The sequence below is a fragment of the Hyla sarda genome, chromosome 4 (assembly GCF_029499605.1).
Source record: "Hyla sarda isolate aHylSar1 chromosome 4, aHylSar1.hap1, whole genome shotgun sequence".
Lineage (NCBI taxonomy): Eukaryota > Metazoa > Chordata > Amphibia > Anura > Hylidae > Hyla > Hyla sarda.
In genome coordinates this window covers 346,675,118-346,819,296 of record NC_079192.1, presented here as the reverse complement: position 1 = coordinate 346,819,296, position 144,179 = coordinate 346,675,118, and the positions used below count along the sequence as shown (strand labels likewise).

Below are 144,179 nucleotides of genomic sequence, written 5' to 3'. Positions count from 1 at the left end.
GAAAGGGTTGCGAGATTCTTCCGCCAGCTCTCGGGCCTCAGAAGCCTAAACAGGTACCGCTTGTACCAGGGCCTGAGGAAGAAACTTGAGAACCTTGTCTCGACTGGAGGTAGTCGTGACGATATCTCCAGAGTGAAGTCCTTGCTGATGAAGTGCCAGTACGATAGGCACGCATCTTTGGTTTTTGAGAGGGATTACGGGAAGTACCGCTCGCCCGACCCTTACAGAAACTGCAAGATGTCAGTGAATAGTAAAGTAGTCTCAGGACTGATTGATAGTACGGGATCCTTGAAAAGGTCCAGATCAGGGATCCTGGAGGTCATCAGATCCTTCTACTCGCACCTCTTGGGAAGGAAGGATCTAGATCGAGATAAGGTATCAGCTTTCTTGGCTGAAACCGTCCCTGAACCAGGAGTAGACCCCTCTCTTGACGTTTCGACAGAGATGATCCGGGAAGAGGAAGTCAGGATGGCTATTGATGGGCTTGCCCTCAAGAAGTCACCCGGTCCGGATGGCTTAACATCTGAGTTCTATAAGACCTTTAAGGACACTTTGGTTCCCCTCTTGACCGCGGTTTTTAATGAGTGTCTATCCTCGGGCACTCTGCCAAAGTCAATGAGGAGGTCAGCGCTGATCATCCTGTCAAAGGGTAAAGACCCGTCCCACATTGAGAATTGGCGTCCCATAGCGCTTCTCAATGTGGACCGAAAGATTCTGGCAAAAGTGCTGTTTAACCGGCTGGTGAAGTTTGCACCCCGGCTCCTTTCGGGGGCTCAGCATTGCTCTGTTCCGGGCCGCAGTACATTTAGTGCTGTGCTCAGTGTCCGAGAGGCTGTGGAGCAGGGTAGGGCTGGCCACTGGAAGGGGTACTTGATGTCCTTGGATCAGGCAAAAGCGTTTGATCGGGTTAACCATGAGTACCTCTGGTCTGTCCTTCTGAGATATGGTCTGCCAGGGGAGTTTGTTGATTGGCTTAAGACCTTGTATGTAGGGGCAGAGAGTTTCCCGCTTGTGAATGGTTGGATTGGCCGCTCTTTTGAGGTTGGGTCTGGTGTCCGTCAGGGTTGTCCTTTGAGCCCTTTGCTGTACGTGTTTGCAATCGATCCTTTCCTTAGAAGGATTGATTGTGGACCGTTGGCGGGGGTGAGAATGGGCCTGGTGGTGCCGGATTCGGCTCTGAGGGCGGTAGCGTATGCTGATGATGTCACCGTATTTGTCTCCTCACAAGAGGAGGGCAGATGGGTGATGTCAGAGGTGGACCGCTACTCGGAGGCATCCGGGTCCAAGATCAATCAGGATAAGTGTGAGAGTCTCTGGCTGGGAGGGGGAGATCCTGATTTTGATCTCCCGGGCGCCCTTCCAGAGCCCCAGGAATCCGCAAAAGTCCTCGGCATCGAATTTGGTCAAGGGGATTACCTCAAACAAAACTGGGAAAGCAGGCTTAAGATCGCCGCTCAGAAGGTGGATCAGTGGAAGGGTTGGTCTTTGACCCTCCGGGAAAGGGTTAACCTGATGAAAACTTTCCTGCTCCCTTTGCTGATATATCTGGGCAGTGTATGCATGTTGCCAGAACCTCTTTGGACCCGGGTCTACAGTGTGTTCTTCCAAATGTTATGGGGGAATAGACTGAACCTAGTGAAGAGGGAGGTTACTTACCGTACGAGGAGACTAGGGGGGTTGTGTATGGTCAACCCTGTGGTGTTCCTAGTGAATACCTTTCTTAAGACCAATATAGCAAACCTCTGGTCAGAGAGGGCTCCTCCGTGGGTATCCTCCTGTAGGGGATGGTTTCGGCCTTTCTTCCAGGAATGGGAGACAGGAGGGCAAGTGAAGGATCTTCGCACACCACACGGGCATCTCCCGGCTTATGCTACCCCGGTTCTGAAGGTTATTCGTCGGTGGGGTCTGGGGATGTGGGAGATTAGGACTCTGTCGAGGAAATTCCTTGACAAGAGGGTCCTGTCTTCTCATTTCATGAGGCCATTGGCGCTCAAGGACTGCCCAAGTCGGGATCTGGAGGTGGGTTTAGAGCTTTTGAATTCTATCAGGATCCCCTTGAAGTTTTGGGACTTGACTTGGCGCTGCTTCCATGGGAAACTGTGTGTGAGGGACAATCTGAAGTGAAGGAGCTCTGATGACCGGGGATGTCCCCGCGAAGAGTGTGGAGGCATGCTGGAAAGCATGGAGCATTTTCTGCTTCATTGTCCCTTTAACACAGAGGTTTACAACAGGGTGGGCGCTTCCATTGGTTGGCCTCGGCTGGCCAGTCTCTCCTATGCGGAATGGGCCTATGGGGCATTCAGAAACCTTGGAGGCTGGGACCGGTGCACTTTATTCCTAGTCAGCTCAGTGGTCAGGTATTACACGTGGAACGCACGGTGTTTAGTGTCGACGCAGCGTAAAATCCTCCCTGTGGGTGAGGTGGTTAGGAACATTCTCGGTGACCTGGTGAAGGTGCGTTCTCTGGAGTACGAGAGGCTGGGTGCTGGCAGGGCCTCTCATCTGTGGAGGGGCTCTGCCTTTAAAGTGCCTTAGCCTGTTGTCTCCCCCTGGTGGTGGGCTGATGCTGGCACATTAGTCTTTTTGTTTTGTGCTGTAGATATATGTTGATATAGGGCTTGCAGGCAATGAACTTGAGCTTTAGGGGTTTGTGTGATTGAAAAGCCTTATTGTTGTATGTTGTTTGGTTTGTAAAGTTTGTATTATTTTGTATATATTTGTACATTTATGTATATATGTATATATATTGTATTTTTTTTTCTAGGGGTTGTGTTGTGTTGGGGTTTAGTGTTAGGTTGGGTGGTGGGTAGATGGGGGGATTCTGTGTGGGACTTTTTATTTTAAAAAAAAAAATAAAAAAAACCTGGACTGGTTCATGGACGTCTGTTATCATGTACTGGGGGCATGGGATGCGGGACCAGCTCAGGGCCAAAAAAAAAAAAAATAAATTATAAAATACATTGTATATTCTGTTTTTCTGTTTGCGGTGTTAGTTGGTGGTTTGACACATATTTATTATATTTATTATTTTGGGTGGGGAAATGCAACCGGACCAGTTTTTAGTTATTATTGTTATTATTATTATTGTAGAGTGTTTAGTAGTTGTTGTTATTAAGCGGTGTGTTTGGTGAGAATGAGGCTGGACCAGAAGATACCTGGTTGGACATTTTTGGACTAATATGGACTCATTTTTGTATATATTATACAGGTGTATGTTGTTTGTATTATTGTTATGGTGATGTTCGTTCTTTTTGTAATGTTTTATATTTTTTAATAAAAGATCTACAGGATATAACTCAGGGTCAGCACATGATGAGTAATGTAATATATGTACACAGTGACCTCACTAGCAGAATAGTGAGTACAGCTCTGGAGTATAATACAGTATATAACTCAGGATCAGTACAGGATAAGTAATGTAATGTATGTACACAGTGACCTCACCAGCAGAATAGTGAGTACAGCTCTGGAGTATAATACATGATATCACTCAGGATCAGGATAAGTAATGTATGTACATAGTGACTGCACCATCAGAATAGTCAGTACAGCTCTGGAGCATACCAGAAGTTACTCCTGATCTTCTGTACATCCTGTATTAAATAAAGTCAGGATCAGGAGTAACATCTGGTACTGTATACTCAAGAGCGGCACTAGCTTTTCTGCTAGTGGAGTCACTGTGTACAATTACAGTACTTATCCTGTACAGGGTATTTAATCTATATTCACAATATGGGGATTAACCTAAATAATTAAAAAATGTATCTAAATAATAAAGAAAAACTCAGGGCAGCCCAGCAGAGCTGATCAGGACCATCGCTGATGTTCCGGAGGGCTTTTACCTACCTCCTCGTCATCTGATCAGTGGCTCAATGCACCAGGAAGCCTCAGCAGGCTGGAGCAATGGAGCACCGATAACACTGATCATTACTATGGCATAGCATTGAAGAAATGTGAAAAAAAGATCTTAATAAATGTGATTTAACCTCTTCCTTAAAAAAAAGTGAGAATCACTCCTTTTTTCCCATTTGAAAAAAAAACATGTAAAAAAAAATGAAATAAACATATGTGGTATCGCCGCGTGCATGAATTTCAATATATTGTTAAATTATAACAATATAATGTTAATTAAACTGCATGGACAATGGGGTATACTTATCGCTCATCACTCATTTTACCATAAAACATATGGTAAGGATAAGGAGTATGACTTTACAGTAAAAATAACATGGTTTTTTTTTTATTCTGTGGGTCAATACGATTAAAATGATACCTATGTTTACTTACTTTTCTAATATTGTACTGCTTTTAAAAAACAAACTTTATTCACAAAATAAGTTTAAGGGTACATTCACACGTAGATTTGATGCGCAGAGTTTGATGCGCAGAATTTGATGCGCAGGATTTTCTGCTACAGATTTCAAGGTAAACTAAATGACTGAGCTCAGCTTCTAATCGGCAGTTACAAATCCATCAAATCTATACAGGATCCTGTACGTGTGAACGTACCCTAACCCCTTATCGACATAGGGCGTAAATGTATGTCCTGGTACTTAACACACCAGGACGTACATTTACATCCTATCCATGACCGCGAGCATCGGATCTGTGCTTTTGTCATGCCCTAATACTAGTCTGTGGATGAAAATATAAAAGAGTTATGATTTTTAGAAGGCGAGAAGGAAAAGACGAAAACGCAAAAATAAAATTGGCTGCGTCCTTAAGGTCCAAATTCTAAGCAACGAGAAAAAGGAAACACAATGCAGCGCATACCCAAAAAATGCATGTATCCAAGTTTATCACAAATTCCAAGATCACAAAACAGACAGAGACATTTAAAAACATTTAAAAGGGCCACATGGGCCACTACACACACCTGCTTTTACAAATATAACATAGTGTCCATAATCCAACCTATCCTATAAACAATGCTGCATACAATATGACAATCCTAACTGGACAGTGATCAATAATACAACCTGCATCCAGATAACAAAGTTAGTTACAGCATAAGTGGACAAGACAAACCCCCCCTCTGTCTGTTTTGTGATCTTGGAATTTGTAATAAACTTGGATACATATATTTTTTGGGTGTGCACTGCATTGTATTTCCTTTTTCTCGTTGCTTAGTGTTAGTGCATTGATACACATAGTAGCACCCCTTATGTTTGTGTGGTTTTATTGATATAGCTGAGCCCACTTGCTCTAGAGTGTGTACTTAAGGTCCAAATGGGCTGTGTCCTTAAGGGGTTAAAATTGCCTTATTTTGACCACCGAAAGGTTTCTCATTTTTCCGTATACGGGGCTGTATGAGGACTAATTTTTTTGCATTGTGATTTGTATTTTTTTTTGTAGCACTTTTGCATATATGTGACTATTTGATCGCATTTTTTGAGGGAATGTGGTGTGACCAAAATGAAGCAATTTTTGACTTTTTTTTAATGCAGTTCACCGTATGGGATAATCTATATATTTTGATAGGACGATATTGATTATTCATTTTTTTTGCGCTTTTATGAGTAAAATGGGGAAGAGTGGCAATAAGGAGATTTTTTAACATTTACCATAAAATCTCTTTCTCGAAGGATCCATTGGGGGACACAGACTGTGGGTGTATGCTGCTGTCTCTAGGAGATATGACACTATGGCAACAAAGAAGTCGGCTCCTCCCAGCAGGATATACCCGCCTCCAGGCCCTGAGGTAATCAGTTTTAGTACCAGAGCAATAGGAGAGAACCGACAGGTCAAGGAAAAAACACGAACTGTCCGAGAACTAGAAGAAAAGATATAACTGAACACACCCTCGGACAGAGAACCGAAGAGAAACCCAAAAGGGCGGGAGCTGTGTCCCCCAATGGATCCTTCGAGAAAGAGATTTTACGGTAAGTGTTAAAAAATCTACTTTTCTCTATCAACTCCATTGGGAGACACAGATCGTGGGATGTACCAAAGCCGTCCCTTGGGTGGACAGATAATCATTCAGGCAGACGGCTGTTCCACTGCCGCCTGCAGCAGTTTACGGCCCAGACTAGCATCAGCCAATGCGAAGGTATGAACCAGGGAGAACCTCGAGAAAGTGTGCAAAGATGACCAAGTAGCCGCCTTGCAAATCTGCACGGCCAAGGCTTTGTTCTGGAGAGCCCAGGATGCCCCAACGGAAACGGGTAGAATGAGCCACAACCCTGAAGGGAGGAATCTTTCCCCTACAGCGATAGGCTTCCAAAATGGCAGACCGGATCCACCGAGAAGTTGTAGCCTTGGAAGCAGGTTGTCCCTTACGACGACCTTCCGTAAGGACGAAAAAGGAATCGCACTGACGAAACGAAGAAGAGATAGAGAGGTAATACCTAACAGCCCAAACCACATCCAGTTTGTGGAGTAAATGCTCCCTAGAATGAGAAGGAGCGGGACAAAAGGATGGAAGAACAATGTCCTCATTGAGATGAAAGGCCGAAACAACCTTAGGCAAAAAGGAAGGATCTGGCCGGAAGACAACCTTGTCCTGGTGAAGCACCAGAAACGGAGAATGGCAGGGTAGGGCTGCCAATTCAGACACTCTCCGAATGGAGGAGATAACAACAAGAAAATGCCACTTTCCAAGAAAGGAGGCGCAGGGACACCTCCCCAAGGGGTTCAAAAGGTTCACCTTGGAGTACCTTCAGAACCAGATTCAAGTCCCAAGGGATGAAGGTGACCGATAAGGAGGGGCAGCATGCGCCACTCCTTGAAGGAAGGTCTGAACATGAGAATTAGAAGCCAGAGGATGCTGGAAAAGAATAGAAAGGGCCAAAATCTGACCCTTAAGGGAACTGAGAGACAACTCCAGTTCCAATCCCGACTGCAAGAAAGAGAGAAGACGGGAAAGCGAAAAGGTAACAGGACACAAGACCTGAGCTTCACACCAACTAAAATAAGACCACCAGGTACGGTGGTACATTTTTGCCGAGGAGGACTTACGAGCCTTGAGCATGGTGCGAATGACTTGGGAAGAGAAACCGCGGCTCTCAAAACCGCGGTCTCGACCGCCACGCCGTCAAAGCAGGGACGGTAATAGGGGTGGCACAGGAAACCTGAGATAGGAGGTCTGGACGATAAGGAAGGCGTTAAGTCATTCAGGAGCCTGACCATGACTACGTACCACGCCCGCCGGGCCCATGCTGGGCCACTAGAATGGCGGAAACGTCCCACTGAGAGTTTCCTCAAGACCCCGAAAAGAGATGAAGGGGAGGAAACAGATAAGGTAGGGTAAATCCCGAACACCAAACAGACAAGGTAGGGCAAGGCTCGACCAAGAGAGAGGAATGCTTCGGTTGTGGCGGGACAAGCAGAGGTCCACGCCTGGAGCACCCCAGGGGTTGCAGATCACAGCAAACACCCCTGGATATAAGGACCAGTGGCCTTGGAAGACTGAGGACCGGCCGAGAAGATCACATCCCAGTGACGGCCAGACTGAAGATAACTGAGATGGCCGGAAACCTGAGTTCCGCCCAGGAGGGAAATTCCCAAGAAGCAAGCAAAGAAAGAATTGCCCTAGGCCCCAAAATGTTGAAGGGGAAAAAGCTTCTTGGGGGGCCAAGACCACCGGGCGGTCCCTGAAAACACCTCCCCAGCCTGACAGGCTGGCAGGGATGGACAGGAAGGAACACCCCCGAAAAAAATGAGGGGGAAAACGAAGCCAACATAGAAGGACCAACAAGACTGACCAGAGAGAACATTCTTGCGGCCGAGAAACATTGGAGACCTGTCATACCGGAAGAAAATCACCAGTTGAACAGGTCGGTAATGAAACAGGGCAAATGGCACGGCCTCCACGGCCACCGCCAATCGACCCAGGACATCCATGCAAAAGCGAATGGAAACTGGAGCAGGGAGCCGAAGGCATCAGAATCTTGAAAAGAGTCGGCGGAGTCAAAAGCGGGCAGAGGCCGCATCGAACTGGAGCCCCAGGAGAACGGTTGGGCTTTTCCCAAATGATCATCCAACCAAAGTGAGACAAGGTCTGGAGGTTGAGACTAAGACTCTCCAAGATCTGGATCCTGGCTGGAGCTCAGATCAGGAGGTAGTCCAAATAAGGAATCACGGAAACAACTGTTGTCCGTAAAAAGGCTATCACAGACGCCAGGACTTTGGTAAAGGTCCGCGGAGAAGTGGCCAGACCGAAATGGATAGCCACAATAGAAAATGACCGTCCGGAACTGCAGAGCGGATGTACCGCTGATGACTGGGAAACAATGAGAAGTGGAGGCAGGCATCCTTGATGTCCACCGAGGAACGAAAACTCCCCTTGAACCATGGACACCAGTACCGAACGGAGAGACCATTCGGGATGGGAATGCAAGATGCTGGCTGAGATACTCGAGAACCAAGACTGGGCGAACAGAAACGCCTTTCTTGGAGACCACAGAGAGGTTGGAATAAACCTCAAAATACGTTCCCCTGAAGCTGCATGTCCAGGCATCCCAGAGGGTGAGAGGCGACCAACCACACGAGAGAGGTTGGCGGGTGGGGGGCGACCCTCAAGGCCGAGGAAGGCCTAAGGGTGCCTGATGGATAGCCGGAATGGATAGCCGACCTCCGGGAGGAATGGGATCGGAAAGAGGAGCCCTCTTCCCATGAATGGGCTTGGCTGGACCCTTTGTTGGTACCCTTTGTTGGTACCAAAGGTCGCCAGAACCGGAAGGAGAACTTACGACGGAAAGCGGTTCTGTGAGTCTTACCAGAGGTAATAAAGAACTATTTTTCCGCCCGTTGCCTCACTTCCTGAAGGTGGCATCTGCATTGCAGGCTTAAAGCCACATGAAGGGATGGTGGCTACCAGGTAGCTTGTGGTAAAGGCAGCACAGTGGCTGCACATGGAAACAGAGCACAGAAAAATCTCCGGCTGCAGAGCATCGGAGAGCTAGATTCAATAAATCATCCGGAGGGATCTTGAAGAATACCCTGGCAGAGTTTGCAGACCATAATAAAAAGGCCTTTGACACCCAGGCAGAAGCAAAAGCAGGAAGAACCTGCTGCCTCAAGGGCAGAGATTGCCAAAATATCCACCTTCATGTCCGCTAGATTCTAGAAGGCAGCCGCATCAGCCAACCACCAGGTAGGCGCCTTAGAGAGGCGGAGACCGGGGGATCCACAGTTGGAGAGGAGGTCCACCGAGCAATGAAGTCATGGTGAAGGAATACCGCACTTGAACCTTCTTCATTTCCTGAAACTTCTTGTCAGGGTGACTTCAGGCGGATACCCGCAGGGCGTAAAATTCAGCGTGAGAGCTGAAAGTCTTGAGTGCCGGTCGGGCACAAAGAAAGGAGAATTCTGGAGCCACGTCCGAAGTTCCTGGGTCCTTTAGATGGAAGGTGTCTCTTATGGCCGCAACCAATGAGTACACCACATTAGGCACATCCATGCGGTCCTCTGAATCGGAGGCCGAATCAGAAACCTCATCCACAAGTTCTCCAGGTGAATGGGAACGAGGTGAGGCAGCCCTGGAAGAGGTCGGGCATGATGAGAGGAAACTTCTGGACCACGTCCGAAGTTCCTGGGTCCTTTAGTTGGAAGGTGTCTCTTATGGCCGCAACCAATGAGTACACCACATTAGGCACATCCGTGCGGTCCTCTGAATCGGAGGCCGAATCAGAAACTTCTTCCACAAGTTCTCCAGGTGAATGGGAACGTGTGAGGCGGCCCTGGAAGAGAGAGAGACGGACCTGGTACACGGGTCTGGAGAGCCAGAGCGGCGACCCTGGGAACATTCTCTAGAGGAGCGACGCTTGCTACAGGTCGGAGTAACTGGCCGATGCCTGTGAGGGGAGCGCCCGAGCCTGCCAGAAGACTCGGGGGATGAGTCAGATGACACACCCCTATGATGCTGCGAGAGCGTCAGAATAGGGGGAGAGCGGGACCCTCCGGAGGGCCGGTATAGGGAGGGCCTCTCCAAGGCAGTCCCACATAATGGGAGACCTGAGCCAAGTCGGATATAGACTGGGAGAGGGAGGGAACCCAGGCTGGAGGGGCGGCCAAGCCCACCGGTTCTGGAAGAACAACCGGGGTAGAGTAGCAGGGGGGTCTGGGGGAGCAGTGGAGAAGGCAGAACAAGTGGTTCAGCAGAACCAGACAGATTAGAGTTACAGTATTAACAGAGTAAAGGAGTGGCTAACACTCCAGTTAACTGTTTAGAGGGAGGCCGCTCTGGGCCTCTCTCACCCAAGACCACTGTGTTCACTGTGTTGCTGAAACAGTCTTCTTATCTTACTGTTTCACATGCCTTGAGATCCCCATAGACCACAATGGACCCATTTTAAAAATTAAACCACAACACTGTAACACTCTGTCCCACCCCGGGACTCGAACCCGTGGTGGTCTCCAGGCTGTCAGAGAGGAGAAATGCCGGCCAATAGCAAGGGAGGGGCGTGTTAGGAGCAGGGGGCACCGCTGATTGGCCCCTGCCACCATAATCGCGCGCACAGCACTGATTGGTGCACAGTTCACGCCCAGAGAAGTTTCGGCGGCCCTCGGTGGACGGAGCCGAAATATTAACAAGAAGTCCCGTAATGGCGCCTGCTCCTTGCTCCGAGCGCACATGAGAATGCATGTGCGCTTGCGGGGAATTGAACGGACTAGACTAGACGGGCTCAGAGCGCCCGCATTGAGAACGCCACGGCTGTCAGCCGCTTCCATGTAAAAACACACACACAGTCGTTCCACACACACACACACACATATATATATATATATATATATATAAGAATAAAGTGTAGAAAGTTGTGCCCCATTCAAACTGCCACTGCTCACCCCAGTTTTTAATAAAGGACCCCCTGTCCAGGCCAGCCCCATTATACCCTTGAGAAAGGCGGGCCAAAAACTGAGGGTCTCCAGATGTTGCAAATCTGCACCTAAGGAGAAAGGGAATATATACTCACCTCAGTCAGAAGAACTTACCACATGAAGTCTTCCTATGAAGTATTCAGCCAGCTTTTATCACCTGCATCACGCCGGGCTACCATATGTGAGCGAGGCGAGCAGGGAGATAGGGTGACCCGGACCCATGAGGTACAAACCCAGGCGCTGACCGTTGGCGAGAGGGGGTGAACAGTGCATATACGCAATGTCTGTGCCCCCTTACTCGCAATGGGGAAACAGTGAGCCGCAGTTCCTGAGTCCCCACCTGAAAACATGAAAGAAAACGGAATAAAAAACTAACACATTCCCTAACTAGGAAAATAATAAAACAGAAGACCTGGTCTGGAGAAATCCAGTCCATGTCCACCGCCTTCAGACACTAAGCTTAAACTTATTACCACAGGACCTGGAGGTGGGTATATCCTGCTGGGAGGAGCCGACTTCTTTGTTGTCATAGTGTCATACCTCCTAGAGACAGCAGCATACACCCACGGTCTGTGTCCCCCAATGGAGCCGATAGAGAAATACGTTTTTATTGGGGGAGGAGCTTTTTTATTTTATTTTATTTTTTATTTTATTTTTTTACATTCATTTTACACTTTTTATGTCGCCATAAGGGACTATCTATAGCAATCTTTAGATTGCAGATACTGATCAGTGCTATGCATAGGCACAGAACTGATCAGTTCTACTTCTATGGTCTGCTCAATGTCAGACCAGAGAAGATGCAAGGAGAGCGGCAAAGGCAGGAGAGGGGACCTCCATCCGCCATCTTGGCAGCCAGATCCATGCGGCCATGCCGTGGGAGATCAGATTAGCCATTACAAAAGCCACATTGCTACAGATGCTGTGACCTGTATTGATCATGGCATCTGAGGGGTTAATGGCAGACATCAATGCGATCGCTGATGTCCGCCATCACCGGCGGGTCCCTGGCTGCTGACAGCAGCCTGGACCTGCCGTGCATGATGCAAGCACCGCTCCGGTCATTGCGTCATGTACAGGACTTAAATATAATGAGGACAAGCGGGGCCTCTGTACACTGAGGACAAGCGGGGCCTCTGTACACTGAGGACAAGCGGGGCCTCTGTACACTGAGGACAAGCGGGGCCTCTGTACACTGAGGACAAGCGGGGCCTCTGTACACTGAGGACAAGCGGGGCTCTGTACACTGAGGACAAGCAGGGCCTCTGTACACTGAGGACAAGCAGGGCCTCTGTACACTGAGGACAAGCGGGCCTCTGTACACTGAGGACAAGCAGGGCCTCTGTACACTGAGGACAAGCGGGCCTCTGTACACTGAGGACAAGCAGGGCCTCTGTACACTGACGACAAGCAGGGCCTCTGTACACTGAGGACAAGCGGGGCCTCTGTACACTGAGGACAAGCGGGGCCTCTGTACACTGAGGACAAGCGGGGCATCTGTACACTGAGGACAAGCGGGGCCTCTGTACACTGAGGACAAGCTGGGCCTCTGTACAGTGAGGACAAGCGGGGCTCTGAACACTGAGGACAAGAGGGGCTCTGTACACTGAGGACAAGCGGGGCTCTGTACACTGAGGACAAGCGGGCCTCTGTACACTGAGGACAAGCGGGGCCTCTGTACACTGAGGACAAGCGGGGCCTCTGTACACTGAGGACAAGCGGGGCCTCTGTACACTGAGGACAAGCAGGGCCTCTGTACACTGAGGACAAGCAGGGCCTCTGTACACTGAGGACAAGTAGGGCCTCTGTACACTGAGGACAAGCAGGGCCTCTGTACACTGAGGACAAGCAGGGCCTCTGTACACTGAGGACAAGCTGGGCCTCTGTACACTGAGGACAAGCGGGGCCTCTGTACACTGAGGACAAGCGGGGCCTCTGTACACTGAGGACAAGCGGGGCATCTGTACACTGAGGACAAGGAGGGCCTCTGTACACTGAGGACAAGGAGGGCCTCTGTACACTGACGACAAGCAGGGCCTCTGTACACTGAGGACAAGCAGGGCCTCTGTACACTGAGGACAAGCGGGGCCTCTGTACACTGAGGAAAAGCGGGGCATCTGTACACTGAGGACAAGCGGGGCCTCTGTACACTGAGGACAAGCTGGGCCTCTGTACACTGAGGACAAGCGGGGCTCTGAACACTGAGGACAAGAGGGGCTCTGTACACTGAGGACAAGCGGGGCTCTGTACACTGAGGACAAGCGGGCCTCTGTACACTGAGGACAAGCAGGGCCTCTGTACACTGAGGACAAGCAGGGCCTCTGTACACTGAGGACAAGCAGGGCCTCTGTACACTGAGGACAAGCAGGGCCTCTGTACACTGAGGACAAGCAGGGCCTCTGTACACTGAGGACAAGAGGGGCTCTGTACACTGAGGACAAGCAGGGCCTCTGTACACTGAGGACAAGCAGGGCCTCTGTACACTGAGGACAAGCAGGGCCTCTGTACACTGAGGACAAGCGGGGCCTCTGTACACTGCGGACAAGCGGGGCCTCTGTACACTGAGGACAAGCGGGGCCTCTGTACACTGAGGACAAGCGGGGCCTCTGTACACTGAGGACAAGCGGGGCCTCTGTACACTGAGGACAAGCGGGGCCTCTGTACACTGAGGACAAGCAGGGCCTCTGTACACTGAGGACAAGCTGGGCCTCTGTACACTGAGGACAAGCAGGGCCTCTGTACACTGAGGACAAGCAGGGCCTCTGTACACTGAGGACAAGCAGGGCCTCTGTACACTGAGGACAAGCAGGGCCTCTGTACACTGAGGACAAGCAGGGCCTCTGTACACTGAGGACAAGAGGGACTCTGTACATTGAGGACAAGCGGGGCTCTGTACACTGAGGACAAGCGGGCCTCTGTAAACTGTGGACAAGCAGGGCCTCTGTACACTGAGGACAAGCAGGGCCTCTGTACACTGAGGACAAGCAGGGCCTCTGTACACTGAGGACAAGCAGGGCCTCTGTACTCTGAGGACAAGCAGGGCCTCTGTACACTGAGGACAAGCAGGGCCTCTGTACACTGAGGACAAGCAGGGCCTCTGTACACTGAGGACAAGCAGGGCCTCTGTACACTGAGAACAAGCAGGGCCTCTGTACACTGAGGACAAGCAGGGCCTCTGTACATTGAGGACAAGCTGGGCTCTGTGCACTGAGGCTCTAGAACATGCTCTACACTGAGGACAAGCTGGGCCTCTGTACACTGAGGACAAGCAGGGCCTCTGTACACTGAGGACAAGCAGGGCCTCTGTACACTGAGGACAAGCAGGGCCTCTGTACACTGAGGACAAGCAGGGCCTCTGTACACTGAGGACAAGCAGGGCCTCTGTACACTGAGGACAAGAGGGGCTCTGTACACTGAGGACAAGCGGGGCTCTGTACACTGAGGACAAGCGGGCCTCTGTAAACTGTGGACAAGCAGGGCCTCTGTACACTGAGGACAAGCAGGGCCTCTGTACACTGAGGACAAGCAGGGCCTCTGTACACTGAGGACAAGCAGGGCCTCTGTACTCTGAGGACAAGCAGGGCCTCTGTACACTGAGGACAAGCAGGGCCTCTGTACACTGAGGACAAGCAGGGCCTCTGTACACTGAGGACAAGCAGGGCCTCTGTACACTGAGAACAAGCAGGGCCTCTGTACACTGAGGACAAGCAGGGCCTCTGTACATTGAGGACAAGCTGGGCTCTGTGCACTGAGGCTCTAGAACATGCTCATGGCTCTCACAGCAGGATGATTAACAAGCCAGGAGCCTGCACAGAGCCCTGCTTGTCCGGCCCTCACTTTCTGTATTTGAATTTCTTCTGTAAATCAATGAAAAAACGCAAAATTCTTTTTTCACTTTGCGTTTTTCAGTTTGGCGCGTTTTTTTTTTGTTTTTTTTTATCCCTTTGGCATTTTTCACTCTTTTTCAGCTCCTTGGCGGTATTGCAAAGTGGCAGCATGTTGACCCTATAGCATTTTTTCCCTGAAATCGTGGCATTTTTCTCTCATAGAGGACTATGGGAGTAAAAAAAAATGCCAAGAAAAACGCCATGTGGGTGTTAACTTTGGCGTTTTTGCAGGCGGTGTACATTTTTTTGGGATCCAAAAAAAGTGATGGAGATACCTTTTTAATAAAAATTTCGTAGGGTACCATTAACCCCTTAAGGACCCGGGGTTTTTCCGTTTTTGCATTTTCGTTTTTTCCTCCTTACCTTTAAAAAACCATAACTCTTTCAATTTTGCACCTAAAAATCCATATGATGGCTTATTTTTTGCGCCACCAATTCTACTTTGTAATGACGTCAGTCATTTTACCCAAAAATTTATGGCAAAACAGAAAAAAAAAATCATTGTGAGACAAAATTGAAAAAAGAAACGCTATTTTGTAGTTTTGGGGGCTTCCGTTTCTACACAGTTCATTTTTCGGTAAAAATGACAACTTCTCTTTATTCTGTAGGTCCATACGATTAAAATGATACCCTACTTTTATTAGATACCCTAGTTTTATTCTGTCGTACTTCTGGAAAAAAATCATAACTACATGCAGGAAAATGTATATGTTTAAAATCGTCATCTTCTGACCCCTATAACTTTTTTATTTTTCTGCGTATGGGGCAGTATGAGGGCTAATTTTTTGCGCCGTGATCTGAAGTTTTTAACAGTACCATTTTTGTATTGATCTGACTTATTTCCGCACGCGGTGATACCACATATGTTTATTTTTATTTACAAAGTTTTTTTATTAAATGGGAAAAGGGGGGAGGGTGATTCAAACTTTTATTAGGGGAGGGGTTAAATGATCTTTATTCACTTTTTCACTTTTTTTTTGCATTGTTATAGCTCCCATAGGGGGTTATAACACTGCACACTCTGATCTTTTACATTGTTCAATGGTCTCTCATAGGAAACCGTTGATCAATGATTCTGCCGCCTGACTGCTCATGCCTGGATCTCAGGCACTGAGCAGTCATTTGGCGATCGGACCACAAGGAGGCAGGTAGGGACCCTCCGGCTGTCCTGTAAGCTGTTCGGGATGCCGAAATTTCGCCTTGGCGACCCCGAACAGCCCCCTGAGCTAACCGGCATGGTTTTACTTTGACTTTAGACGCGGCGTTCAACTTTGAACGCCGTGTCTAAAGGGTTAATAGCGCGCGGCGATCAGTTCCGCACGCTATTAGCCACAGGTCCCAGCCGTTGTTAGACCGCTATGACGCCGTGGCCCCCCGTTATAGAACGGCAGCGGACTCAGGGCGTACAGGTACGCCCTGGGTCCTTAACAGATTTAAAAAAAAAAAAAAAAAAAAAAAAGATAGAGTAGTGATGGAAAAAATTGTATTTTATGAAATGTATCTTTTTTTATAACAACATTTTTTTTAATTTTTAAACAGGGATCAATTTATGAGTGCGGGTAGGGCACTAAAAATATAGCCGATAATAATAAAAATGTAGTGTGTGTGTGTTTTTCTTTATTTTTACATTTTTTCGGTAGTACTACTACTCCCAGCATGAAACGCACTGTTCCATGATGTGAGTAGTAGTGCCTGTACTAATTGACAGATTGCCCCGGGTTCCGTTGCGATCCTTCTGTATAGATGCGGTCAGCCGCTCTTCTATGGTCCCCTGCTCTGCCGTATATATACACCTATTCATATTTCCCGCAGTGAGCTGTGATTGGCCAGATGGTTCCAGCCAATCACAACTCTCTGCGGGAAATATGAATAGGTGTATATACGTCAGTGCAGGGACCATAAAAGAGCGGCCGGCCGCATCTATACATTATACAGGAGGATCGCAGTGGGTGTCATGAGTGACATCTGCTGTGATCTTTCCTTAACTGCAGGTACTACAGCTCCTAGCATGGAGCACACTCTGCTCCATGCTGGGAGCTGTTGTACCTGCATTAATAGACAGATTGCAACAGGTGCCATAAGTTACACTCACTGCAATGTGTCTATTAATGCAGGTACTACAGCTCCCAGCATGGAGCAGTGTGCGCTCCATGTTGGGAGCAGTAGTCAGGGCCAGATTAAGGCTGCCTGGAAGACGGAGCACTTCATTATGATGGCCCTCACCCCCCATCCCCCCGACAGTCCCCCTTCCCTTCCACTGAGACTTGTTGCGGGCCTGTCAAGTAAGGAATAGACTGAGGCCAAAAATAGGCCTGGACATATTAGACTATGTTGCCTTTTTTTTTGGTGGGTGTCACTGGAGTCAGGCCCCCGTTAAAATAAAATAGGCTGCATGATCTAAAATTACTTCAGTTCAAGTCACTCTTTAAAGCTGTTGCAAAGCTACAACACCCATTATGTCTGGAGAGCTTCAGGTATTATAGGAGTTGTAGCTTTGTAACAGATAGAGCCTCATATTGCTGTACAGTTTCATCCATTATTACTGCAAAACTTAGAAGTGACGAGAGATCTAATGGGACAGTCAGGAGAATACACAAACATAAAATGACTCAAAGGAGACGTCTTCTCTGTTGTCTTTCCTTTTTTTCTTCATCTGGTCCAGACGCCATGTCGTCTTCCAGCTACATCTTTCTCTGTAAAGTTCGACGCCTGGACATCATTGGTTCCTCACTTAGCCAGCCGATCCTCATCCTCTGTATAAAGACAACAATCATTATAACCCTTCAAGAGACTGTGCTTCCTAAATATAATACTGCCAAACCCTGTGTACCCTGTATATTAAACTGCCAAACATCATGCCCTCTAAAAATAATACTACCACACACTGACCCACATTTATCATTGCAGTGTAAGTGAAGCATTTTTTTACACTTTTTTTTGTGTGTGCTGATAATGTGTAGGAGCACCAAATTTATTAAATGGTCAAAGAGCATTTGATACATTTTGTGCAGGTCACATTTTCTGAAATTTCTGTCTACACATACACCAAAAAGCTACACCATGTCTGGGCTGGTGTAGTTTTAGAGACTTTTCAGTGGCTTTGCGCCTTTTTTTGCTCCTTTTTACAAAAAGGCACAATGATAAATCCCTTCCATATCATGTCTATTGCCAAAATCAGTGGATTGCAACTCAAAATCAGTGGATTGCAACTCAAAATCAGCAGAAATGTGTAAACAAAAAGGGGCAAAAAAAGGCGCAAAAAACCCTGCTTGCGCCTTTTTTGCCCCTTTTTTAGACACAAAAAACAGTCTAAAGACAATGATAAATGTGGGCCACTGTGTCTTCCGTAGTGTGCACAGAGCAGCAGCATCTCATTGAAAACAAGCAAAATTCTGTTGGTGGAAGTTCGTAGTGTGGATGAGCCCTAATTCCCCCAGGCCCCCAAGTCCTCCTCCAGACTCCTGCTCCCAGAGACCCCTAAGGCTAGGTTTCCCCCTTTTTGTTTACTTGCAAAAACACAGATAAACTGCTACTGCTTTTTCCTGTGTTATGGTAAATTTTGGCCATTTTTTTCTTGTGCTTTTGCCTTCTCTTAGTCCTTCCCTGGTCCTTAACACTCCTGGTCCTACTCCTATTTTTTGGTATCCATCAAATTTTGAAGAATAAAATACGCCAAAAGGGGCCATAAATGTAATTTCCACTCAAATGCAAAAACACTAGAAAAAAAGGCCCAAAAAACATCAGACACAGGTAATTGCACTGGCGTTTTTTTTTTTCGGTGAAAAAAAACGCTGCACAAAAAAAAAGTGGAACCTTAGCCTCATACAAACACACAATAGCTACAGGGAGAACATTTTTTTCACCCCAAAAAACTTTTTTTTAACCAATGTATATTACAAATATACATATAATGGTATTATCTACATTATATAAAAAGTTTTTGCTAACAACAGATACACTTTTTTTTTTGTATGTAACTATAGATGAGGATGGAATCCACTGACACCTGGCTCAATCTCATAGCGTCAGACTTTTGTTCCCCTTGAGATGACTGAGAATGAGCCAACCAGTCCACAATTGTTAGGATTCGGCTAGCTGGATGTGGATCCACTGTGTCAGCGAGGGATTGGCGTGGACCGTGTCGGTGGACCGGTTCTAGGGTTGCTACTGGTTTTCACCAGAGCCCGCCGCAAAGCAGGATGGTCTTGCTGCGGCGGTAGCAACCAGGTCGTTTCCACCGGCAACGGCTCAACCTCGCTGACTGCTGAGAAGACGAGGGACAGAAGGACTAGACAGAGGCAAGGTCAGACGTAGCAGAAGGTCGGGGCAGGCGGCAAGGTTCGTAGTCAATGTGGATAGCAGAAGATCTGGAACACAGGCTTTGGACAACACAAACGCTTTCTCTGGCACAAGGCAACAAGATCCGGCAAGGAAGTGCAAGGGAAGTGAGGTAATATAGCCAGGGAGCAGGTGGAAGCTAATTAGACTGATTGGGCCAGGCACCAATCACTGGTGCACTGGCCCTTTAAATCTTAGAGCACTGGCGTGCGCGCGCCCTAGAGAGCGGAGCCGCGCGCGCCAGAACATGACAGCCGGGGACCGAGACCGGTAAGTGGCTTGGGACGCGATTCGCGAGCGGGCGCGTCCCGCTATGCGAATCGCATCCCCATCGCGAATGTCAGTGCAGCGCTCCCGGTCTTCTGGAACAAAAAACAGTCCTGGGTGGCTACATCAGCGGCCGGTAATTCGGAAGAAGTGGGAATGGGGAGGGGGGCAGAGGGTGAAGCTTGTCACGGGGCAGAGAGTCACCAGGACGGGGGCTATGAGGAGGTACTGCACAGTCCTGATAGGCCTTGGGGAGACCAGGCACAGGAGGAGACACTGAGGCCCAACAGACGGAACTGGGAGCAGACGTGAGGCATCTCTTGCGGCAAGCAGGGCCCCAATTCTTGATCTCCCCAGTGGTCCAGTCAAGGGTGGGAGAATGATGCTGGAGCCATGGCAGACCGAGGAGGACTTCAGAGGTGCAGTTGGGAAGGACGAAAAATTCAATTTTCTCGTGATGCAGTCCAATGCTCATGAGCAAGGGCTCTGTGCGGTAACGCACAGTGCAGTCCAACTTCACTCCGTTGACCGAAGAAATGTAGAGCGGCTTGATGAGACGGGTCACCGGGATGCAGAACCTATTCACCAAAGAGGCCAGAATGAAATTTCCAGAAGCACCAGAGTCCAAGCAGGCCGTGGCTGAGAAGGAAGAGTTGGCAGAAGGTGAAATCCGCACGGGCACAGTGAGACGTGGAGAAGCAGACTTTGTACCAAGAGACGCCACACCCACGTGAGCTGGGTGCGTGCGTGCGTTTCCCAGACGTGGAGGACGAATAGGGCAATCCACGAAGAAATGTTCGGTACTGGCGCAGTACGGACATAAATTTTTATCCCTACGACGAGTCCTCTCTTTATGGGGAAGGCGAGACCGATCCACTTGCATAGCCTCCTCGGCGGGAGGCACAGGGGTAGATTGCAAAGGATACTGGCGGAGCTCCTGGTGTCTTTCAGAAAAACACATGTCAATGCGGGTGGCCAAATGGATAAGTTCTTGCAGGTTGGCAGGAATCTCTCGTGCGGCCAACACATCCTTGATGTTACTGGATAGGCCTTTTTTAAAGGTCGGGCAGAGAGCCTCGTTATTCCAAGATAATTCGGAGGCGAGAGTACGAAATTGGATGGCGTACTCGCCTACTGAAGAATTACCCTGGACCAGGTTCAGCAGGGCAGTCTCGGCAGAAGAAGCTCGGGCTGGTTCCTCGAAGACACTACGGACTTCAGCGAAGAAGGACTGGACTGTGGCAGGATCATTGCGGTCCCAGAGCGGTGTGGCCCAAGACAAGGCCTTTCCAGACAGAAGACTCACTACGAACGCCACCTTAGACCGTTCTGTAGGAAATTGGTCCGACAACATCTCCATATGTAGGGAACATTGAGACAAGAAGCCACGGCAGAGTCTAGAGTCCCCATCAAATTTGTCCGGCAGGGACAAGCGGAGGCTAGGAGCGGCCACTGCAGGAGCGGAGAAGGTGCAGGAGCTGGCGGAGGAGATGGTTGCTGCTGTAGCAGTGGCAGAAGTTTCTGTAACATGGCGGTCAACTGCGACAGCTGCTGTCCTTGTTGGGCAATTTGCTGCGATTGCTGGGCGACCACCGTGGATAGGTCAGCGAGACTTGGCAGCGGCATCTCAGCGGGATCCATGGCCGGATCTACTGTTAGGATTCGGCTAGCTGGATGTGGATCCACTGTGTCAGCGAGGGATTGGCGTGGACCGTGTCGGTGGACCGGTTCTAGGGTTGCTACTGGTTTTCACCAGAGCCCGCCGCAAAGCGGGATGGTCTTGCTGCGGCGGTAGCAACCAGGTCGTGTCCACCGGCAACGGCTCAACCTCGCTGACTGCTGAGAAGACGAGGGACAGAAGGACTAGACAGAGGCAAGGTCAGACGTAGCAGAAGGTCGGGGCAGGCGGCAAGGTTCGTAGTCAATGTGGAGAGCAGAAGATCTGGAACACAGGCTTTGGACAACACAAACGCTTTCTCTGGCACAAGGCAACAAGATCCGGCAAGGAAGTGCAGGGGAAGTGAGGTAATATACACAGGGAGCAGGTGGAGGCTAATTAGACTGATTGGGCCAGGCACCAATCACTGGTGCACTGGCCCTTTAAATCTTAGAGTGCTGGCGCGCGCGCGCCCTGGAGAGCGGAGCCGCGCGCGCCAGAACATGACAGCCGGGGACCGGGACGGGTAAGTGGCTTGGGATGCGATTCGCGAGCGGGTGCGTCCCGCTATGCGAATCGCATCCCCATCGCGAATGTCAGTGCAGCGTTCCCGGTCAGCGGGTCTGACCGGGGCGCTGCAGAAGGGAGAACGCCGCAAGCACTCCGGGGAGGAGCAGGGACCCGGCGCGCTCGGCGTAACAACAATGACCGTATTATCCGAAGAAACAACACATTCCCTGGAGACAGACACCTTTGGCTTGTTGATGCTGTTACAACTACCAGGCACATGGCTGCTGCTGCTGCTACTTGTACTAGGCCTGGGCAAATGGCTGGTGCCCACAATGCTGGTTTTTATTTGACTATGCTATAGGGGCTGTAAAGTTAGTGTAGCTCATAATATATAGTGTCTGTTCCTGTGTGTGACGGTTTTCTCACAATTCTTCTGTGATTTTCACCCCAATATTTATTTTTAACAGCATACAAAATGACTGTTGTCTCAGATTTTTCCCAGGTTGCAATGAGGCCGAGAGCTGACCTCACTAGTCAGCTGATGACAGGGAGCCTGTCTGCTTCAATGGGTAGAGGGATCGCTTGGTAGGATTGAAAACCACAGGTCTTTTGAATGGATGCAGCTCATTTATGTTTCAATGGCTGATTATGTTTCAATGGGGTGGATGATTTGTGGGAGGGAGGAAAATGGAAATATGGGATTTGTAGGCAAAAGAAGAAAACTCAAAAAGGAAATACCAGTTCACAAAAAGCTAGCCACAGTATTATGGTAATCTCACAACATAGCCATTTAGCCCCAAGACAAGCGCAGATCCTTTCTAAGCATGTCCATTACTGTCTGGCAGGTACGTACTAAAATCACCTTATGGTGGATAACCCCTTTAATGGCTTCCTTGCCTCTAACCTATCCTTGCCCAAGATATTGTTTAAAAAAACATTTTTTTCTTGGAATTTTAAGTGTTCTTTGTGGGGGTATTTTTCCACAGTATTAACAGTATTTTTTTTTTTTTAACACATGCTGGTTTTCCAGAGCTCAAATCCAACACATTTTATGTGGGAACATTAGTAAATATGTTAGAACTTTTCTAAACTATCGGGACACTTTTCCGGTGGCCAAGCCTCCTTTTCCCAGCAGCCACCCTCCTTTGTAAGGTTTTCTGAGTAAAATGGAGAGTTGGTCGAGTTTTTTGGTCACACAATTTGGACACAATTTTGGGCACAAAACCTGAGAAAAAACAGCCGGGATCACATTAGTAAATGACTCCCTAACTTTTTATGTGTTGCTGCTGGCGCATGATCTGCTGTTAACATGTTAATTACTGATATAACTGTCTTTTTTGACAAAACATTTTCAAAAACTTACAGGAGTAGTCCAGTGTAACAAAACTTATCCCCTATATAAGTGGGTTTAAGTGTCAGATCCAGAGGGTTTGACTGCTGGAGACCCCAGAAATCCTACACCCCCTCCCCGCGGCGCTGTACCAGAATGTTGCATAAAGATGGCGTGTCGGCCACAGTCTCCATTCATGAGGAGAGCCAGGGCGGGAGATCTGACACTTATCCCCTATCCTGCGAAGACCACACACCTACGTACCCCAACATATGTTTCATACTAGGACTTCTTCATAGGTCATAAATGATGGGGTACTTAGGTGTGTGGTTTCAGGCAGCACATATGGCATGTATACATTTATTGATTGTGCTTTTTTGAGGTTTTTGTTCTCACATAGCATATTATTTTCCCAGTCTTGTGTCCTTCATTTTGTACAATCCTTTGTTTGATGCATATATTTTTGCTGGGGCTTTGGACATGTTTATTTATTTTTGTGATTTATGTACCTGTATGTTGCCATTATGTGTGTGACCTATCATCACTACCTTATCTTCTGTACATGTAGTCTTAGTGCCCTATCTACCGATCATTCCTTTTATCTATTTTTATAATTTTTTTCATGTACAGTGGGGCACAAAAAAAAAGTATTTAGTCAGCCACCAATTGTGCAAGTTCTTCCACTTAAAGGGGTACTACCGTGCTGACAACTTATCCCCTATCTAAAGGATAGGGGATAAGTTGCCTGATCGCACGGGGACCCGCCGCTGGGGACCCGCGCGATCTTGCACACAGCACCCCACTCTCATCAGGCCCCAGTCTGATGACTGCCAATTATTAATGATCCTGTACAGAAACCAGCGTAAATTTGATATTGCCACATGGGTAACTGTTCAAACTATTAAAATAAAATATTCATGATTTACTAACATTTACGTTTAACAGTTCATGTAAAAAAATATTTTTAACTTTTTTTGAATAGCAATAGGAAAAGGGGGAGCTAATTTTTATTGGGGGAACAGTTTATTTAAATTTTTTTTTTTTACTTTAAACTTTTTAGATAGCACTCCTATACACAAGGGTGTATGTGCAGACTGCAGAGCATTGCACCCGACCCTTAACTGTAGTACAGACTCTGTAGTACTACAAACACTAGGGTGCAAATGCTCTACACACACCCCCATGTGTATAGCAGTGTATATGTACTACATAAACACTGCTTTACCCACGGGGGTATGTGCAGAGCACTGCATCCTAGTGTCTGTAGATGACACACTCAGCTCTGCTACATACACACAATCACACACTCAGCTCTGCTCCATACACCTGAACACACACTCAGCTCTGCTACATACACACATTCACACACTCGGCTCTGCTACATACACACACTCACTCAACTCTGCTACATACACACAATCACACACTCAACTGTGCTGCATACACGCAATCACACATAAACATAGACCTAACAGCCTACCTACTTCTCCCTCCCTGCACATACAGTGGTATATTTATGCTGTATGGTCACCATGGTTACACTACACAGGTGAAATCTCCTGCACTCATCAAGAACAGCGGGGAGTTTGAATTTTACAGTTTGAAGTTTGAACTGTGCAGGAAGGGGAGGGGAGAAGCAGCAGCACACAGTGAGCAGTGGGTCAGCGGAGGGTGGGACAGGGACTTGAACAGAGGCTACGGCGGTGCAGCCTAGAATCTGACCGTGCCCGCAGCAGCCTTATGACCGTCGGCGCCAGACAACGAATCGGACGATTATTCGATTTTATCGAATAATCGTTGAAGCCCTAATAAGAAGCATTTTAGTGAAAATGTTTGCTCCGCGCAGACGGTCAAAGAGTTCCGAGATGAGAGGCAGAGGGTAGCGTTTTTTTACTGTGATTTTATTGAGGACACGATAGTCTATGCAGGGGCGTAGCAAACCATCCTTTTTGGCAACAAAGAAGAACTCCGCTCCGGCTGGAGAAGAAGATTTCCTTATGAAACCTTTCTTTAGGTTCTCCTGTATGTATTCTGTCATGGCCGTAGTTTCAGGAGCGGAGAGAGGGTAAATTCTGCCACGGGGTGGTGTGGTGCCAGGAAGCAAGTCAATGGGACAGTCGTAGGGTCTATGTGGTGGTAAAACCTCCGCCTGTTTTTTACAGAAGACGTCTGAAAAGTCCTGATAGACCTTTGGAAGGTCAGGCAAAAGAGTAGCGATGGAGACTTGGTTGGTTGGTACAGACTTGAGGCAGCGTTTGTGGCAGGAAGAGCCCCAGGATTTAATGTCCCCAGTGGTCCAGTCGAGGGTAGGAGTATGACACTGGAGCCAGGGCAGACCAAGAAGGATGTCTGAGGTGCAGTTAGGCAAAACAAAAAATTCTATTTTTTCTTGATGGAGAACACAGACGGTCATGAGCAAAGGTTCAGTGCGGTAACGCACGGTGCAATTCAGTCTTTCTCCGTTCACAGAAGAAATGGAGAAGGGTTTGATGAGACGGATAACAGGAATGTTGAATCTGTTGATAAATGAGGCTTCAATAAAGTTTCCTGCAGATCCTGAGTCCAGGAAGGCCACCACAGAGAAGGAGGAATTAGCGGAAGGAGAAATCCGCACAGGAATAGTAAGACGTGGAGAGGATGAATTCACACCTAGTAACGCCTCTCCCATGTTTACTAGGTGCGTTTCCCTGACACGGAGGGCGGATTGGACAGTCCTTAAGGAAATGTTCAGTACTAGCGCAGTACAGGCACAAATTTCCCATCCTGCGGCGAGTCCTCTCTTCTTGGGTCAGGCGAGACCTATCCACTTGCATAGCCTCCTCGGCGGGAGGCACAGGAGTAGGTTGCAAAGGAGTCTGGAAGAGGGGTGCCAATCAGGAAAAACGCCTGGTGTGAACAAGTCCCTTTTCTTGGCGGAGCTCCTGGCGTCTTTCTGAGAAACGCATATCTATGCGGGTGGCCAACTGGATAAGTTCAGGCAAGGAAGCGGGAATTTCTCGTGCGGCCAGAACATCTTTGATGTGGCTGGATAAACCTTTCTTGAAGGTCGCGCAGAGGGCCTCATTGTTCCAAGCAAGCTCAGAGGCGAGGGTGCGGAACTGGATGGCGTATTCACCTACAGAAGAGCTCCCTTGGACCAGATTCAGAAGAGCCGTCTCGGCAGAGGAGACCCGGGCTGGCTCCTCGAAGACACTGCGAACTTCGAAGAAAAATGACTGGACGGAAGCAGTGGCAGGATCGTTGCGGTCCCAAAGTGGTGTGGCCCAGGACAAGGCCTTTCCAGATAGTAAACTGACCACGAAAGCCACCTTAGACCGTTCAGTAGGGAACTGGTCCGACATCATCTCAAGGTGCAGAGAACATTGGGACAGGAATCCTCGGCACATCTTAGAGTCCCCATCAAATTTCTCAGGAAGAGACAACCGGACTCTGGAGAAAGGAGCGGCAGCTCGGAGTGGAGGAGATGCAGGAGCTGGCAAGGGAGATGGTAGAGGCTGTGTCGGCAGAAGCTGCTGGAGCATGGCGGCCAACTGTGACAGCTGTTGTCCTTGTTGGGCGATCTGCTGATACTACTGGGCAACCACGGTAGTGAGGTCAGCGAGACTTGGCAGCGGCACCTCAGCGGGATCCATGGCCGGATCTACTGTCAGGAACCGGACTGTATGCAGGTAGTGGATCCTCTGTGCTAATGAGGCGATGACTTGGGCCATACCAGGGGACCGGTTCTAAGAAGTTACTGGTTTTCACCAGAGCCCGCCGCAAAGCGGGATGGACTTGCTGCGGTGGTAACTCCCAGGTCGTATCCCCCGATAGCGACTCAACCTCACTAACAGCTGAGATAGGCGTAGTACACAAGGACAAGATGGAGGCAAGGTCGGACGTAGCAAGAGGTCAAGGCAGGCGGCAAAGGTTCGTAGTCAGGGGCAACGACAAGGGTCTGGATACACAGGGATACACAAAACGCTTTCTCAGGGCACTAGGGCAACAAGATCCGGCAAGGACAGGAAGGGGAAGTGGGTTTTTATATGTTTTGAACTGATTGGGCCAGGCACCAATCAGTGGTGCACTGGCCCTTTAAATTTCATAGAGCCGGCACGCCCTAGAGAGCGAGGCCGCGTGCGCCGGGAGGGCAGTGAAGGAGGACGTGGTGGGTAAGAGACCTGGGACGCGGTCCGTGAGCGGGCACATCCCGTCCCACGGATCACGTCCCCACCGGTGGGAGTGGAGCAGCGCCCACGGTAAGCGGTGCTGACTGGAACGCTGGAAGCAGGGAGACGCCGTGAGCGCTCCGGGGATGCAGCGGGACCCGGAGCGCTCGGCGTTACAGTAATGTACATGCTTAGGAAGGATCTTTGCTTGTCTTGGGGCTAAATAGTTATGTTGCGAGATTATCATAACACTCTGTCTAGCTTTTTGTGAACTGGTATTTCCTTTTTGAGTTTTCTTCTTTTGCCTACAAATCCCATAATTCCATTTTCCTCCCTCCCACTCATCAGCCACCCCAACTTTTGAAACATAAATGAGCTGCATCCATTCAAAAGACCTGTGGTTTTCAATCAGGGTGCCTACAGCTGTTGCATTAGTTGCAGATTGATCCCTCCATCCATTGAAACACACATGCTCCCTGTCATCAGCTGACTAGTGAGTCAGGTCTCAGCCGCATTGCAACTTGGGAAAAATCTGAGACAACAGTCATTTTGTATGCTGTTAAAAATAAATATTGGGGTGAAAAATCACAGAAGAATTGTGGGAAAACCATCACACACAGGTACAGACACTATATTTAGAATTACACTTTTGATTTACAGTCCCTGTAGCACAGTCAAATAAAAAGAATGCGTGGAATACCCCTTTGAAGAGAATAAATCCTGCTTGTTTAACCCTTAAACACATTTTTTGGCCTGACACAATGCCACGAAAATGCACCTTTTTTATGTCCTGTATAATATAATTGTAGTGGTGTTTTTCCCCATAATAGTGTGTATTAGCACAATGTTTCTCAAGCGCAGTCCTCAAGACCCCCAATAGGTCATGTTTTCTGGATTTCCTTAGTCTTTCACAGGTGATATAACTGTGGTGACGCCTGATTCACTGACCAGAATTATATCACCTGTGAAAGACTAAGGAAATCCAGAAAACATGACCTGTTGGGGGGGGACTTGAGGACCGCGCTTGAGAAACACTGTATCAGGCTAAGTTTCCACTTGTTTTTTTTTCTGGCAGTTTTTGGATATCTGCCACTGCAGTTTTTCAGCCAAAGTCAGAAGTGGATCCATAAGGGAGGAGAAGTATAAGGCTAGGTTTCCACTTGTTTTTTTTTTGACAAAAACGCCAATAAAAACGCCCATTCTGCCGCATGGCGTTTTTTGTGTGAAAAAACGCTGCGGCCAGATGTTAGCTGCAAGTCAATAGTAAACTGCAAAATGCCAAATCCACTTGGCGTTTTTCAGTTTGGCGTTTTTTTAATCATTTTGGCGTTTTTGGGCTCCTTGGCAGTTTTTAAAAAACGACCTCTTGTCGAGACTTTGGCGTTTTTTCGGGAAAATCTTGGCGTTTTTCTCCCATAGAAGTGTATGGGAATGAAAAAACGCCAAGAAAAACGCCATGTGGGTTTTAAATTTGGCGTTTTTTCAGGCAGTTTTTATTCTCTTTTGGACTTTAGCGATCCAAAAAAGTGTTGGAGATACCTTTTTTATTAAAATTTAGTAGGGTACCATTAAAAAATAATAATAAAAAAGATACAGTAGTGATGGAAAAAATAGTATTTAACGAAATATATATTTTTTATAACAAAATTTTTATTAATTTTTAAACAGGGATCAATTTATGTGCGTGGGTAGGGCACTAAAAATGTAGCCGACAATAATAAAAATGTAGTGTGTGTGTGTGTGTTTAACTTTTTTTTACATTTTACACACTGTTCCATGATGGGAGTAGTAGTTACCTGTACTATTTGACAGATCGCTTGGGTCCCCTGCGATCCTCCTGTATAATGTATAGATGCGGCCGCTATTCTATGGTCCCCTGCACTCACGTATATATACACATATTCATATTTCCCACAGAGCTGTGATTGGTCAGATGGTTCCAGCCAATCACAACTCTGTGGGAAATAGGAATATGTGTATATATACGGCCGTGCAGGGGACCATCGGCTGCCGCATCTATACATTATACAGGAGGATCGCAACGGGTGTCAGGAGGAGTGACACTCGCTGCGATCTGTCTATTAATGCAGGTACTACAGCTCCCAGCATGGAGCAGAGTGTACTCCATGTTGGAGGTATTAGTACCTGCAGTAAGGGACAGATCCCAGGGATGTCACTCCTCCTGACACCCGTTGCGCTCAAAGTGACTGTCGGGATCAGCTGTTCTCAAGGCTACAGAGCCGGGAGATCAGCTGATCCTGAGCAGTAGATATACATTGTATATCTACTGCCCAGCAAGAACTTACAGTGAGCCTGCAATGTGTATACAGTATAGCCATTGCTGGCTCACTTAACCCCTTGCTGAGCTGTGCGCTATGCATACACGGATCTGAAACGAGAAGAAAAAAAACACAAAAAAAAAAATAGGTTAGGACATTTTTTGCACTCTCTGCAGGTGAGAGCGCCCATAATGCAATGTCTACCTAAACAGTGAGCCTCCAATTGGTGCAAAACTACAACTCCCAGCATGCAAAACTACAACTCCCAGCAGCCTTTGGCTGTCTGGGCATGCTGGGAGTTGTATTTTAGCAACAGCTGGAGTCTCCCTGTCTGGGTAGACACTGGCAGAAGGGTCTGTTCCCATTATCCAAAACGGACAATGTGAACAGAGCTTCAGACTAGCCTGAATATGTCTGTAGCTCCGCCCCTAATGATGTCATCACTAGGGGGCGGAGCTACACGGACCGGCAGTGACAGAAACGAGGGAGGTAAGTGGACCTCCTGTTCTGTATACACTACATACAGCTATCTATAGATAGCTGTATATTCTGTATACCGCCCAAAGAGGCTATAGGAGCAGGGAGTCCTGTCAGTCTGGTGACAGGATTCCCGGCGGCTGTATAGTATACACAGGTACACTATGCCCCCCTGTATACTATACTGCCGGGGGAGGTGAGTAGTGATGCTATACATCACTCCTCATCTCCTTACACTCTGTGGACCGGGCACTCAGCATCCGACCCACAGAGTGGTACCCAGAAGGAAAGAAGTGAGAAAACTGCAACAGGGGACAAATTTGGCTGTTTCCACACACCAGGCAAAACGCCAGAAAAAACGCCAGAAAAACTGCCAAAACGCAGGAAAAACCTGTGGCAGTTTTTCTGGCGTTTTTGCTGGCGTTTTTTTAGGTGTACAAAAAAAACCAAGTGGAAACCTAGCCTAAGCCCTTCCTTACACTTGTAATGTTCATGATTTACTAACATTTAAGTTTAATAGTTCATGTAAAAAAAATGTTTTTACTTTTTAGGAATAGCAATAGGAAAAGGGAGAGCTAATTTTTATTGGGGGAACAGTTTATTTACATTTTTTTTTTTTACTTTACACTGCAGACTGCGCGGGACCAGGAGCAGACAGCGGGGGACCTGCGGCAGCAGAATGCCGCAGTGAAAATCTGGTAAGTGATCTTCACTGCTGCATTGTAGTTTCACAACTACAACTCCCAGCATTCCCAGATAGCTAAAGGCTGTCTGGGCATGCTAGGAGTTGTAGTTTTGCAACATCTGGTCTCCAAACTGTGCACTTCCAGATGTTGCAAAACTACAACTTCCAGCATGCCAAGACTGTCCAGACATGCTGAACGTTGTAGTTCGGCAACATCTGACGGGCCAGATGTTGCAAAACTACAACTCCCAGCTTGCCCTTTCGGCTCTCCCAATGCTGGGAGTTGTAGTTTTGCAACAACTAGAGGCACACTGGTTGGGAAACACTGTCTGTTTTCTAAATCAGTGTTTCCCAACATGTGTGTCTCCAGCTGTTGCAAAACTACAACTCCCAGCATGCATTGACAGACCATCCATGCTGGGAGTTGTAGTTTTGCAACAGCTGGAGGTACACTGGTGCGGAAACACTGCAGTAGTCTGGTACCTAACTTAGTGTTTCCCAACCAGTGTGCCTCCAGCTGTTGCATAACTACAACTCCCATCATTTACAGTCTGTCAGTACATGCTGGGAATTGTAGTTTTGCAACACCAGGAGGTTTGCCCCCCCATGTGAATGTACAGGGTACATTCACACGGGCGGATTTACAGCGAGTTTCCCGCTTTAAGTTTGAGATGCAGCAAATTTTTCGCCGCAGCTCAAACTCCCAGCGGATAACTCTCTGTGAACCCCCGCCCATGTGAATGTACCCTAAAAACACTACACAAAATAAAGGGTAAAACACTACATATACATCCCCTACACTTTTTTACACTAACATGCTGGTGTTGCCCCATACTTTTCATTTTTACAAGAAGTAAAAGGGAAAAAAAAGACCCCCAAAATTTGTAACATAATTTCTTCTGAGTACGGAAATACCCCATATGTGGGTGTAAAATGCTCTGCGGGTGCACAACATGGCTCAGAAGTGAGAGTGCATTATGTACATTTGAGGTCTAAATTGGTGATTTGCACAGAGGTGGCTGATCGTTACAGCAGTTACATAGTTACATAGTTAGTATGGTTGAAAAAAAGACATACATCCATCAAGTCCAACCAGGGAATTGAAGGGAAGGGTGTAAGGGGATAAGGGGAAGGGATGTAGTTTTATAATTCTGCATAAGCATTAATGTTATTTTGTTCCAGGAATGTATCTAACCCTGTTTTAAAGCTGTTAATTGTTCCTGCTGTGACCAGTTCCTGAGGTAGACCGTTCCATAAATTCACAGTCCTTATGGTAAAGAAGGCGTGTCGCCCCTTTAGACTAAACCTTTTTCTTCTCCAGACGGAGGGAGTACCCCCTCGTCCTTTGGGGGGGTTTAACCTGGAACAGTTTTTCTCCATATTTTTTGTATGTGCCATTTATATACTTATGTACGTTTATCATACCCCCCTTAAACGTCTCTTCTCAAGACTAAACAATTGTAACTCCTCTAATCGCTCCTCATAGCTAAGATGTTCCATGACCCATATTAGTTTAGTAGCACATCTCTGCACCCTTTCCAGCTCCACAGTGTCCCTTTTATGAACAGGCTACCAAAACTGAACAGCATATTCCAGGTGAGGCCGTACCAATGCTTTATAAAGGGGGAGTATTATGTCCCTGTCCCTTGAGTCCATGCCTCTTTTTATACATGACAATATCCTGCTGGCTTTGGAAGCAGCAGCCTGACATTGCATGCTATTCTGTAGTCTGTGATCTACAAGTACACCCAGATCCTTCTCTACCAGTGACTCTGCCAGTTTAATCCCCCCTAAGACATACGACGCATGCAGGTTATTAGAACCCAGATGCATAACTTTACATTTATCCACATTGAACCTCATTTGCCAAGTGGATGCCCAGACACAGTCTATCCAAGTCATCTTGTAACTTATGCACATCCTCTATAGACTGTACCGTGCTACAAAGCTTGGTGTCATCTGCAAAGATAGAAACAGAGCTGTTAATACCATCCTCTATATCATTGATAAATAAATTAAACAACAGCGGGCACAGTACTGAACCTTGGGGTACACCACTAATAACCGGGGACCAATCAGAGTACGAATCATTGACCACCACTCTCTGGGTACGATCCATGAGCCAGTGTTCAATCCAGTTACAAACTAAAATTTCCAAACCCAAAGACCTTAACTTACCTGTCAGACGTCTATGAGGGACAGTTTCAAATGCTTTAGCAAAATCCAGAAACACTATATCCACAGCCATTCCTCTGTCAAGGCTTCTACTCACCTCTTCATAAAAGCAAATTAGATTGGTTTGACAACTTCTATCCTTAGTAAACCCATGCTGGCTATCACTTATAATACAATTATCCTCTATGTATTCCTGTATGTAATCCCTTATAAGTCCTTCAAACAATTTACCCACAATGCACGTTAAACTTACCGATCTATAATTGCCTGGCGAAGACCTAGAGCCCTTCTTGAAGATTGGCACCACATTTGCCTTGCGCCAGTCCCTTGGCACAATACCAGACACCAGAGAATCTCTAAATATCATGAACAAGGGTACAGATATTACTGAACTTACCTCTCTAAGAACTCTTGGGTGTAGTTCATCTGGCCCTGGAGATTTGCTTACATTTACTTTACTTAACCCCTTAAGGACCAGGCCATTTTACACCTTAAGGACCGGAGCGTTTTTTGCAATTCTGACCACTGTCACTTTAAACATTAATAACTCTGGAATGCTTTTAGTTATCATTCTGATTCCAAGATTGTTTTTTTCGTGACATATTCTACTTTAACTTAGTGGTAAAATTTTATGGTAACTTGCATCCTTTCTTGGTGAAAAATCCCAAAATTTGATGAAAAAAATGAAAATTTTGCATTTTTCTAACTTTGAAGCTCTCTGCTTGTAAGGAAAATGGATATTCAAAATATATTTTTTTGGGGTTCACATATACAATATGTCTACTTTATGTTTGCATCATAAAATTTATGAGTTTTTACTTTTGGAAGACACCAGAGGGCTTCAAAGTTCAGCAGCAATTTTCCGATTTTTCACAAAATTTTCAAACTCGCTATTTTTCAGGGACCAGTTCAGGTTTGAAGTGGATTTGAAGGGTCTTCATATTAGAAATACCCCATAAAAGACCCCATTATAAAGACTACACCCCCCCCCCCCAAAGTATTCAAAATGACATTCAGTAAGTGTATTAACCCTTTAGGTGTTTCACAGGAATAGCAGCAAAGTGAAGGAGAAAATTCAAAATCTTAATTTTTTACACTCGCATGTTCTTGCAGACCCAATTTTTGAATTTTTGCAAGGGGTAAAAAGGAGAAAATTTTTACTTGTATTTGAAACCCAATTTCTCTCGAGTAAGCACATACCTCATATGTCTATGTTAATTTTTCAGCGGGCGCAGTAGAGGGCTCAGAAGGGAAGGAGTGACAAATGGTTTTTGGGGGGCATGCCGCATTTAGGAAGCCCCTTTGGTGCCAGGACAGCAAAAATAAACACATGGCATACCATTTTGGAAACTAGACCCCTCAGGGAACGTAACAAGGGGTAAAGTGAATCTTAATACCCTACAGGTGATTCACGACTTTTGCATATGTAAAAAAAATATATATATTTTTTACCTAAAATGCTTGGTTTCCCAAAAATTTTACATTTTTAAATAGGGTAATAGCAGAAAATACCCCCCAAAATTTGAAGCCCAATTTCTCCCGATACAGAAAACACCTCGCATGGGGGTGAAAAGTGCTCTGCTGGCGCACTACAGGTCTCAGAAGAGAAGGTGTCACATTTGGCTTTTTTGAAGGAAATTTTGCTCTGGGGGCATGCCGCATTCAGGAAGCCCCTATGGTGCCAGGACAGCAAAAAAAAAAACACATGGCATACCATTTTGGAAACTAGACCCCTCGGAGAACGTAACAAGGGGTAGTTTGAACCTTAATACCCTACAGGTGTTTCACGACTTTTGCATATGTAAAAAAATATATATTTTTTTTATCTAAAATGCTTGTTTTCCCAAAAATTTTCCATTTTTAAAAAGGGTAATAGCAGAAAATACCCCCCAAAATTTGTTAGGCAATTTCTCCCGAGTACGGCGATACCCCATATGTGACCCTAAACTGTTGCCTTGAAATACGACAGGGCTCCAAAGTGAGAGCGCCATGCGCATTTGAGGCCTAAATTAGGGACTTGCATAGGGGTGGACATAGGGGTATTCTACACCAGTGATTCCCAAACAGGGTGCCTCCAGCTGTTGTAAAACTCCCAGCATGCCTTGACAGTCAACGGCTATCTGGCAATACTGGGAGTAGTTGTTTTGCAACAGCTGGAGGCTCCGTTTTGGAAACAGTGGCGTACCAGACGTTTTTCATTTTTATTGGGGAGGGGAGGGGGGCTGTGTAGGGGTGTGTATATGTAGTGTTTTTTTTACTTTTTATTTTATTTTGTGTTAGTGTAGTGTAGTGTAGTGTTTTTAGGGTACAGTCGCACGGGCGGGGGTTCACAGTAGTTTCTCGCTGGCAGTTTGAGCTGCGGCAGAAATTTTGCCGCACCTCAAACTTGCAGCCGGATACTTACTGTAATCCTCCGCCCATGTGAGTGTACCCTGTACATTCACATTGGGGGGGGGGGGACATCCAGTTGTTGCAAAACTACAACTCCCAGCATGTACGGTCTATCAGTGCATGCTGGGAGTTGTAGTTTTGCAACAGCTGGAGGCACACTGGTTGTGAAACACCAAGTTTGGTAACAAACTCAGTGTTTTGCAACCAGTGTGCCTTCAGCTGTTGCAAAAGCTACAACCCCCAGCATGTACGGACAGCGGAAGGGCATGCTGGGTCTTGTAGTTATGCAACAGCTGGAGGCATACTACTTTGGCTGGGGATGCTGGGGATTGTAGTTATGCAACAGCTGGAGACACACTGGTTTGCTACTTAACTCAGTGTGCCTTCAGCTGTTGCAAAACTACAACTCTCAGCAGTCACCGACAGCCAACGGACATGCTGGGAGTTGTAGTTATGCAACCACCAGATGCACCACTACAACTCCCAGCATGCACTTTAGCTGATTGTGCAAGCTGGGAGTTGTAGTTACACAACAGCAGAAGGTACACTTTTCCATAGAAAGAATGTGCCTCCAGCTGTTGCAAAACTACAAGTCCCAGCATGCCCATAAGGGAATGCTGGGAGTTGTGGTGGTCTGCCTCCTGCTGTTGCATAACTACAGCTCCCAGCATGCCCTTTTTGCATGCTGGGAGCTGTTGCTAAGCAACAGCAGGAGGCTGTCACTCACCTCCAACGATCCTTGCCGCACAGGTCAGTCCCTCGTCGTCTCCGCCGCCGCTGCTCCTGGGGCCCCGATCCCAACAGGGGCGCCGGGGATCGGGGTCCCCAGCACCCGGGGTGCACGTCCCGCACCCGCTCACGTCCTCCGGAAGAGGGGCGGAGCGGGTTGCGGGAGTGACACCCGCAGCAGGCGCCCTGATTGGTCGGACGGTAATCCGGCCGACGAATCAGGGCGATCGTGAGGTGGCACCAGTGCCACCTCACCCCTGCTGGCTCTGGCTGTTCGGGGCCGTCTCTGACGGCCCCGATCAGCCAATAATTCCGGGTCACCGGGTCACTGGAGACCCGATTGACCCGGAATCCGCCGCAGATCGCTGGACTGAATTGTCCAGCGATCTGCGGCCATCGCCGACATGGGGGGTCATCATGACCCCCCTGGGCGATATGCCCCGATGGTTGCGGGGCCGGTAAAACACATGACGTTCTCATACGTCATGTGTCCTTAAGGGGTTAACTTACCTTGTACCATCTCTTCATTAAGCCAGTTCTGTACATTACATGATGTGTTACCAGCACTGACCTGTCCAATGTCAGCTCCTTCTTCCATAGTATATACAGAACTTAAGAACCCATTCAGTAGCTCCGCCTTCTCTTTATCGCCCGTGACAACCTCCCCATTATCATTATTAAGGGGTCCTACATGCTCTGTCCTTGATTTTTTGTATTTATATATCTAAAAAAATATTTAGGATTAGTTTTGCTTTCTTTGGCCACCTGTCTCTCATTTGGAATTTTTGCTGTTTTTATTACATTTTTACAGATTTTATTAAGCTCTTTTTACTGTTTAAATGTTATAGCTGACCCATCAGATTAGAATTTTTTTAAGGCAATTTTTTTGTTGTTTATTGCTCTTTTAACATCATTTGTCAGCCATGTAGGATTTAGTTTTAATCGTTTATATTTGTTCCCCTTTGGTATATATTTAGCTGTATAGTTATTTAGAGTTGATTTAAAGATGTCCCATTTACCTTCTGTATCAGTATTTGAGAACACCTCCCCCCAGTCTATGTCCTGTAGTGCAGCCCTCAGCCCAGGGAAGTTTGCCTTTTTAAAGTTATATGTTTTTGCCTTCCCCGCCTGTTTTCTACATTTCTTCTTTGTTTTCTACATTTTAAGTCAAAAGTAACTATATTGTGGTCGCTATTACCAAGGTTTTCCCGCACAGTTACATTACCAACCAGCTCTGCGTTGTTGGAAATGATCAGATCCAACAAGGCATCACTTCTTGTTGGGTCCACCACAAACTGGCCCAAAAAATTATCCTGCAATAAATTTAGGAATTGTCGCCCCTTTGTAGTTTTAGCCAACCCCGGACCCCAATCTATATCTGGATAGTTAAAATCTCCCATTATTACCACTGTACCTGCCCGGGCGGCCCTCTCTATTTGTTTATGAAGCCGAACTTCTATCTCTTCAGTGATATTAGGGGGTCTGTAGATTACACCAAATATTATTTTTTCAGTATTTCCCTCCTTTTGTAATTCTACCCACAGTGATTCCACCTCCTCAGAATCATCACACTCTATGGCATCGTTCACACTGACTTTCATACCACTTCTTACATACAGACAGACTCCACCACCTTTTCTGTTCATTCTATCCTTGCGAAACAATGTAAACCCCTGTAGATTGACAGCCCAGTCATGCGAGGAGTCCAGCCATGTCTCAGTGACCCCAACTATATCAATATGTTCCTCCAGTATTAAGGCCTCAACGCTCCCCCATTTTATTTGCTAGGCTTCTGGCATTTGTGAATATACACTTTACATTTCCATTAAGTTTTACACATATAGTCTCACTAATGGGATTTTCAGAGTTATTGGGGTTAATGTTATTATTTGAGTTATAAGGGCTAATTGTACTATTTAAGTTATTGGGGCTAATTGGATTTTTTGAGTCTAACGTTATTATTTAAGTTATTGGGGCTAATGGTATTATTTGAGTTAATGGGGCTTATTGTAGTTATTGAGTTATTGGGGTAATGGAATTTTTTGAATTATTGGGATTACAATTTTTCGGGCTACATTTATTTTTACGGCTGGTTTGTAACCCATGGATCTCCTTATCCACTGCTATTAACCGCCCCCCACAGGACTCCTCTCCACCCACCATTATGTCCTGACCCCTCTCTAACCTATCCATCCCACTGTCTGCTTTCTTTGCTTTATTATCCTCCCCGCACTCACCTAGTTTAAATACTCTGCCACCCCTTCCAGGATTCTCTCCCCCAGCACAGCGGACCCCCTTCCATTCAGGTGCAAATTATCCGTAGAATAGAGTTTGTACCCCAATGAAAAGTCAGCCCAGTGCTCTAAAAACCCAAACCCTTCCCCCTTACACCACGACTTAAGCTATGCATTTAACTCCCTAAGCTCCCGCTGTCTTTCCTGCGATGCGCATCGCACAGGAAGTATTCCAGAGAACACAACCTTAGAGGTCCTTCCCTTCAGCTTGGCACCTAGTTCCTTGTAATTATTCTTCAAGGACCTCCACCTACCATGTATTCTGTCGTTGGTTCCCACATGGACCATGACAGCTGGGTCATCCCCAGCCCCCCCTAGTAATTTGTTCACCCTTTCCACCACATGCCGAACCCTGGCACCAGGGAGACAGCAAACCATTCGGTTGAGGTGGTCTTGGCGACAAATTATTCTATCCGACTTTCTGATTATAGAATCCCCTACCACAACTAACTGTCTTGGCCTACCTGCGTTACCATCCCCCACACTACTAGTTGAGCTGTTCCCCCGGCTGTTAGGGAGACCAGTATCCACTAGGGTTGCCATCTCTGATACTGAGGCCCTCGCATCATCGCCCAACTTGGCAATTTTACTTGGGAGATCAGAAGCAGAAGTGGCCTTCCTTTTCCTTGCCCCCTTTCCAGTCCCTCTAACTACATTAACCCAGCTCCCTACTTGGGCCTCCTGGCTAGTTTCTCCAACCTCCATTTCTACCCCACTAACTGCTTGCTCTGTAAGATTGTCAATCGCCCTCAATGTTGCATTTTGCTCCTCTAGATCTCTAATACGAGCTTCCAGGTGGGCATCATGCTCACATTTGTCACAGCGGTATTCACCCTGAAGCTGCTGCTCCAGAGATGTATACATGTGGCACAATGTGCACTGAAGAAAACCTCCAATCCTGCTGTCAATATCCTTGGTGACAAACAGCTGTTATTAACTATTAAGAAAAACTACTTTTATCAAGGGAGTGTAATATTTACAGTTACAGTGACATAAACGCAAAAAAAAAAAAAAAAAACTTCACCCTTCACGGAATGTAGCAAGGGTTATACTGAGCCTTAACACCCCACAGGTGTTTGACAAATTTTCGTTAAAGTTGGACAGAAAAATCTGATTTTATTTCACTAAAATGCTGGTGTTACCCCAAAGTTTTTATTTTCACAAGGGGTAATAGGAGAAAAAGCCCACCAAAACTTGTAACACCATTTTTTCTGAGTATGGAAATACCCCATATGTGGATGGTAAGTGCTCTGCGGGCAAACTACAATGCTCAGGAGAGAAGGAGCGCCATTGGGCTTTTAGAGAGAGAATTTGGAAGGAATTGTATGCCATGTGTGTTTACAAAGCCCCCGTGGTGCCAGAACAGTGGACCCCCCCCCCCACATGCGACCCCATTTTGGAAACTACACCCCTCACAGAATGTAATGAGGGGTACAGTGAGCATTTACACCCCACAGGTGTCTGACAGATTTTTGGAACAGTGGTCCGTGAAAATGAAAAATGTAATTTTTCATTTGCACAGTCCACTGTTCAAAAAATCTGTCAAACGCCAGTGGAGTGTAAGGCTGGGTTCACACTGTGGAATCTCTGGGCAGAATTTCTGCCAGAGATCAAGCCAGCGGCACTAGGACCACACAGACTGCATTGCCATCCCCATAGATGTCAATGCATTTCTGAGCAGATCTCCCAAAAGATCCACCCAGAAATGCATTGCCATTTATGGGGACGGCAATGCAGTCCGCGCGGTCCTAGTCCCGCCGGCTCGATCTCCGGCAGAAATTCTGGCCAGAAATTCCACAGTGTGAACCCAGCCTAAATGCTCACTGTACCCCTTGTTAAATTCTGTGAGGGGTGTAGTTTCCAAAATGGGGTCACATGGTGGGGGGGGGTCCACTGTTCTGATAGCACGGGGGCTTTGTAAACGCGCATGGCCTCCCACTTCTATTCCAACCAAATTCTCTTTCCAAATGCCCAATGGCGCTCCTTCTCTTCTGAGCATTTTAGTTCATCCGCAGAGCACATTACATCCACATATGGGGTATTTCCATTCTCAGAAGAAATTGTGTTATACATTTTGGGGGCCTTTTTCTCCTATTACCCCTTGTAAGAATGAAAAATTTGGGATAAGACCAGCATATTAGTAAAAAAAAAAAAAAATGTCATTCTCACATCCAACTTTAGCGAAAATTCATCAATCACCTGTGGGGTGTTAAGGCTCACTTGACCCCTTGTTATGTTCCTTGAGTGGTGTAGTTTCCAAAATAGTGTGCCATGTGTTTTGTTTTTTGCTATTATGGCACCATGGGGGCTTCCTAAATGAGACATGCCCCAAAAAAACCATTTCAGCAAAATTCGCTCTCCAAAATCCCAATGTCGCTCCTTCCCTTCTGAGCCCTCTAGTGCACCCACAGAGCTCTTTACATCCACATATGAGGTATTTCCTAACTCGAGAGAAATGGAGTTACAAAAATGAAAAATTTGGAGTTGCACCAGCATTTTAGTGAAAAAAATAAAAAAAATTATTTTCACGTCCACCTAAAGTGAAAATTCGTCAAACACCTGTGGGGTGTTACGGCTCACTGTACCCCTTGTTACGTTCCACGAGGGGTGCAGTTTCCCAAATAGTGTGCCATGTGTTTTTTTTTTTTTTTTTTTTTGCTGTTCTGGCACCATGGGAGCTTTCTAAATGAGACATGCCCCAAAAAAACTATTTCAGCAAAATTCGCTCTCCAAAATCCCATTGTCGCTCCTTCCCTTCTGAGCCCTCTACTGCATCCGTAGAACACTTTACATCCACATATGAGGTATTTCCTTACTCGAGAGAAATAGGGTTACACATATTTACCTATTACCCCTTGTAAAATGGAAAAAAAAATGGGTTTACAAGAACATGTTAGTGTAAAAAATAAAGATTTCAAATTTTCTCCTCCACTTTGCTGCTATTCCTGTGAAACACCTAAAGGGTTAACAAACTTTCTGAATGTCATTTTGAATACTTTGAGGGGTGCAGTTTTCATAACGGGGTCCATAATAGGGTATTTCTAACATGAAGACTCTCAAATTCACTTTGAAACTGAACTGGTCCCTGAAAAATTCAGATTTTGAAATTTTCATGAAAAATTGGAAAACTGCTGCTAAACTAAAAAGCCCTCTGATGTCTTCAAAAAGTTAAAACATGTCAACTTTATGATGCAAACACAAACTAGACATATTGGGGGACATTTACTAATCTAGTCTATTCTGGGTATGCTTATAGACCAGCGTATGTGGTCGTCTCCTGTCTATTGTGCTCCTAATTTATCAAAGGTCTCACAGCCCTTGATAAATTCTGTGCTCAGACTTCAGGGTCTACAGCTTAAACTGCATTTAGACCTGCTCCAACATGGTCTGACATTTCAGCGTATTTTGGGCAGATGCGACTTGTCGCACAAAAGTCGCACTTGATAAATTCAGCACCAATGCATTTTCCAATGTATTTCTGTCTAAAATAGACTTGCATGCATCATGTTCTAAAAAATCCTCTAGAGCAAAAGTCGCAGAAAAGTTGCACATATTTAGACTGCGACTTTCTGTGTGACAAATTTAGACAGGAAAAAACAGTCTAAATCCTTTGATAAATCTCCCCCATTGTATATGTGAATCAATATATCATTTATTTGGAATGTCCACTTTCCTTACAAGCAGAGAGCTTCAAAGTTCGAAAAATGCAAAATTTTCAAATTTTTCATGAAATTTTGGATTTTTCCCCAAGAAATTATGCAAGTATCGACAAACATTTACCACTAACATAAAGTAGAATATGTCATGAAAAAACAATCTCATAATCAAATTCATGAGTTAAAGCATCTCAGAGTTATTAATGCTTAAAGTGACAGTGGTCAGATTTGCAAAAAACGGCTGCGTCCTTAAAGGAGTACTCCGGCACTTAGACATCTTATCCCCTTATCCACTGGGGACCCCCGTGATCTTGCACACAGCGCCCAAGTTAAAATCAGAGCATGTTCGCTCCGGGTCTGATTACCGGCGACCACGGGGAGGTGGTGTGTGACGTCACGCCTATGGGAGGGGGCGTGACAGCTGTATGATGGAACCGTATGCAAAGTCAAAAACCATATGGTGCAAGCCGGATGGAACCGTACATACATACATGCGGTTCTGTATGGTTCCCATTGACTCCCATGTTTTTTTAAAAAAAACGTATACGGTTTCATTACGGTTTTCACCCGGACCAAAAACCGTGGTAGGCTACGGTTTTGGGATCGGGGAAAAAAACGGACAAAACCATACAAGACGCAAAACGGATGCAACCAGATCAATCGTTTGGCATACAGTTTTCTAGGGAGATTCAATGCATACGGTTTTCAATACGGTTCCGTATGGTTTTCAAAATGAAGTTCACATGGGAGGACGTTCACATGGGAGGATTACCTGCGGAAATTCCGCAGCATATTTGCTGCAGAAAATCTGCAACAGATTTTGCTACCATTGACTTCAATGGGTCTGAAGGAAAACCTGCAAATCTGTCTCTATTGCAGATTTTTTGCAGACCCATTGAAGTCAAAGTCAAGGTAGCAAAATCCGCTGCAGATTTTCTACAGCAAATACACTGCGGAAATTCTGCAGGTAATCCGCCCGTGTGAACATAACCTAAGACAGTGTTTTCCAACCAGGGTGCCTCCAGTTGTTGCATAATTACAACTCCCAGCATGCCCAGACAGCATTTTGATGTCCGGGCATGCTGGCAGTTGTAGTTTGGCAACAGCTGGAGACACCCTGGTTGGGAAACACTGGCCTTAGATCATGCCTTGCCAGCAAAGGCTGTCCAGGCATGCTGGGAGTTGTAATCTTGCAACAGCTGAAGGCACCCTGTTTGGGAAGCACTGCCTCAGAAGGTCATACCTGAGCTTTGCAATCAAATACCTCGAGAGCAGAAACAACTTCAAGACTAAATGAATCGATAACCGATAAATTGGATTATAGAATGTAGCACAGACCCCTATAGGCAGAGGCATAGCGTGGGGGGTGCAGCAGGGGGGGGGGGCGGCCGCACCAGGCGCAACATCTGGGGGGGCGCGCTCGCACTCGCAGCTCTCTGCCCCTGCCTGGCTCACTCACTTTCTCTGCAGTGCTGGCTGTGCGAATCCGATCCGAGCCGCCGCCCACTGTGGAGGCAGTGGCGGATCCAGGGGGGGGGGGCAACGGGGCAATTGTCCCCCCCCCCGAGATTGTTGCCCCTCTCCCTGAACTATCGCATGGTGGAGAGGGAGCTGTCAGCTGTCCCGCTCCAGCACCCCTTTCTCACGCCCGTCACTAGAGATGAGCGAATTTACAGTAAATTCGATTCGTCACGAACTTCTCGGCTCGGCAGTTGATGACTTTCCTGCATAAATGAGTTCAGCTTTCAAGTGCTCCGGTGGGCTGGAAAAGGTGGATACAGTCCTAGGAAAGAGTCTCCTAGGACTGTATCCACCTTTTCCAGCCCACGGGAGCACCTGAAAGCTGAACTAATTTATGCAGGAAAAGTCATCAACTGCCGAGCTGAGAAGTTCGTGACGAATCGAATTTACTGTAAATTCGCTCATCTCTACCCGTCACCTTGCTATCACACGCCACGGCTGCTCCATTCTTGCAGTCAGTGAGAGCCAATCATGGCAGACATCACATCATCACGCCGGCGCCCGGAGATCACGTCCCCGCGGCTCTCACTGACTGCAGGAATGGAGCAGCCGCAGCGTGGGAGAAAGGTGACGGGCGTGAGAAAGGGGAGGGGGGAGCAAATTATAAGTGAGAGGGGCAAATGATGAGTAAGGGGCACATGTCAGGGGGGCATTATATGTGGGGGCACATGACAGAGGGGGCATTATATGTGAAGGGCACATGACAGGGGGGCATTATATGTGGGGGCACAGGACAGGGGACATTATAAGTCAGGGGCACATGACAGGGGGGCATTATATGTGAAGGGCACATGACAGGGGGGCATTATATGTGAAGGGCACATGACAGGGGGGCATTATATGTGAAGGGCACATGACAGGGGGGCATTATATGTGAAGGGCACATGACAGGGGGGCATTATATGTGAAGGGCACATGACAGGGGGGCATTATATGTGGGGGCACAGGACAGGGGGGCATTATATGTGAAGGGCACATGACAGGGGGGCATTATATGTGAAGGGCACATGACAGGGGGGCATTATATGTGAAGGGCACATGACAGGGGGGCATTATATGTGAAGGGCACATGACAGGGGGGCATTATATGTGAAGGGCACATGACAGGGGGGCATTATATGTGAAGGGCACATGACAGGGGGGCATTATATGTGAAGGGCACATGACAGGGGGGCATTATATGTGAAGGGCACATGACAGGGGGGCATTATATGTGAAGGGCACATGACAGGGGGGCATTATATGTGAAGGGCACATGACAGGGGGGCATTATATGTGAAGGGCACATGACAGGGGCCCCCTGTCATGTGCCCATATAATGCACATATAATGCCCCCCTGACATTTGCCGCTTACTTATAATACCCAAAGTCGTGTGCCTTGGATCATCTCCAGGGTATGGTTCCATTTTGATGTTTAGTTTTTGTTCTTGATATTTTTTGTCATTTACGATGGTTGTGAGACGACATATAATAGCATGGCCCATGCTAGGTTACTACATTTGTAGATTTGTATTCATAGACCTGCTGAAAATGTGGAGAATGTGTAATGCATGTTCGCACTCAATAAAGTGTTAGAAAATAAACTTGTATTTAGATGCATTTTACTTTAATTACATCAGTATTTTCATAACAAACAATACATGTGCTTAGGGGGTAAGGGTTTCTTTAACTAATCTAGTGGAAGAGACTCGAGAGCTACAATCCACAGGTTAGGGGGCGCAAATGACTTGCCTTGCCCCGGGTGCTGACAACCCACACTACGCCACTGCCTATAGGTGACCCCTATGTGTCTATGTACATACACGGTATGAAGGAATAGACCTGGAAGATCACTCCTGTATCTAAGGCTGACCCTTGAACCCATCCCCTCCGCTCTGCGGCAGTAATGCCGTACTATAGCTGGTCACGGCGGGGGAGTCTGCGCCAGCCATTCCATCCTCTCACAACCCCCTAGCAACGAACTCCGCACCGTCCACCCTGCTATTTACGATCACGTGATGCGCACGTCATTACGTCCGTGCGTCGAGCTTCCGCCTGCCTTTGCTGCGTTTCTCGGGGTGGGGGGAAGGGGAGACTATCAGCCTCGGTGTTAGAGATCATGGAGTCTGACTCAGTCATAGAGGATAAAACCATTGAGCTGATGGTAAGTAAAGGACGCGGCCGTACAGCCGGGGGGCGCCGTGCAGTGCCGGGGTCTGCCTCCTCAGCGGCGAGCCTTGTGCTTTGGGGCTTCTTTCCGGGAAGCAGACAGTTTCCGCCTCCTCCGTCTCTCCCGGGCCGTCATGTCTCCGGTGGCGGTGATGTGGAGCGGTGGCGGGGAGGAGAGGCTCGCCTCCCCGCTGCTCCCATCCTCCAGGCCCGGGCTGAGCAGCCATATTCCGAGAGGAGGGGCCGAGCTCCCTGCCCAGACTGCCGCATAGCATCCACAATGGATGGCGGCTGGTGACGACACTTGCGGTTCTGCCCGGTGACTGCTCCCGAGCCGGTGTTTTCTAAGGTCCGTGCAGAAACGCCATAGTGTGATAGAGAGCCTGGAATATGGCTGCTGGGCTGAGGCAGAAGATGTCTCCTTCACATACAGTATCCATGTATCTGGTGGGAAACGCATCAGGTTCTATGGGAAATCTATTGTACTAGTATAGGGCATATTCCCATATAATGTATAGGGCATATTCCCATATAATGTATAGGGCATATTCCCATATAATGTATAGGGCATATTCCCATATCATGTGTAGGGCATATTCCCATATCATGTGTAGGGCATATTCCCATATCATGTGTAGGGCATATTCCCATATCATGTGTAGGGCATATTCCCATATCATGTGTAGGGCATATTCCCATATCATGTGTAGGGCATATTCCCATATCATGTGTAGGGCATATTCCCATATCATGTGTAGGGCAGATTCCCATATAATGTGTAGGGCAGATTCCCATATAATGTGTAGGGCAGATTCCCATATAATGTGTAGGGCAGATTCCCATATAATGTGTAGGGCAGATTCCCATATAATGTGTAGGGCAGATTCCCATATAATGTGTAGGGCAGATTCCCATATAATGTGTAGGGCAGATTCCCATATAATGTGTAGGGCAGATTCCCATATAATGTGTAGGGCAGATTCCCATATAATGTGTAGGGCAGATTCCCATATAATGTGTAGGGCAGATTCCCATATCATGTGTAGGGCAGATTCCCATATCATGTGTAGGGCAGATTCCCATATCATGTGTAGGGCAGATTCCCATATCATGTGTAGGGCAGATTCCCATATCATGTGTAGGGCAGATTCCCATATCATGTGTAGGGCAGATTCCCATGTATCATGTGTAGGGCAGATTCCCATGTATCATGTGTAGGGCAGATTCCCATGTATCATGTGTAGGGCAGATTCCCATGTATCATGTGTAGGGCAGATTCCCATGTATCATGTGTAGGGCAGATTCCCATGTATCATGTGTAGGGCAGATTCCCATGTATCATGTGTAGGGCAGATTCCCGTATCATGTAATAGGGTGCATATTCCCATGTATCATGTAATAGTATAGGGGGGCATGTCCCCATGTATCGAACATAACCTATATTATGTCATAGCATAACCCCCCCCCATGTATTGTATAGCATAAAGCCCCCTACTAGGGATGTCCTAATACCATTTTTTTTTTAAGACCGAGTACAAGTACCGATACTTTTAAGTAATCGCCAAAATGAATTACTGATACTTTTTTTTTTATAGGAAAGTTATTTTTTAGTTTTTTTTTTTATATTAGAGGAAGGGCTTTTTTTACATATAAAATTTGTTTTATTTAAAAGGGGAGGGGTTAATTCAATTTTTTTTTTACTTTTACTTTTCTAGTCCCCATAGGGACTGTTACATGCAATCTGTAGTTTGCATATACTGATCAATGCTATGTCTATACATGTCTGTATACAGTATCTCACATATGGACATCCCTCACGTTTTAGAACATTTTCTTATATCTTTTCATGTGACAACACTGAAGAAATGACTCAACTGCAATGTCAAGTAACAAAACAAACGAACTCCCCAACTGACGTTCCCCCGTTGCGCCGATATCTGTCTGAATCATACTGCGCCCAGTGTATTGCTGACTGCAGCGTTGTCCCGCCTCGGCCGGTGATAGGCTGAGCGCACGGTCATGTGAGAGCCTGGGCCCCGCCTTCTCCCTGTTCTGTGAAACCGCTGTATGGTCTCGTCTAATAGTCTGAGCCATGTTTATGCAGAGCAACATTTTTTTTCTTCATTTTTCTTTTTCTAGATTTATTATGAGGTGCCATGTTGAACGTCCAGTGAATACTATTAGTGTGAGAGCGATAACACCAAATTTAAGACACCTGCTCCCCATTAACAGAGACCTTACAATTCACATGACACCATGGAGGGAAAATGGCTAATTGGGCCCAATTTGGACATTTCCACTATGGGGTGCACTCACTTTTGTTGCCAAGGTTTACACATTAATAGCGGTGTTGAGTTATTTTGAGGGGACAAAACATTAAATGGGCACTGTCGGATACAAAAACTTTTGATATGTTGTAAAGCATGTATAAGCAATAGGTTTTGCAATTGCTTTCATTAGAAAATATTCATACTGAAAAAGCCAGTCAAACAACTGCCCCCCTGCCTGCTTGGACAGATACTAGTCCTGCTGTGTCCATGCGTCATCACCTATGTCATGGACAAACTTCCTTGATTGACAGCTGTGAGCGCAGGGCTCACATCTGGAGGAAAAATCCTCCCACTGTCAGCTTGTGTCCCGCTACTGTCAGTGAGGACACGCTGGGAGTTGTAGTTTTGCTAATGCTAGAGGAGATGTGAGCAGACAGGATACTGTGGGAGGGGGCGGAGACCTGCACAGTGAGGCCATGCCCCCTCCCTTTGAGAGGAATTCAGACTAGTGAGCTAAATTAAAAGTGTAATAAAAAAATAAAGGTGCTAGACACATACAAATTAGCTGTACCTGGTCAGGATTAGGTACTGAGTGATATATTAAAAAAAAAATGTATTTTTTTTTTTTTTTTTTTGCATCTGACGGGTACGCTTTAAACACTGTTCTACAGACTGTACACTCACTCCTTTACATTGTAGCAGTGTCTCCTTTGTTCAGTGTTGTCACCTAAAGATATAATGAAATGTTCACAAAAATGTAATAGTATGAAGCCAATTCCCTTGTGTGTATATCTTGTGCACATCGTAATGGCTCAGTCAAGCAAAGAGTAAGGCTGCGACCATACGACAAATTTAGGTACCATAGCAAAGGTCCACTCAGAAGAGAATTAGACTGCGTACTCACCATTTTTTTTTTTTGCCTTAAATCTTTACTTTATTTTTGGAATACAGAGAGATTCATGGCATTTAGCAAGAGAGGGACAAACAGATGAACAGGGGGGCGTTCTCTTGATGACTGGCCATTTTACAAAATTAGAGTCTCATCAGGTCTATAATGCTATCATGTAATAGCATAAAGGCCATTCTCCTATGTGTATACACATTATCATGTAATAGCATAAAGGCCATTCTCCATGTGTATACACATTATCATGGAATAGCATAAAGGCCGTTCTCCATGTGTATATACATTATCATGTAATAGCATAAAGGCCATTCTCCTATGTGTATATACATTATCATGTAATAGCATAAAGGCCGTTCTCCATGTGTATATACATTATCATGTAATAGCATAAAGGCCGTTCTCCATGTGTATACACATTATCATATAATAGCATAAAGGACGTTCTCCATGTGTATACACATTATCATGGAATAGCATAAAGGCCGTTCTCCATGTGTATACACATTATCATGTAATAGCATAAAGGCCATTCTCCTATGTGTATACACATTATCATGTAATAGCATAAAGGCCATTCTCCATGTGTATACACATTATCATGGAATAGCATAAAGGCCGTTCTCCATGTGTATATACATTATCATGTAATAGCATAAAGGCCATTCTCCTATGTGTATATACATTATCATGTAATAGCATAAAGGCCGTTCTCCATGTGTATACACATTATCATATAATAGCATAAAGGACGTTCTCCATGTGTATACACATTATCATGGAATAGCATAAAGGCCGTTCTCCATGTGTATACACATTATCATGGAATAGCATAAAGGCCATTCTCCTATGTGTATATACATTATCATGTAATAGCATAAAGGCCGTTCTCCATGTGTATACACATTATCATGTAATAGCATAAAGGCCATTCTCCATGTGTATACACATTATCATGTAATAGCATAAAGGCCATTCTCCTATGTGTATACACATTATATAATAGCATAAAGGCCATTCTCCTATGTGTATACACATTATCATGTAATAGCATAAAGGCCATTCTCCTGTGTATACACGTTATCATGTAATAGCATAAAGGCCATTCTCCTATGTGTATACACATTATCATGGAATAGCATAAAGGCCATTCTCCTGTGTGTGTATATACATTATCATGTAATAGCATAAAGGCCATTCTCCTATGTGTATACACATTATCATGTAATAGCATAAAGGCCATTCTCCTATGTGTATATACATTATCATGTAATAGCATAAAGGCCATTCTCCTATGCGTATACACATTATATAATAGCATAAAGGCCATTCTCCTATGTGTATACACATTATCATGTAATAGCATAAAGGCCATTCTCCTGTGTATACACGTTATCATGTAATAGCATAAAGGCCATTCTCCTGTGTGTGTATATACATTATCATGTAATAGCATAAAGGCCATTCTCCTATGTGTATACACATTATCATGTAATAGCATAAAGGCCATTCTCCTATGTGTATACACATTATCATGTAATAGCATAAAGGCCATTCTCCTATGTGTATACACATTATCATGTAATAGCATAAAGGCCATTCTCCTGTGTATACACGTTATCATGGAATAGCATAAAGGCCATTCTCCTGTGTGTGTATATACATTATCATGTAATAGCATAAAGGCCATTCTCCTATGTGTATACACATTATCATGTAATAGCATAAAGGCCATTCTCCTATGTGTATATACATTATATAATAGCATAAAGGCCATTCTCCTATGTGTATACACATCCTATAATAGCATAAAGGCCATTCTCCTATGTGTATACACATTATCATGTAATAGCATAAAGGCCATTCTCCTATGTGTATACACATTATCATGTAATAGCATAAAGGCCATTCTCCTGTGTATACACGTTATCATGTAATAGCATAAAGGCCATTCTCCTATGTGTATACACATTATCATGGAATAGCATAAAGGCCATTCTCCTGTGTGTGTATATACATTATCATGTAATAGCATAAAGGCCATTCTCCTATGTGTATACACATTATCATGTAATAGCATAAAGGCCATTCTCCTATGTGTATACACATTATCATGTAATAGCATAAAGGTCATTCTCCTATGTGTATACACATTATCATGGAATAGCATAAAGGCCGTTCTCCTATGTGTATATACATTATCATGTAATAGCATAAAGGCCATTCTCCTATGTGTATATACATTATCATGTAATAGCATAAAGGCCATTCTCCTGTGTATACACATTATCATGGAATAGCATAAAGGCCGTTCTCCTATGTGTATATACATTATCATGTAATAGCATAAAGGCCATTCTCCTATGTGTATATACATTATCATGTAATAGCATAAAGGTCATTCTCCTATGTGTATACACATTATCATGTAATAGCATAAAGGTCATTCTCCTATGTGTATACACATTATCATGGAATAGCATAAAGGCCGTTCTCCTATGTGTATATACATTATCATGTAATAGCATAAAGGCCATTCTCCTATGTGTATACACATTATCATGTAATAGCATAAAGGCCATTCTCCTATGTGTATACACATTATCATGTAATAGCATAAAGGCCATTCTCCTATGTGTATACACATTATCATGTAATAGCATAAAGGCCATTCTCCTATGTGTATACACATTATCCTATAATAGCATAGAGGCCATTCTCCTATGTGTATATACATTATCATGGAATAGCATAAAGGTCATTCTCCTATGTGTATACACATTATCATGTAATAGCATAAAGGCCATTCTCCTATGTGTATATACATTATCATGTAATAGCATAAAGGCCATTCTCCATGGGGGACATGTATCATTTCCAGTGTATAATAGAAGTTTTTTTACCCCTTTGCCTGTTGTCTAAATTTGGCGCAGCTGCGTTAAATTTATCATTCTTGTGCAGCTACTTTCTTGAATTGCGTTTAAATTTAGAATTCTCCTCAGAGCATAAATTTACACCGCAGCTCTATTTAGTAGGAGCTTTGTCTGCAGCGTATCTGCACCTAAACATTAAGTGTGTCCTCGTTATTAGTTTTAGAATTTTTTTTCTTCATTATGTAGAGTTTTAATCTCACAATAATACCACTTTTTGTACCCAATTATAACACATTTATACCAACGTCCTTATTCTTCATTTAACATCTGTGACACCCCTGTGCAAATCACCTCAAATGTACATGGTACACTCTACCTTATTGGCCTTGTTTTGTGCCTGCAGAGCACTTTGCGCCCACATATGTGGTATCTCCGTACTCTGGCTAAATTGTGTCCCAAAAAATGTGAGGCCTCTGATGCCGTGATTAACCTCCGCTGATCGGGAGTCTCCAGCGCTGCCAAATGGGCAAACATATAAATTTTATACCAAACTCCATCTAATCTTAACTTTTATATATGTATATATTCTTATGCTTTTATCACCTTTTATGTTGCATGTTATATTTTGTAATTTAAGAGTAATGTCATTGTGACCTTTCACCCGGAACCATTTTGGGTCCCGGGTATTTTAAGTGTATGTGTTTGAACCCCTTGTCATATGCCTGAAGAAGAGTCTGGCACAAGACTCGAAACTATTGTTGCGAATAAACTCCCTTTTTATTCTATGGATCTGCCTGCCTAAGATTCAGTACTCTACTAGGAGGGGAAGCGCCCGGAACCCAGTCCTCCTTTTATGTGTCCCAGGCCTTTGGTTCACATTATTCCAGACTGTATCAGAAATGCTGAGTGACTAGCTCACTCAGAGAGGACTTCAGGAGCTGCTGACCTCATCTTCACCGAGCGATACTACATGCAGATATAGGTGTTGTGCCCTAAGCATGACCACTTCTGGTAAGCCTACCTAATTATCCTAAGGGGCTCACCTGTCTGAACCATCCGCACTAGGAGCGCACCTCTCTTTTTGTCTTTTTCTCTACATAGGAAAGCATTAGTGTTTTTGTTGACCCTATTAGAGTGGATGAAATAAGTACTTCAAGCAGGGTCAGTGCACTGAAAAGATCACTGGGGGTGCAGGGATTATTAGGGTACGTTGAGACGAGCTGATCCACGGTATATTTTATGCTGCAGATCCGCCGCTGAAGGACCCTTACAGGGTGCCTTTAGATGTGCCTGCTCGGAGCAGACGCGGCTGTGATGTGCGAGTTGCTGCGCATGCGCGTATACTCGCACACATTGCGGCCACTCCCCCTGCTACCTGAGCTAGGCCGAGAGCAGCTGCGATGTGAGAGTATACTGCACGGCGACTCGCACATCGCAGTGTGTCTGCTCATAGCGGCAGATTGCCGCTCCGAGCAGGCACCTGTAAAGGCATCATACAGCGGTCCTTCAGCGGCGGATCCACAGTATAATACGTGCTTGGGATCTGCTTGTGTGAACGTACCCATAGGGAGTATTTTAGAACTGCTGGACCTGTCATTATGCCCCCATTTCACTCCCAGCATGCCCGCACTACAACCCTCATCTATGCTTGTTCTAGCAAGGATCTGTGACAGTATAATGCAGTGGTCTGCAAACTATGCACCTCCAGCTTTTGCAAAACTCCCAGCATTCTGGTTCTTGTAATTCCAGTATACATATGGGGATTGTAGTAGACAATAAGGCATGCTAGGGCTTGTAGTTTAGGCACGGATAGTGACGTGAAATGAGGGAAATTCACAATTTGTTTATCATATTGTAATAGCATATCAAAATCACAATTTTTACCTCCATAATTGGGATATAACATTTCCCCAAATCCTGCAGCCTTATTGTGCTAATTTCATATAATAGCGTAACCCCTAGAGGATGTAGGGCGTAAATGTACACCTTGTGCCCCCTCCTGGGCTATGAATCGCACTCAGAAACTGAGAACACTTCAGATACCAAGATCCATGGCTAATGCCAGCCATGAACAATCTGTGGTGTTCAGCATGTTAATTCAGCAATTTACGTTAATTGCGGCGTTTAAAATGCCAAAAATCCGTCCCAGATAGCTCAGTGAAGCTGATCAGGGCAGTGGCAAAATCAGTGGGGTACTGATAAGCTTAGAGGATTTTGTGGAGGGTCCCTACCTGCCCCCATCATGTCGGATTGGTGCCCTAATACAGAAGGCAGCCTGTAGTAATGGAGCACTGATAAATGTTGTGCTATGGCACAGCATTGTTCAGGGTAAGCAATTGAAAGATTGCATGTAATAAGCCCCTATGGGAATTAAAAAATAGTGAATAAAATGTGGACAAAATGTGAAAAAGCCCTCATAGATTAAAGGGAAGCGTCAGAATTGCAGTTGTGGGGGCATGGCATGAGTATGGCATCATTTTTATTTTTATTTTGTTTAAACAGTGTCCTCTTTAATGGATCCCCCTTGTTTTCATTGTCCGTTCACATCTTTACATTGAAGTCGATGACAAATGTACACTTAATAGTGTGTTTTGGTGACAGTCACAGAAATTTCTGCACAAAAGTGCTGCGTTTAACCCTTTCACAACACATAACATACGTGTTCATCATATGCACGCAAAGGGACTGTGACTCAAGCTTAGGAGCGGAGTTTACGTCGTAGCTTGGACTGTGGAGTCCGCAACACGCATTTGTGGAGTGTTAAGGAAACATAGCAGATGCCTTTTAAAGCGGTACTCCGGCACTAAGACATCTTATCCCCTATCCAAAGGATAGGGAATAAGATGCCTGATTGCGGGGGTCCTGCCGCTGGGGCCCCCCGTGATCTTCCACGCCGCACCCCGTTAGAATCAGCCCCCGGAGCGTGCTCTCTCCAGGTCTGATTACTGGCGGTTACAGGGACGGAGCATAGTGACGTCACGGGCCCCAACCCCCCCCCCCAGGTGTGACGTCAAGCTCTGCCACCTCAATGCAAGCCTATGGGAGGGGGCGTGACGTCACTATGCTCCGTCCCCGTGATCGCCAGTAATCAGACCCGTAGCGAGCACGATCCGGGGGCTGATTCTAACGGGGTGCGGCGTTGAAGATCACGGGGATCCCCATCGGCGGGACCCCGCGATCAGGCATCTTATCACATATCCTTTAGATAGGGGATAAGATGTCTAAGCGCCGGCGTACCCCTTTAACCCCTTAACGGCGAGCGCCGTAAATGTACGTCCTAGTGACGTGGTACTTAACGCATCAGGACGTACATTTACGTCCTAAGCATAACCGCGGGCATCGGATGCCCGGATCATGCGCGGCAGGTCTCGGCTGTTGATCGCAGCCAGGGACCCGCCGGTAATGGCGGACATCCGCGATCCCACGGATGTCCGCCATTAGCCCCTCAGAGGCCGTGATCAATACAGATCACGGCATCTGCAGCATCGCGGTCACTTAATTGGATGAACGGATCGCCCGCAGCGCTGCAGCGGCGATCCGATCATCCTGCACGGCAGCCGGAGGTCCCCTCACCTGCCTCCGCTGTCTTCTGGGAGTCTTCTGCTCTGATTTGCCTTCCCGCAGACCAGAGCAGAAGATGACCGATAACCCTGATCAGTGCTATGTCCTATACATAGCACTGAACAGGATTAGCAATCGAATGATTGCTTTAAATAGTCCCCTATGGGGACTATTAAAGTGTAAAAATTAAAGTTAAAAAAAGTGAAAAACCCCCTCCCCCAATAAAAACGTAAATTGCCCCATTTTCCCCATTTCACCCCCAAAAAGTGTTACTAAATATGTATATAAAATATTTTTTTTATCGCCGCGTACGTAAACATCTCAACTATTAAAATAAAATGTTAATGATACCGTACGACGAACAGCGTGAACGTAAATAGAAAAAAGTCCAAAATAGCTGCTTTTTTTTATAACATTTTATTCCAAATAAAAGCAAATATGGTATCAATAAAAAGTATAGATCACGGCGCAAAAAATGAGCCCTCATACCGCCGCTTATACGGAAAAATAAAGTTATAGGTCTTCAAAATAGGGGATCTTAAACGTACTAATTTGGTTAAAAAGTTAGATTATTTTTTTTTTTTTTGCGCAACACTAATAGAAAAGTATGTTATCATGGGTATCATTTTAATCGTATTGACCCAAAGAATAAAGAACACGTCATTTTTACCATAAATTGTACGGCGTGAAAACGAAACCTTCCAAAATTAGCAAAATTGCGGTTTTCTTTTTATTTTCCCCGCACAAATAGTATTTTTTTTGGTTGCACCATATATTTTATGGTAGTGAGTGAGGGCCTTACAACGGACAACTAGTCGCGCAAAAAAACAAGCCCTCATACTAGTCTGTGGATGAAAATATAAAAGAGGAGGAAAAAATGAAAACGTAAAAAAAAAAATTCTGCGTCCTTAAGGCCAAAATGGGCTTCATCCTTAAGGGGTTAAAGGCAGTCTGTCTCAAGCAATAGGAAAGCATGGTGGTCCAAAGCTCTGATCGGCTCCCCGTAACCCAGTGTAATGGCAGCCTGAGGCCTTGAGTGATCTGCTTCTCCAGTCTGCCATGGGCAGGTTGTATAGTGAGATTACTTATTAAATGGATCAAAGCAGTGCAATAGCACTACATTGATTTGAATTCCCCCATTATAAAAATTCAAATCACCCATTTCTCAAAAAATAAAAAATTTTTTACTGCCACGCCCAGAATTGTCTGCGGCGGTGGTTGGCAGAGGGAGAGAAGCGGGCGGCGGTCTCTGTCCCCGTAAAAGCCGCTGCAGTTCATTGATTTAAAGTGCCGGAATATGGGTAGAAGTTATCGGCTATCGGCCTGAAAGTCCTCAGATTATCAGTAGCGGCCCTAAAAAATAATTGCCGATGTCATATCAAAAGCGATTCACAATCAAAATATCGATGTTACAACCCGTATTGATTACGCATGGTTTGAGCAAAATGTCTGATCTAGGCCAAATTGGTGGTTTTAATGATAAAGACCACAAATCTTGCTGCAAAAAATAAGACCCAGCACAGCTCCCAACTGAATTGTTGTAATAGTCAATTTTACCTCACAAATCATTAAAGGGGTACTTCGCTGCTCCGTGTAGGGAGTAGGGAACAAAATGTTGTTGCCCTGCCCCCTCAATGCAAGTCTCTTTTTGACGACCTCCACTCCCATAGACTGGCATTGAAGGGGTGGGGCCATGACGTCACGAGTCCCAGATGCTGGCTCTAAGCGTTCAGAACATTTTATTCCATCGCATGGTTTAAGGGGTAGCCTAGTGGAATTTTTTATTTATTTATTTTTTTATTTTTTTAAACTGGTGCCAGAAAGTTAAACAGATTTGTAAATTACTTCTATTTAAAAATCTTAATCCTTCCAGTACTTATCAGCTGCTCTATACTACAGAGGAACTTCTTTTCTTTTTTACTTTCTTTTCTGTCTGACCACAGTGTTCTCTGCTGACACCTCTGTCCATGTCAGGAACTGTCCAAAGTACAAGCAAACCCCATAGCAAACTATCCTGCTCAGGACAGTTCCTGACATGGACAGAGGTGTCAGTAGAGAGCACTGGTAAGACAGAAAAGACATTCAAAAAGAAAAGTACTTCCTGTGGAGCATACAGCAGCTAAGTACTGGAAGGATTAAGATTTTTAAATAGAAGTAATTTACAAATCTTTTTACCTTTATGGTACAAGTCGATTAAAATTTTTTTTTTTTATTCCACCAGAGTACCCCTTTTGTAAGTTAAGAGGGTTGTCTCCATGTTCGGACCTGGAAGGGAAGCACTTAGTCTTCTTCTTAGGAGACCCTGTCCTGCATATTCCCAGTCTTCAGCCTTTTGGGTTCTTCCTGTTCTACAGTGGTTAGTACCTACTGAAGTGTTGGACCAAGGGCATTCTGATGACACTCTTGGTAACACGCTCATGGGTGATGGCTAGCCTTTCGAATCCCACAGAAGAGCTACAGTAGCACAAATTGTTAATGGTAGCTATGGTGTCAGAATGCACAGTGCATCCCAGCTTGCTGGATATGCAGCTGCAGAATGCCCATGCTGAATCCTGTCCAGTACTAGAAGTGCCTACAACAGACATTGGCTTGATATGATGAATCGGATTGTTTTAGATCATGTGGACAGTTTGATGCACACGCATTGCTTCCTTGAGAAAGAAAGGGCACCAGAAGCACTGTGAGGATAAAAGCAAGCTAATGAGAAAGTTTAGTTTTATGGGTAATGTTCTCCGGGTGGAAACCTTTGGTCGTGGAATTCGTATTATTGTGATTAAGGGCTTGTTCACACGGCCGTCTGTCCCCGTTTTTTTATCCCTGTTTCAGTTCCGTTTTTGCAGATTGTAAACGGATTAAAAACTGTTTAAAAAAAAATCCCATTCATGTCAATGGGATTTTTTCACAATCCGTTTACATCCGTGTGCACCCGTTTGCACTCATTTCCGTTTTTTCATTGAAGAAAAAAAACGGCACATGCAGTATTTTTTCTTCCGTGAAAAAAACGGAAGAAAACACAGACATCATCATTTTTACTTTGAAGTCTCTGGCAAACGGATGAACCTTTAATGTCATCCGTTTGCACCTGGGTTTAAAATAACCGTAATTACATCTGAGCTTGCTCAGAAGAGGTGACATCAGCAGACTCCTACAGTGTTGTGGGACTACTACTACTCTCATCATGGAAACAAGTCTGTTCCGGTGGCTGTGGGGACTACATTAGTGTTTGTACTACTATCCCCATCATGGATCAGACTCTGTTCCATGATGGGGCTAGTAGTACAGGGGCTGAGGGATTGATCGCACCAACTCTCACTTCTGAGACCCGATCCGAAGTTATTAAAGGGGTACTCTGGCACTTAGACATCTTATCCCCTATCCAAAGGATAGTGGATAAGATGCCTGATCGCGGGGATCCCACCACTGGGGACCCCCATGATCTTGCATGCCGCACCCCGTTTATAATCAGTCCCTGTAGCGTGTTCACTCCGGGTCTGATTACTGTCAGTCACGGGCCGGAGCGTTGTGACGTCATGGCTCCACCCCCGTGTGCCATCACGCTCCGCCCCCTCAATGCAAGCTCATGGGAGGGCCCGTGACAGCTGCCACGCCCCCTCCCACAGGCTTGCATTGAGGGGCGGAGCATGACATCACACGGGGGCAAAGGCGTAACGTCACACGCCGCCGGCCCTGTGGTCGCCGGTAATCAGACCCAGTGCGAACACGCTCCGGGGAATGATTATAAACGGGGTGCGGCATGCAAGATCACGGTGGTCCCCAGCGGTGGGACCCCCGCGATCAGGCATCTTATCCCCTATCCTTTGGATAGGGGATAAGATGTCTAAGCGCCGGAGTACCCATTTAAGCAGGGGAGCGGGCGGCATGGTCCACAACCCTGCAATGTACACAATGTATTTTACTTTCATTTTTAAATTCCCTGCGGGGAGCTCTGGCCCGTACCGAGGAGCCAATCAGGGTTCCCTGCGGGTTTTTAAAATGGACAATGTATATTAAAAGCGCTGTGGGGGGCAAGATATATAGTGCTATATATCTAGCCCCCCCCCCAGCGCATTTATAAAGATAGAACCCCCGCCAGCGCAAAAATATATACCCCCGCAGTATATATCTGTGACACACCCCCATCCCCCCCCCCCAGCGCATTTAGAATACTGTATGACCCCCCCCCCCCCCCCGCAGGCGCATTTATAGTTATATACCCCCCCCCGCCGGTGCATTTATGTGAAATGCAGGGAACCCTGATTGGCTCCTCAGTACGGGCCATTCAGATCTCTCCGCAGGGAGTTTAAAAATGAAAGTAAAATACAGTGTGTACATTGCAGGGTTACGGACCATGCCGCCCGCTCCCCTGCTTATAACTTCTGATCGGGTCTCAGAAGTGAGACCTGGTGTGATCAATCCCTCAGCCCCTGTACTACTACCCCCATCATGGAACAGACTTTGTTCCATGATGGGGGTGGTAGTACAAGCACTAATGTAGCCTCTCCTGCAGCCAGGAACTACTACTCCCACCATGGAAACAAATCTGTTCCATGATGGGAGTAGTAGTATTCCTGGCTGCATGAGTCTGTAGGTGGCTGATTTTTCATAATGATTAAAAAAACTGTTCAAAACGGATTCTAGGGATCGACCGATTATCGGTATGGCCGATATTATCGGCCGATAATCACGATTTTGGGCATTATCGGTATCGGCAATTACCTTGCCGATAATGCCCCGCCCCCCGAACTTACAATGTCCTCAACATAAAATAGTTTCAACATACAATGGTCTTTTCAGGCCCATTGTAACTTGAAACCAGACTCAACATACAATGCTACAGACAGTCCAGATCTGTGAAAGTGTCTATGGCTGAAAGAACTGACCAATCAGAATGGGCATTTTCCTGGTAAAACACCTGTATTACTGAAGTGCAATCACTGAATGGCTGTCTGGTAGCGCCTCCCTACAGTACAGGGAGGTACTACACGTTCTGTGCTACTCTTTACCACTGCCACAGTTAGCTGCTCCTTTAGACACCTGGTGAGGGCGGCTCCATTTCCCTTTTTTTAGGATGTTGCGTGTACTGTACAGGACCCTGAAGAAGCTTCTGTCCTCTACATGGACCAGTGTTTCCCAAACGTGGTCCTCAAGTCCCCCCCAACAGGTCATGTTTTCTGGATTTCCTTAGTCTTTCACAGGTGATATAATTCTGGTCAGTGAATCAGTCATCACCACAGTTATATCACCTGTGAAAGACTAAGGAAATCCAGAAAACATGAGCTGTTGGGGGGGACTTGAGGACCGTCTTTGGGAAACACTGACATAGGGATTTACAGCTCCCAGCAGCTCTTCCTTTTATATGTAAGGACTTGCTTTATCCGTATTAGTTATCTACTTATTTTTCTTTACTCCTCACTTTTTCCTATTTTTGAATGACATTTTGGTGGCTTCAGAACCAATTACCAGGTTCCCATAGAGTTATGGTCTCAACATACAATGGTCGTCCTAGAACAGATTAATATTGTAACTTGAGGGACCACTGTATGGTTCCAATTACCAGGTTCCCATAGTTACGGTCTCAACATACAATGGTCATCCTAGAGCAGATTAATATTGTAACTTGAGGGACCACTGTAATGCCTTGGCCACAACATTTTTTTACGACTGGTTTGAGGAACATGACAAAGAATTCAAGGTGTTGACAAGGTGGTTCTTCAGATTACAGAGATCTCAGTCTGTTCTAGTATCTGTGGGATGTGCTTGAAAAACAGGTCTAAATCCATTTAGGCTGCACCTCACAATTCATTAGCAGCAGAACATTGAAGCCCTATATCTTGATACCACAAGATGCCTTCTGTGGTCTTGTGCAGTCTAGGCCTTGACTGGTGAAAAATAGCCATGTTGGCATGAGGATCGCTACACAATACTGGGCAGGGGTTTTTAGTGTGTTCACAGATGGTTGTGTGTATCTCGCCTGTCGCTGTAGGATAGGACTGAACATCAGTTTTTGGTAAGTTTAAAAGTTGGGGTACACTCACATGCCCATTTTACTATACTGTTTTGGACGCGTGTGTCACCACCTTTTTAAAGGGGTTATAAGGTGAAAGTCCAGAATGCCGTCATTTGGAAAAAAAATAGAAAACCCTGGACTTACCTCCCGCCGCAGCCTGGTGACTCCAGTATGGTCGTCCCGATCTCCACGGCGATAATCTTCCTGCTTCTAGGGCACGACATGCAACACTGAAACTCAGCTAATCTCTGCTTGCAGCAGTGTCCTGCCTTGGTCAGTAACTGGCTGAGTGGCAATATGACAGGACCCTGACCCCAATCTCATTACAGGTGCCGAGGCCCAGTCTGTCATATTTCTGCTCAGTTAACCACTGGCTGAGGCGGGACACTGCTGTGGTCAGCGACTAGCTGAGCTGCTGTGTTGTGTGACGAACTTTAGAAGCAGAAAGAGGATTCACCAGGGGAGTGTCGAGAGGTAAGTCTGGGTGTAAGTGTAAAAAAACAACAAAAAATGTAATAAACCTATTTGTTATCGCTGCGTGAGTAAATATCCGAACTATTAAAATATAATTTTAATGATCTTGAACAGCAAACGTAAAAAAAAAGTTCAAAATTGCTGCTTTTTTAATAACATTTTATTTTTAAAAAATGATACATTTAAGTTTTACATGTGCAAATGTGGTATCAATAAAAAGTACCGATCACGGTGCAAAAAAATTAGCCCTCATACCGCCGCTTATATGAAAAATTTAAAAAGCTATTGGTCAGCATAATAGAGGGATTTTAAACATACTAATTTGGTTAAAAAAATGTGCGATGATTTTTTAAAGCGGTATAATAGAAAAGTATATAATCATGGGTATCATTTTAACCCCTTAAGGACCAAGGACGTATGAGTACAAAAAACTAAAAAATAAGGTGCAGCTCACAACAGAAGGACCGAGGCAGTTAAAGCTAAAGCCGGACCCCACCGGCAACAATAATGTAAATTAATAAAAACCTATAGCTTATGCCTCTAGGACCTCACCAATGGTGCATAATGGTGTGGACAAAGATGGATGTAACAGCGTTTGTTCAAAAATTGCTTTTAATTCAGATAAAATGTAATATATATATAAATAAAATCGTAGCAAAATATCACATTACACTGGCATTGATCTAATGAAAAACTCACTGGGCCCTAGTGAGGTATCAAAAATTGTGTGAATTAATATTGAGTAAGTCCATAAATCTGCAGATAAAAAAAATACAAATACCAATATAAAAATAAGTCCGTAAAAAATGTGATTATTGAACATAAAGTCAATGAAAAAATTAATATAAAAGAGTTAATGGATGAATAATACAGAATATCTCTCACCACTGCTTCTGGCTTGGTCTGTTGTGATGGATAGATCGCAGCCTCATAATCCTTGTGTGCCCCAACAGATGGAAGGGGGGCACAGGTTGGTAGATCTCCCTTAGCAGCCCCGTTAGCAAGGGGGCGCAGATGTTACGTGTCATAGGCTCCGATGGCAGGGGAGCAAGTGGCAGTTGCAGCGCTCGGGACCTCGTTCACTTGTCGGTCCAGCACAGACGGCACTAGTCTGGCACTCTGGCAGGAGTGTCAGTCGGCTCAAGTGCGACAGCGGGTCTGCTGATGATGATGTTCTGGGAGCAATGGATGGTCTGGGATTGGCGTCCCATGTGGAGGCAAAAGGTGAGGCTCTGAGATGCAATGGTTACAGCCAGGCAGGGCGGAGTAAGGCAGGTTTGACTCCTCTATTGCCGAGGTATTTGCAGATGGACGTTGATGATAACTGTGTGAATAGTGCCAGGTTTCTAAACGCGTTTCGGGGTACTGGGAAACAAAGACCTCCGACCCCTTCCTCAGTAGAAATGTGTATATGATACAATTTAATAAAGACGCTGTTTTTATAATGAATTCACACCTGATAGTGGTTAATAGCATTCAAAGACAATACACGGTCATGGAATAGTAGTGGATTGACTCTTAAGACTAGTAATAGACGGAGTGGAGCAGTTCCTAGACAATAACTCATGAAAAACCGGATAGTGAAATAGGACGTTATTCACACCCTATTAGTTCTGATAGTAAAATTAGTCGTGTTACTTGTAGTTAGACCATGTGAATTGATACAAATTTATTATAACCAGTACGTGTAACTATAAAAGGGTGTTAAGTTGAATCTATATATAGAAAAATAAAAAAGAAAATGTCATAAGGAATAATGTGTAAGTGTAGAGATGGCAGATGTAAAAAAAGGAAAGGAAAAATATGTATTTGAAAGATATGGAAATAAGGATAGAAAAAATGGAGTGAAAATAAAAAATATAAAAATATAAAATAAAAATAGATGAAAATAAAAATAAAAAATAAAATGTTGCAATAGAGATTAAATAAAATGTGAAAAATAAATGAAAAATGAAAAAATAATAAATAATAAAGATGAAAAAAATAATAAAAATAAAAAAATAAAAATATATTGATTGAAAAACAGGAACGAAACAAAAACTGGAAAAATAAAATAAAATAAAACGATATAAATAATAATGGAAAATAAAAATAAAATTTGCAGTAAATGCTAGATACATCCTTGGTCCCGCTCCCGTGATATAACGCGGGTCCCACAGTGACCCCGCATCATATCGCGACGGGCCTGGCGTCATAGTAAAGCCGGGAGCCGCCTCTAATAGCGCGTGGCACTGATCGCGGTGCCGCGTGCTATTAACTCTTTAGCCGCACGCTCAAAGCTGAGCCACGCGGCTAAAAGTGAAAGTTAAGTGTCGGTTAGCTCAGGGAGCTGTTCGGGATTGCCGTGATGAAATCACGGCATCCCGAACAGCTGTGCTACAGGAGGAAGGTCTCTTACCTTCCTTCCTGCAGTCCGATCGCCGATGGAATGCTTCAAGCCTGAGATCCAGGCTTGAGCAATCAATCGCCGAAAACATAGTTACATAGTTAGTACAGTCGAAAAAAGACATATGTCCATCAAGTTCAACCAGGGAATTGAAGGGTAGGGGTGTGGCGAGATATTGGGGAAGGGATGGGGTTTATATTTCTTCATAAGCATTAATGTTATTTTGTTCCAGGAATGTATCTTATCCTGTTTTTAAAGCTGTTAATTTTTCCTGCTGTGACCAGTTCCTGAGGTAGACTGTTCCATAAGTTCACAGTTCTCATGGTAAAGAAGGCGTGTCGCCCCTTGAGATTAAACTTTTTCTTTTCCAGACGGAGGGAGTGCCCCCTCGTCCTTTGGGGGGGTTTAACCTGGAACAGTTTTTCTCCATATTTTTAGTATGGGCCATTAATATACTTATATACATTTATCATATCCCCCCTTAAACGTCTCTTCTCAAGACTAAACAATTGTAACTCCTTTAATCGCTCCTCATAGCTAAGATGTTCCATGCCCCATATTAGTTTAGTCGCGCGTCTCTGCACCCTTTCCAGCTCCACAGTGTTCCTTTTATGGTCTGGTGCCCAAAACTGAACAGCGTATTCCAGGTGAGGCCGTACCAATGCTTTATAAAGGGGGAGTATTATGTCCCTGTCCCTTGAGTCCATGCCTCTTTTGATACATGACAGTATCCTGCTGGCCTTGGAAGCCGCAGCCTGACATTGCATGCTATTCTGTAGTCTATGATCTACAAGTACACCCAGATCCTTCTCTACCAGTGACTCTGACAGTTTAATCCCCCCTAAGACATACGACGCATGCAGGTTATTAGTACCCAGATGCATAACTTTACATTTATCCACATTGAACCTCATTTGCCAAGTGGATGCCCAGACACTTAGTCTATCCAAGTCATCTTGTAACTTATGCACATCCTCTATAGACTGTACCGTGCTACAAAGCTTGGTGTCATCTGCAAAGATAGAAACAGAGCTGTTAATACCATCCTCTATATCATTGATAAATAAATTAAACAACAGCGGGCCCAGTACTGAACCTTGGGGTACACCACTAATAACCGGGGACCAATCAGAGTACGAATCATTGACCACCACTCTCTGGGTACGATCCATGAGCCAGTGTTCAATCCAGTTACAAACTAAAATTTCCAAACCCAAAGACCTTAACTTACCTGTCAGACGTCTATGAGGGACAGTATCAAATGCTTTAGCAAAATCCAGAAACACTATATCCACAGCCATTCCTCTGTCAAGGCTTCTACTCACCTCTTCATAAAAGCAAATTAGATTGGTTTGACAACTTCTATCCTTAGTAAACCCATGCTGGCTATCACTTATAATACTATTATCCCCTATGTATTCCTGTATGTAATCCCTTATAAGTCCTTCAAACAATTTACCCACAATGCACGTTAAACCTACCGGTCTATAGTTTCCTGGGGAAGACCTAGAGCCCTTTTTGAAGATTGGTACCACATTCGCCTTGCGCCAGTCCCTTGGCACAATACCAGACACCAGTGAATCTCTAAATATCATGAACAGGGGTACAGATATTACTGAACTTACCTCTCTAAGAACTCTTGGGTGCAATCCATCTGGCCCTGGAGATTTGCTTACATTTATATTACTTAACTTACCTTGTACCATCTCTACATTAAGCCAGTTCAGTACATTACATGATGTGTTACCAGCACTGACCTGTCCAATGTCAGCTCCTTCTTCTTCCCTTGTATATACAGAACTAAAGAACCCATTCAGTAGCTCCGCTTTCTCTTGATCGCCCGTGACAACCTCCCCATTATCATTATTAAGGGGTCCTACATGCTCTGTCCTTGGTTTTTTTGTATTTATAGATCTAAAAAAAATATTTAGGATTAGTTTTGCTTTCTTTGGCCACCTGTCTCTCATTTTGAATTTTTGCTGTTTTTATTACATTTTTACAGATTTTATTAAGCTCTTTGTACTGTTTAAATGTTATCGCTGACCCATCAGATTTGAATTTTTTGAAGGCTATTTTTTTGTTGTTTATTGCTCTTTTAACATCATTTGTCAGCCATGTAGGATTTAGTTTTAATCGTTTATATTTGTTCCCCTTTGGTATATATTTAGATGTATAGTTATTTAGAGTGGATTTAAAGATGTCCCATTTACCTTCTGTATCAGTATTTGAGAACACCTCCCCCCAGTCTATGTCCTGTAGTGCAGCTCTCAGCCCAGGGAAGTTTGCCTTTTTAAAGTTATATGTTTTTGCCTTCCCCGTCTGTCTTTGTTTTCTACATTTTAAGTCAAAAGTAATTACCGTATTTATCGGGGTATACCACGCACCGGCCTATAACACGCACCCTCATTTTACCAAGGATATTTGGGCAAAAAAGTTTTTTACCCAAATATTCATGAAAAAATGAGGGTGTGTGTGTGCGCGTGTATACCCCGATATACCCCCAGGAAAGGCAGGGGGAGAGAGGCCGTCGCTGCCCGCTTTTCTAGAGCGCTGCTGTCGGCCCTTTTCACCCCCTGGTTATCAGCGCCGCTGCCCGTTCTGTCCCCCTGACTATCGGTGCCGGCGCCGATAGCCAGGGGGAGAGAAGCGGCGCCGACAGCCAGGGGGAGAGAAGGGGCAGCGGCACCCATTGCCGGCGCCGCTGCCCCGTTGCCTCCCCCATCCCCGGTGGCATAATTACCTGAGTCGGGTCCGCGCTGCTCCAGGCCTGAGTCGGGTCCGCGCTGCTCCGCTGCTCCAGGCCTCCGTCGTTGCTATGCGCTGAACGGCGCGGCGCATGACGTCAGAGCGCCGCGCCGTGCATAGCAACGACGCTGGGGACCGGCGTCGTTTCTATGCACGGCGCGGCGCTCTGACGTCATGCGCCGCGCCGTTCAGCGCATAGCAACGACGGAGGCCTGGAGCAGCGGAGCAGCGCGGACCCGACTCAGGTAATTATGCCACCGGGGATGGGGGGAGGCAACGGGGCAGCGGCGCCGGCAATGGGTGCCGCTGCCCCTTCTCTCCTCCTGGCTGTCGGCGCCAGCACCGATAGTCAGGGGGACAGAACGGGCAGCGGCGCCGATAACCAGGGGGTGAGAAGGGCCGACAGCAGCGCTCTAGACCCCAGGAAAGGCAGGGGGAGAGAAGCGGGCAGCGACGGCCTCTCTCCCCCTGCCTTTCCTGGGGGGGGGTATCGGCGTATAACACGCACACAGACTTTAGGCTAAAAATTTTAGCCTAAAAAGTGCGTGTTATACGCCGATAAATACGGTATATTGTGGTCGCTATTACCAAGGTTTTCCCGCACAGTTACATTACCAACCAGCTCTGCGTTGTTGGAAATGATCAGATCCAACAAGGCATCACTTCTTGTTGGGTCCTCCACAAACTGGCCCATAAAATTATCCTGCAATAAATTTAGGAATTGTCGCCCCCTTGTAGTTTTAGCCAACCCCGGACCCCAATCTATATCTGGATAGTTAAAATCTCCCATTATTACCACTGTACCTGCCCGGGCGGCCCTCTCTATTTGTTTATGCAGCCGACCTTCTATCTCTTCAGTGATATTAGGGGGTCTGTAGATTACCCCAAATATTATTTTTTCAGCATTTCCCTCCTTTTGTAATTCTACCCACAGTGATTCCACCTCCTCCACACACTATGGCATCGTTCACACTGACTTTCTTACCACTTCTTACATACAGACAGACTCCACCACCTTTTTTGTTCATTCTATCCTTGCGAAACAATGTAAACCCCTGCAGATTGACAGCCCAGTCATGCGAGGAGTCCAGCCATGTCTCAGTGACCCCAAACCCTGATCATTGCATCCCTATGGAGATGCATTGAACACGGTTAAAGATCAGTAAATGCAATGTTATAGCCCCCTATGGGGGCTATAATATTGCAAAAGAAAAGTGTAAAACAAATCATTAACCCTTTGAATTATCCCTTCCCCTAATAAAAGTTTGAATCACCAGTCATTTCCAATAATAAAAAAACAGTGTAAATAAAACAAACATATGTGGTACCGCTGTGTGCGGAAATGTCCGATTTAAATAAATATATCGCTAATTAAACCACACGGTCAATGGCGTACACGCAAAAAAAATTCCAAAGTCCAAAATTGCGTATTTTGGGTCACTTTTTATGTCATGAAAAGATGAATAAAAAGTGATCAAAAAGTCAGATCAATGCAAAAATGGTTCCTTCAGATCAAGGCGCAAAAAATGAACCCTCATAGGGCCCTGAACCCGGAAAAATAAAAAAGTTATATGGGTCAGGAGATGACAATTTTAAGCATATACATTTTCCTGCATGTAGTTGTGATTTTTTTTTTTTCTGAATACAAAATCAAACCTATACAAGTAGGGTATCATTTTAACCGTATGTACCTAGAGAATAAAGATAAGGTGTCATTTTTACCAACAAATTTACTACGTAGAAACGGAAGCCCCCAAAAGTTACAAAATGGCTGTATTTTTTTCAATTTTGTCGCACAATGATTTTATTTCCTGTTTCGCCGTAGATTTTTGGGTAAAATGACTGATATCATTACAAAGTAGAATTGGTGGCGCAAAAAATAAGCCATAATACAGATTTTTAGGTGCAAAAGTTTAAGAGTTATGATTTTTTAAAGGTAAGGAGGAAAAAACGAAAGAGCAAAAACCGAAAAACGCCCGGTCCTTAAGGGGTTAATTGTATTGACCCACAGAATAAAGAAAACATGTTTTAATGTAAATTGTACAGCGTGAAAACGAAACCTTCCAAAATTAGCAAAATTGCAGTTTTCTTATCAATTTCCCCACACATAGTATTTTATTTTTGGTTGCGCCATAGATTTTATGGTAAAATGAGTGATGTCCTTACAAAAGACAACTGGTCGCAAAAAAAAGCCCTCATACTAGTCTGTGGAGGAAAATATAAAAGAGCTATGATTTTTAGAAGGCGAGGAGGAAAAAAGAACTTAAGTCCTTAAGGCCCAAATGGGCTTGGTCCTTAAGGGGTTAAACATTTTGACATTAATGGGAGCAGAGGAAACCCTCTGAAAAAAGTGCAATGTCCAATTTTTTTCAGTGCTGAAACTCTCATTTAATTCATTCATGAGTGTGTGACTTTTTGTAGAGCTGCAAATTTCTTTTTAACCCCTTAAGGACACAGCCCATTTTGGCCTTAAGGACCCAGCCAATTTTATTTTTGCATTTTTGTTTTCTTCTGTGGGTCAATACGATTAAAATGATACCCACGATTACATACTTTCCTATTATGGTACCTCTTTAAAAAAAAAAATTCTCAAACTTTTTAACCAAATTAGTACGTTTAAAGGAAATCTGTCACAAGTGGCACCTGCACTAACCTGTCAGTTCCGACAGATACTGCAGGGGACATTGTTAACGGTACTCTCCTTGTCCCGTTCCATGGTGGAGATCTCCGGTAATCTTGGTTGTTTGCTCCAGCTCCGGGCACCCAGCTTGGGGCACGGGCGGAGCTTAGTGACGTCACCGCTGCTGCTCCCTCCAAGGTCCCGCTCCTAGACAACAGCAGCGGTGACGTCACTTAGCTCCGCTTGTGCCCCATGCCGGGTGCCCGGAGCTGGAGCGAACGGACAAGATTACCGGAGATCCCTGCCACGGAATATGTGACTATTTTTTTTGTTTTTACTGTTTATGTCCATATAGGAAACTATGTATAGCAATCATTTGATTGCTAATACTGTTCAGTGCTATGCATAGGGCATAGCACTGATCAGTATAATCGTTGATCTTCTGCTCTGGTCTGCTCGATCTCGGTCCAGAGAAGAAACCCCCCTGGAGACGGATGGACGATTGGATCCCTATGATCATCCATTTTACCGACCACACTGCCGCAGATGCTATGATCTGTATTGATCACGGCATCTGAGGGGTTAATGGCAGACATCAGCGCAATCTCTGTTGTTTGCCATTACTGGGGGGGTCCCTGGCTGCTGATAGCAGCCGGGGCCTTCCGTGCATGACACGAGCACCACTCCGATGCTCGCAGGAATGTACAGGACATAAATATACATCCAGGTGTGTTAAGTACCACCGCTCCAGGACGTACATTTACGTTGTGGCGTTAAGGGGTTCACATATAGACCACCCACCCCAATACAAATTTTAATCGCACTTTTTCCATATTTATTACATTCCTAATCCCACAAGCTCAACGGTGTAAACTCATCATATCCCATCCCAGAAAAAATGTGATAAAAGGTGATCAAAAAGCCAGAACTACACAAACCTTAAAACTGCAGCTCATGGGGCAAAAATAAACCTTAACACAGCTCTGTATGTGGAAACATAGGAAATAAGAAAGTTATAGAGGTCAGAGCACTACAATGAAAAGTGTTAATATATAAATAAATGTAAATAATATATATATATATATATATATTTTTTTTTTTTTACCATGAAGCGAAACATAAGTTAGCCACGTTTCCTATCGTTAGAATCGCATAGAATGACTCAGAATGAAGTTCTTGAATTTATATCTGGGACGTGTGGTGTGTTAGAGACTCAGATGTTGACGCAAACACAAAATGTCTTTAGGTGCAAATTTGCATCAAGACGCCCATGATTGAGAAATGTTGATTAGGATTTTCACAATAAGACTAGATGTGACAACCATGTGAGGCTTGTTGTACATTTTTATTGGCACTGTTTATTTTACCATGTTACCTGTGGGGTGAAATTGAGAAAGCATAATTGCACATTTCAGCCTCCCTGTATGCTTATGGTTTATTTAGGAGAGATAGGGATGATTTCACTGTATCTCCACCAGGTTATGACAGAGCTTACTTTAGCTGCTCATAGGATGTTGGACTAAAGTATTATAGGATTCATAGCAAAGTACAAAAGTAATGACCTTTTAAATTCAAGATGGTGGCTTATCATAGGGAGACAAAATTACAAGAAAGTGAGATGAAAATACATAAAAGGAATGCATAATGTGATAGGGAATCAGGAGTGTGGTAGTAATGCAAAAATGTGTTTTCCCCTGACCGCTTTTTAGCCACTCCAAAAACTCAATGGACTGTTGTCCTTAAGTTTTTTTTGTAAAGTGTTTCATACACTTTCTTGGTTCTTTTAAAAAGTACCTCTCATGATCTTGTAAAATGTTATAAACCTCCCAGTTCACTGCCCCCATCATAAGCCACACCCTGCCTTTATTTTTATTATATTTTAGTTTTCTACCTTGATATTGCTCTGTATTTTCTGCTCAGTCTCAGTCAGATTCACAGACTGGGAAGGGTCGTTCCCCAGCAGGCGTGACATCATCTGAAGCCATACAGGGAAGAACTTCCTCCCTCACTCTTCTACACACAGTCCACAGCATTTCGGTGTGATGTGATTGGCTAAGGCTGCACCCCCCCCCCCCCCTTCCTCCTCAGCATTTCCTGCTTCTGGACTTCTGCCAGGCCAGCAGGAGTCCAAAGTCTGTGAAACAGATGGGGGGAAAATGTGCTCTGGACAAGTAGGCAGATACACACAGGCAGCTTTTTTAAACACAAAACATAGAAAACTTTTAAACAAAGTACATTAGGAAGATTTTTTTTTTACCATAAGGAGTGCAATAGCAAAAATTACGTTTTAATGAGAGTTCCCATTTAAAGGAGAATTCAAGCCAAAACTAACTTAACCCCTATCTACAGGATAGGGGAAAAGTAGCTGATCTCAGGGTTGTCTAACTGCTGGCCCCTCCACGATACATAGCACTTACTTTTTGCTTTTAGTTTTTCTAGTATTGGGCACATGATCAGATAATTTTAGTTTGTAGACCCTTCTTTAGGCTTCTATCACATGCAGTTTTTAGTTGAATCTTAAAAACATTTTGGGGGAAAAAATTAACATTTTGCTGACGTATCCATGCCAAGGAAGGCACAAACCCGATGTGGACCTAACATCTGGTCACAGCATTTTTACACACATGGGGGAACCAAATATGCTGTGTACCAGCATTTGAAACCAGCTTTAACCCATTAATGACCACCAAAGTATATTTACGTCTTTGGCCGGCTCCTGTAATGTAAAGAGTGCTGATCGGGCTGATGTCCGGTGTTAACCCTTTGGACGCCGCAATCAAAGTTGATTGCGGCATTTAATCTGGAAAAAAATCACTGCCGGTTAGCTCAGCGGAGGTGTTCAGGACCGCGGTGTCCCGAACAGCTGAGAGCACAGTGGGAGGTCCCATACCATGCTCCACGCTGTCCGATCAGCGTTTGATTGCTCCAAGCCTTGAACTCCAGGCTCGAGCAATCAAGCGCAGATTACATTGATCAATGCTATGCTATGGCATAGCATTGTTCAGAGTATGCAATCAAAGGATTGCAAGTAATAGTCCCCGAAGTGTAACAATAGTTAATAAAAAAGTGAATAAATGTGATTTAACCCCTTCCTAAATAAAAGTTGGAATCGCCCCCCTTTTCACATAAAAAAAAAAGTTAACAAAAAAATACATGTGGTATCACCTCATGCATAAATGTCCGAACTATAAAAATATAATGTTAATTAAACCGCACTGTCACTGGCATACATGGAAAAAAAATTGCACAGTCCAAAAACTGCGTATTTTTGATCACTTTGTATACCCTAAAAAATGTATAAAAAGTGATCAAAAAAGTCAGATCAAAACAATCATGGTAATGATAAAAACTTCAAATCACAGCGCTAAAAATGAGCCCTCATCCCTGTATACGGAAAAATAAAAAAAGTTATAGGGGTCAGAAGAGGACAGTTTTAAACATATTAATTTTGGTGCATGCAGTTATAATTTTTAAAGTAGTAAAATAAAGAAAAACCTATAAAAATTAGGTATCATTGTAACCATATGGACCTACAGAATAAATGTGTCCTTTTTACCGAAAAGTGCACTGTATAGAATCAAAATCCCCCAACATTTACAAAATATCTTTTATTTTTACCCAATTTTGCCCCACAAATGTTTTTTTCTTCTTGGTTCGCTGTAAATTTTGTGGTGAAATGATTGATGTCATTATAAAGTACAATTGGTGACGCAAAAATAAGCCCTCAATATGAGTCTGTAGGTGCAAAATGGAAAGCATTATGATTTTTTGAAGGTGATGAGGAAAAAAACTAAAGTGGAAAAACCTGTGGTCCTTAAGGGGTTAAGCCACTTGCACATGGCAGCATTTTGGTGAGTATTTTGCATTAGTATTTGTAAGACAAAACAGAGAGTAACTCACAACTGTAGAAGAGGTGCAAATCTATACTTTTTCTGTGCAGGTTCTACTCCTATTGTAGGTTTATGAATACAAAGACAAAATACTGATCAACAATGTGTGCGTCCTTAAGAGGGTTCTCCCGTCATCAAATATCCTATTTAGATATTTCATAGGAACTAACATTAAAATTGCCCAGTATAGTATATTGAATTTTGACATTTTACTAACACAATACACCACTACCATGTTATGCTGTTGGACAGTTTATAGAAATGTGACCCACTGGCAAACACACATGTTCCGTCACTCTCCCCGCTGTCATGTGTGGTGATCCTCGGTTTACTGCAAAGCAACCAGTGGCTGTATTTTCTGCCTGGTTTGTCAGGGAATAAGGAGAGCCTCTGCTGCAGTATGGCTGGAAAGACTCCCTCTGCAGGGTGAGCAAGAAGGAACTATACTGTACCGATTCTGTTCAAAGCCCACCCTAGCAGTGCAGACTAGCAGCAACACCAAAAGAAATGGTGCTATAGACACTGTAAATTACTGTAACATGGTTAGTAAAGGGGTATTCCAATTTAGTTAAAAATCATACTGCAGCCTGCTTGGGCTTTAAAATAACAAAGTACAGCATACTCCTCTAGCCTGCTGCTCCAGCGCTGGCGCTCCAGTCTGCTCCGACTACGGTCTATTTATTCTGGTGACACGCTGTCCCTGCTTTGCTGATGACCTTCTGAATCCAGTGAGGCGGATCATTAAAGGGGTTATACAGAAATAGAAAAACACACCACACCTGTCCTCAGGTTGTGTTTAGTATTACACCTTTACTCCATTTGCTTTCATGGAACTGAGCTATAATACGGCATATGTGTGGTGCTATCTTGCAGAAATCAGCTCTGCTTTTCTAATCCCGGGTAACAATTTTCAAGGCTGCAGTGGGTTTGATACATCAGCAGAGCAGAGAGAGCGCATAAACAGGGTAAGCCTAGATTCACACTGCCATTGTCCTTCAACCTGTTCAGCTCTGAATGGGTCTGAGCAGGTCTGTTGCTGCCGGGTCCTGATGGATTCCATTGGCTTGAATGGGGTCCACTGGGTGTCTGGTATTTTACAGGAGTTGAACAAAAAAATAGGATATTAGGAAGTAGTATTTCTTCTCTGTTCAACTCCCATCCTTCCAACGGTCTAACCGATGGCACTACCTTTAGCGGAGCATGCCAGCACTGGGAAGAGTCCTAAGTAGACTGGGAACCAAGGCAAACTGGAGTGCCAAGGGATGTAAATACGAAGTAGTTTATTTTTCTGCCCTAGCAGCAGCAGTTTTGTTAAATAAATTGAAATACCCATTTAATAGCATTCCAGGACTTTCACTTTAAAAAATGAATCTGGGCTATTTTTAAATCTTTCTGTAGATATGAGGATAGTAATAGAATCTGACTAGATATGTTACAGGCCTCTTCTATTGAAGTCTAAAAGCATGCATTGCTTGTCCATTCTTACATACATTTAATATACTCATAAGTTGCCTGCCTAAAACAATTTTTGTGGCATCTAACGGCTTCTTTTCTCCTTCCTTTTTGTCACCCTGCAGTGTTCTGTGCCAAGGTCTTTGTGGCTAGGCTGCTCCAACCTGGTAGAGAGCATGTGCGCACTGAGATGCCTGCAGAGCATGCCCAGTGTCAGATGTCTCCAGGTGCCTTTCTTCTTTCTTGTTGTACTGTTATCTGTATGCTTTGTCTTGTGCATTACCCATCACTTTATGTTTTGACTTGGTGGCCTGAACAGTAAACTCGTTTTGCATGATGTTATTAATTGGTATGTATTTGGTGTTTGTGTCAATGTGAAACCCGTAGAGCATGTTAGTTTTTACTTTTTATATATTTATATCTGAGAAGCCTCATTTCACGTGGTATGTTTTCAAGAGCTGCATGAGTGCATGGCTAGCCTCAATACTAACTTTGTCTAGAACTATGGTATACTGCTTTTGCAGTAAAAGTCAGGTCAGATCTTAGAATTGCTGCTTTCCTCTCCATAGTGGTCTTCCATTTATTAAAAACTTTAATGCTAGACATACAGTGTACAGATAATGGTGACTATTCTTTGACCCAAGGGGTTGTCTACTTGACTGCCTACCTTTTCATTCTTGCTCTGTTTTTGAGGTGAATTGGCCCACCCCTCTTAAATTTGGAAATCACTTGTACTTGAGACCAAATTCCTTAGAAATGTTTCATTATTCTTTGAGTGGGTTTTCATTTTTTTTTTTTTCTTTTTCTTTAACCTTTTATATCACTTGTGACCATATATCTTAGCCTTTCAATATTTTCTGGATTATTTAATAGACAAAACCATAAGATTGCTTTTAAAGTAAATCTGTCAGCTCTAGATCTTGCTCAGAGCTTGTCAAAGAGGCTGTACTGAGACACAGCATGCATGCCTCCTCCCTCCCCCACCCCTTCCTGCTGTGACTGTGCATAGCTCAGAGCTGGTAGCTTAGCCCAGTATATTAGTCAAGGCAAGGAGTGGTGTTGAATGGAAAAAGCATACATCCTGCAGTGCAACACAGCCTCCTTGACAACATAACTCTGCCTCTGTAAGTGCATACACTGTGCTCAACTTGGACATAAGTTGTGGTCTCCAGCAGACAAAGGTCAATGGATACCCTTTTATTTTTTTATATATAGTACATATTTTTATTTTTTTGGGGCTTTACTTGCAATAACTTAAAGGGGTTGTCAATTAAGAAAAATAAGTCTAAACTGATGCATTATTTGAAATGAAAAATATTTCAAATGTACAAGCATTAGTGAAAAAGGCAGAATTACTTATTCCCTATCCACAGGATAGGGTTTGACCGCTGGGGCACCCTGCGATTTCCTGAACTGGACCCCGTCCCGCTCAGTCAGGGGTACGTGTAGTCTACCTCTAGACGGCACGCGCGTCATTACAATGGATGGGGAGCGTGCTGTGTAGAGGTAGATGTAACACAGTTCAGAGAGGAAACCAGGAAGTGATCAGATTCATGGGGAAGAACAGTAGTACAGGGACGGAGGTTATTTTACCTAAAAGCAGCACATTTGTTCCATCTATAATCTGTCACTTCTGATTTTACCATCTTTGCTTCATGGAACAACCCCTTTAATGCCATTTTATAATAGCCAACAAAATTATTTGGCATGAGAAAACCATTCCACCTTGTCTTTATTTATTTGTACAGCATTACCATTTTTTTTGCTGACAGTATGGAGATTCTGTTATACCTTGCGGTGCTGGTTGTATAACCCCAAGTACCACAAGTTTTTAACCCCTTAATGACGCAGCAAATTTTTTTTTGCGTTTTCATTTTTTCCTTTATCTATAGTGCTTGTTTGCGGGACTTATTGTACTTTGTAATAACATCACTCATTTTACCACAAAATGTGTAGTGAAGCCAATAAAAAAATTATTATGCAACTTTTAGGGGGTTGCGTATTGACATAGTGCACGTTTCAGTAAAAATGACACATTATCCTCTGTAGGTCCATACGATTCTAACTATACTCAGTTTATATAGGTCTTGTTTTATTTTCCTATTGAAAAAAAAATCCCCTTCTGACCCCTACAAATTTTTAACATTTACGCCATTTACCATGCAGTTCAATTAACCCCTTAAGGACTCAGCCCATTTTGGCCTTAAGGACTCAGACAATTTAATTTTTACGTTTTAATTTTTTCCTCCTCGCCTTCTAAAAATCATAACTTTTATATTTTCATTCACAGACTAGTATGAGGGCTTGTTTTTTGCGCGACAAGTTGTCCTTTGTAATGACATAACTCATTATATCATTAAATGTATGGCGCAACCAAAAAACACTATTTTTGTGGGGAAATTAAAACGGGGGGGGGGGGAGATAGGCATACTTGGCCCATGTAAAAGGGCCTTATCCCCTTGCTGCAAATGGATGTTCATTAACATCCATCTGCGGCTCCCAAAGTATGACACGCACTCAGCAGGTGAGTGTGCATCATACCTGGTGGGTCCCGGTTGCTATAGGTAACCAGGACCCTCAGCTAATGCTAGACATCGCCGATCGGGCTGGTGTCCGGCATTAACTCTTTAGACGCGGCGATCAAACTTGATCGCCACGTTTAAAACAAAAGTAAACATTGCTGGTTAGCTCCGGGAATGTCGCAGTGAAATTGCGGCATCCCGAACAGCTTGTAGGACGTGAGGAGGGTCCCTACCTCCCTCCGATCGCCGAATGACTGCTCCATGCCGGAGATCCAGGCAGGAACAGTCAAGCAGTGATAACACTGATCAATGCCATGCTATTGCATAGCAGTGATCAGTGTAGGAAATCAGCCCCCTATGGGGGCTATAACAGTGCAAAAAAAATAATGGGTTAATACTTGTGATTTAACCCCATGCCTAATAGGTTTGAATCACCCCGCTTTTCCCATTTAAAAAAATAGCTGTGTAAATAAACATGTGATATCGCCGCAAGCGTAAATGTGCAAACTATAAAAATATATTGTTAAACTGCACAGTCACTGGCGTACACGTAAAAAAAATTTCCAAAGTCCAAAATAGCTTATTTTTGGTCACTTTTTATACCGTAAGAAATAAATAAAAAGTGATCAAAGAGCCTGATCAAAGCAGAAATGGTACCGATAAAAACTTCAGATCACGGTGCAAAAAATGAGCCTTCATACATCCCCTTATATGGAAAAATAAAAAAGTTATAGGGGTCAGAATAGGACATTTTTAAACGTATTAATTTTGGTACATGTAGTTATAATTTTTTATTTTTTTTGTAGTAAAAAAAAAATAAAACCTATATAAATTGGGTATCCTTGCAACCGTATGGACCTACAGAATAAATATAAGGTGCAGTTTTTACCGAGAACTGCACTGCTTGGAAACGGAAGCCACTAAAAATTACAAAATGGCTTTTTTTTTTCTTTCAATTTTGCGTACAAATAATTTTTTTCTGGTTGCGCCGTAGATTTTGTAGTGAAACTATTAGAATTACAAAGTAAAATGGTAGGCACAAAGAACAAGCCCTCATATGGATTTTAAGGGGGAAAATTGTAAGTGTCATGATTTTTAGAAGGTGAGAAGGAAAAAAAGAGGGAAGTGGTTACAGCTAGCTTTATGTTGAAAATCAATTACATTCCCAATGTTAGGCTGGGTTCACACCACATTTTTGATCCAAAAAAACGGATTCCTCAAAACCTGACTAAACTGTATCAAAACGTGTGTACAAATTTTTATCTGTATATGGTTAAAAACCGTATACGGTTTTAAAAAATGATGTCCGGTTGCCTCCATTTTTTTTAAGAAAAAACTAAGTTTTTAAATTTTCACTTAATTATGAATAAAGTTTCACTTGTTTGATTCAAATTCCAAGAAAAAAAAACTGTGCAAAGTCAAAAAATGTATGGTGAAAACCGGATGGAAGAACCGTACGCACATACAATTCTGTACGGTTCCCATTGACTCCCATGTTAAAAAAAAATAAAAATTTTTTTTTTTAAAAGTATACCGTTTAATACGGTTTTTCACCCGGACCAAAAACTGTGGTAGGCCACGGTTTTCTGTCAGGGGGAAAAAAAAGTAAAAAAAACGTCTGGTTTGAAAAACGGAGACAACTGTATACATTATGGTGCATACGTTTTTGAATGGGAAGTCTATGGGCACGGTTTTCTGTACGGTTGCATACTTTAAAAACAATTTTTATGAAACCGTATAGCAAAATCGTGGTGTGACCCCACCCTTATGCTGCTTACTACCATTTCATCCCTTTTGAGGGGGTGTCATCACATGCATTCAGGACATCCCACCCTCTATCGGGTCTATGTTGTGGGAGCCTGCCGAGTCCTCCAGCCAATTGCTGCTGTGCGCTTTGTTTACCCCTCCTCCATGTTTATGTAGCCATTTGTTTGCATGCAGCAGGGGTAGCGCTTGGTTGGAACCATGACAAGAGACTATGGTATGCAGGGGTGTGGAGATTTTTATTAAAAAAACTACTTGTCCACGTGACTAAAATGGAGCAAAATCTACTTGTCCCTCTTGACGATCCACTTGTCTGGGCCAATTTTCGCTTTTACGCACTCGTTTTTTCCTCCTCGCCCTATAATAGCCATAACTACCTACTATAATGATACCTTTTAATTTTTCAATAACATATTCTCTGAACCAAAAAATATATCTATATATTTGGGGGAAGTGAAATTGAAATAGTAAAAGATAATTTAGCAGATTTGGTGGTTTTCTTTTCTGCGCCATTTACCTTGTGGTTGAGGTAACATGTTAGTTTTATACTTTAGGCCGCCTGATTACAGCGATACCAGATTTGTATCGTTTACGTGATGTTTTACTAATTCTGAACGTTTTCAAATTTTTTTAATTGCCATTTTTAACCCCTGTAGCTTTATTTTTTTTCCGCATACCAGGCTGTATGAGGGCTCATATTTTGCGCCATAATCTGTTTTTTGTATCGGTACCATTTTGGCATTGATCTGACTTTTTAATCGCTTTTTAACTTTTTTTTTATGGGATATTATAAAAATTGCAAATCTGTGGTTTAGTATTTTTTTACATTTACCGTACGGGATACATAATGTTATATTTTAATAGGTTGTACAATTACACACGAAGCAATACCAAATATGTTTATTTTTATTATGTTTGCATGTTTTTATATAGGAAAAGGGGGTGATTTGAACTTTTAACATGGAAGGGGTTAATGCAGCGGTCTTCAAACTGTGGCACTCCAGATGTTGCAAAACTACAACTCCCAGCATGCCCGGACAGCCAACGGCTGTCCTGGCATGCTGGGAATTGTAGTTTTGTAACATCTGGAGGGGCACAGTTTGAAGACCACTAGGTTAATGTGTCTTTCAAACTTTTATTAAAACTTTTTTTTATTTTTTTTTTTACACTTTATTAGACTTATGAGGAATCGTTCGATTCCTCAGACAGATGAATAGAGATCTATTGAACTCTATTAATCTGTGTGCTCTGTGATCCATTGATCCATTGATAGAGCCTGTCTATCAATGACACAGCCGGGACAGGAGGAAGCGCTGCGGGGGGCGATCCACCTCACTAGCCCACCAGGGAGCATTCACATCTCCCTTTAGACGCCGCTGTCAGTTTTGACAGCGGCGATCTAAAGGGTTAATAGCCAGCGGCGGCGATCGCCGCATGCTGGCTATTAGCGGCGGCCCCCGGCTACTGAGAACAGCCGGGGGCTGCAGAGTATGGAGTGGGTAAGAATCCCGAGCCCGCTCCATACATACTGCAGAGCGCCGCATGCATCTCCCCGTGCAGACGCGTCTCCTCCCCTCAGCTCTCCGACGCTACAGCTGGGGGGGGAGTGAAGGCAGAGGACGCAGGTCTGCATGGGGAGCAAGTAGCCGCGCCCCCTCATCTCCCCCCGCACGTCTGCAGAGCAGGGGAGAGAAGACAAATACACAGCTTCTCATCTCCCCTGCTCTGCTTCGGAGGACACAGTTTTTTATTGTCGGAGGCGGCAGAGTATGGAGCTGGCAGGAGTCGGCAGCCCGCTCCATACAGACTGCAGATCGCCGCCGCACTTGTCAGGTCCGGCCCTGCTTGCCCAAAGCCGGGCTAAGGGCCGGACAAATTCACCTGCCCGACGCCCAAAACTGCTAGTCCCGGGCATCGGGCGATAGGAATTCCACATCCCTGGTATGTGTGTGGTACGCTGTTTATAGTGTTAATTTAAAAAAAATATATATATACAAAAAAAGCTAAGCGGTTTACCCCAATTTCGCACTGCTTGTTCGCCAGCATGCAGTGATAGGGGTTACATGATTATTATATTTGAGCTGTAATTGCAGGGACAGGGTTCAGCCTTCATGCCTGAGGAGGGGGTCTAAATTGCTGATACTGTGGCGCCTGTTATGCCTGGTCAGCAGTATATAACATTTGGGGATATTTATTGAGCAGCTACAAATCCCAGCATTTGTGGACAGGCAAACCTGATCAGAAAGTGCTGGTTGTTGTAGTTTTCATCAGCTGCAGGAACACTCTATGCATTATTGTTCCATCCTTTATAGAGCGGATGTTTGCTGTAATACATCCACAGCGTCATCATTATAAATTTAATTCAAGCTTCATATATGCCCAGTATGTTAAAAACGCAATATTTTTCTAATCCACTATAGTGTGTACGGTCATGTTTGTGTGTGTGTGTGTGATATATAATTATATTATATTACACACACACACCGGCGTGTGTATGTTTTACCATATAGAGCTGGGAGAAGTGCTTCTAGACCAGTGGTCTCAAACTGTAGCCCTCCAGATGTTGCAAAACTTCAACTCCCAGCATGCCCGGACAGCCGTTGGCTGTCCGGGCATGCTGTGAATTGAAGTTTTGCAACATTTAGAGGGGCACAGTTTGAGACCACTGTTCTAGACCATCTCTGCACAAAGTGCTGCGGTGATGTGTGGGCTGTGCGGGTGAGAACCTGGCTGCACCACATGTCACTGAGCTCTGTGTGAGAGATATGACCTGAACCTGGCGGGAGCGTGCATAATGAAAAATCAGCTCTCTGTTGTCAGACCATACCGGGTACTAGAGATGAGCGAACTTCCAGTAATTCGATTTGGCACAAACTTCTCGGCTCGACAGTTGCTGACTTTAGGCGGCATAAAGTAGTTCAGCTTTCAGGTGCTCCGGTGGAGAAGGTGGATACAGTTCTAGGAGACAGTCTCCAGCCCACCGGAGCACCTGAAAGCTGAACTCATTTATGCAGGATAAAGTCAGAAACTGCCGAGCCGAGAAGTTTGTGACGAATCGAATTACTGGAAGTTTGCTCATCTCTACCGGGTACCGATTTACAACATGTTCCAGGAAGGCTGCAAAATTAGGAAAGGATAATTAATAACATGGATATGCACACATGTTCACATACATAAGCCCTGTCTTACATAGAAAGTTTGTTAATGTGACGGGGCCCATTTTACTTAACCCCTTAAGGACACATGACGTACTGGAACGTCATGTGTCCACTCCCGATCTATAACGCGGGGCCACGGCGTGGCCCCGCGTCATAGAGGGTCGGGCCCGGCCTCTAACAACGGCCGGGACCCGTGGCTAATAGCGCGCGGCATTGATCGCTGTGCCGCGCGCTATTAACCCTTTAGACGCGGCGTTCAAAGTTGAACGCCGCGTCTAAAGTGAAACCGAAAGCATCCCGGCTAGCTCAGTGGGCTGTTCGGGATAGCCGCGGTGAAATCGCGGCATCCCGAACAGCTGACAGGACAGCGGGAGGGCCCCTTCCTGCCTCCTCGCTGTCCGATCGCCGAATGACTGCTCAGTGCCTGAGATCCAGGCCTGAGCAGTCATCCGGCAGAATCGTTGATCACTGGTTTCTTATGAGAAACCAGTGATCAACATAGAAGATCAGTGTGTGCAGTGTTATAGGTCCCTATGGGACCTATAACACTGCAAAAAAAAAGTGAAAAAAAAAAGTGAATAAAGATCATTTAACTCCTCCCCTATTAAAAGTTTGAATCACCCCCCTTTTCCAATAAAAAAAAAAACACAGTGTAAATAAAAATAAAAATAAACATATGTGGTATCACCGCGTGCGGAAATGTCCGAATTATAAAAATATATCATTAATTAAACCGCTCGGTCAATGGCGTGCGCGCAAAAAAATTCCAAAGTCCAAAATAGTGCATTTTTGGTCACTTTTTATATCATTTAAAAATGAATAAAAAGTGATCAATAAGTCCTATCAATGCAAAAATGGTACCGTTAAAAACTTCAGATCACGGCGCAAAAAATGAGCCATCATACCGCCCCATACACGGAAAAATAAAAAAGTTATAGGGGTCAGAAGATGACAATTTTAAACGTATTAATTTTCCTGCATGTAGTTATGATTTTTTCCAGAAGTCCGACAAAATCAAACCTATATAAGTAGGGTATCATTTTAATCGTATGGACCTACAGAATACATATCAGGTGTCATTTTTACCGAAAAATGTACTACGTAGAAACGGAAGCCCCCAAAAGTTACAAAACAGCGTTTTTTTTTTCAATTTTGTCGCACAATGATTTTTTTTCCCGCTTCACCATAGATTTTTGGGCAAAATGACTGACGTCATTACAAAGTAGAATTGGTGGCGCAAAAAATAAGCCATCATATGGATTTTTAGGTGTAAATTTGAAAGAGTTATGATTTTTTAAAGGCAAGGAGCAAAAAACGAAAATGCAAAAACGGAAAAACCTCCGGTCCTTAAGGGGTTAAAGCATACCCGTCAGATCCAACAAAAACATATTTTTTTAATATATCACTCAGTACCTAATCCTGACCATGTACATCTAATTTTTATGTGTCTAGCACCTTTATTTATTTTTTTATTACACTTTTTTAATTTAGCTCACTAGTCTGAATTTCTCTCAAAGGGAGGGGGTGTGGCCTCACTGTGCAGGTCTCCGCCCCCTCCCTCAGTATCCTCTCTGTTCACATCTCCCCTAGCATTAGCAAAACTACAACTCCCAGCTTGTCCTCACTGACAGTAGCGGGACACAAGCTGACAGTGGGAGGATTTTTCCTCCAGATGTGAGCCCTGCGCTGACAGCTGTCAATCAAGGAAGTGTGTCCATGACATAGGTGATGACGCATGGACACAGCAGAAGTAGTATGTGTCCAAGCGGGCGGGGGGGGGGGGGGGCACTTTGACTGGCTTTTTCAGTATGAAATACTGAAAATGTTCTAATAAAAGCAATTATAAAACCTATTGGTTATACATGCTTTACAACATATCAAAAGTTTTGGTATCTGACAGTGCCCATTTAAGCATGGTATTTCCTATTATTCTCTTTTCTATTAAAAGGTTTTTTTTCCTACTAAATGTATGTAAATGGTTAGGGAAGTTTCCTCATGTAAAGATTGTACATATGAGAACATGAACCCACTAAACCCAATAAATTACATCTAAGAATCTTTAATGCTTTTGCCCCCATTAAAGTATTATTTATATGCAACTGTATATGGCTCTTACTGACTTGAATATTAGTTAGATACAGATAAACCTTGTACTAAGCAACATCTCACAGCCAGGAAGTTTACAGATGTCTGTAGTTTGGGAAAAGCTTAACTAGAAAATACAAAAAAAAGACACAGCACCTCATTGGGCTGTGTGTGTGTGTGTGTGTGTGTATATATATATATATATATCTACCGAACATACCAATATTATATATATATATATATATATATATTTATATATTATGAGAGAGAGATACGGTAATCTATCTCTATCTCTCTATATCTATAATATTGGTATGTTCGGTAGGAAGTCTGCTACTTGTGGTGCTTGTGCTTAGGTAGGCACAGCACTGGTGTGGGCAAGAATAGACTTTTTCAGCTGCTTCACCACTGCTTGATAAATGGCAGAAATGGAAGTTCAGTATCCCTAAGGGTGACCACAGGCAAAACAAAATATATAAGAAGAATTTTTATTGGAAGTGTAACCAATAAAGATTTCTGCATATGTAAATTTGTCTTTAGTCATCACTCTACCGGTTTTTATTTTTTACAAAAGTTTCATTTATTTTGGAACAACACTGTGGAATAGAAGAATGTAAGTAAATTGTGCAATGTGAGGACTGGCTCTCAACTAGATAGATAGATATCTATGATATAATGCTTGCAGAAACTAATGTGTACTAAGGATTTTATATTTTATTTTGCATGCATTTTTTCTGTTTCAAAAAGTTAATGCAAAATTTAAATGGGCACTGATATGAAAATAATTTTTTGGCACATGATACAGCAGGTAAAATAAATAAGATTTGTAATTTACTCTAAGGATCGACCGATATTGACTTTTTAGGGCCGATACCGATAATCTTTGAACTTAGAGGCCGATAACTTATACCGATATTCCAGGATAAGTTATCAGCTATTTCAGAAGTAGCGCAGACCCCATGAACAGGTAATTATAAAACCAGGGATGGGGGAGGCAATGGGGCGGCGGCTGTCATGGGGGGGGGCATTATCGGCAAGGTAATTAACAATACCGATAATGTCCAAAATCGTGAATATCTGCCGACTATCGGCTAAGCCGATAATCTGTCGTTTCCTAATTTACTCCAAAAAAAAAAAAATTATAAATAAATATCATTTAATGTCACTTCATGGACTTATAAATCTGGCCCCTAGGGGTCTCCCTTCTGGTCCAGACCGCATTCCGTCTGCTCAAAAGCACAGACTTTGGTCTCCTGGCAGAAGACCAAACTCAGGAAGTGTTGTCTGGCCATAGGCAGTGAATAGGACTCTCTCTCCCTGTTTCATACACAGGCGGGGAGAGAGTGCTATTCACTGTCAATGTCTAGACTGGACTTCCCTTCCTGAGTTTGGTCTCTTGCCAGCCAGCAGGAGAGGAAAGTCTGCGCTTTTGAACAGACTGAATGCAGTCTGGATCAGAATGGAGACCGCTAGTGGCCAGATTCATAAGGCCATGAAAGTGACATAAAAAGCCTTTTTTTTTATTTATTTTTTTTAACAGAAAGTAAATTATAAATCTTATATAGTTACCTGCTGTATCATATATGCAAAAAAAATAATTTTAATGACTGTGCCCATTTAACAATATTCATTTCTCTTTAATAGACTACGTCTGTTATGGATGATCAGAATGAAGATGAATCTCCAAAGAAAATCACTTTATGGCAGGTAAGGACAGGGAATTGTTTTTGAATATATATATTTTATGTGACATTTGTTATATACCACAGCCAGGATAATACAGACACTGTTCCATTTCCTGCACCATAGTAGTGTGTTGACTTATGGCAATGAACTACTACTGGTGATGTGCTATTACAGTGCTGAAAAGATAAGGTTTCAATTGAAAATGATTTCCCCCACAATGAAAATCCTAAACTATTGCTGTTCTCTCACGGCCGTCTAGACCTGTCCCGTTCTTCTCCTGTCAAAAAAAAAGACAATAACTGATGCAAACGGATGTTATTCGTTTCTATCCGTTATTGTTCATTTAATAAACAAAAAAAAATTATTTTTTTGTAATAAGCATGCTCAGAAGTAAAAACGGATGACTCCAAAGTCTCATCCGTTTTCCATAGACTTCAATGTTAAATTTGCTGTATCTGTTTTTTTTTTCATCAGTTTTCTTGACGTAAGAAAAAATACTGCATGCACTGTCTTTTCTCCCGTAAAAGAAAAAAGGAAATGAGCGCAGATAGGTGTAAACGGATGTGAAAGGATTGTATCACTTGGGATTATTTTACAACCGGTTGTAATCCGTTTACAACAGCAACAACGGAACCTTAACCTCCCTGGCGGTATGATTCTGTCTGGAAATTTGTACCAAAAGCGGTACAATTTTTTTAACTGAATTTCACATCTCCCTCCGCCCATTTCACATCTCCCCTGTCACATTCCCCTCTCCCTTGTCACATCCCCCGTCACATTCTCCCCCCCCTTGTCACATTCTCCCCCCTCCTTGTCACATTCTCCCCCCTCCTTGTCACATTCTCCCCCCTCCTTGTCACATTCCCCCCCCTGTCACATTTCCCCCCCCTGTCACATTTCCCCCCCCCTGTCACATTTCCCCCCCCCTGTCACATTTCCCCCCCCCTGTCACATTTCCCCCCCCCTGTCACATTTCCCCCCCCTGTCACATTCCCCCCCCCCTGACACATTCCCCCCCCTTCTGACACATTCCCCCCCCTTCTGACACATTCCCCCCCCTTCTGACACATTCCCCCCCCTTCTGACACATTCCCCCCCTTCTGACACATTCCCCCCCCTTCTGACACATTCCCCCCCCTTCTGACACATTCCCCCCCCTTCTGACACATTTCCCCCCCTTCTGACACATTTCCCCCCCTTCTGACACATTTCCCCCCCCTTGACACATTTCCCCCCCCCCTTCTGACACATTTCCCCCCCCCTTCTGACACATTTCCCCCCCCCTTCTGACACATTTCCCCCCCCCTTCTGACACATTCCCCCCCTTGTCACATTCCCCCCCCCCACCCCCCTTGTCACCTTGTCTTGTCCTGCAGCAAATACACTAGGTTTGCCGGGCAGATTTCAAACCTAGTGTATTTCCTGCAGAACAAGTCCTTTCCCCTTCAGCCAATCACAGGCTTTACACCACTGCGGCCTGTGATTGGCTGAAAAGTGAAAGGTCCTAGAAGATGAATAGTGAAGAGAGGACACCCCGGACCGCACGGAGGGGAACGGCATCTGCAGGGACCGGGACTAGGTGAGCAAAAGGTTTTTTTATTTTACTACTTCTTCCTTTTACACTTAGCTCAGTGTTTTTCTAACAGGGGGCCTCCAGCTGTTGTGAAACTACTACTCCCAGCATGCCCGGACAGCCTTTGGCTGTTCGGGCATGCTGAGAGTTGTAGTTTTGCAACAGCTGGAGGCCCCCTGGTAGGGAAACACTGACTTTTAGTATTTTTCTTTACCTGCTCTGGCCAGCCCCCGCAACGGGAGCCAACCAGAGCAGATAATCACATGTTTTCCCGGGGGCCGCATCGCTATATCGCATTGCTTTTGCGATATATCGTGCAGCCCGGCCGGGAACTCTGCAATTCTACCCCGAGCGTGACTCGGGGTTACCGATCCTGGCAGGGAAAATTAACCCCGAGTCACGCTCGGGAATACCGCTCAGGAGGTTAATGGGGAGAAAAAAACAGGGACAGGCGGCCGTGTGAACGCAGCCTTACTGGCCACATAGTTATCACTGTGGACTAGTAGGTCCTTTCTTGTAGAGAGAACTTTTCAGCTTGTGTCCTGTACTCCGCTGACCTGCATCGATATGTTATATCTGGGTTATAAAGCTGGGCACAGATACCTCCCCCTGCATAATGACCAATACACTGACACATAGCACCTCCACTATACTCTTGAGTATTCATTATGCTCTTTTTCTGAAATAGTTTGTGTATGCTGTAAAGTTTTCACACGATGTCTGACATTTTAGTTTTTGGAAAGAAAATACCACTAGAAAACGAAGATTATTTTTTTTGCGCATTTTTTTATTGCAAAACAAGGTAATAGACTAAGGCAGTGTTTCCAAACCAGGGTGCCTTCAGCTTTTGCAAAACTACAACTCCTAGCATGCCCAGACAGCCTTTGGCTGTCCGGGCATGCTGGGAGTTGTAGTTTTGCAACAGCTGGAGGCACCCTGGTTTGGATACATTGGGCTAAGGGGTGTGTGTGTGTGTATATAGAGATATATAGATAAATATAGATATAGATATATAGATATATATATAGATAGATATAGTATGTGTGTGTATATAATATATACATATGCACACACACACACACATACACACATATACAGTGGTCCCTCAACATACGATGGTAATCCGTTCCAAATGAACCATCGTTTGTTGAATCCATCGTATGTTAAGGGATCTGTGCAATGTTAAATATAGGACGTTGTACTCGCCTGTCGCCGCCGTCACCGCTGCCCTGGATGTCGCCGTCCATCGCTGCGTCCGTGTCCCTGCTGCTCCGGAACGTCTCTGTTGCCTGAGATTGTCGTTCCTTATCGCCGCCATCATGTCGCTACGCATGCCGGCGATGCAGGAGATCCCGAAGATGACGTCCTGGAGTGCCGGGAACATGTAAGCGATAGTCACCGGAGCTTACGGGGCACCGTAAACTGCTATCCGGCAGCAGCTGAAGCAGTCTGCGCTGCCGGATAGCCGTTTATGCGATGGCCCCGACATACAAAAACATTGTATGTTGATGCTGTCTTCAACATGCGATGGCCTCTGAGAGGCCATCGCATGTTGAAATTATCGTATGTCGGGGCCATCGTAGGTCGTGGGGTCACTGTGTGTGTGTGTGTGTGTGTGTGTGTATGTATGTGTATGTGTGATAGATAGATAGATGCAAATCAAAAAATGTTGCGGTATCTTGGAATACTTTTTTTTATTGGACTAAAAAAATGTTGTAGAGAAGCTTTCGGGATTCCTCCCTTTGTCAAGTCTAAAGCAAATCTAAGCTCACAAGCAGAAGACACAGGTTACATCTCACAAATATGCAGGGGTTAAAGGAGTACTCCGGAGCCCTGGTACTTAACCCCTTAAGGACTCAGGGTTTTTCCGTTTTTTGCACTTTCGTTTTTTCCTCCTTACCTTTTAAAAATCATAACCCTTTCAATTTTCCACCTAAAAATCCATATTATGGCTTATTTTTTGCGTCGCCAATTCTACTTTGCAGTGACATTAATCATTTTACCCAAAAATGCACGGCGAAACGGAAAAAAAAAATCATTGTGGGACAAAATTGAAAAAAAAACGCTGTTTTGTAACTTTTGGGGGCTTCCGTTTCTACGTAGTACATTTTTCGGTAAAAATTACACCTTATCTTTATTCTGTAGGTCCATACGATTAAAATGATACCCTACTTATATAGGTTTGATTTTGTCGGACTTCTGGAAAAAATCATAACTACATGCAGGAAAATTAATACGTTTAAAATTGTCATCTTCTGACCCCTATAACTTTTTTATTTTTCCGTGTATGGAGCGGTATGAGGGCTTATTGATCAGACAGGATAGGACTTATTGATCGCTTTTTATTCATTTTTAAATGATATAAAAAGTGACCAAAAATGCACTATTTTGGACTTTGGAATTTTTTTCCGCGCACGCCATTGACCTAGCGGTTTAATTATATTTTTTTATAATTCGGACATTTCCGCATGCGGTGATACCATATATTTATTTTTATTGGAAAAGGTTGGTGATTCAAACTTTTAATAGTCCCATAGGGACCTATAACACTGCACACACTGATCTTCATCATTGATCACTGGTTTCTCATAAGAAACCAGTGATCGACGATTCTGCCGCATGACTGCACATGCCTGGATCTCAGGCACTGAGCAGTCATTCGGCGATCGGACAGCGAGGAGGCAGGTAAGGGCCCTCCCGCTGTCCTGTAAGCTGTTCGGGATGCCGCGATTAGCCGCGGCTATCCCGAACAGCCCGACTGAGCTAGCTGGCAACTTTCGCTTTTAGCCGCTCAGCTCTGAGCATGCGGCTAAAGGGTTAATAGCGCGCGGCGCCGCGATCGGCGCTGCGCGCTATTAGAGGCGGGTCCCGGCTTCACTATGATGCCGGGCCCGCCGTGATATGACGCGGGGTTACTGTGTAACCCCGCGTTATATCAGGAGAGCAGGACCAAGGACGTACTGGTACGTCCTTGGTCCTTAAGGGGTTAAAAAAAAATAAAAAAGTTTACCTCATCTGATAGCTCTTTCAAATACCTTTCCAACGATACCTAATTTGTCAAATTTGGCCCAGCCATTCTCTTGTAATTGCCACCTGTAGCAGTAAGCAGCCATGTCATAAAGACTGTATTTCCCATGACTCCCTGCACCAGCTTCCTGTTAGCTGCTGCTCTCTCCCCCTCCTCTCCCCCCCCCCCCCCCCAGGAAATTATAATTATAATAGTGATGCCCACAGCTCCTTCCCTCCTCCCATCCTCCCCCTCCCAGCTAATCAGCCCTCTCCATGTGCCCACTAGCACACTGATCCACCCATCCATGTGCCCACTAGCCCACTGATCCATGTGCCCACTAGTGCAGTGTTTCCCAACCAGGTAGCCTCCAGCTGTTGCAAAACTACAACTCCCAGCATGCCCGGACAGCCTTAGGCTGTCCGGGCATGCTGGGAGTTGTAGTTTCGCAACAGCTGGAGGCACCCTGGTTGGGAAACACTGCACTAGTGTCACAAGAATGCCGCAGCACTACGCAAATAGCATAGGGCTAACGTAGGCAGCGATAGGAGCCTAGCATTAGCCCTACGCTATTTGCGTAGTACTGCGCATGCGCAGAATAAATTAACTTTGGGGGAGTAGCCGACTCCGGGCGGGGAGGCCGGCACAGCCCGCAGTGACTCATGGGAGCGATGAGTCACCGGGCGAAGATGGCGGCGGATCAAGAAGAAATGCAGGTCGAGCGTCATCAAAAGACCCAGCTTCCGGCCGGAGAGAAAAGCGAGGAGAAGACCGGGAAGAAGACCATATGGAAAACGTGAGTATATTAGAATGTTATATAACTTTGCCTCATGCTCCAATTCCCCCATAAAAGGTTAGCTCTGGAGTACTCCTTTAAGACAATAGATGTGGAGAATTCACACAAAGATGGGCCATAAATTGTCCTGCTATAGGAACATAGACTACATAGATAAGGATGAGAAAAAGGGGGGAGGGAGGGGGGAGCAGGGGAGAGACTGGTAATTAAACAGGATAAAGTGAGATAGAAAAGAGAATCCAGTACAGGTTATAAGAAATTTTGATAATGAGATAAGAAGCTCAAATCCACATTGAGTCCCCTGTTTTTCGAGTAAAAAAACAGTATCATTTTGGCTTCAAATGTCTTTCTCTCGTGTGTTTTTGAAGTTCCCTCTCAGTATCCTGATTGTAAGATCATGTATGGAGTGGCCTGATTGGGTAAAATGATGTCCAACTGGGGTGCAGTAGTCATTTTCTTTATGGCGGTTGATGGAATGTCTGTGTAGATTCATCCTTTCGTTGAGTTTCTGTCCGGTTTCCCCAATATAGCATCCCATGTCACACTTGGTGCATTGTATCATGTAGACCACATTTGGGGATGTGCAGGAGTATAGTCCCTTAATGTTATATGTCTTGTTGTTGTGGGTGGCTTCCATCTTGGTGCAATACTTCAATAGAAAAGAGAACTCTTCATGAAGAAAAATAAGAAACTCAGGAAACTCTCTCAAAATGTCAACCAACACCAGGCATAGAGAGAAACCAGGATCATTTCAAGCAATGGAATACCTGAAACAACCGATGACCTCACCACCACTCCTGACAACAATAGGACCACTACTCCTAACAACAATACAAACACCGGAATTATAAATATTTCAGATTATGAACTATCCAACTCTGAGAGATCTGTTCTCTAAAGGACTATCATTCTGTCCAAGCACTAAACTGGATGTCCTAAAACTATACTCAGACTTGGAAGTATTTTTTAGGAGACTAAGACTAAAAGAGTATGTTCATAAAAAAGATGACAGTACTACAACAACCCTGGATTACAAGATCAAGAAAAAGAATTCTGATTTTACTCCATCACCAGGACGCAACAGCAAACTGGACAGCTACATTGCAAGTTTCAGATTAAGGACAGCATCCTTGGTCAAAAAAACACCATTATAAAACCAACTACAATCTCTCAAAACTAGAAACAGACGCCATCAAAAACTTAAGGAATAATCTAACAATCAAGGGAAACAGACAATTGTCAGACACTACATACTACAAGAAACTGACAGAAGACCCCACCAAAGAATACACCCTGGAATTGAAGAAATTGATCGAATCTTTCCCAAAAGAGTCACAGAAAGGATTAGAGACACTCATACCCACAAATCCCATAACAGGGACATTCTACATGCTTCCAAAAATCCACAAAACTGGGAACCCAGGCAGACCAATAATAACAGGTATGGACACATTAACAGAACAGATCTCTGGCTTAGTAGAAAACCTATTAAAGCCCTTTGTGAAAAACACCAGCAGCTTCATACAGGACACCACTGACTTTCTTAACAAACTTAATCAGATTACAAACTTGCCTGCCAACTCCATATTAGTAACTATGGATGTAGAATCCCTATACAGCAACATCCCACACAGAGATGGAATTGATGCCTGCTCCCTGTTCCTATCATCCCAAACCCACAATCGCAAATACAGCCCTGGAGTCATCACTAAACTAATAGAATTCATCCTCACACACAACTACTTCAGTTTCAACAGTGACATATATCTACAAATGATGGGCACTGCAATGGGGACCAGGATGGCACCACAATATGCCAACCTATTCATGGCTGACCTTGAAAAACGATTTATAGACACACAACTTCACAAACCCTACAGATACTACCGTTACATTGATGATATTTTCATCATTTGGACAGCAGGAAAAGAAAAACTCAGTTTCATGATGCCTTTAACACATTCAATCCATCTATCAAACTCAAAATGGACTTTTCTACAGAAAGTGTGAACTTCCTGGACACTACTGTCACAATAAACAGGAACACACTAAAAACGTCTGTATACAGAAAACCCACAGACCGATCCAGCCATCTACATAAATCCAGTTTCCTTCCATCACACACCAAAAAAGGCATCATATACAGCCAAGCTACCAGGTACCATCGCATCTGCTCCAACCCTGATGACAGAGACCTGCACCTACAAACACTGTCTGAGAAATTCAAACAAAAAGGATACAATCCAAGGACAATCAATAGGAAAATACACTCCACCCTTCAAACACCACGGGAACACCTGCTACAATACAGAGAGATACAACAATCACCACGCGTACCACTGGTAGCCACATACAATCCGGCCCTTGAGGAAATACGCAAAATTATCAAGGACCTGCAGCCGATATTGGTGGAAGATGAGATGCTAAAAGAAATCTTCCCTGAACCTCCCATCTTGGCCTTCAGACAACCACACAATTTACAAAAAAAGCTGGTCAGCCGAAAATTACCTACAGAAAGAACAGACACAGACAATTGGACCAAACCCTGCACCAAACCCCGCTGTAAACTCTGCCAACATATCTGCACCAAGATGGAAGCCACCCACAACAACAAGACATATAACATTAAGGGACTATACTCCTGCACATCCCCAAATGTGGTCTACATGATACAATGCACCAAGTGTGACATGGGATGCTATAATGGGGAAACCGGACTGAAACTCAACGAAAGGATGAATCTACACAGACATTCCATCAACCGCCATAAAGAAAATGACTACTGCACCCCAGTTGGACATCATTTTACCCAATCAGGCCACTCCATACATGATCTTACAATCAGGATACTGAGAGGGAACTTCAAAAACACAAGAGAAAAAGAAATTTGAAGCCAAAATGATACTGTTTTTTGACTCGAAAAACAGGGGACTCAATGTGGATTTTCTGCTTCTTATCTCATTATCAAAATTTCTTATAACCTGTACTGGATTCTCTTTTGTAGCTCACTTTTTCCTGTTTAATTACCAGTCTCTCCCCTGCTCCCCCCTTTTTCTCATCCTTATCTATGTAGTCTATGTTCCTATAGCAGGACAATTTATGGCCCATCTTTGTGTTAATTCTCCACATCTATTGTCTTAACCCCTGCATATTTGTGAGATGTAACCTGTGTCTTCTGCTTGTGAGCTTAGATTTGCTTTAGACTTGGCAAAGGGAGGAATCCCGAAAGCTTGTCTCTACAAAATTATGTTAGTTCAATAAAAAGGTATTACAAGATACTGCAATATTTTTTGATTTGCATCTGCATCACTGGACTAATACGGCTACTCAAATTTACTATATATATATATATATATATATATATATATATATATATATATATATATATATATATATATTTCTCTCTCACACACACTCTCACTCGCACACTCACACACACGCTACTTTCTAGTATGTCATTCTTATTCTGCCATCTTATAAGCAATTTATACAGAACACAAAAGTTGGGATTCCTAATTCAGTAAACATGTGATGCCCTACTCGGTTTAATAGTATAAGTTTACAGTATTATCATCACAGATGCAACTTTATTTCTTCTACAGATAACTCATGGAACATCATCAGTGATTGTACCCAGAAAGCGCACATCTGATGGAAATTATGAGAAAGAGAAGGACTTGTGTATAAAATATTTTGATCAGTGGTCTGAATCAGATCAGGTTGAATTTGTTGAACATCTTATTTCTCGAATGTGTCACTACCAGCATGGACATATTAATTCTTACTTGAAGCCCATGTTACAACGAGACTTCATTACAGCACTACCAGGTAAATGGTGATGTATGATGGATGTTCCACGACCTCAGCACCACCAAAAATTGAGTAATGGCAGTCATTATTTTTATTGAAAACAGTCTGAAGGATTTTTCTGTTTCCATGTTTTTCTCATATCTTCAAAGAGATGGATGTTTGTATAGTTTTAGAATCTGAGAGCAGGGTTTGGACTAGATGATTGCAGAATTAAATTAAAATAGTATTTTATTTTCCTTAAATGGACACTGACAGATTCAAAAACTTTTTATGTTTTGTACATCTTGGCCAAACATTAAAGGGACTCTGTAATCATTGCCACCCGCACTAACCTGTTGGTATAGGCTGGTAGTGTGGATGACACTGAAAATTATTACCTATTCCCGATCCGTGGCCCCGTTCGCCTAAGCTTCCTTACTTGGTTGCAAAAATGTTAATACTGGAGTAAGACGTCATAAAATATAACCTTTAAGCAATCAAAAATCCAAATCATTACCTCCAAACATTACAAAAATGTTACTGTACATAACATAACAAAATAGAGATGCCACTATATAGTCAAAAACTCTCGAATGACCAGGGATTTATGGAAACAAGGTTAAATACAAAGGCGATAACAGTGATTATCTATTGGTGTATAGCAATGGTCCCCTTATCCTAATCTCTCTTCACTGTCCCTTTAGGGAAGAAAGTTATTTCCAGGTCAGAGTCCCCTAATAAACTGACCCTCCACTAATCTCTTATGTTTCATACGTAGCTGGGGCACTCACCGTAATAAGGGCAACCCCATACCTCAGGTACCTAACCCTACTCTCACTATAGGAGAGAATCAATAGGTGGAAAAACAGTTTAGATCACAAGTGCCTGGTATAGTAGATAAAGTACAAAATCATGGTAAATTCACATAGTGGTGAAGCAATACAAAAAGTCAACCATTTCTCCTATACTGGCGTTTCTCCACGATCGGGAACATCTGGAAGGTTAAGTTTCTGGTTGTTTGCTCGATCGCAGGGAATTGGGCAGTGGCAACTCTATCCTCGAGCGACCTCTGTTTTATGCTGTTTCCTCCGTCCATAGTTATCACCTTATTAGTACCAACCAATAGTGGAACAACATCCTTGGTGCACGCGCGGCACTCCAGGAGCATGCTGACATCAAGGCTGCTTTTTGCTCGGCTGAGCTGCTAGTAGGCTTGAAGGAACGGCAGCAGTGACATCAGCATGCTCCTGGAGCTCCGCCTGTGCACCAAGCCTGCTGCCAGAATAAGGAAAATAATGGATGAAAGGGGCCATAGATAATTTATCGGTGTCACCCGCACTACAAGCCTGTACCAACAGGTTAGTGCAGGTGACAGACGACCGATTCCCTTTTTAACCTTCCTAATATACTTCATAACAGAATTTGATTTCCTTTTGGGAGAATTCATGGCTTATTTAAAAATATATATATAAATAAATAAAAACACTAGGGGTTCCCATACCATCCAGTACATAATCCTGTCTGGCTGCAGCATAATATTTGGCAAAGTCCAATCAGTGAAGGGGAAACTAGCACTCCTCTGTGCTCACTCCTGTTCTATCAGACTGCAGAATGAAAACAGAGAGGAGGGCATTACAGAGCAGCCTGCAGTGATTTGGATGAAGAGACCCAGCACAGCAGAGTCATGCAGAAGACATGCTCCTTCCAAAGCACAGAATGACAAACCAAGTGAGCAACAGATAGGTGTTTGTGAGAGAGATATAGGTGATTGACACATAAAAATTTATATGTAAATTATCAGAATTAGGGACCGAGTAACATCACATTTTTGTGGGATATGACAGATTAGCTGTAATGTGGTGGCAAAGATTTGTCCATATTAAGCTCTTGTGCAATTTGCCTCAATGCAAGTATCATAACTATATACCAAACAATAACATTACCTTAATACATTAGTATTTAAACTCATTTGGTACAAACCTTACTACCCCATGTAGGTTGGAGTTGCATGCTTGTGTGAATGAACATGTCTATTGATGTGTAAGGGCTAGGACATTGACTGCTCTGCACCTTGTTGTGCTGCTGACTTCCGCTGCTATGGAGCACATATCTCCACAGCAGAACACAGGTACTGAATTTGCTACCACAGGACACCCTGTTCCTCCCAACAGTAAGGCTAACATTTAAACTGCTCCTGTCATATCACTGATAAAATAAATATGCTTATAGGTTTCTTTTTTTTCGTGTGTCTCTAGCTTCTGTATTTGGCTCAAAACCCCACTATACTGCTCAATCATTTTGACATCCATTGCTTGGAAGAGGTTTGTCCGAGGCAAGCACTGAGATTGCCCTCACTTACCATGTATTAACTTCACTGCAGGCTGCTCTGTAATCCCTCCTTTAGGTTTTTAGATGGGACGCTTAGTCCCAACCTCACTTACTGACCTTTGTCCAAGCCCATACTTAAGCTGGGACAAAGATGATGCGGTAGCCGGACAGAATTATGTTTTGTATGGTATGGGGACCCCTAGTGGCCTTTTTACAATCATTGATTGCTATAAAAAGATACATTTTCATATGAAGTATATTAGAAAGGTTCATGTTTTGCCAGGATGTACAACATATAAAAAAAGTGCCCATTTAAACTTCTTAAAACTGGTCTGATGCAAAAAAAAAAAAAAAAACGCTAAACATTGGACAATACTTAAAACACAAAGCTTCCTATAACTGCTTTTTCTAGTCACTTCTGCCTCTTCATAGGAAAGCTTCTTATTGGCACAGCGCTACTCCTGTAGACTCTGTGCTGTTTGGACTCTTGCCATCTCTCCTCCGCACTGACTGTGTAAACTGTCCTAAGTCCCAGGGAAGCATAGCTTAGTGTTTACCTTCTCTTTTTATGCCCAGAACAGTTAAGTGTTGTGTGTCCAAGGAAGAGTCCTTATACAGACAAGGAGTGGAGTGTAGGTCTCTTTGTGGGTTTTAATTCCCCACAATTTATTTTCCACAGTATTTACTAAGGTTTCCCTACATTTTCCACTTTCCCTACATTTTGCTTTTTTTTTTTTTTTTTTTTTTTTTTTTTTACACATGCTCTGATCTGTAGGGTTTTCCTCAGCTGAAATCCACCACGTTTTCTGTGGAAACCTTAGTAAATATGTTGGGTTTTTGTGAAACTGTCAGGAACACGCCCCTTTTTTGTGACCACGCCCGCTTTCCCCAGCAGTCACGCCCCTTTTTCAAGTTTTCTCAGAAAAATGGAGAGTTAGTCAGGTTCTGGCGCACAACCTGACAAAATGCCGGGTTTGCAATAGTAAATGAGGGCCCTTATGTACCATATTTATGGGCATTTAACATTCAGTTTCCAATCTCTAAAATATGGAACTACCTGCGAGTTATATGCAGATATTGTGTGTTATACAGTAATTTCTATGGTCATATAACTGTCTTTTACTGTTAGCTGTGGGCGAAGCTGCACGGTCTTCCCCTGCACAGCTCTCACGTGCCCTCTCTGATGCCGGGAGCCAGGTGATTACGTCACTCCGACATCAGCACCAAACTGCTGAAAAAGAGGACCCAAGAAGTGATGGGCCTCTCGCTGTAGACAATAATCTGTCAGTGTGTTTGTGTATTTGTCAGTACCATATTTGCTATGCGTATTGTGCCATGTTGTGTATTTGTATGGTGCACTCAGCGCATACACTATACCGGTAATCCTCATTTTAACAAGGAAATTTAAGTAAAAAAAATATATATAATTACTTTGAAGCTCTGGACTTATGTTGGAATAATAAATATTGGGTCCTCAATAGTGGGTCCTCTGTTTGGAAGGGAAAGGTTCAGGAATTAGGTTTGGTTTCTTTCTTTTGTGTTTTATGATTGATTGATAGAAATGAACACCAGCCATCCTGTGCAAATGGTTAATAGATATTTTTATGTAACGGTTTATTATGACAGTGGCTCACATTGCTTGGTCAGGTCATGTAAACGGTTGTCTATCTTTATGGCCATGCTTGGAAATAAAGTATAGTGAAGGTATCCATACCAGCAACTGTAAGTAGCAACTAAAGACTTGGGGTGGGTTCCCATCAGCGCTTTTCGTTTCCGTTACGCAGTTCCATTAACGGGAATCAATCATCAGATTTAACCCTATGTAATGCTTGGCAAAGTGCTATATATGGTAAAATCTTTATTCTCACCATCCCCGGAAGACGCTGCTGCCTGCAGGGATGATGAGGATATGAACTTATAAACTAGTCTCCACAAGTAGTCCCATGGGCGGGGAGCTCTGTTCGCCTACTTCAGTTACTTCTCCACCAGCGACACCCCCTCTGCTTGATTGACGGACCGCATCATCACGCTGCTCACTGAGGAAGCAGAGTGATGACGTGGCCCATCAATCAAGCCGGGGGGGGCGTTGCTGCCGGCGAAGTAACGGGAGTAGGCGAGAGGAGCTGCTCGTCCATGGGACTACTTACAGAGACTAGTTTATAAGTCCATGTCCTCACCATCCCCGCAGGCAGAAGCGTCTTCCGGGGATGGTGCGGATGAAGATTTTGCCCTCTATAACACTTTGCCAAGCATTATACATGTATAGGGTTAAACTCTGATGGGTTCTCTTTAAAGAAACTGAAATAAAACTGAAGTTAATGGATCACATTTATTTCTGTAGGCGATTTTTCAACCTCTCTATCTTCCTTTGTGATCAGATCAAGTTAGTTTTTGTTATTTTTGCAAGAAGAAATACCTGGCGAGCACTATTTTTCCTCAGAAATAACCAACATGTCTAATATGCGTTAGCAATTTAACATTGAAGTCTACAGTGACAGAAGTAATCTCCTTTAGCCTCCATTATTTTACATCTGTTATTAATGAGCATGCTCAGAAAAAGGAAAACAAATTGGAAGTCATTAAAAAATAACAGACATTAATGTTGTTAAATAGATGTTAAAATCTTTAAGGACAAAGGGCTGACCTGTACGCCATCGTCCTGCTCCCCTTCTATGTTTAAAATCACTCTTATTTTGACCACCTATAACGTTGGTTGGCTGTATGAGGGCTTTTTGCTCTGTGATACTTTGCGTTATACATACTTTTGCGTATATGTAACTTTTTAATCGTCTTCTTTCAGAAAAATTTTTGGAACGTTTTGTCACAAAGCAGCAATTTTATGTAATTTTTTTTTAAATGTCATTATAAAGTAGAATTGGTGGCGCAAAAAAAAAATCATAAAGATTTTCAGGAGCAAAATTGAAAGGGTTATGATTTTTAAAATGTAAGGAGGAAAAAACGAAAGTGCAAAAACTGAAAAAAACGCTTGGTCCTTAATAGGGATCGAGCGATATAGATTTTTTAGGGCCGATACCGATAATCTGTGACCTTTCAGGCCGATAACTTAAACCGATATTCCGGTATAAGTTATCGGATATTTTACCCCCCTATCCAACACCACTGTGGTGTCATACAAAGTATTGACATGCAAAAAAACAAGCCCTTATATGGGTCTGTAGATGGAAATATAAGTGTTATAGATTTTAGAAGGGGAGGAGGAAAAAACGAAAACGCTAAAATTAAAATTTGCCTGGCCCTTTAAAGGGGTACTGCACTGGAAAAAAGAAACTGATGCCAGAAAGATAAAGGTGTACTCCGCCCCTAGACATCTTATCCCATATCTAAGGATAAGGGATAAGATGTCTGATCGTGGGGGGCCCACCGCTGCTGACACCCACAAATTCTCTCTTCCCCCCCCCCCCCCGAACTCTCCTGCAGCCTCTCCTACTCTGCACAGTTCCTGACATGAAAAGAAGTGTCAGCAGAGAGCACTGTGGTCAGACAGAAAGGAATTTCAAAAAGAAAAGAAATTCCTGTGGATCATACAGCAGCTAAGTACTGGAAGGATTGAAAGGGTTATCCAGTAAAAAACTTATATACATAGATATATATCAACTGGCTCCAGAAAATTAAACAGATTTGTATATTACTTCTATTAAAAAATCTTAATCCTTCAGATCAATGGAGTTCAATAGAACTGCAATTATCTGTATGAGGAATCTAAATGATTCCTCCTTAAAAAAATAAAAATAAAAAAGTTTAAAAACACCCATTTAACCCCTTCCATATTACAAAACTTCATATCACCCCCTTTACCATATAAAAAATATGTAAACATAATAAAAATAAACATTTGGTATTAACAGGCGCATAATTGACCGAACTATTATAAAATAAAATTTTTATATCCCGTACGATAAATGGCGTTAACGAAAAAAATACCAAATCACAGAATTTTTTTTAAAAATATTTATAACCTCATATCCCAGAAAAATGAAGTAAAAAAAGTGTTCAAAAAGTCAGATCCATACCAAAATGGTACCGATACAAACAGCATATTATGGCCCAAAAATTGAGCCCTCATACAGCCCAGTATACGGAATTTTTTTTTTTTTGTAGGGGACAGGGATTTTTTTAAAATTAAAAAGTAAAAAAAAAAAAAAGTTATTAAAACATGACATCAGACATCAAAATATGTAAATTTGACCACAAGGTGAATGGCAAAAGAAAACAAAAACAAATTAGCATTTTTTATTTTTTATTTCACCTCACAAATAATTTTTTTGGGTTCAGAGCATAAGTTATGGAAAAATGAAAGGTGTCGTTACAAAGTATACTTGGCCCCGCAAAAAACAAGCCTCATATGGTTCTGTAGATGGAAAAATAAGAGTTATGGCTGTTATAGGACAAGGAGGAAAAAAACAAAGTGCAGAAACTAATAAAGACCTTCTTTACAGACTATTTTGATAGAAATTATTTTATCTACCTGGACAACTGGATTTTCTTGAGGGACAAGTAAATTGTGTCCCACTTTAGTCCCTTGGACAAGTATTTTATTTTATTTTTTTCTTTCCACACCCGGGTTAAATAGTTTTTATTCTTTTTTTAATGCACCTTTTGTCTTTGGCTAAAGAACCACAGTGGTTGTTTTCCAAAATGAAAACGCCAGGACAAAACCTGTGTAGAAACCTAGCCTGAAAGGGGGCTCTTACATTGTTCTAGTCGCTATTATGTCAGAGCACTGTGCAGGCAAGGAAAGTGTGCACCAAACTCCTAAATGCTTCCACTTTTTAATCACATCATTCACAGCTGATCATAGAAGATCTAGAACAATATTTCCCAACTAATCTGCCTCCAGCTGTTGCAAAACTACAACTCCCAGCATGCCTGGACACAGCCTCCTTATACTGTCCAGCTAGAGAACTTCAAAACTGCCTCCTGTGGTATCTTTTTCTTTTCAATAGCCAACCAGAATCAACTAGAGACTCATTTGGGCTCATTTTCTGGTTGTTGTACCATAAAACCTCAGCAAGCCACTGTTTTCAGTCCGATTTCAAAAGCCTCATCAGGATTTCCACAGCAGAAACGTCTTCAGTGGAAATTCCCCCATGTGTACAGTGCAGCAGAATCCCATTGAAATCAGTGGGACTCTGCTGCAGTGGAATGTCTGTGTGGAATTCTGCATGGACATACTCTCTCTGCCTCTTATAAAAGACTTGTCTATGCACAGCGGCCAATCTGATCAAGTGTCAGTGCATGAAGAGCTGATTTCTATTACAGCAAAGACAGCATTATTATAATGTACAGTATACTGAAATATCAGGTGGGAAGAGATGGACAGCTGCCGCACACACGGCCCCCTACTACAATGAGGCTTAGTAGGGGGAAGTCTGCAGTCACATATGCACTTTCTAGAGAACTATAGGTACATGATAGTATCCAATACCATAATGCATATTAATTTTAACTGCACTATAGATGAATTGTGCTGTATTATGGCCTTGTATAGTTTACAATTTGCCCTAAGCATGAGAATGATTGGCTTTCTGGATCTTACCATGGATGCCAAATTAAATCCAAATGTGTTGATGGGTACATTTTTGTGCAGTATTTATATATATATATCATCATGTTTCTTTTGATCCTTTAAAATGTTAAGATTTTTCTTGATGTCCTCATTTCATTTGTAGAACAGGGCTTGGAACATATTGCAGAAAATATACTGTCTTACTTGGATGCCCGATCACTGTGTGCAGCAGAACTTGTATGTAAAGAATGGCAAAGAGTGATTTCAGAAGGCATGCTATGGAAAAAACTTATTGAAAGAATGGTCCGTACTGATCCTTTGTGGAAGGGTTTATCAGAAAGGAGAGGATGGTAAGTGGTGAAGGCTTTATCATTAAAGGGGTACTCCGATCGAAAACTTATATATATAATATAATATTATATATATATATATATTATATAAATTTTTTTTTTTTTTTTTTTTTTTTACAACTGGTGCCAGAAAGTTAAACAGATTTGTAAGTTACTTCTATTAAAAAATCTTAATCCTTCCAGTAATTATTAGCTGCTGAATACTACAGAGGAAATTCTTTTCTTTTTGGAACACAGAGCTCTCTGCTGACATATCTGTCCATTTTAAGAACTGTCTGCTCTGGATAGTTCCTAAAATGGACAGAGATGTCAGCAGAGAGCACTGTGTTCCAAAAAGAAAATAATTTTCACCATTCAGCAGCTAATAATTACTGGGAGGATTAAGATTTTTTAATAGAAGTAATTTACAAATCTGTTTAACTTTCTGGCACCAGTTGATTTAAAAAAAAAAAAAATTAAAATTTTCCACCGGACTACCCCTTTTAAGTTTAGTCGTGGTCCCAATTGTTTAGTTCTGGCAATAACTACTGTTTTTTTTTGTTCTCCAGGGATCAGTATCTTTTTAAAAACAGACCTACTGATGGCCCACCAAATTCATTCTACAGAACACTTTATCCCAAAATTATTGAAGATATTGAGGTAATGTATTTGAAGTTTATGGGAGGGTCTTTGTTTTGTTTAGGTTTTTTTGTTTTTTTTGTTTGTTTTTTTGAAATACAAATGATTAATCATAGTTTGCAGGGGAATTAACTAAACTGTCTAATACTAATATAGTGGCAACTTTGACAAATAACTTAAATAAATGAACTTTTTCATTAGATTTCTACCCTGCAGGCTTCCTTTGTAGTTTGAAGCTAAGCTAGTGGATGGAGGCTAACTACTCTGGTATCTTCTATACACTGTGCTTTGTGTATTTGTAGTGCACCCTAAAAGCAGCAACATGAATGACATTATAGAGTAGTACTGAGCAGTCTAAGCTGCAACTGAGGCACTGCTGTAGATCATATTCCCGCTAAGCTCTTATATACTCCTAACAATCTGTTTGCTTTCTCCTGACAGTCCCCACCCATCTCTCTCCTCATCCCTCCTCTTCGTAGAATTGTATGGGCAGCATGTAAGCTGATCCATATTAGACTGCTTTCTTATCTTCTAGGGCTTTTCATTTACTTTTATTGACATTGCCTACCAAAGTTGCGGAGCCACTTGTGTTTGGTGTGTATACCTTTGTCTGTACTAAAATTAAAACGTGTTTTTTTTTTTATCTAGACAATAGAAGCAAACTGGAGATGTGGAAGGCATAATCTGCAGAGAATCCAATGCCGTTCTGAAAACAGTAAAGGAGTTTATTGTCTTCAGTATGACGATGATAAGATTATCAGTGGACTGCGGGATAACTCTATTAAGGTAAGAGGTTATAGTTTACTGCTGCAAAAAGTTGTTTAAATACGTTCACTTATTAAATTGAGGTGTTCTTGCTTAGGGGGTTACAGAAAGGCTATGTGCACACTGATAGGGAGATTTATCAAAAAGCTGATCAGGTGCCCATAGCAACCAATCTGCTCGCTGATTTGTCGGAGGCCTTTTAAAAAATGAAAGAAACGATCTGATTTTAGAGGACAACTGCAGCGCAATATACACTTATCCCCTATCTACAAGATAGGGGATAAGTGTTTGACCACTGGGACCCCCCCTCGATCTCCCTAACGGGGCGCCGCCATTAGCGCTCATGGTGACGTAGGGTCGACCTAGAGGTCGACGGTGATGCCCCGTCTCCTCCCCGTCCCCATACAGTTCTATGGGGGAGGCGGGTAGGCACGAACTCTGCCTCCCCGCCTCTCCCATAGAGATCACAGGGGGTCCCAGAGGTCGGACCCCCCGCGATCAAACACTTATCCCCTATCCTGTGGATAAGGGATAAGTGTTAATCACGCTGCAGATGTCCTTTAAGAAGCAATTCCATAAATCTGGTTGCTATAGGCAACTGGTAAACTTTTCCTCTGCACAGGTTTTGATAAATCTCCCCATGAGTCATTTTAGGTAGAATCCTAACTGAATTTGAAGCAAATTTAATGTGGATTCTGTCTGGTATCAGACTTCCATTTGGAGAGATTTATCAGAACAGTGGGGCAACCAAGCATATCCCAACTTTCTTTTTCTAAGTACCGTAGCCTTTTTAAAATTTACATGCTGGAATCTGATTTGTTGCTATAGGCCAATGCTCCACTGTTTCTTAGCACAAGGTTTGCTAAATCGATCGGGTCTGCATCGTGCGATCGATTTCTCTAGTGGTGCAACAAAATGAAAATTTGGGTTCAAAACCAATAACTTGGGATTTGCCTAGCTGAAAACTGAAAAAGGCTTGCCCCGCCCACGGTTTTGTTTTTTGGGTTGCTAAGAACTGCATGCCCTGACACAGCTTATGGCTCTGCAGCTGACAAAAACTATTACTCCAAGCATGTGGCTGTGGCACTATAACTTATGCTATACTACTATATGCTGGTAGTTGGGTTTTTTTTGTAGTATATTGGGGCAGCTGTGATGAAGGGTGATATATATTGGTGTGGGTGAGTGTTTTTTACTTCTCGTATTCTAATAGCCATAACGCTCTAAAGATTCTACCTACAGACCCATACAGGGTCTATTTCTTTGCGCCACCAATTGTACTTTGTAATGACATCACTCATTTTGCCTCAATTTACTGTAAAAAAAAAAAATGTTTATGGGGCCAAATTAAAAAACCAAAAACTATTTGAAACTTTTGGACACTTTAGTTCCTGGTTTATTTTATCATTATATTTTAGTAGGGGAGGTCTTCAGAACTGAACCCAGTATTCCAGATGTTATTCCACTTGCTTTTCCTACTACTTGCCAGCACTGTTGACATAATTTTCAGAAATCTGTTTTTCATAAATACTTTTCTTCTGAAGGGTTTGCTAATACAGAACTGCAGATGTGATTAGGTCTGAAACAACTAATCTATTATGAATATAGTTGTAAACTATTTTCATCGATTTATCGGCTGGTCGATTTTGGTCTGCCAATTTCTAAAGTTCATATACACTTAGCGATTATCACTATGCATATATGCAACACTGATCCTCGGTAGCCGGTTTAGTGAAGAGAGTGCCCAGCACACACTATCTTCTGCAGCAATTGAGAGTCCCCGGTTGTCAGCCTTTGTGTTAAAGGAGTAGTCCGGCGCGCACTTTACTTATTTTATCCGGTCCGAGCTACAAAAAAAAAAAGAAAACAAACTTTCTCTTACCTGCCATCGCGCCCCAGAAGCTCCGGTACAGGTGTTCGGTCGCCTGGCTGTTTGCTTCTTACTTCCTGTTAGCCCGGCACGTCACACGGAGCTTCAGCCTATCACCGGCCGAGGCGGGACATCGCTGTGGCCGGTGATAGGCTGAAGCTCTGTGTGACGTGCCAGGCTAACAGGAAGTAAGAAGCAAACAGTCCGGCGACCGAACACCTGTACCGGAGCTCCTGGGGCGCGATGGCAGGTAAGAGAAAGTTTGTTTTCTTTTTTTTTTTTTGCAGCTCGGGCCGGATAAAATAAGTAAAGTGTGCGCTGGACTACTCCTTTAATGACCAGACAATAGTTGCAGAGAGTAGTTGCAGGAAGAAGATGATTATGTGCTGGCCCCCTCTTCACTAAATGGGCTGCTGGGGGATGTAGGATGGGCAATCAGGGATGGGCTGCCCCTCCTATCTTGCCACTGGTAAGAAACAGAGAGGGGGAAAAAAATTAAAAGAATTATATGTATTTAAATATAATAAAAGCTACTCCTCTTGGCCTCGGCAAAGCTCAGCATCTAGCCAACCTCACAAACTCTTTATTAACCTGTTGGGGACCACGGGCGTGTGGGTACGCCCTTGCGCCCTGGTGCAGGCATCCCGTGCCAATGCCTTGGGGGTCCTGATCAATTTAGATTGGCGATTCCGGGCTGGTCTGGTCTCTGATGACCAGATAGCCTGGAAAATAGGTATAAGGTCAGAGACAGCCCCAATCATCCTAAAGGATAGGAGCGAGGTGGAAGGGGTGCCACCACCTCCTATCCCCTGCGATTGGCTGGTCTGGATGTCTGGGAAGAGTGGGGGAAAGATGGTGTTGATGTGCAGGGGCCGCGCCTGACTGGAGGCAGCAGGCAAGAGGCAGATGCAGCAGTGAAGATTGCCCTAAATTGATCTACACTGCTGCTTCTAGGAGTTTCAAAACTACAACTTCAGCATGCCCAGACAGCCTTTGGCTGTCTGGACATGCTGGGAGTTGTAGTTTTGCAACATCTGGAGGGCCACCGTTTTGAGACCACTGTCCTTTCAGATGTTGCAAATCTACAACTCTCAGCATGCCCAGACTGTCCAGGCATGCTGGTAGTCATAGTTCTGTAACATCTGGCCATTCAGATGTTGCAAACTACAACTCCCAGCATGCCTGGACAGTCTCAGCATGATGGGAGTTGTAGTTTTGCTACATCTGGAAGGGCACTGTTTAGAGACCACTATACAGTGGTGTCCAAACTGTAGCGCTCCAGATGTCACTTCAAAGCATGCCGAGACTGTCCAGGCATGCTGGGAGTTGTAGTTCAGCAACATCTGGCCCTTCAGATGTTGCCGAACTACAACTCCCAGCATGCCTGGCAGTCTGGGCATGCTTGGAGTTGAAGTCTTGCAACATTTGGAGGGCTACAGTTTGGAGGCCACTACACAGTGGTCTCCAAATTGTTCTCCTCCAGTTGTTGCATAACTACAACTCCCAACATGTATATTTTCCTTACAAGCAGAAATGATGCACGTATCAACGAAAATTTACCACTAACATAAAGTAGAATGTCACGAAAAAACTATCTCTGAATCAAATTCAGAAGTACAAGCATCACAGAGTTATTAATGCTTAGAGTGATGTCAGATGTGCAAAAAATGCTCTGGTCCTTAAGGTCAAAATGGGCTCGATCCCCAAGGGGTTAAAGGGGTACTCCGCCCCTAGACATCTTATCCCCTATTTCAATTGTTTTAACAACTTACCTGGTAAAACTAAACCAGTTTCAATTTACATCTCCGGGAACATTAATCATGTTGTACACTTCTGTGTCAACAGCAATACTGACAAATCTTACCTACCAAACATTCCCTTATGTCACTGACAGTCATATAAAAAAAATAGGGGTCAAAACTGACTCTTGTGGCTTACCACTTGTAACAAGTCTCTGCTCAGAATACATATATATTCAACTGGCTCCAGAAAATTAAACAGATTTGTAAATTACTTTAAAAAATAAAAAAATCGTAATCCTTTCAGTACTTATGAGCTGCTGAAGTTGAGTTGTTCTTTTATGTCTAAGTGCTCTCTGATGACACGTGTCTCGGAAACCGCCCAGTTTAAAAGCAAATCCCCATAGCAAACCTCTTCTACTCTGTGCAGTTTCCAAGACAAGCAGAGATGTCAGCAGAGAGCACTGTTGCCAGACAGAAAACAACTCAACTTCAGCAGCTGATAATTATTGAAAGGATTAAGATTTTTTTAATAGAAGTAATTTACAAATCTGTTTAACTTTCTGTAGCCAGTTGATATATAAATATATATAATTTCCTGGATAACCCCTTTAACAACCTACTGGTATCCATCCTTGGGCCACCTGCAAATCCACTGCGCTCTCCAATTTTCAAAAATTTTTCAATCAGCTATCTATTGGAAACCCTATCGAATAGGAGCAAGTGTAATTAATATTGTAAAAATAAACACTCACCTATATAATTTGTGCAAATGCCGGATAAACTCTAAATGATCGCACACAGAGGTTCAGATTGAACAATGGCTTTGCTGCTGCCCCTCCCCTAACGCGCTCTAGGCGCAAAGACAGTAGTAGTCACCAACACTTCCTCCTTGGGGGAAAAATGGGTGCTGCCTCTAAAGATTCACAGAATATAGATAAAATAAAATAAAAATTTTCGTTAAAAGCCCACCGCCTCCAGATTATTTTTTAACTATAGCCATAAGGGCCTCTAATTCATTTCTGCTTTTGCCTGTAAATGCACAAGGGATATTGCAGTCACCTGTAACTACATACTAGCTCCCTTTTAGTGCAATCTTCAGTTGAGATTTCTTCAGGGCATTAAGGCATCTTATTTTTTATTTTTTTTGTCTTTTAACTGTTTCATTCATAACACAGCAGCCTTTAAAGGAAAATGTAAGATATTTTCTCCCGCACTATACACAGGTACTGATGGATAGTGTGGGAGACGCTGATTCCAACGAGCCCTACCTTACCCGTTCGCCCGCTATTGTAGTTTTTTTTTTTTTTATTCAAAGGAAGTATTTATTAACCGCTATTGTAGTTTTATTATATGTGGAAATCTGTCTGTAACTGGCACGGGCGGGGCTTCTGCAGCTTAACTGGCACGGACGTCGGCACCGCTTATGAATATTCAATGATTATGAAATCATTCAGCAGGCATCCCGTGCAAATGCCCCATGTCGGCGATCGCAGCAAATCGCAAGTGAATTCACACTTGCGATTTGCGCGATTCCGGGCCATTACGGATCTATGGTGACCGGGAATATAAGGGGGATCGCGGTTGTCTGACACCCAGGATCCCCCTGAAGGGATAGAAGTGAGGTGGCAGAGGTGCCACCCCTCCTATCCCTGCTATTGGTGGTCTAGACGCAACCACCAATAGCAGATCGGGGGGGGGGGGTTAACTTTCGTTTTCCCCGTCCTGCCCACCCACAATAGGTGGGGCAGGACGGGAAATCGACGGGGATCGGCGCCGAAGATCCACTTACCCATCGGGGCGGGCGACGGAGGCTGCTGGCAACGGAGATCGGTGGGCGCCGACGTCGTGCGGCTTGATCGTACGGAAGCCGGTGAGTTGCCTAGCAACATCTGGAGGGTACAGTTTGAGACCACAATACGGTGGTCTCTAACTGTAGCCCTCCAGATGTTGCAAAACTACAACTCCCAGCATGCCCAGACAGCTGTTTGGGCATGCGGAAATATGTAGTTTTGCAACAGCTGGAGGGCTACAGTTTGAGACCACTATATAGTGGTCCCTAAACTGTAGCCCTCCAGATCTTGCAAAACTACAACTCCTAGCATGCCCGAACAGCTGTTTGCTGTCTGGGCATGCTGGGATTTGCAGTTTTGCAACAGCTGGAGGACCACAGTTTGGAGATCACTTTGCAGTGTTCCCTAAAACTCAAGCCCTCCAGATGTTGCAAAACTGCAAATCCCAGCATGCCCAAACAGCTGTCTCGGCATGCTGGGTGTTGTAGTTGCGATCCCTCCAGCTATTGCATAACTACATCTCCCAGCATGCCCTTCGGCTATCAGTACATGCTGGGAGTTGTAGTTTTGCAACAGCTGGAGGCACACTGGTTGGAAAATACTGAGTTAGGTAACAGAACCTAACTGAGGGTTTTCCAACCAGTGTGCCTCCAGCTGTTGCAAAAGTACAACTCCCAGTATGCACGGTCTGTCAGTACATGCTGGGAGTTGTAGTTTTGAAACAGCTGGAGGTTTCCGAACAGCCACGGACTGTCCAGGCATGCTGGGAATTTAGCAACAGCTGGAGGCACCCTGTTTGGGAATCACTAGTGTAGAATACCCCTATGTCCACCCCTATGCGATCCCTAATTTAGTCCTCAAATGCGCATGGCGCTCTCTCACTTCGGAGCCCTGTCTTATTTCAAGGAAACAGTTTAGGGCCACATATGGGGTATTTCCGTACTCGGGAGAAATTGCACTACAAATTTTGGGGGCTTTTTCTCCTTTTACCCCTTATGAAAAGGAAAAGTTGGGGGCTACACCATTTGCACAGCCCACTGTTCCAAAGATCTGTCAAACGCCAGTGGGGTGTAAATACTCACTGCAGCCCTTATTAAATTCTGTGAGGGGTGTAGTTTCCAAAATAGGGTCACATGTGGGGGGGTCCACTGTTCTGGCACCACGGGGGGCTTTGTAAACCCACATGGCCCCTGACTTCCATTCCATTCAATAATTTTTTCCCCAAAAGCTCAGCAGCGCTCCTTCTCTTCTGAGCATTGTAGTGCGCCAGCAGAGCACTTGATGTCCACACATGGGGTATTTTGTCCTATTACCCCATGTAAAAAAAATTAATTTGAGGGAAAACTAGCGTTTTAGTGAAAAAAAAAAATATATATTCATTTACAGATCCAACTTTCACGAAAAGTCGTGAAACTTCTGTGAGGTGTTAAGGCTCACTGGACCCCTGGTTACGTGCCTTGAGGGGTGTAGTTTCCAAAATAGTATGCCATTTGGGGTGTTGTTTTTTTGCTGTCCTGGCACCATAGTGGCTTCCTTAATGGGACATCCCCCCCCAAAAAAAAATTGGGGGGGCATTTTGTCCTATTATCCCTTGCAAAAAAAATGTATTTATGGGAAAACTAACATTTTAGTGAAAAAAAAAATAAAATCATTTACACATCCAACTTTAACGAAAAGTCTTCAAACACCTGTGGAGTGTTAATGCTCACTGGACCCCTTGTTACATGCCTTGAGGGGTGTAGTTTCCAAAATAGTAGGCCATGTGTTTTTTTTTATTTTTATTTTTTATTTATTTATTTTTTTGTTGCTGTCCTGGCACCATAGGGGCTTCCTAAATGTGACATGCCCCCCAAAAACCATTTCAGAAAAACTCACTCTCCAAAATCCCACTGTCGCTCCTTCCCTTCTGAGCCCTCTACTGCGCCCGCCGAACACTTGACATACACATATGAGGTATTTTCTTACCCGAGAGAAATTGGGTTACACATTTTAGGAAGATTTCTCACTTTTTACCCCTTGTAAAAATTCAATAACTGGGTCTACAAGAACATGCGAGTGAATTTTCTCCTTCACTTTGTTGCTATTCCTGTGAAACACCTAAAGGGTTAACACACTTACTGAATGTCATTTTAAATACTTTGAGGGGTGCAGTTTTAATAATGGGGTCATTTGTGGGGTATTTCTAATAAGGCCCTTCAAATCCACTTCAAAACAGAACTGGTCCCTGAAAAATTTCGATTTTGAAAATTTTGTGAAAAATTGGAAAATTGCTGCTATACTTTGAAGACCTCTGATGTCTTCCAAAAGTAAAAACATGTCAACTTTATGATGCAAACATAAAGTAGACATGTTTCATTTTCCTTATAAGCAGAGAGCTTCAAAGTAAAGAAAATGCGAAATTTTCAATTTTTTCATCAAATTTTGGAATTTTTCGCCAAGAAATGATTCAACAGAATTTTACCACTAACATAAAGTAGAATATGTCACGAAAAAACAATTTCTGAATCAGAATAAAAGGTAAAAGCCTCCCAGAGTTATTAATGTTTAAAGTGACACTGGTCAGATGTGCATATAATGGCCGGGTCCTACACTGAAAATTGGCTGGGTCCTTAAGGGATTAATTATGTTTTTTGGGTGAACGTGTCTTTATAGAACAGAGTTGAAAGTGACCAGCAAAGTGGATGCATTTTGAAAATACATAAAAAAATATGCAGTATAAACTGGTGTATTGCAGAGTTAAAATCTGAAGTGGGTGAAACAATTGAGTCAGATCTGAAGGTTATAAAGGTACCGCATAGATAATGGGCTGCATGGAATTTCTGCAGAAATGCGCAGTTTGGTGCAGATTTTCAGCTACTGACATCACTCCGATAGGATGCAGAAAATCTGCAGCATATGTGCTATGTGTAGAATCATCCATGTATGCAGCATGTCTGTGTTCAGTTTGATGCTATGGAGCCCCAGCCATGAACTGCTTCTGTGTGAGACAGATTCTCTGACTGTAATTGTTCTGGTGCATTATTTTATTTTATAATTATTATTTTTTTAATTAAGCTGTGAAATGTTTTCCACAGATATGGGACAAAACAACCTTGGAGTGTCTAAAAATTCTAACGGGACATACAGGGTCAGTCCTTTGTTTACAGTACGATGAGAGAGTCATAGTTACTGGTTCTTCAGACTCCACTGTAAGGTATGTATTGGATGATTGTCATTATATTTTATGATTATTAAATAGTGGAGGCAATGCCCAAAATGTGCCGTGAAATACACAGTGATCCCTCAACTTACAATGGCTTCAACATACAATAGTTTCAACATACAGTGGTCTATTCTGGACCATTGTAAGTTGAAACCAGACTCAACATACAATGCTACAGACGGTCCAGATCTGTGAAACGTGTCAATGGCCGGAAGAACCGACCAATCAGAATGGGCATTCACTGGTAAAACCCCTGTATTACTGAATCGTACGCACTGACTGTCTGGTAGCGCCCCCTACAGTACAGGGAGGTATTACATGTTCTGTACACTTTACCTGTCCAAGGGTTAGCTGCTCCTTTGAACACCAGGTGAGGGCGACTCAATGTTACTTTTTGGGACACTTTGTGTACTGTACAGGACCCAGAAGAAGCTCCTGTCCTCTACATAGACCAGTGTTTTCCCAAGCAGGGTACCCCCAGCTATTGCAAAACTACAACTCCCAGCATGCCCGGACAGCCTTTGGCTGTCCGGGCATGCTGGGAGTTGTAGTTTTGCAACAGCTGGAGGCTCCCTGCTTGGGAAACACTGACATAGACAGTAATTTACAGCTCCTAGCAGATCTTTCTTACTTTTTATATGTAAGGACTTGCTTTATCTATATTAGTTATCTACTTTTTTTTTTTTTATTCTTAATTTGCACTTTTTCCTATTTTTGGATGACATTCCTTTAGAACCAATTAATAGATATCCATAGAGTTATGGTCTCAACATATAATGGTTTCAACATACAATGGTCATCCTGGAACCAATTAATATTGTAACTTGAGGGACCACTGCACATTGAAAAGTGCTTTCACTGTCATTTGCTGCCCATTGAACTTTCTCTGAAGCTAGGGAGATGGGGCTGGCGGATAAATAGAATTTATCCTATTAAACCTATTTGCAGCACTTTTCCAGAATTGCAAGCTCAATTTAAGCCCTCCTCCGTAACAGGCAGACACTGTGCAGAGTGTGCGCATCTGCCTCACTGTATGCTTACAATGAACAGAGGCCTCTGGGTGGATTTACACCACAGTGCTTGTATTATATACCACCTCTTCACCCATTAAGTACCAGCTTCATTGCAAGGCTTGAGAAGATCCAGAAGTGTTTTGGTAATGAGCAATTTTCATTAAACGGGTATTCCAGGTTTATACATCCAAAGGATAGGGGATATAAAATGTATGATCACAGGGGTCCTGCTGCTGGGGACCTCCAAACCTTGGTGCAGCTCCCGGCATTCTGGGACGTCACGCCACCCCCCCTCCGTCACGCCCCCTCCCATAGACATGAATGGAGGGGGTTTGGTGTGACATCCCTGTCTCTGAAGCAGCGCCTGGCACAGAATGCCGGGGGCTGCATAGAGATCGCAGGGATCCCCCACGGCAGGACCTATGCAGTCATACATCTTATCCCCTATCCTTTGGATAGGGGATACGATGTATAAACCTGGAATACCCCTTTAACCTTCACATAGCCAGAAGCAGGAGATTTATAGGAAGTGGATTGTGTCTGAAAACCATATAGAAGACTAAAAGTGGGAGTGAACACTGGAATATCAAGCCTCAAGGCTGACGGTGTAGAATGCTGGTGGGGATATTAGAGGGTCGCCACAGGTCATGGGCTGTCCAACCCACAGAAGACTGTCTGTGTTACATTCTCCAGTTACACTAAAACAATTCTTACAAATCTAATGCAATATAGGTGTATGCATTTGTATTTAGTCTCCCCATAAAATGCACCAGTCTTGTCCCAACGGTACAAGAAATGTCACCATAACAAAATTGGTATACTATATCTCACTGTGCTGCCATATTAGTAGCAGTACAATAAGCATATTAGATCTACTTATGCTGCCAATATAATGGTACTGTAATATCTGTGCTACTGTTTTACTGGGACTTCTTATAGCACCAGTAATAACAGCAGCGCAGCTAGTTACCAATAGTAATCTAGCAGCACAGCAAGGTATGAGCAGCAGTAATATAGCAGTGTTCTCACAGGTATCATTAGATTCTAGCTTATAGTTTGTAATCTACAGAAAAGGTCTGAATGAAAGAGATTTCCCCCAGTGTGTACTGTTGGCTGCATTGGATTGTATGCTCATTGGAATGTGTTTAATTGGTTGTAAAAAGATCAGCATAGATCAGACTGAGCAGTTACCATTTAATATGCTTATTAAGGTTCTGTTTTATGTCTCAGATATTTAATCTAACAGGATGATTGTTCTTTTGTAGAGTTTGGGATGTGAATAGTGGAGAGGTGCTAAACACACTCATTCATCACAATGAAGCAGTACTTCATCTTCGATTCTGCAATGGTATAATGGTCACCTGTTCTAAGGACCGATCTATTGCCGTCTGGGATATGGCATCTCCCACAGACATCACACTGCGGCGTGTTCTGGTTGGCCATCGTGCAGCAGTTAATGTTGTCGACTTTGATGACAAATATATTGTTTCAGCTTCTGGTGATAGGACAATAAAGGTGAGTGACATGCTAAGCTTCGGAGTCTTCTGAGCACTGTCTTAAGTCTACACAACACTGAGCCGCTCACATGACAAATTCAACTTGGCAAAATCAGTAGATGCCAACCATTTTGCAGATTTGCCAGTCCATAGATTTGGTAAATGAATCAGTATACCTTTTCTCTTACACTGTCCGAAAGCCTTTCTCAGACCTGGCTAATAAGCCTAATGCCTCCTTATATTTGATATTAATGGGCTTTGCCTAAGCAGTATTACCGGAGATACTATTGTATCTTGTGGTCCTGCAATGTTTATACAAGTCCCATTAACCTCTACCAGAATTACGTAAGTGGTGTAAAACGGACCATTCTCGCGGTCACAAACAAGCCAGAGAGGGTCAGGGGGCCCTTTGTCTCAAAATAGGCGTGGATCTTGGAGATGAGACCTGCATTTGTCATTTGTGATATATTCTATGGGTGAATGCCCCATAACCTCACTGCCTCCCTTACATGTAATTTAAGTTTAAAGAGGAAAGGAGGATTGTTTTGTGGCAAATGATGATAAACCAGGTTCTTAGCACATGGTCCGTTTTGTGGCAGGAGACAGTAGTCATGGCACGCATGTTCATAATGCTGATCGCTACTATTGGATTAGTGTAACAGCTCTGCATTCTACAATCAGTGGGGATCGCAATGTACAAAGGGGAAACCCTCTTCTCTGTGTAAAAAAGGATCAAAGGGAAGGCTGGGATACTTTTATTAATATGTGAATTTATTTTTAATGTACCTTTTTAAAGGGAGGAGTTAAAAATAAATGTTTACTATTTATTTACTTTAGGTTTGGAGCACTAGTACATGTGAGTTTGTTCGCACACTAAATGGGCACAAACGGGGCATTGCTTGTCTACAGTACCGAGATCGTTTAGTTGTAAGTGGATCTTCAGATAATACTATCAGGTAAGCTGCATCAAACGGGATTTTAGACTTTTTACCATGAAACACCCTGGCTACTGTAATAACTGGATAGCCAATATATATATTTTTTATTGTACCTCTTATCTAGCATTCACCTCCCACTGACAGTCTGCATGCTAATGAAGTGCCTACGATTCCACTATACTATTTTTTTCCAGGCTTAGTAGCTTGTCTTTAATGGGAAACTGACAGCAGGGTCACCCACACAAACCTGAATATACAGGTAGATAGTGTTAGTAATCCTGTTTCTAACGCTTCTTACCAGGTGAAAATTAGGGTAGCCGTTCAGGAGATATTCATTTTGTTAGTTTTTCTTTAAAAAGAAAATGCCATACTGTCATCCTGTTTACCCACAATAAACTCAATACGCCGGGTCATTGGGTGGGTGAACAGAAGACCGATGAAGGGTCACTTACTACAATACGTACCTTCGATCCAGAGATATGTCCCTCTGAAGATCCTCTTCTATATTCTCTGAATTGTTGATGGTTACGTGAGCGCAAGCCCTCATGTGACCATTGACAATGAATATTCAAATTGAGCCGCCGGGCCCGCCTCCAGCGTGCAATTCAGAGAAGATAGAAGTGAATCTTTAGAGGGACATATCTCCAGACCGAGGGTACGTATTGTGGTCATTGACCCTTTATCGGTCTCCTGTTCACCCACACTATAATCCAGTGTATTGGGATTAGTGTGGGTGAACAGGATGACCTATTTCCTTTTAAACCTTTCAGGACATCTTTTTTTTTTTTTTTTTTTCCACCTCCCATTCTAAAATATCATAACTCTTTGTTTTCCACCTATATGAGGACTTATTTTTTGCGCCACCAATTTTACTTTGTAATGACATCAATAATTTCACCACAAAATCTATGATGAAACCAAAAGAAAAAATATTTGTGGGACAAAATTGAAAAAGAAAACACCATTTTGTAACTTTTGGCAGCTTGCGTTTCTTCGCAGTTCACTTTTCGGTAAAAATGACACCTTCTTTATTCTGTAGATCTATAAGATTAAAATGATACCCTACTTATATAGGTTTTGATTTTGTTACAAATTTTGGTGCAAAAAGTTTGTTTAACCTCTCAAGGACGTAGGAGTACGTCCTTGGTCCCGCTCCCGTGATATAACGCGGGGCCCCACGGTGACCCCGCATCATACCACGGCGGGCCCGGCGTCATAGTGAAGCCGGGACCCGCCGCTAATAGCACGCGGCATTGATCGTGGTGCCGCGCGCTATTAACCCTTTAGCCGCGCGCTCAAAGCTGAGCCACGCGGCTAAAAGTGAAAGTAAAAAGTGCCGGTTAGCTCAGTGGGCTGTTCGGGATAGCCGCAGTGAAATCGCGGCATCCCGAACAGCTTACAGGACAGCCGGAGGGTCCCTACCTGCCTCCTCTGTCCGATCGCCGAATGACTGCTCAGTGCCTGATATCCAGGCATGAGCAGTCAAGCGGCAGAATCATCGAACACTGGTTTCCTACGAGAAACCAGTGATCAATGTAATAGATCAGTGTGTGCAGTGTTATAGGTCCCTATGGGAGCTATAACACTACAAAAAAAAGTGAATAAAGATCATTTAACCCCTCCCCTATTAAAAGTTTGAATCACTCCCCTTTTCCCATTAAAAAAAAGTGTAAATAAAAATAAACATATATGGTATCGCCGTGTGCCGAAATTATAAAAATTATAAAAAGATATTGTTAATTAAACCGCACGGTCAATGGCGTACGCGCAAAAAAATTCCAACGTCCATAATAGTGCATTTTTTGTCACTTTTTATATCATGAAAAAATGAATAAAAACGATTAAGTCCTATCAATGCAAAAATGGTACCGCTAATAACTTCAGATCACGGTGCAAAAAATGAGCCCTCATACCGCCCCATACACGGAAAAATAAAAAAGTTATAGGGGTCAGAAGATGACAATTTTAAACGTATTAATTTTCCTGCATGAAGTTATGATTTTTTCCAGAAGTACGACAAAATCAAACCTATATAAGTAGGGTATCATTTTAACCGTATGGACCTACAGAATACATATCAGGTGTCATTTTTACCGAAAAATGTACTACGTAGAAACGGAAGCCCCCAAAAGTTACAAAACAGCGTTTTTTTTTCCAATTTTGTCTCTCAATGATTTTTTATTTCCGTTTCACCGTAGATTTTTGGGCAAAATGACTGACGTCATTACAAAGTAGAATTGGTGGCGCAAAAAATAAGCTGCTATATGGATTTTTAGGTGCAAAATTGAAAGGGTTATGATTTTTTAAAGGCAAGGAGCAAAAAACAAAAGTGCAAAAACGGAAAAAACTGCGGTCCTTAAGGGGTTAAAATTGTCATCTTCTGACCTCTATAACTTTATTTTTCCTTTTAAAGGGCTGTATGAGGGCTCATTTTTTTGCTCCCTGATCTCTAGTCTTTATCAGTACCATTTTTGTTTTGATGGGACTTTTTGATCGATTTTTATACATTTGTCAGGCTATACAAAGTGCAAGGCTATACTTTCGTTTTTTCCTCCTTGCCTTTTAAAAATTATAACCCTTTCAATTTTGCAGCTAAAAATCCATATGATGGCTTATTTTTTGCGCCACCAATTCTTCTTTGTAATGACATCAGTCATTTTACCTAAAAATCTACGGCGAAACGGGAATAAATAATCACTGTGCGACAAAATTGAAGAGAAAAATGCCATTTTGTAATTTTGGGGGCTTCCGTTTCTACGTAGTACATTTTTCGGTAAAAATGACACCTTCTCTTTATTCTGTAGGTCCATACGGTTAAAATGATTCCCTACTTATATAGGTTTGATTTTGTCGTACTTCTGGAAAAAATCATAACTACATGCAGGAAAATTTATACGTTTAAAATTGTCATCTTCGGACCCCTATAACTTTTTTTTATTTTTCTGCGTATGGGGCGGTATGAGGGCTAATTTTTTGTGCAGTGATCTGAAGTTTTAGCAGTACCATTTATTTATTGATCGGACTATTTAATCACCTTTTTTATTCATTTTTTTTTTATTATATAAAAAGTGACCAAAATCTGCTATTCTGGACTTTTGAATTTTTTTTGCGCGTACACCATTGACCATGCGGTTTAATTAACAAAATATATTTTTTATAATTCGGACATTTCCGCACACGGCGATACCACATATGTTTTTATTTTTATTTACACAGTTTTTGTTTTTAATTGGGGAAAAGGGGGGTGATTCAAACTTTTATTAGGGAAGGGGTTAAATGATCTTCACTCCCATAGGGGGCTATAACTCTGCACACACTGATCTTTTACATTGATCACTGGTTTCTCATAGGAAACCATTGATTAATAATTCTGCTGCTTGACTGCTCATGCCTGGATCTCAGGTACTGAGCAGTCATTCAGCGATCGGACAGCATGGAGGAAGGTAGGGACCCTCCTGCTGTCTTTACAGCTGTTCAGGATGCCGCGATTTCACCGCGGACATCCCGAACAGCACCCTGAGCTAACTGGCAGTGCTTTACTTTCACTTTAGACGCGGCGTTCAACTTTGAACGCTGCGTCTAAAAGGTTAATAGCACTTGGCACGGCGATCAATGCCATGCGCTATTAGCCACGGGTTCCGGCCTCTAACCGGTTGTTAGCGGCTGGGGCCGACCCGCTATGACGCAGGGCCACGGAGTGGCCCCCCCGTTATAGACAGGGAGTGGGCTGAGGGCGTATGGGTACGCCCTCCATCCCCAAGGAGTTAAACACTTTTTTATAATCTTCAGATTTCATACACTGATCAGTGCTCGATCGCACAGCAAGGAGGTAGGTAAGTGCTGTCCCCATGGCTGATCAGGACACCGCATTTTCACCTTTCTTTTGTTTTTTACATTTTGGCCTTCAATCAACTTTGATCGCAGCGTCTAAGGGATTAATGCCAGACATCACCGTGTTTGGTTATGTCCGGCATTAGCCAAGGGTCCTGGCCCACCCCACTATGACGTGGGATCAGCTCTTGAGCTCCCGTTATAGAAGGGGAGCTAGACAAGGGCTTACAGGTACTCTCTTCGTCCTTAAGTGGTTAACTCCACTGGAGGCGGGCTGATGACCCTATAGGCAGATAATTCTGCCCATTTCACAGAACTGCTGAGGAAGAGGGCTGACTATGTAGAGGGCACAGGTATTTGGTGAAAAGGTATCAGCTGAAGGGGACAGGAGAAAGTATTACACATACAGCATCAGCTGCCTCCAGTGCAGTTAAAAAGAATTGACCACATTAGCAACAAGAATATCTCCTGAATGTTAAGAAGCAATAGAAAAAGGTCACCTACACTATCTACCTGTTTTTCTTTAGGTTGGCGTGGGTGACTCCTCTTTCAGTTTCCCTTTAATTGACCTTTTAATGCTGATGACATCACCAGTGTTTGGTAATGAGGGAGTTGGCTGCAGAAACAGTCAAAACACCTATGAATATTCATCAAATGAGGCACAGGGGATGGAGATTCTTGTGTAAGAGTATGGCACATGGGCTGTTTTGTGGTAGAAGTGTGAGGTAAAGCAATTAAGTACAAAAATAACAATTATTCAAAATTTGTTTTTAGATGTCCAGCCATTACAATAGTTTAGAATTTCTGGCCATCTTTTGGCTTCTTAAATTTTAAAATTTAGGCGGCTTCCAAAGGTGATTGGAAAGCCGAAAACAGCCAAAGAGTTTATGGAACTCCTATAGAGGTTAATTAAAGTTGTGTTAACCGCATAGCACCAATAGCTACACTGTTTGTGTAACTCATCAATTGTAGTTACATAGACTGGATTAAAAAGCCACCTTGGCTGTTTTCGCCTCCCAACCACTTCCAGCTACTACAACCATGCCAGGGTGCTCTTTAATCCCGAAAAAGGTGTGGTTCACAGAGGAAAATACAATTTTTAAGTTGTAGTATTTTGATTTTCATCTTTTACTCTCCATCTGGAGCTCTGATTCCTCTTTTACAAGCTTTGCTTTTTAAGGATAATGCTATCTTAAAGAAGTCCCATGCTTGATAAGTACAGAAAAACTTCAGGATAGGGGATAAGTTTTAGATCGCGGCGCTGTGGCCCCTCACGATCATCTGTACTTGGCCCCGGCTCTCCCACAGAGTGGCGTGCCACGCCCCCCCCCACACGAAGTTGCCGCCGCCAAACACCCTCCATATATTTCTATGGGAGAGGCGAAGATAGCCGAACAGCTCTCCCATAGAGATATATGGAGCGGGCATGGCAGCCCCCACTCCGGGCAGGGGTCGTGATGCGCCACACTGTGGGAGAGCCGGGGCTCTGTACAGACAATTGTGGAGGACCACAGCGCTCGGACCCTCTGCAATCTAAAATGTATCCCCTATCCTGCGGATAAGTGATAAGTTTTTCTGTACTGATCGGGCATGCGAACCAATAAATCAGTGTGGTATAGAGCTTTAGAGGCTTTATATGCTTGAGTAAAGTGAACAACTCTTGGCAGTGCAAGAGTAGGAAGTCTGGCACTCCTGAATGGGGCTCAGTACACATTAATTGAAAGTCTGCGCCATGCACATAGATGTACACAAATGCCACTATTCTGGTGGTGCTCTGTTATGTTGTGGACAAATATCAAATACTGAAAACAAGGCAGACCTAGAAGAAACTGCACTCGCGATCTGTCTACAACAGAGTAGAAAAGTTAAAAATGGAAATAATTACAAAAAATCATAGTCAGCCATAAATGTTCGCACCCCTGAAATTTTTCTAGAAAATTATTTCTCACAGAAAAGGATTGCAGTAACACATGTTTTGCTATACACATGTTTATTCCCTTTTTGCGCATTGGAACTAAACCAAAATAGGGAGGAAAAAAAGCAAATTGAACATATCACACCAAACTCCAAAAATGGACGGAACAAAATTATTGGCACCCTTTCAAAATTGTGGAAAAATAAGATTTTCAAGTATGTGATGCTCCTTTAAACTTTCCTGGGGTAAGTAACAGGTGTGGGCAACATAAAAATCACACCCTAACCATTTAAGGACCCAGGGCGTACAAGTACACCTATGGGAATTCCGGTCCTCGCCGGGCAGGGACCGGACCGTGATGCCTGCTGTGAAATTGTTCAGCAGGCACCCCTTGCAAACCCCTGAGGTTTTCTTAGACGTGCCCCAATTCAGACTGGCGATCGATTCCAGGTCTCCGGTGACCCAGAAAATAAGGGGTATTGGGGATGTCGAAGACACCCTCGATCCACCTGAAGGAATAGGAGTGAGGTGGCAGGGGTGCCACCCCTCCTATCCCTGCTATTGGTCAGAAGCGACTGACTGATAGCAGATCGGGGGCAGGGGGCTAGAGTTCGGTTCCCCCCGTTTTGCCCACCCATGGTAGGCACCTTTTTCTTCAGACGCTGGCCTCCAGCAGGGCATATAACATATACCAGAAGAGTTAGGTTCCTGCTGACATTTTAAGGTTTTTCTTTTATTTTTTATTTTTTTTTATATAAATAAATATTTCAGAAATGTCGCCATGGCGCAGCCAGAATATCACTAAAAACAATAGTACTCTGCTGCAGCAGAATTTTTCTGCCAGATTCTGCTTGGAAGTTCTGCCGTGTGAACATGGTTTTAAACTTCCTTACTCAGTCCCTTCTGTGCAGCACTTGCTTACGTTGGTGCTGACACAAGTATCTGTCCACTTGGTCAATCTGTGACTGAGGGAAAACACTTCTGCGGGCCTGGGCCAGTCTGTTTCTATGTTCATAGGGCTTGCTGTAAAGCATATCTCTAAATGCTGTTAAAAAGACTCAAAGATGGCTGCCCCAATTATAATGTCCAACAAATAAAATTACAATCTGGAAAATAGAAAAATTAGAAACAAGAACATGTTGTGGTATTTGGCTGTAATTAGTGAAAAAAGTCATATTTCCTTTTAAACACCCTGAAATATCTCAAAGTATTACAGGTGGAGAAAGGAGCTGAGGGCTGAAATTCCCGAATTAAAGGGGTCATCCCAAGATTTACATTTTCTACCTAGCTGTTTTACGTAGCTTGTCGGTTGGGAACAGAGGTCCATTGTCTCTGGTGTGAATGGAGCAGCAATGCTTATCCTCAGACACTGCTCCATTCAAACTCTATAGACCACAATATCACACATTCCAACGGAGGATCACGGGGCGCTGCCACAGAGGTAGTCCAAGAAGGGCTTTAAAAAATACTTTTAGAGTACGTTCACACGTACAGGATCCTGCACAGATTTGATGTGCAGGATTTGTAACTGCAGATTAGAAGCTGCGCTCAGTCATTTAGTTTACATTGAAATCTGCAGCAGAAAATCCTGTGCATCAAATCTGCGTACGTGTGAACCTACCCTTTAAGAGATTTATTAAAAAGACGTACTACGTGCTACAAAACCGGACCGGTTTCTTCTTCAGGTACCTGAAGAAGAATCCAGTCCGGTTTTGTAACACGTAGTACGTCTTTTTAATCATTTTAGAAGTATATTTTAAAGCCTTTCTTGGACTACCTCTATGGCAGCGCCCTGTAATCCTCAGTTGGAGTGTGTGATATTGTGGTCTATTGTAAAAGCCTGGGAGCGTGTGGAGGAAGGAGCAGCAGCCCTACATGATTATATCTTTAACCCCTTAAGGGCCAAAACAATTAGGTCTGTACGCCCCTTAACCTCTTAAGGACCAAGCCCATTTTCACCTTAAGGACCAGGCCAATTTTATTTTTGCATTTTTTTCCCCTCCTCTCCTTCTAAAATCCATAACTCTTTTATATTTCCATCTAAAGACCCATATAAGGGTTTGTTTTTTGCGTGACCAATTGTACTTTGTAATGAAACCTCTCGTTTTACCATAAAATATACGGTGAACCCAAAAAAATATTTTTCTAGGGAGGAAGTTTAAAGGAAAACCACAATTTTGCACATTTTGTAGGGTTTCGTTTTCGCACTGTACAATTTATGGTAAAAATTACATGTTCTTTATTCTGTGGGTCAATACGATTAAAATGATACCCATGGCTAGATACTTTTATATTTTTGTACCGCTTAAAAAAAAAAACTTTTTGTACAAAATTTGTAATCTAAAATCGCCCTTTTTTGACCACCAATAACTATATATAGGGTGGTTTGAGGGCTCATTTTTTGCACCGTCATGTGTACTTTTTATTGATACCACATTTGCATTTATATATAACTTTTATATCATTTTTTATACATTTTTTTGAATAAAATGTGACAAAAAGCTGCATTTTTGGACTTTTAATTTTTTACGTTTACGCATCACCATACGGGACCATTAACATTATATTTTGATAGTTCGGACATTTACGCACGCGGCGATACCAAATATGTTTATTTTTTTTTTTAAATACGCTTTTTGGGGGTAAAATGGGAAAAATTGACAATTTTTCTTGGGGGAGGGGATTTTTCACTTTTTTTTTACTTTATTTTTAAATTTTTCAACTTTTTTTTACACTTTTTATGTCCCCATAGGGGACAATCTATAGCAATCATTTGATTGCTAATACTGTTCAGTGCTATGCATAGGGCATAGCTGATCAGTATTATCGGCGATCTTCTGCTCTGGTCTGCTCGATCTCAGACCAGAGCAGGAGACGCCGGGAGACAGCAGCTGGAACCTGCCGTGCATCGGAGCGGTGCTCGCGGTCATACACAGGATGTAAATGTACATCCTGGTGCACAAAGTACCGCCAAACCAGGACGTACATTTACGTTCCTGGTCGTTAAGGGGTTAAAGACCAGGCCTGTTTTTTTTTTGTTTTTTTTTCCAATCGTGGATGTCTGACTTTATTAGAGAATAACTCTGGTAATGTTTTGCCAATCACGATAATTCTGAATATTTATTTTTTTTTGGTCAAAAGTTGTCCTCCATGTGTAAAATGTAAGCCGATATAATTTTTTATTTTTTTTAACAATGCAAAAAATCATGAAATTTTGAAAAAAGATTTTTTGCTACTTTAACACTAATAGGTTGCATATATTTATACTTACTGACCTAATAGTTTATGAAACTTATGCTTTCAGATGGCTAGTTTATTTTGAGTGTTTTTTTTTAATTTTAAATCAATTAGAACCCTAACAATTTAACTTGAAATTTTCAAAATTTATAAAAAATAAAAAATAAATTCCATGTGCTATGCAAGGTTTGCAGAAATTTGAAGGTGGTAGAACATAGGAACCATGACCCCATTTTAAAAACTAGACCCCCTCAAGGTATTCTCTAGGGGGTACAGTGAGTATTTTAACACCTTTAGTTTTTTTTGGGCAGGAATTAATACAAAGTCAGTGTTAAAAATGCAAAATTTTTGGGACATATTTTTTGTACAATGCTTCTGATATTGAAAGAAATGCACCCTATATTTTATTGGGCTGCTTGGCCTGTGTTTGGAAATACCCCCGTTTTAGGCCATATTTGGTTCCTTGGCCGCGTGGTACAACCCAGGAGGAGAAAAGCGCCATTTGGGCATCATTTTAGGCCGAATGGATTATAGGCTGCACTTAATGCCTGCAAAGGGTTTTAGCTGCATAACCAAGAGAGTGCTTTGAGTCCTTTTTGTGTGACTGGAAAGGTTACAAAGTCAGTGGAAAATTTTAAATGCGCTTATTTTTACACAAATGCATAATTTGTGGGACATATTTTTTTGTACATTGCATCATAAAAGGAGGAACTGCACCCTATATTTTATTACGCTGTTCATCCCGTGTTCGGTAATACCACCGCTTAGACCATATTTGGTTGCATGACCATATGGTGGGACCCAAAAGAGAGAAGCACCATTTGGCTTTCAGGATATCATTATACAAATTATAGGCCGCACTTCATCTTGCAAAGCATTCTAGCTGTTAGAACAATACTGCACCCCCAGAAGTGACCCCATTTTAGAAACTACACCCCGTAAAGTATTCACCTAGGGCAAAAGTGAGTACGTTGAGCCCTTATTGTGTGGCTAGAATTATTTAAAAATCTGTGGAAAAAATTGAAATTAGCTTTTTTTTTTTCACACAAATTTTTTTATTTATGGGACATCATCATTTTGGTAAGTCGCCTTTGAAATGGAGGTAATGTGGCCATATTTTATCACGCTGTTCGTCCCAGGCTGGGCAGTGCCCCTACTTAGGCCATATCTAATTGCCTGACTGCGTGGTAGGACCAAGAAGGAAAGGAGCCCCCTTTGGCTTTCAGGGCATCATTATATGAATTATAGACCCCACCCCATGCCTGCAAAGGATCGGAGCTGTCAGAACAATACTGCACTCCAGAGCTTGATCGGTCCTTGGTCGGCTAGCAGTGACTGTCTGTGACAAGTAATGTTCCCAAAGGATATATCAGTCATGTTGTGGGAATAAGCACCCGCTCATGGCGAAAATATCCATCACTGGGCGTTTATTTTACTGGGCGTTTAAACTGGTTTATTTTGTTGGGGGGGGGGGGTTGATAGTCCCCATTCATACTGCATTTCCGCAGTATAGGTGTCCGAGAAATGTCAAAAAAGGGATGCCAATGTATACTGTAGAAGTCTCATTCAGAAATGAATGGAACTGCTAAAGTATAAGACAGCATCACTTTTTTTATGTGATGCTGACAGATACCTCTAACAAACTGCTGTAACGCAGTATGAACGGGATGCAGTGTAGGGTCATGTAGAGCACATTCGCAGCGTATTTCACATCGCAGATGCCACCCCGGCAGTCACAAGGGCGAGATCACTGCTGTGGCTGGGTAGCTCAGTGTGTCTGCTCATGACTGCCGATGAGAAATCCGCCGCTATGAGTGGACACACAAAGCTACCCAGCCGCAGAAGATAGTTCATTATCGTGACTGCTGGCGGGCATCTGCAGCACATAATATGCTGTGGATGTACGCCGTGTGACCCTACACATTATGCATAAAAGAAAAATATATATGTAAATATATATATAAATTATTTTTTTTACACTTTTCTTTTTTTTTTAATGCTTTGGAATATGTAGTATTCCAAAGCATTACAGTTATGTGCTGCCTTCCAATTTTACACTGGCAAGCAACATATCAGGACGTGCCTCTGACAGGCAATAACCGGGGCAGACCTGGGGATCCTTGTAAGACCCCCAGGTAACTAGCCAAACTCCATGACCATTGTGGGGTGCTACAGGAGAGAAACAGAGGGAGCACCTTCCCTCTGACAAACTCGTTACAGCTCGGGGTCGTAAGGGTTAAACTGCCAGGACTGAACCGCGGCTGTAAGGGTTAAACTGCTCGCCTGGGGATTACATACAGCTGTGGCAGGCCCCTGCCACCAGGGATTACACACAGCACTCTGCGTTAGCGCTGCAGGGGAGACAGAAGGAGCTCCCTCCCTCTGTCAAAACACTTACAGCCCGCGGTCATTTCCGACCGCAGCTGTAAGGGTTAGACTGCCGGAACAAAGTTTACTTCGGTCCCAGCAGTGCAGCAGGGTCTCGGCTGTGTTACAGCTGAGTCCCTGCCGTGATCTTGTGGGTACACTGGGCAGTACCCACGAGAACGAACCATGGACGTGTATACGTGTCCTGGTGCGGGAATGTGCATCCTGCCTGGACGTGTATACACATCCATGGTCGTTAACATGTTAAACGTGTTGTGCCGGTATTTTGCACAGCCATCTTAGGTGAGTTTATCCTTGGCTCGCTTATTTTATATAGGATTCACCTGAAGGTGTCACACCAGGAAGCGCTCCTGTTTCTCCTTTGTTCCATTCACAATCTATGGCACGTCATAAAATAGCACTGTACTGTTATCTTCTGAAACCTAAAAAGTGCATGGAGCTGTAGCTGGCCCTGCATGCTGCCACGTCATTCACTCCAGAGACCAGGGATCTTTTTCTTGGGATTTTTGAGGGTCACCAATGAGCAAGTTACCTGCTTCCCTGTGGTCAGGTGATTACTGTTATCTTGGTATAACTTTTAAGTTTGATTTGGACCCAAAGCCTGTACATGTAAACCTAGCCTAATGGACCTTTGTGTTAAAGACTGTGCTATCATTTTAATATTCTACATAAGGTTCCATAAGGTTTAATATATTACTAATGAGCCTTCAGACAGAGTTTTTTAATGTTCTAAGTAGCTGACATATATAGTAAGTCTGTAAAATCTGTGTAATATATTATTTCTTAATTTGTTTTACTAAATAGGTTATGGGATATAGAATGTGGAGCATGTTTGCGGGTTTTAGAAGGCCATGAAGAGCTTGTGCGCTGTATAAGATTTGATAACAAGAGGATTGTCAGTGGAGCCTATGATGGGTATGTATTAATCTGTGTGTATGTAGAGTAAGAGACAACCGTTCATATTAATTTTTATAATGGTTTTTAGTATTCTTACATTAATTTTGTCGCTGTTGAGAAGATCATTCTTTCTCAAAATGTAGATGTTTTTCCCCCACAAGTAGTTATCACCTGGGTACACCATATGATGATTTATTGGAAGCCCCTCCGCTGGTACCCTTCCCCAACCACTAGCATGGGGGGGGGGGGGGGGGTCTTGAGTCACTCCCCTTCCTCTTTCTTCATCATAAGCACCCCATTGTGAGTTTTTTGTATTGAACAATAAATAGTCAAGCACATGTTCTGCCACTCCAGTTACACTAACAAAGAATATTCGTACAATAAAAACTGATGATTATTTCAATGGGTAACGTTCAAGTCTTTTTTGCTTTTTTTTATTACTACTTTCATAAATGATGAATTCTTATTTAAATTGCATTTCTTGTTACTACTAGAAAAATAAAGGTTTGGGATCTGCAAGCTGCCTTGGATCCGCGAGCACCTGCCAGCACCTTATGTTTGCGTACTTTGGTGGTATGTATAAATGACAGTATTTAATCTTAATGACCAGTGCAGTTTCTTCAGACATTGAGATATATAAAAGGAGATAATATAAAAAAGAATGATCTCTTCTCTCCAACTCCTCACACAGCATACAGTGTTATTATAGTGAATATCATTCACCCTCCCCTTCTACAAAGAGAATTTAGTGTTAGACTGTAATATAGACAGCTATAGCAGAACATAATGTACATTTACCTTATCCTGGCCAGTGAGCATTCAGCCAGGCATGCAGACTCCCTCATACATCAGTATGGAAGTGAACTTTATGCAGTGTAGCAGATGTATATACTACAGTCTAACTCAGCTCTATATTCACTGTGTGAAAACTGATCATACCAGACCTGAAGAAGAAAATGTCTACAGGACGTCTCCCATATCAACCAGCAAAAAACAAGAGTATTCTACCTGTATTAGTGGGCCGTCTTTTAAAAAGATTGATATCTGATAATAATTTGTATTTGCAAACATGTTTCATTTCACATAATGCATCGGTTAAGATCTATTTATCTTCATAGTAAAACCCCTTCAAGTCTGTCATTTGGTGAGATTTGAAAGCATGGTCACTACCATACAGTTTTGCCAGTATACTGACCTATGCCATGATGTAGGTTCATTATTTAATGTAAACGTAGCCATAATAACCATGACACTTATTTTTTTTTTAATGCACTTACAATTGTTTTCTGGAATAATTGCATTGAAAATGACACATTTATCAAGCTTCCACCACTTTTTTCAACACCTATATTAATAAGGGACAGAAAACTGAGGGTTATATTTAAAGCATTACAATATATATAATAAAACTCAATGGCCCTCATTTACTTAGAAAATCGGGTTGTAAGTCTATCTTGCTTTCTTACCCGACTGCTTTTTTCCCCTGATATTCATTATGATGTTTTGTTTTCCAACTCCTCTGAGTTGTCGGGGAAAAAATCCACAACAATTCAACAAATTCGGGTTGGAAACCTTTATAAATATGTGGGAAAGCTCAGAAATGTCAGGTTACGCCCCTTTTTCGGGTTTGGGAGAATCCACATCAGGTCCGTCGGGAAAAAATGTTGCATCGTTTCGCAGACTGGCGCACGATGTCTGCGACATGTCGCAGACAAAGATGCGCCAAAAAAACCCGACAAAAGAAGTCGGGTTTAGAATAGTAAATGAGGGCCACTGTGTGTGTGTGTGTGTGTGTGTGTGTGTATGTATGTATGTATGTATGTATGTTCCACAAAAACTTCCAAATGGCTAAAGATATTAACATGAAACTTGGCACACATGTTACTTATATGTCAACAACAAACATAGGATAGGTGATTTAACCCTTACTCACCCCCATTTGCCAGGGGGGGGGCTTATGTTTAAAGTCCCATGCAAGTCTATGGGAAATATGTTACTGCATAACTTCCAAACGGCTGGAGATATTTCCATAATACTTGGTCACATGTTACTTATATGTCCACTTAAAATATAGGATAGTTAATTTAACCCTTAACTAACCCTATTTGTGAGTGCCAGGGTTTTTGTTTAAAGGGTAGCTCCCACCATCATGATCTTTTTTTTTTCTGTCCCTGCCTATTGCACTTCTATCCCTAACACCCTCCCTGCCTTTATTTATTTTTTTTACTATTTTTAAAATGGCATTTAGTCTGCCTGGTAGTGTGCTCATTACCAGGCAGACTTCCCCAGCAGGCACCACGTCACTGATGCCTGCTGGGGGGGACTTCCGCCCTTAGTTCTCCCAACAGGGTGCCTCCAGCTGTTTCACCACTACAACTCCCAGCATGCCCTGACATCTATTGGCTGTCAGGGCATGCTGGGAGTTGTAGTGGTAAAACAACTGGAGGCACCCAGGACAGGAGTTTCATGTGGGAAGGAGTGAGCCAGGAGCCGATGCGGGAGGGACGGGTGCGGGGGAGACTCTTCCTGCCACTCGGTATGTAAACCCAAACAGCCCTGGCTGTTACTGCGCCTGCGCAAAATTTCGACTGATGCCCTGCCGGAATCAGTCGGAATTTTGCAGTGACGTCACGCCGCACTGCATTCGGCCACTAGGAGGGCGCCCCCTAGTGGGCGAATTTCAAATTGCTTTTAAAATGTTTTAAAAGCATTTTTTTTAATAAAAGTATATTAGCGATATGTTGTAGTACTTGAGTACTACAACATATCAAAAATTATTTTTCATGACAGTGCCCATTTAAAGTCCCATGCAAATCAATGGGAAATGTATGTTCTCACATAACTTCCGTACGGCTGGAGATATTTCAATACCTCGTACACATATTACGGGTCGGGATATGAGGACGGGATGGGAGGTCGAGATAGGACGTGATGTTCGGGACAGGAGGTCGGGATATGACAACAATATATGAGGACGGGATATGAAGTCAAAAGCTTCCTCCTTTGTTGATTTTCCTCCCCAACAAGAATGAGGAAGGAAAAATCGGGCAACGCCGGGTACTCAGCTAGTAATTTAATAAACGTGAGATGTCAAATGTTTTGATCTGTTGTGTTCTGGGTGTTGGAACTAGAGACTCTTAAGAGACTGGATAAAGCTAAAGTTAGACAGGTGTTGGTATCCTCATTCGGATGGAGGTCTCCTTACCAGCCACCGAATAATCGTTCCATTGATGCTGCTTGACAAAGGCAGGCTTTATTGGTAGAGTGCCAATCACACTGTACAATGTTATGCAATAGCACAGCATTGTACAGTGAATTAATGCAAATCTGTAATCAGTATCACCTGCACTAACCTGTGATACTGATCAAAATGATACTTACGGTGCCCTAAACTGCTACGCCGTTATTGCTCATTTTTGGGTATGTAAATTAGGTCCTTGGGGCATGAGCGGAACTTGGACCCGAGCTCCAGGCACTCTGACGTAATCTTCGGCCGACGGGCGCTCCACCCTGCTCATCCATATGCATAACCCCCTCCCTGCATGTGCAGCCGTGCTACTGTGCGACGCATGCACCGCTCAGTAGCACGGCCACGAGATCAGGGAGGGGGTTATGCATATGGATGAGCAGTGCCCGCCCGGCCAAAGATTGCGTCAGAGTGCCTGGAGCTCGGGTCCAAGCTCCGCCCATGCCCCATTAACCTAATTTGCATACCCGAAAATGAGCAATAATGGCGTGGCGGTTCTGGGCACCGTAAGTATAATTTTGATCAGTATCAACCGCACTACAAGCCTCTATGACAGGTTAGTGCGGGTGATACTGAAGACAGATTTCCTTTAACCCCTTAAGGACCAAGCGTTTTTTAGTTTTTGCACTTTCGTTTTTTCCTCCTCACCTTTTAAAAATCATAACCCTTTCAATTTTGCACCTAAAAATCCCTATGATTTTTTTGCGCCACCAATTCTACTTTGTGAGGACATCAGTCAATTTACCCAAAAATCTATGTCGAAACGGGAAAAAAAATAATTGTGGGACAAATTTGAAGAAAAAATGCCAAGTTTTGGGGGCTTCCGTTTCTACACAGTACATTTTTCGGTAAAAATGACACCTTCTCTTTATTCTGTAGGTCCATACGATTAAAATGATAACCTACTTATATAGGTTTGATTTTGTTGTACTTCAGGAAAAAAATAACTACATGCATGAAAATGTATACGTTTAAAATCTTTTGACCCCCTATAACTTTTTTTTATTTTTCCTCGATTGGGGTGGTATGAGGGCTCATTTTTTGCGCTGTGATCTAACGTTTTTATCTGTAACCTTTTTGTTTTGATCCAAATTTTTGTCCACTATACCATAAAAAATTTATAAAAAGCAAACAAAAATACGCTATTTTGGACTTAGGATTTTTTTTTGCGCGTACGCCATTGTGTGTGCGGCTTAATTAACCCCTTAAGGACCAAGGACGTACCGGTACGTCCTTGGTCCTGCCCTCCTGATATAACGCGGGGTTACACAGTAACCCCGCGTCATATCACGGCGGGCCCGGCGTCATAGTGAAGCCGGGACCCGCCTCTAATAGCGCGCAGCACCGATCGCGGCGCCGCGCGCTATTAACCCTTTAGCCGCGCGCTCAGAGCTGAGCCGCGCGGCTAAAAGTGAAAGTGAAAGTTGCCGGCTAGCTCAGTCGGGCTGTTCGGGATAGCCGCGGCTAATCGCGGCATCCCGAACAGCTTACAGGACAGTAGGAGGGCCCCTACCTGCCTCCTCTCTGTCCGATCGCCGAATGACTGCTCAGTGCCTGAGATCCAGGCATGAGCAGTCATGCGGCAGAATCGTCGATCACTGGTTTCCTATGAGAAACCAGTGATCAATGATGATCAGTGTGTGCAGTGTTATAGGTCCCTATGGGAGCTATAACACTGCAAAAAAAAGTGGAAAAAAAAAGTGAATAAAGATCATTTAACTCCTCCCCTATTAAAAGTTTGATAAATAAATAAAAAATAAAACAGTGTAAATAAAAATAAACATATATGGTATCACCTGCGTGCGGAAATGTCCGAATTATAAAAATATATCATTAATTAAACCGCTCGGTCAATGGCGTGCGCGCAAAAAAAATTCCAAAGTCCAAAATAGTGCATTTTTGGTCACTTTTTATATCATTTAAAAATGAATAAAACGCGATCAATAAGTCCTATCAATGCAAAAAGGGTACCGTTGAAAACTTCAGATCACGGCGCAAAAAATGAGCCCTCATACCGCCCCATACACGGAAAAATAAAAAAGTTATAGGGGTCAGAAGATGACAATTTTAAACGTATTAATTTTCCTGCATGTAGTTATGATTTTTTCCAGAAGTACGACAAAATCAAACCTATATAAGTAGGGTATCATTTTAATCGTATGGACCTACAGAATAAAGATAAGGTGTCATTTTTACCGGAAAATGTACTACGTAGAAACGGAAGCCCCAAAAGTTACAAAACAGCATTTTTTTTTCAATTTTGTCGCACAATGATTTTTTTTTCCGTTTCACCGTAGATTTTTGGGCAAAATGACTGACGTCATTACAAAGTAGAATTGGTGGCCAAAAAATAAGCACTCATATGGATTTTTAGGTGAAAAATTGAGTTATGATTTGTTAAAGGCACGGAGCAAAAAACGAAAATGCAAAAAACTGAAAAAACCCGGTCCTTAAGGGGTTAACTATATATTTTTATGGTTCGAACATTTACACATGCGGGTATACCACATGTTTGTTTTGATTTTGATTTATTTTTTAAATGGTAAAAGGGGGTATTTCTGATTTTTATTAGGGAGGGCGTTAAATCACATTTATTCACTTTTTATTTTATTTTTATTTTTTTATGCAGTGTTATAGCCCCCTCCGAGGGGCTGTAACATTGCATACACTGATTGCAGGCACTGTTCAATGCATTGCCATAGGAATGCATTTATCAGTGTTTTCTCCGCTTGATTGCTCAAGCCTGGATTTCAGGATTGAAGCAATCAAACGCCAATCGGACAGGGAGAAGGTAAGACACCTCCCGCTGTCCTCTCAGCTGTTCGGGACTCCGCGGCGGTTCTGAACAGCTCCGCTGAGCTAACTGGCAGTGTATTCTCCCGTTTAAGCCTAAAATACTGAGAAAAGGGACGGTCAAAATTGGGCAATTGTGTACTGCCTTTGGTCAAAATAAGTTTTGTTTTCAAGTTTTTTTGTAGTAGTATGATATAAAAACCTATATAAATTGTGTATCATTTTAATCGTATTGACCTATAGAATAAAGATTACATGTACTTTTTACTGTAACATAGTTCATAAGGTTGACAAAAGGCCAGAGTCCATCAAGTTCAACCTATAACCCTAATGAGTCCCTACTGAGTTGAGTTGATCCAGAGGAAGGCAAAAACCCTCATACTAGAGGTAAAAGTTCCTTCCTGACTCCAATAGGGCGATCGGAATAAATCCCTGGATCAACGGTCTGTCCCTATAATAATGTTATTACTCTCCAAAAATGCATCCAGACCCCTTTTGAACTTTTACTGAGCTCACCATGACCACCTCCTCCAGGAGAGAGTTCCACAGTCTCACTGCTCTTACAGTAAAGAACCCTGTCTGTGATGGTGTAGAAATCTTCTTTCCTCTAAATGTAGAGAGTGCCCCCTTGTTGTTATAGATACAGTCCTGGGTATAAATAGGTCATGGGAGAGATGTCTGTACTGTCCCCCGATTATATTTATACTTAGTTATTGGGTCTCCCCTAAGCCTTCTTTTTTCTAAACTAAATAACCCTAATTCTGATAATCTTTCTGGGTACTGCAGTCCTCCCATTCCCCGTATTACTCTGGTTGCCCGTCTTTGAACCCTCTCCAGCTCCACTATATCTTTCTTGTACACTGGTGCCCAGTACTGTACACAGTAAAGTGCACAACGTACAAACAAACCCCCAAAAAGTTGCAAAATTCTGTTTTTCTTTAATTTTATATACATAAACAATAATTTTGGTTTTGCTGTGCATTTTATGATAATAAAGTACAAGTCGAGCAATTTTATGTAATAAAGTACAAGTTGAGCAAAAAGCAAGCCCTCATTGGTCTGTGGATGGATAATTAAAGTTATGGCTCTTAAAAATAGAGGAGGAAAAAAACAAAAAATTGCTGTATCATCAAGGTCAAAAAGGTTATGCCCTTAAATGGGCACTGTCAGATTCAAAAACATTGTATATGTTGTACATCTTAGCAAAACCTTAACCTTTCTAATATACTTCGTAAGAAAATTGTATTTCCTTTTTATAGAAATCATGGTTTTTGAAATCGGGCTTTGTCAAAGCTGAAGCACAGGCATGGACAAAGTCTAGTAAGTGAGGGTGGGCTAGCACTCCTCTGTGCTCTGTCCTGTCTGATAGCACACCAGTGCGCTCTCCTGTCTGATAGGACTCCTCTCTGCTCACTCCTGCCTGATAGCATTCCTAACTGCTCTTTCCTGTCTGAGAGGAATCCTCTCTGCTCACTCCTGTCTGATAGCACTCCTCTCTGCTCTCTTTTGTCTGATAGCACTCTTCTTTGCTCTCTCCTGTCTGATGGCACTCCTCTGTGCTCACTCCTGTCTGATGGCACTCCTCTCTGCTCACTCCTGTCTGATGGCACTCCTCTCTGCTCTCTCCTGTCTGATAGCACTCTTCTTTGCTCTCTCCTGTCTGATGGCACTCCTCTGTGCTCACTCCTGTCTGATGGCACTCCTCTGTGCTCACTCCTGTCTGATGGCACTCCTCTCTGCTCTCTCCTGTCTGATAGCACTCTTGTGCTCTCTCCTGTCTGACAGCACTCCTCTCTGCTCTCTTCTGTCTGACGGCACTCTTCTTTGCTCTCTCCTGTCTGATGGCACTCCTCTGTGCTCACTCCTGTCTGATGGCACTCCTCTGTGCTCACTCCTGTCTGATGGCACTCCTCTGTGCTCTCTCCTGTCTGATGGCACTCCTCTGTGCTCTCTCCTGTCTGATGGCACTCCTCTGTGCTCTCTCCTGTCTGATGGCACTCCTCTGTGCTCTCTTCTGTCTGATGGCACTCCTCTGTGCTCTCTCCTGCCTGATGGCACTCCTCTGTGCTCTCTCCTGCCTGATGGCACTCCTCTGTGCTCTCTCCTGCCTGATGGCACTCCTCTGTGCTCTCTCCCGCCTGATGGCACTCCTGTGCTCTCTCCCGCCTGATGGCACTCCTCTGTGCTCTCTCCCGCCTGATGGCACTCCTCTGTGCTCTCTCCCGCCTGATGGCACTCCTCTGTGCTCTCTCCCGCCTGATGGCACTCCTCTGTGCTCTCTCCTGCCTGATGGCACTCCTCTGTGCTCTCTCCCGCCTGATGGCACTCCTCTGTGCTCTCTCCCGCCTGATGGCACTCCTCTGTGCTCTCTCCCGCCTGATGGCACTCCTCTGTGCTCTCTCCCGCCTGATGGCACTCCTCTGTGCTCTCTCCCGCCTGATGGCACTCCTCTGTGCTCTCTCCCGCCTGATGGCACTCCTCTGTGCTCTCTCCCGCCTGATGGCACTCCTCTGTGCTCTCTCCCGCCTGATGGCACTCCTCTGTGCTCTCTCCCGCCTGATGGCACTCCTCTGTGCTCTCTCCCGCCTGATGGCACTCCTCTGTGCTCTCTCCCGCCTGATGGCACTCCTCTGTGCTCTCTCCCGCCTGATGGCACTCCTCTGTGCTCTCTCCCGCCTGATGGCACTCCTCTGTGCTCTCTCCCGCCTGATGGCACTCCTCTGTGCTCTCTCCCGCCTGATGGCACTCCTCTGTGCTCTCTCCCGCCTGATGGCACTCCTCTGTGCTCTCTCCCGCCTGATGGCACTCCTCTGTGCTCTCTCCCGCCTGATGGCACTCCTCTGTGCTCTCTCCCGCCTGATGGCACTCCTCTGTGCTCTCTCCCGCCTGATGGCACTCCTCTGTGCTCTCTCCCGCCTGATGGCACTCCTCTGTGCTCTCTCCCGCCTGATGGCACTCCTCTGTGCTCTCTCCCTCACTTACTGGACTGTGCCCATGTCTGTGCTTCAGCTTGGACAAAGCCATGATTTTATAAGTCATGCTTTCTATAAAGAGGAAATAAAATGTTCTTATAAAGTATATTAGGTTGTTTTGCCAAGGTGTACAACATATACAAAAACTTTTTATGACCGTGCCCATTTAAGGGGTTAATCATGCAATCTTTAAACAATTCTTTATTTCCTTTTAGGAACATTCAGGACGTGTGTTTCGGCTTCAGTTTGATGAATTCCAAATCATTAGCAGTTCCCATGATGACACCATTCTGATCTGGGATTTTTTAAATGTTCCTTCAAATGCTCCTAATGAAACCCGTTCTCCATCTAGAACATATACTTACATCTCCAGATAGCATTGTGCACTTTTATTTCCTTACAAGGTAAATGTGGATTTAATTTAATATTGAAATGGCTTAAAATCCAAGATGTATTACTATTTAATTACCTAGCGAATACTAAGGTTGTATTCTCACATGACATCTGCAGTATAATAATAAATAATGCAATAAGTTGAGTACATTTTAAAATGTTGTGCTGTTCGGTATGTTATCGTTATCTTCATTCATATACATACAGTCATGGCCGTAAATGTTGGCACCCCTGAAATCTTTCTAAAAAATTAAGTATTTCTCACAGAAATGGATTGCAGTAACATATGTTTTGCTATTCACATGTTTATTCCCTTTGTGTGCATTGGAACAAAACCCCCAAAAAAGGAGGAAAAATAGCAAATTGGAGATAATGTCACACCAAACTCCAAAAATGGTCTGGACAAAATTGACACCCTTTCAAAATTGTTGAAAAATAAGATTGTTTCAAGCATGTGATGCTCCTTTAAACTGAGGCAAGTAACAGATGTGGGCAATATAAAAATCACACCTGAAAGCAGATAAAAAGGAGAGAAGTTCACATAGTCTTTGCATTGTCTGTCTGTGCCATGGAGAACAGAAAGAGAAGAGAACTGTTTGAGGACTTGAGAACTAAAATTGTGGAAAAATATCAACAATCTCAATGTTACAAGTCCATCTCCAGATATCTAGATTTGCCTTTGTCCACAGTGTGCAACATTATCTAGAAGTTTGCTACCCATGGCACTGTAGCTAATCTCCCTGGGTGTGGATGGAAGAGAAAAATGTTATGAAAGGTGTCAACGCAGGATAGCCTGGATGGTGGATAAGCAGCCCCAAACAAGTTCCAAAGATATTCAAGCTGTCCTGCAGGCTCAGGGAGCATCAGTGTCAGCGCAAACTATCCGTCGACATTTAAATGAAATGAAACGCTATGGCAGGAGACCCAGGAGGACCCCACTGCTGACACAGACATAAAAAAGCAAGACTACATTTTGCCAAAATGAACTTGAGTAAGCCAAAATCCTTCTGGGAAAACGTCTTGTGGACAGATGACAAAGAGCTTTTTGGTAAACCACATGATTATGTTTACTGAAAATGGAATGAGGCCTACAGAGAAAAGAACACAGTACCTACAGTGAAATATGGTGGAGGTTCAATGATGTTCTGAGGTTGTTTTGCTGCCTCTGGCACTGGGTGCCTTGAATGTGTTCAAAGCATCATTAAATCTGTGGATTACCAAGGGATTTTGGGTCGCAATGTACAGCCCAGTGTCAGAAAGCTGGGTTTGCCTCCGAGATCTTGGGTCTTCCAGCAGGACAGTGACCCCAAACATACGTCAGAAAGCACCCAGAAACGGATGGTAACAAAGCACTGGAGAGTTCTTAAGTGGCCAGCAATGAGTCCAGATCTAAATCCCATTGAACAGGAATTGCTGTTGGGAAAAGGAGTCCTTCCAATAAGAGAGACCTGGAGCAGTTTGCAAAGGAAGAGTGGTCCAACATTCCATCTGAGAAGTGTAAGAAGCTTATTGATAGTTGTAGGAAGCGACTGATTTCAGTTATTTTTTTCCAAAGGGTGTGCAACCAAATATTACGTTAAGGGCGCCAATAATTTTGTCCAGCCCATTTTTGGAGTTTGGTGTGACATTATGTCCAATTTGCTTTTTTTTCCTCCCTTTTTTTTTGTTTAGTTCCAATACACACAAAGGGAATAAACATGTGTATAGCAAAACATGTGTTACTGCAATCCTTTTCTGTAAGAAATACTTCATTTTCTAGAAAAACTTCAGGGGTGCCAACATTTACGGCCATGACTGTAGCTGCTTTAAATACTATTGCTTTGTTTCATATGGATTAGTACCATAGACAGTAGTTTGACTGTATTCCAGTGTCATATGACAAATTATGTAATTGCGTCTAAGCTATTACACACCAAACTCTCCAGAATTCTAAATATTTGAGTTTGTCAAAGCTTAAAAAATTAAATTATGAAAGAGTAGTGAAGCTAATTTACAGTTACTTCACTTTCTTAAAGGGTTACTCCGGAGCTTAGACATCTTATCCCCTATCCAAAGGATAGGGGATAAGATGCTTGATCGCGGGGGTCCCGCCGTTGGGGACCCCCATGATCTTGCACGCCGCACCCCGTTTATAATCAGTCCGGGTCTGATTACTGTCGATAACGGGGCCGGAGCGTTGTGACATCAAGGCTCCGCCCTGTGTGACGTCATGTTCTGCCCCCTCAATGCAAGCCTATAGGAGGGGGTGTGACCTTCACGTCACAACGCTCTGGCCCCGCAATCAACAGTAATCAGACCCGGCGTGAACACGCTCCGGGGACTGATTCTAAACTGGGTGCGGCGTGCAAGATCACGAGGGTCCCCAGCAGCGGGACCCCCGCGATCAGGCATCTTATCCTTTGGATAGGGGATAAGATGTCTAAGCGCTGGAGAACCCCTTTAAAGATTAGAACTTTAGAATATTACAACATTTTGTTTTGAGTAGTTTTCCTTTATTGGGGATGGCATGGGATGAATAGAATATGGCTGAAACATGTTTAAAAAAAAAAAGTCAGATATTAAAACTGTGTAGCAAAATCTTTCTAAAATGCATGCTGTGCGTGAACCCATTATATCTACATAAAGGTTTTTTTTTTCTAAAACAGTTTATATCCATGTGACATATTGTATGATAATCTTGACATACGAAAGCCATATGTTTAGTAAATAATTGGTATTCTGTAACTTTTTGTTTTCTAGGGATTAGCTATACTGAACTACTGTACTGGATATGTGGATACTGCGAGAAGCTCATGTACTAGTAATTATCTGAGATTGTTACTGGTGCCACTTACAAGTCAACTTTAACTTATATTGTCTCTCGTTCTTATTACTATGAAGTTACAAGCCACTTCAGGAGATGCACATTGAAGTTCTGTTCCATAATTTGCATCTAGAATCCAAAGCTGAAAATGTAAATTTTATATAAGAACTGAACATTTGCTGAGGGGAATAAGTACAAAAGGATGCAACCTCATTTTTTTTGCACTTAGTGACTCTGAAGGAGAATGTTTCCCAATAGGTTTTGGGTGCCAAACATATCCAAATGTTCTTTGTGCTTCATTTTTCTTTCCAACTTTGAACATGGAAAATACTTTGTTTAGCATGTATGTGGTAGGAAATGTAACTGTATATGCCATTGTTGCTCTGTTGGGATATTTTTTCACTCATGTTTATCAATCTTTGTGTTTCATTGATGACAGCTACTCGTTTCTTTTGTAGCATCTTTTTCCTTCCTAATCTTTTTTTTCATGAATCACCACAACCAAGCTTATAGGATTAGCCATGTAACACAACACTAGGAGAAAAAAAGCAGCGTGCCCTGTTTCTGTATTGTGACCCAGAGCACAAGCTTTAGAAGTATTTTATCCTAAGAGTTGAACCTGTTAGGTAAACTGGAAAAATAGTCAACAAATCTTTTCTACTTTTCTGGACTGTTACATCTGTGTTTTTTTTCAACATTATGATGCTTGATATTCTATTCTTCACATATTTCATATCCATCGCTCCAATAAATACCCAGATCTCACAAGTGGCTCTTACTGCTTGAATCTCACTCTTCTATGGTACAAAATGGAATTCATTGTTGGAGCCAACTCATCATAAAGTTACTGATCGGAAAGGGATTCCAAGGGGTCTAATCATTCCAAGTTTCAAAAATTTTGAGTCCTTTTTAACAAGTATAATTCATTGATAGATTTGGTTGACAGGTGCACTTTAAAGAAAATATCTGCAGTCAGTATTCAGCTATAACAGGTTTTAACATTAAGCTCCCTGCTATTTTAAAAATTGTAAAATTAATGTTCCTAATTTGTGCCAAAGTAACCATTGTGATGTGTTTTTTTTTTCCCCCTTCCTTGGGTGTTTTTTTTTTTTTTATTTTATTTTTTTTGAGTTGCCGTTATATTGTAAAATGCATTTGGGCAGATTAGCTCTCATAACTTTCAACTATAACTTGGCTTTTTCTTGGTAATTCTGTTTATATTTGATTAAAATGTAAAATATGTTTACGTGCAAATGTGAATAGAATATTAATATGCCATTAATGTGTAAATCTTAATCTTATTAACCAACATGAATGACTTCAGCAGTCTGAAATCACGATGTACTGTAGTTGTCATGGAACAAATCTGTACAGTATGATTCCTGTGGGCCACACAATGTATATAAGCACAAATATGTAAGATGCTTTGTTCTGTGTTTGAAAGTTCAGTCAGTACGTACATTTGCCGAACATTAAAGTCTACAATACTGTCTGCCCTTTATATTCGGAATGATAGGCTCTCAACTGTTACATGAAAATTATTGTAGGTTGAGTCTTATTTTTTACATTGAATGCACCAGAAATGTCTAGTGAATTAGACCGAATTTACAGGGAACCCTGTTGGAATTATTCCTTCTAATAGTACATATTTTCATATGAAACAGTACTTAAAGTGAAGCCCTGCTTTGGAGTGAATATTTTATCGGTCACCTTGGGTATTGCCGGAAAAACCTCAGAAATAGGGCTATGTTAAGTCACTGGGATTTCTGCTGTACGGGTTTAACCTCGCCTTTTTAGCAGCTTGTTCTCAGCTAAAATAATCTAGCTCCACAGACAAAAAGTGAAGGGCAATGTGGGAAGTTAGATTTTTTTTTTTTTTTTTAAAGCAAACAGGTCAGTGACTTACCACAACTCTATTTTTGAAATGTATTATTAAATAACAAGATTACAGGATGGCCATCTAGCCAAGCCTCTAGAAAAACTGGAGTGGGGCTACGTTTTAAGGCCAACATATTTGTATTTCCATCTTCCTGGCTGAGAACAAGTGTTTATTTTTTTTGCAAACCCTACCAACACCCCCAAAGCAACATATTTGATTAAGATTAAGCTGTTTATAGTTAACTGCTTTTGTGTGTTTTCCTGCTAAGCCATTTAATAAAGTCTGTAATTGTTATTTTACATTTGGATACATCTGAAACATAGTTAACAGCCTTGCTATCAGTGATGCCAATGTCGTCCTGTCAACCTTATGTTTGTGTAATGAGCACAAGTTGCTTACTCTATTTACCCGGAATTATTGCTCATTAAAAAGTGTATAATGCTTGTATTAAAATTCCATTCCCCTAAAACCTGTTTTAAAAATTGTTTTGTAATTATATTTAGTGTAACTTGCAGGTGAATTTTTGTCCCCATAGAGACTCTGAAATACACTAACTTTCTGGCTGCGCTCTTGACATTATTTTGCAAACAATTACTGGACATATGTACATGAATACTATTTAATTAGAAGCACTGGGAAACTTTTTAGTTCTGTGTGTATCCTTTATTTGAGCATATGTGTATGAATAGCTTATTGAAACTGTAAATATATTGTTTATCAAAAGCTTTGTACTGTGGAATGTGCTTAATAAAAAAAACTGCTGATAGTAGTAAGCTTTTAGTTATACATTTGTAATATAATAGAACCCTGAGCACCATCTCAGTGGTAGTGGACTACAAACCATGTGTAGTCTAATTCTGAAGTCCTATTCACTTTCATATGCCCCCTACTTCTAACGAATATACAGATATTAGATTAGAGACCATTTGCCTGCAGGTGCACACAACCCAGGGTTTGTCTGTAGTTATACAGCCAGCCACCTAGCACATCTTATACTAGTGGCTGCCTCCTTATTGTTTTCAGAAAAAGTAACTATGTATCCATGTGAGGCACTCTCTCTCTCGTTTTTGGCTGCAATGGAAGACAACAGACTATCTGTTGGTGTCAATTTCTGTAGAGAAAAAAACTGAGCATAGTATGTCCATTCTCTGGCACCAGAATCAAATTTATGTTAGGGACTGACTCAGAAAATGAAACGCTCTGTTTGTAAAGAATAATGGAAGAAAAGGCAGTCTTCAATGCCTCATATGTACACCCTTTTCACAGACAGGATCTACCAGTATGCCCACTTGCATGAGGGCATTCATCTGTG

The 144,179-nt window shown here is 43.3% G+C and overlaps 1 protein-coding gene across 2 annotated transcripts; it reads left to right on the top strand.

Moving 5' to 3' along the window:
- The first annotated feature begins 44,860 nt into the window (after positions 1-44,860).
- FBXW11 (F-box and WD repeat domain containing 11) lies at positions 44,861-143,634 on the top strand. 2 transcript variants are annotated; one of them, XM_056516557.1, is made up of 14 exons: positions 44,861-45,306; positions 74,619-74,720; positions 85,667-85,729; positions 94,687-94,912; positions 102,892-103,078; positions 103,627-103,717; positions 104,345-104,482; positions 112,938-113,056; positions 115,344-115,593; positions 116,412-116,530; positions 128,688-128,798; positions 129,275-129,353; positions 138,008-138,196; positions 140,925-143,634. In XM_056516557.1, the coding sequence occupies exons 1-13, from the start codon at positions 45,262-45,264 to the stop codon at positions 138,167-138,169; spliced, it is 1,692 nt and encodes a 563-aa protein (XP_056372532.1). In that variant the 5' UTR covers positions 44,861-45,261; the 3' UTR covers positions 138,170-138,196; positions 140,925-143,634. The 2 variants fall into 2 exon arrangements, with proteins under 2 accessions (XP_056372532.1, XP_056372533.1); XM_056516558.1 differs by lacking the exon at positions 74,619-74,720 and having other exon boundaries at positions 44,863-45,306.
- Positions 143,635-144,179: the final 545 nt, after the last annotated feature.

Bases quoted from the DNA above. Each gene is read 5' to 3' on its own strand.
- FBXW11 (XM_056516557.1), top strand. From the start codon at position 45,262: ATGGAGTCTGACTCAGTCATAGAGGATAAAACCATTGAGCTGATG. The intron at 45,307-74,618 runs GTAAGTAAAGGA...GTCACCCTGCAG, and splicing joins ATAAAACCATTGAGCTGATG to TGTTCTGTGCCAAGGTCTTT. The intron at 116,531-128,687 runs GTAAGCTGCATC...TTTACTAAATAG, and splicing joins TCTTCAGATAATACTATCAG to GTTATGGGATATAGAATGTG.